This window comes from Phacochoerus africanus, chromosome 5 (assembly GCF_016906955.1).
Source record: "Phacochoerus africanus isolate WHEZ1 chromosome 5, ROS_Pafr_v1, whole genome shotgun sequence".
In the NCBI taxonomy this organism is placed as follows: domain Eukaryota; kingdom Metazoa; phylum Chordata; class Mammalia; order Artiodactyla; family Suidae; genus Phacochoerus; species Phacochoerus africanus.
Window position 1 is genome coordinate 72,069,733 of NC_062548.1, and position 144,179 is coordinate 72,213,911.

A 144,179-nucleotide genomic window follows, 5' to 3' on the forward strand; every position below is an offset into this window, starting at 1 on the left:
CATTAGTGGCTTATGAGGATTGTCTAGGAACAACATGTCCTTCTGGTTCTTTTCTGTTTCCAGGGTCCAGCTGAGTATCTATCAAGCTCTAAATAAAACAGGTGTTGAATTGAAGAAAGAAAACCCCATCTGAACAAGCAAGACCAAACCAAGATTATGCATCAGGGTTTAAACTCCCCACTTAGAAAAACGAAATTGATCAAATTCAACAAAGTCAGTTTTATTTCCTGTAGTTTAATACGGGCTCAAAGCAGGCGACAAACAGGACAGGAAGGAGAGGATGGAAGCTGGCAGCAGCTTGGAGGTCTGCTTTCAAATCTGGAGTCCTCCCAGCAGGGGGAAAGGGTAGAGTTCTGGGACAGGATGAGGACTGCCGATGAAGAATCTTATGGGGCGCTGGAGACTGCTCACGGGGGAGGGGGCGAGGGGGGCAGGAAGGAGTTCAGGAGCTTGAACTAACTTGATGCGGAGGGAGGCGCCCCAAGCCGCAGCCACTCAGGTTTCCTGTCTTTCCAGCGCCCACACGGGCGGCAGGCTTGGGGAAGGGGGCGGGGGGTAGGGAAGGCAGGTCCGAAGCAGAGTGGGTGGAGTGGAGGGGAAGACCGAAGGAAATGAGACAACCTTTTCCTCCCACTGACTCGTGCTCCTGCAGGGTTTGTGGGGTTCGCCACGGCCGCCCGTAAGTGCCGAGGCCGGGACCCCGAACCCCACGCCCGGCTCGGCGGGTTCTTCACTGGGATTTCTGTCCGAGGTGCAAGTACCGGGCCCACGCCCTGGCCACAGCTTTGTCGCGTCCTCCCTTTTGTGATCGGCTCCCGTCCCGGCCTCGGCCCCCAGCACCCCGAACGCAGACCCCGGAAGTGCACGTCGGCGGCTCTCGTTAAGGTAAGCGGCGCCGGTGAGCGCGCTCAGGGCGCATTGGCGCCTGGCATCCCCAGCGGGCCCTGGCCTGCACCCAGCACCCCCTCTTCGAAGCACCCGGAGTACTTCTGACCTGAAGCCACTGTTTTGTTCCTGATCTCTGCCCAAGGTATTGCAGGCTGGGTCCCCTAGGGAACTCTGCTTCCCAACGCTTGCGCGCTCTCGCTCTCTCTCGCTCGCGCGCTCTCTCTCACTTTTCTGTTGCTTCCCTCGCCCCCTGCTTCTTTTTCTGGAGCCAGCTCTCCGTTCTCTGCCTTCTTAGAGCGAGTCTTTTCCAAATCTCGGCGCTTCTCTGTTCCTCTGCCTCTGGAACAAGGGGCTGAGCTCGCGGGCCCTGGACAGTGACTGGCTTTGACTCTGGCCTGCCAGGTGCAGACCTGGCCGAAATTTTCATGGCTCACGTTGAACTCATTTACCTGACTCCTTTCGAGGCACTCAGCTGGTCTCCTGCTTTCTGGGACCCCCCCAGGACCCCGAAATCAAAGCGGATTGGGGAATGAAATGGCCGTTGGCACCCCCTAAAGCCTCAAGGGGACGCTCTGCTAGCAGAGAGGGGCGCAGTCTGCTCCTTGCAGTTCTGTCTGGGGCTCTCAAGGGTTGGGGTGTGGGGATGGGGAGGAGACTAGATATGGGACGCCCTCGGAGCGGGGAGGTAATGAGATTGGCTCAGGAGGAGAGGAGAGCCGACCCCTTCGCGCTAGCTTGCATTTTGCTGTTATTAAACTCAGTTATCACATGAAGTCTCTGAGTAGGGAGTCCTATCCCTATTATACAAACAGGACAAAATGAGTTGCGCAGAGTTTAAGTAATGCGACCAGGGCCACACAGCTGGCAAGGTGCCCAGCCAAGATTTTGAAATCAGCTGGTTTGTACCACACAAACCACATCCAGCCCTACAGAGTGTTCCTCTATCCAGTCTGAGCAGGATCCCAACACCTACCACCTACTGCTGGTTCATACCACGGAGGACCAGGCTTTTTCCATTTTGAGTGTGTGTGTGTGTACACACACATATACATAGGTTGGGGAAAACATACAACAACTGACGTGTGGAAGTCCCTGGGCTAGGGATGGAACTGGCGCCATAGCAGCAACCCACTGTAGTGACAATGCAGTGTCCTTAACCTGCTTGGTCACAAGAGAACTCCTTGAGCAAATACATCTTGATTCTGTTCAAATCCAAATGATTTATTTAGTACCTACTATTCTCACAGTTCAGTAGCAAGGACTGAAATTTCACCTTTGAACATCAGTCTTTTATTCTCTCCCCATCATTCAGTCTTTCTCCAAATATGTAATTCTTCCCTAGAAGGCCGGCTTGAGCCTCACTCCCCACCAAAGGCAGTTTAGCTTGATGGCTAAGATCCCAGGCCCTGGAGTGGGACCACTGGTGTTTGAAATCCTTGATGAGGCCTTTCTGTGGCTGCATTTCCTGCGAAGTAAGGATGAGAGGATTTAAAGCAGTGGCTCTCAGCTAGGCTTGTGATTTCACCTCCCAATGACATCTGGAAATATCTTGAAACATTTTTTTTAACACGTTAGTGGGGAAGGATGATGTTCATCTCATGGGCGGAGACCAGGAATGCTGCTAAATAAACATCCTGTGATGCACAGGACAGCCCCCCCAAATAAAGAATTATCCCACCTAAAATGTTAGCAATGCTTGCTGAGCTTGAGAAACCTTAGTATAATGTATCAGTTGATGAAGAAGAGTGTTATTCCCAACTCTCATCTTCTTACTTGCTTCAGTTTGGATGATTATACCAGCCTCTGTTCCTACATTGTCCCTCATTGCAGTACAAGAATTTTGTTAAAACCACTGCAGGCCACTAACCTGCCTTATACCCATGTTGGTAAACTGCCCCCCTCCCTTCTGCCTGGTACTAACAGAAGGGACAGGAATCTGCCCATGTTTTACAAGCACTGAAGGTAGATCCTGTGCATATTAAAGTTTGAGAATCACTGTCTTACAGAATAAAATCTAGCCTTGGACGTTGACATACATGCCTGTACATTGGCCTCAACTAACCTTCCCAGCCTCACCATTTGACACTTCCTGTAGGTACTTGCCATACCACCCAACTCACTATTCTCCTGGTATTCTAGGTCTTGGCTTTTTTTTTTTTTTTCTTTTTAGGGCCGCACCCATGGCATATGGAGGTTCCCAGGCTAGAGGTCCAATTGGAGCTACAGATGCCAGCTTATGCTACAGCCATAACAACACCAGATCCGAGCTGCGTCTGCAAACTACACCACAGCTCACGGCAATGCTGCATCCTTAACCCACTGAGCAAGGCCAGGGATAGAACCTACAACCTCACGGTTCTTAGTTGGATTCGTTTCCGCTGAGCCATGACAGGAACTCCACTTTTTTTTTTTTTTTTTTCAATCTTTTTAGGGCCATACCCACAGCATATGGAGTTTCCCAGGCTTGGGTCAAATCAGACCTGCACCTGCCAGCCTATGCCACAGCCGCAGCAACACCAACACCAGATTCCAGCCATGTCTGTGACCCACACCACAGCTCATGCACGGCAACACCAGATCCCCAACCCACTGAGGGAGGCCAGGGATTGAACCTGCATCCTCATGGATACTAGTCAGCTTCATTTCTCGCTAAGCCACGACGGGAACTCCTAGGTCTTGACTTTTTAGAATACATTTCTTCCTCCATGGCTGGCAAATTCTTCATCATTCTTTGAGACTAGAGCTCAAGTGCCCTGCTGGGTGACACATCCTTCAGTTCCCAAAGATGGGTGGGTTCTTCCTCCCCTTTTTTTCTTTCAGTGTATTTCTCTTGTAGTATTTCCTACTCTGTATAGTCATCTATTTTTCATCCCCTCCCTGGTTTCTGTATACCTGGAGCCTAACTCAGTGCTGTGCTCACAGTGGTGGTTATGCTTGCAGACTTTGGAATCAGGCTGCCTGTGTTCAAATCCCAGCTCTGCCACTTATTAACTCTGTGACCTTGAGCATGTTGACTCAGTCTCTCAAAGCTTTATTAATAAAATAGGAAGAAATAGTCTGCCCTCTCTTCAGACAAGTGTGACAAACCAATTATTCCTCTTAATACTGAATGCCTGCTCTGTGCCAGGACAAGGTTCAAGTTTAGCATTTTGTATTGTTACTCATTTAAACTTTATGAGGACTGTATTAGGTTAGTACTGACATTACCCTGTTTTCCAGGCAAAGAGATGGAGGCACAGAGAGGCTAAGCAGTTTTCTCAAAGTCACACAGCTAATGAGTGGTAAGCCAGGATTCACTTAGACATCTCGACTGGAAAACACATACTCTTCACACTATGTAAGCAAAGGGATTAAACCAATGTTCCATGTATATTAAGTGCTCTGTAAACATGAGCTGGGGTTTGTTGTGTACTTTTTTTTTTTTGTCTTTTTGCCTTTTCCAGGGCCACTCCTGCGGCATATGGACGTTCCCAGGCTAGGGGTCGAATCGGAGCTGTAGCCACAGCCAACTTGGGATCCGAGCCACATCTGCGACCTGCACCACAGCTCACGGCAACGCCGGATCCTTAACCCACTGAGCAAGGGCAGGGATTGAACCTGCAACCTCATGGTTCCTAGTCAGATTCGTTAACCGCTGCACCACAACGGGAACTCCCTGTTGTGTACGTTAATAAGAGTCAAAGTCCATTGGGTTTTTCAGCTGCACCACACTTGTGATCTAAGACTGTGCCATTGTTTTTTACAACTCCTGTTCCTTTCCTCTCCTCCTTGCCCCTAAACCAGTCTCAGAGGAATAGGACATTGGGGTCAGTCTTCTACCACACTTCAAGGTCAGCACCAATGAACTTGATGCTAAATGGAGCCTTAAGTGTGCCTGGTCAGGGTCAGAACAGTATTAATTTACTCTTTGGGGATGGACCCATGGAGCCAACATGCCAACCTGCAAGGCCTGGGTCAGGAGCTAGCTGACTGCAGCTTTGTCCTTTCTAAGCATGTGCTAAGTTTCTCTTGACTTGAAGAGAGAGGAGGGTGTGGGATGGGTGGAGAGAAACTCAATTGATCAGGTCTGTTTTACATAAAATCCAGCATGTGACCCAGCAGATCAGCTGTCAGGACTGATACGTTTCACATTCACAGCTGCAGTCCTTCTCTTTGATCCCAAAGCCTTTTGCTAAAGCTTATCACGGGTGATGGATACTTCTGCTTGTTGATTGGACAATTGTTATAGATGTGTCTATAGGTCATTCCTGGGAGTTCCCATCGTGGCTCAGTGGAAATGAATCTGACTAGTATCTGTGAGGATGCAGGTTTGATCCTGGGCCTCACTCATCGGGTTAAGGATCTGACATTGTCGTGAACTGTAGTGTAGGTAGGTCTAAGATGTGGCTCGGACCTGGCACTGCTGTGGCTGTGGCTGTGGCTAGCAGCTACAGCTCCAACATGACCCCTAGCTTGGGAACCTTCATATGCCACATGTGCAGCCCTAAAAAAATAAAAAATAAAAAAGACCGAAAAAATAAAGGTCATTCCTAGACTTCACTTTTTTTTTTTTTTAACCACTGATTTCCCTTAGCTTGTAGGAGACACTTACTGATACCTGAGTGAATGGATGCCCTGCCGTGAAAGTCGCAACCTGACCCTTCAGATGCTCACAGCCTGAATGGGGAGATAGACAAGAAAACCAGCACAGCACAGTGGAACACAGTGCAGTAGTTCTGCAATAGAGAAGATACAGGTGCAGGGGAAGATTCAATCCAGCCAGGGGTCAGGAAACAGAGGCAGTGAGAAGGGAGGTCTCTTGTGAGGAGCATCCTTCCTCCAGGAAAAGTGGTCCTGTGGATGGTGCCTAGTGGTCAGTTATAATGGGAACACCTGGGGTGGGTGTCGGAATTCGTGTTAAGGGCTTTATATGCCTTTATTGCATCGATCCTCACAGCTACTTTCCGAGGTTGGTATTACAGAAGGAATCAGAATCCCACCCACAGCCGAAAGGCAGATCTGGAATCAGATCCAGGCCACCAGACTCTGAACTCTTCACCATTGTTCCAGGCAGTGTTGAGATGGTCACAGAAAATCCAGTTTTCAGAAAGAAAAGTACGGGTGTGTGGGTTGCTGTGGTCCTGATGGAAATGGCCACTTCCTCCACGTTTTCCCCAATTCCTCTCTCCCCTGCCTGATGTCTGAGACCTTGCCCTGTTAGAACACAGAAACAGTTAGAAGCTCTCTGTTCTAGGGACTAGCACCCCACTCTTCCTCCCCTTGCCCTCTCCCTTGGTCACTCGCACTTTGTCTTCCAAGGTAAGAAGAGGCAGATTTGCCGCTGAGCAGAAAAATAACCATACATTTTTGAAGGAAAGAAGGCTTTTTCCAAAAACCCACTGTTATCTAAGCCTCTCCCCTTTGCTCTGTGCCCTCCTGCCTGTGTCACTCAGATGGTCAGTGGCAGGAGGGATCTGACTTCAGGGGATCTTGTTTCTTTATTATTTATTTATTTATTTTTTTGTCTTTTTGCCTTTTCTAGGGCCGCTCCTGCGGCATATGGAGGCTCCCAGGCTAGGGGTCTAATCAGAGCTCTAGCTGCTGGCCTATGCCAGAGCCATAGCAACGCGGGATCCGAGCCGCGTCTGTGACCTACACCACAGCTCACGCCGGATCCTTAACCCACTGAGCGAGGCCAGGGATCGAACCTGCAACCTCATGGTTCCTAGTTGGATTCCGTAACCACTGAGCCACGATGGGAACTCCCAGGGGATCTTGTTTCTGCACAGGGCCCCCTGATCAACAGGGCCACCTAAACCCGTTTTATCCTAGGGACCTACACACATACAGCTGACTTGTCCTTTTACTTGTGTGTCTTGACAAGACAGGCCACAGCAGCCCATGAGAAGGGGCTTTCGGAAAGGGCTTCTTCTTGGAAGACTCACGCATTACTTTCGTGACGCTCCTGTCCTGTGTTCCACTTGACTGAGCAGCCTCTGACATTAGTTTCCTTCCTTGCTGAAGTGCACTTTGAGGACCTCCTCAAATACACTTTTGAAAATACAAAAGGCAGTGACTTGGACATTCAGAGACTGGAAAAGACCCACATGAAAGTGAAGCGGGTTCCTGCAGATGGCCTTGTGTGCTCACAGAGATAGCTTGGTGGTCTTAGTTCGCGTGCCTGGCTCAAGATGTCAGCGTTTACCCCACCCTTGTGTGCCCGTCGGATTTCTAGGCCCTGGGGATGCAGAGATGAACAAGATACTCTTCCTGCCCAAGAACCTCAGGAACCCTGCACAGAGACAGGAGAATCAGAGGTAGTAATGTAGCATTCTGCTGTCCCTCCCTCCCATCAAAGTAAGTTCTCTGAAAGCAAGACATGTCTTCTTGATTCCTAAATCACTAGAGCCCTTGAACTCTGGCATGGTATAGGTGCTCAATCAATTAATGACTGTTGTGCCACTCTAAAATCCAGTGGTAGAGGCAATCACAGGGTGCTGGGTGTCCAGAGGAGGGACACCCAGCTTGGATAGCCCGTGAGTCTGGGAGCTTCTGAGAGGCTAAGATGGAGGCACCCAGGCCTACGAGAAGAGAGGGGCATCATAGGCAGAGGGACCAGAGAGAAGTAGAGCATGGCCAGGTGAGCAGGGAGGGTGTGCTCCAAGACAGGAAGAAATCAAGGTGTGGTTGGAGAAGAGGGAGGCAGATCCCTAAATGGGCAAAGTGGCACACCAGGAAAAGCCTGGCTGAAGAATCTGAATTTTATTCTGAAAGCCCTGGGGAGCTACTACGGATTTCACACAGAGGAGAGACTGGGTCATAGTTTCATTGCAAAAATAGACTCCTCTGGCACGAGAGTAGCTCTTGGAGAGGAATAAGGCAGGTGGCAGGAGACCAGCCAGGACACCGTTGCAGTTTGGAGAGCAGAAAAGTCGTGGGCTTTGGAGTCAGACGGACCTCAGGCTGCATTCCATCCCTACAAGGTCTTGGTATAACTTCGGCTGTTTATTAGGTGCCTCTGAGCTTCTTTCTCGTCTGAAAACAGGGATGGATGCTTCCCTCTCTTATGGATGGATGGCTGTCAAGATTATGGACAATCAAATATATAAAGTGTCTACTACAGGGATTGATCCATAATTCGTGTCTGATAATAGTGGTGAATATTATTTTTAATATTATTGTTACTCATCATCTAGGTGAAAAAAAAAAAAAACAAAAATGAGGCTCTGTCTAAGACACCGGTAATAGGGGTGGAGAATTGGGCACAGACTCAAGAAATATTTTGGCAATAAAGCTGACACAATTTGGTGATTGATTGTGTGGGAGAGTCATCTAGGATGACTCTGGGATTTTGGCCTGGGGAACCAAGAGTGAGAATAATGAGGCTACTCATTAGGTACGGTTATGAATGTGGAGAAGGAGGAGGAGAAGCATTTGCAGGAAAAGATGATGAGCTCAGTTTCAGACAAACTGAATTTGAAGCATCTTAGGGATGGCTAGGGAGACATGTCCAGTGGGAAAATGGAGAGAAGTCCTAAAGGGCAAACTTTTTTTTTTGCTTTTAGGGCCCCACCCATGGCATATGGAAGTTCCCAGGCTAGAGGATGAATCAGAGCCAGCTGCTGGCCTACACCACAGCCACAGTAATGAGGGATTCAAGTGAGCCACATCTGCGACCTCTACCACAGCTTACGGCAACACCAGATCCTTAACCCACTGAGCAAGGCCATGGATCAAACCTGCATCCTCATGGATCCTAGTTGGATTTATTTCCCCTGCACCACAATGGGAACTCCTTAAAGGGCAAACTTTCAATAAGAGGTAATGACGACATGGTGTTCAAGGCGAGTATAGAGCATGGGGAAGAGAAATTACAGTGGCTGATGCTTATCAAGTGTGTACGGTGAGTTCTAAATACTTTAAATGTGTTAATGCCCTGAATAACCATTGTCAGAAAGGACTATTATTATACCCATTTTATGGATGAATAAACTGAGGCACAAGGATGGTAAGTACCTTGTCCAAGGTCATGTATACATCAGCTATAAGTAATGGATCTAGGGTTTTAGCCAAGGCAGTCAGGATTCCGGGCTTGTGCTATTAATATCTTTGCCAGACTGCGCCTGAGAGTTGGGGGCCTAGGGTGCAACACCAGAAGGAAAGGCTCTAAGCAACAGGCACAGGGGCAGGCAGAAAAGTAGGAGGAAATGGGAGACTGGAATATAGGAGCGTTTTCAGGAGGGAGGAATTAATAGCATTAAATTATGTGAAAATCTACTAAGAAAAGAAATGAACTATCCATGGATTTGGGAATTAGGAAGCTACTGATGACTTGGTGAGGGGAGTTTGAAGGATGAGACAGGTGGAGAAACAAATGCAAAGTGGGGAGATAGAGATGCCAAGCATAGGCAGTTCTTTTTTTTTTTTTTTTTTTTTTCTGATGGCTGCACCTGTAGCATATGGAAGTTTCCGGGCCAGGGTCTGAATCTGAGCTGCAGCTGCAACCCAAGCCACAGCTGCAGCAATGCTGGATCCTTAACCCACTGCACCAGGCCAGGGATTGAACCCACACTTTTGTAGAGACCTGAGCCATTGCAGTAAAATTCTTAACCCACTGCACCACAATGGGAACTCTTTTTTTTTTTTTTTTTTTAAGGCATGGGAAATTCTTTCCTGAAGCTTGGCTTTAAAATAACAAGAGAGAGAAGATGGCAACTAGAGGTATTAGGTAGAGGGAATATTTTAGAAATGGAAAAGACCTGTCAATATATAGGGGGAGGGAAGGAGCCAGAGGAGGCCCCGTAGAGTGGCCACAAAGACACTGTGCACCCTAGGAAAAGTATCTCTATGTTCATTTTCTCTTTTACGTGGATTTTTATTTTTTCTTCCCATGTTCCAGACAGCTTTTGTGTTGATGATTAGAAGTCACTAAATAAGCCACTGAGATGTGTTTTAGATCTTCAGCTTTTTTTTTTCAATTAAAAAACGTTTAGAAGTTCCTTTGTGGCTCAGTGGTTAATGAACCTGACTAAGAACCATGAGGATGTGGGTTTGATCTCTGGCCTCACTCAGTGGGTTAAGGAGCTGGCGTTGCCATGAGCTGCGGTATAGGTCGCAAATGCGGTGGCTTGGATCCCATGTTTCTGTCGCTGTGGCATAGGCCGGCAGCTGTAGCTCTGATTCTGCACCTAGCCTGGGAACTTCCACATGCCTCCGGTTTGGCCCTAAAAAAAAAAAAAGTTGGGGGGGGGGTGGTTTGGCCACAGCTACAGGATGCAGAAGTTCCAGGGACAGGGATCAAACCTGTGCCACAGCAGAACTGTGCCCTATCAGCTTTTATTAGGTGGCCTAGGGAAAATTTCTTTCACAATGCCCGATGGTGAATCATCATCACATGTTGTTAAATCCAGACCTAGCAAATTGATGTACAGTGCATCATCTATTGGATTTATCTTTGGAATAGTCTCTGAGAGAGCACAATGTGCTTGGTCTCCCCATCATGAATGGGGAATTGGTATCTGCTCTGTAGACACCAGAGTCGTAAAAATGATGAGTAGTCCAAAGCCTTGAGAAGAAGGATGTGACTCAGAGCACAGTGGGTGAGAAGAAGGGAGGAGACACTTTTTTTTTTTTTTTTTTTGCTATGCCCACGGCATGTGAAAGTTCCCAGACCAGGGATTGAACCCATGCCATAGCTGTAACCAGAGCCACAGCAGTGACAACACCAGATTCTTTTTTTTTTTTTTTCTTTTTTGGCTGCACCAGCAACATATGGAAATTCCTGGGCCAGGGATCAAGTCTGACCCAGAGCTTTGACCTATACCACAGCAGCAGCAAAGCTGGGTCCTAACCCACTGCACGAGGCCTGGGATCAAACTGGCACCTCTACAGAGACAAAGTGGATCATTCACCCCTTACACCACAGTGGGAACTCTGACAACACCAGGGATCTCTGAGGGGACACTGATTTTTGAACTGGACATGAGATATGTGATCCTGTGAGCAGACAGAAAGATGTTTGGAGATTAAGATAAATCGACAGAGAGTTGCTTGGATTTTATAGGAAATGGAAAGCACGTTTTATAAGGAGTTTTGCTTGGGCGACAGTCCTGTGCTTCGAATGAATCTAGATGAGTTGGCTGCTGTCATATACGTTCTTAATAGTGCAAAAGACTGGCCTTTCCTTATGAATGATTTGTTACCAGTTTTAAAGGACCAGCAGACATGAGCAGATGTATTTATCTAGATCCAAAGACAATCTCTGTGTTCTAATACACAGGATTCTTTTTGTTCAGAGGCAGAGGTAGATGTCACAGGGGGTTAAAAGTTAGACTTAAATGAGAAATTCAGCTTTGCCTTGGTTCATGGCACTGATAGCCCTGAGACTCCAGGCTAGAACTGGGGTCTGGCTGCCAACTTAATACATTTGCCTTGGTTGAAATGGTGTCTTGGAAACATCTCAGTGAAATGCACACACACACCTCCACAGAAGGCCTTTGTAGATGGGGCTCTCTCCCAAATGACACTGTCCAGAACCAGAGAGTCCACATAAGAAATAGCCTTGGAATTTTTCTTTTCACATGAATCAGCCACTCAACTGAATTATTTTGCTTGATCTTGAGCTTCAGGTAGTAGGAAAATTGAACAGTACAACTTTTGGTTGTATTTTGACATATGTCATATTTTGAGCTTGAAGATTCCCTTGATACTGGAGTCAAAGAAGGATCATTTCAGCCTAACTGCCCCCTCAACCCTTCCCACCTAGGTCTCTTACCTGGATATGGGCATGGTATGGAGAGCCTTTAGCTGGGGATAGGTTTGCAGCACAGACAGGACATTCTCCTTAAGGGCAGAGGGAAGAAGTTGCAGTAGTCTTGTCTGCCTTTCCTTCCTAGACAAGGAGTAGAGGATGTCCTTCTCCAGGAGGGCATGGCTGAGATGCTGTATGGTTCAGAGAAAATCTGGACTCAATGAGAGACACCTGCATGTGGCCTTATTCCAGTGCCGGATCTGAATTTTCTCTCATGGGAAAGGGCTATGTAATCGTTCCACACAGATTCTAAGAACAAGTGAATAGGGCCATATGCAGGTTCCAAGTATCCACACCAAAGCTTTTAGTGGTGCTTATGCCTGTCCAACCTTCCGGACCATGGGAGTGCTGGAAGGGTCTGAGAGGCAGCATCTGGTGTGCTCAGAAACTAACAGCTTTGATTCCTTAGATGATTGCATTGGTGTTTGATTCATTAGAAATTTTTTTTTCACTTATCCAATCATTCATTCATTCAAAAAAATTGGCTGGTTCCAGGCTGTGTGATGGTAATGCCAACAATCTTTGTGCTTACCTTCTTGGAGCTCACTGTTTTTAGGAGACAGACATAGAAGAAATAAATACACAAAGAAATACATGATTAGAAATTATTGTAAGTGCTCTTCTGGAAAGAAACAGGGTGATCCAGGAGGAAAAGAGAAGACAGTTTAGCTTGGGGGTGTCAAATGAGAAAGATAAATATGAAGAAGACCTATATCTACTGAATACGGTGGGCCATGTATTGGTGAGATACTCTTTCCAAGAACTGAGGGGGCAGTTCTATGAAGAGATATTCAAGAGGAATCTAAAGACTAGGTAGAAGTTTTGTTTTGTTTTGTTTAATGGGGAAATAAAACAGAGTTCTCACAGTGTAAGAGAAACCGATGTGTTTGGAGGACCCTCATTCAGCAAAGAGTTTAGGCTGCAAGTAGGGGCATAGGGAGAGCTAGATGAGCCAGGAAAGATTAGTAAGAGACAACTAACCCAGCGTAGACTTTATCTTTGGAGGCAAGTCAGTGGAGGGAATGATGAGTTGCCAAGGGGAATGTTCTAGAATAAGTTACTAAGGGTGCAGCAAACTTTTTCTGTAAAGGACCAAATATTAAATATTTTAAGCTTTGTAGGCCATACAGTTTCTGTTGCAACTTCTTATCTCTGCCACTATGATGCCAAGCAACCATAGATGATGCATAAACAAATGAGCGTGTCTCTGTTCCAGTACAACTTTGTTGACACAAACAGGCAGTAGACTTGATGTACCTGTGAGCTGTCATTTACCAATCCCGGCTCTAGAATTGTAATTCTAGGAACTCTCTGGACGTTGAACTGGAGGATGAGAGAATGGAGGCAGAGAGGCCACTTGGGAGCCATTGCTTAATTTAGGGGACCTAAGGGGAGACCATGAGGAAAAATGGTTTGTGACATAATCCTAGGTCAAAATAACAGACTATATAACCAATTTGATGGGAACATGTCTAGTTGTTTCTTTAATGCTCAAGGGACTGATTCTTCTAGAGAAGAAAAACAAAAAGATGGATATTCTGTGTTTGTGACTCAGAACCTTGTTTATATCCTGGGATGTCACCTGCTAGTCACAAAACGCAGTGTTGGTTGCATTATATACATTACCCCATTATTAAGCATATTCTTTTTTTTTTCTTTTTTTTTGTCTTTTTGCTATTTCCTGGGCCGCTCCTGCGGCATATGGAGGTTCCCAGGCTAGGGGTCCAATCAGAGCTGTAGCCACCGGCCTACGCCAGAGGCACAGCAACGCAGGATCCGAGCCGTGTCTGCAACCTACACCACAGCTCGACACTGCCGGATCCTTAACCCACTGAGCAAGGGCAGGGACCGAACGCGCAACCTCATGGTTCCTAGTCGGATTCATTAACCACTGTGCCACGACGGGAACTCCTATTAAGCATATTCTTAAGAATTCTTAAGAGTATTAAATTATATTTACTATCTTGCAAAATGAAGTTTGGAAATGCTAAGTTGTTTGTCCAGTCATGTCACTGGTAGATGGTGGAGCAGAATTGAACTCGGATCTGTTTTATTTTTTTTTTTTTTAATTACTCAGATGAATTTATCATACCTCTAGTTGTAAAATGATCATAACAATCCAATTTTCAAAGCTTGTGCCATTCCTAATATGTCTTCTCCCTACCTAGAAGGGTATGGCATGAAGCCCCCTCCATATGCCTAAGCATTTCTCTCCTCTCTCTTCTCTCTGTCCCTGCTAAGACCCACTCAGCCCTTTAAGGTTCTCAATTAGCCTCTGGCATAGCAACGACTGGAGCTGTGCTTTAGCTGCAAAAACTGTTAGAGGTGAGATTATTTTTCCATGTTCGACAAAGGACATAACCGCAGAAGCCAGACCTCAACTTGTAGCTCTAACCTGATGATTTATGCATGTTACAGTTTGGAGACGACAGTGTGGTATTCGTTATGGATTAGGGAATTTGCCTTATTCACTGCCTAGTCACGCAAGAGATGTTGGCTGGATTTAAGTAATAATATCTGATAAGGGGAGACTCGTAGGTTCAAACCCTGGAGATCAAGATCAGCCTTTGGAAGGACAAGCTTGACAGTTATGGTCAAGAAAATTGATTCAGTTACCATTCTCCCTCAGGTTGTCTAGTAATCCCAGTGATCATTACTTTAGTGCCTTGTCCAGGTTCAGTAAGAAGCAGTGTCTGCATCAAATATTTTTTTCTTTTTCTTTTTTTTTTTTTTTTTTTGGCCATTTCTAGGGTTGCCCCCGTGGCATATGGAGGTTCCCAGGCTAGGGGTCTAGTCGGAGCTGTAGCTGCCGGCCTACGCCAGAGCCACAGCAACAGCGGGATCCAAGCCACGTCTTGGAGCTACACCACAGCTCACGGCAATGCCGGATCCCTAACCCACTGAGTAAGGCCAGAAATCGAACCCACAACCTCATGATTCCTAGTCGGATTCACTAAACACTGAGCCACAACGGGAACTCCTGCATCAAATATTTCTAACAGGACTTTAGAGACAGAGAAATATCTGAGAACAACTGATTTATATAATGGATATAGCAGTCCTTTTAGTGAGACCTATTGGAGAGAGTTGGGTCACCTGGTACATGGAATGACAAAGAGACCTGTGATTGAATTGAATCAATCATACAACCCACACCTTGGGCCAGGGAGGGTGGACACACAAACAAAAATGGGCACAGACTTCCCTTGTGGCCTACAGCAGAACTATGCTGCATTGTCACTGCTATGGCTCTGGTTCGATCCCTGGCTCTGGAATTTCCATGTGCCATGGGTGCAACCAAAAATGAAAACGAAAACAAAAGTGGGGCTCTTCCAGCAATGGGGAAGGAGGAGTGCCTGTTGGAGAGAAATGCCAATGTCTGCCACAGTTGTTGATCTGTTTTGACCACCCAGCCTGTATTAGTTTTATAGGGCTGCCAAAACAAACTGGATGGCCTATAACAACAGAAATTTATTGTCTTACAGTTGGGGAGGCCAGAAAAGGTATCGACAGGACCACGATCCCTCTGAAGACACCAGGGAAGCATCTGTCTAGGTTTCTCTCCTGGCTTCTGGGAGCCTTGGGCATTTCTGTCTACTCCCTGTGTCTCTTCACTTTGTCTTCCCTCTGTGCATCTCTGTGTCCAACTTTACCCTTTTTCAATATGACACTATTTTTTTTTTCTTTTTTTGTCTTTTAGGGCCGCACCCATAGCATATGGAGGTTCTCAGGCTAGGGGTCTAATCAGAGCTGCAGTTGCCGGCCTACACCACAGCCACAGCAACACCGGATCCGAGCCGCATCTGTGACCTACACCACAGCTCACGGCAATGCCGGAACCTTAACCCACTGAGCGAGGCCAGGGAGCGAACCCGCAACCTCATGGTTCCTAGTCGGATTCGTTTCCACTGCACCATGACGGGAACTCTGTCACCAGTCATACTGAAGGGCCCACCCTAATGACCTCATTTGAATTTGGTTAAATCAATAAAGACCCTATTTCCAAATAAGGTCACATTCTGAGATTTCACCAGGTCTTTTTTGAGGGACACAGTTCAACATGTGAATTGTGAATTCAACAGCCTTTTTTTAAGGAGCATTCAGGATGCCTTCCTCATACCAAGGGGATCGAGTTGGTCTACTCCGAGGTATCTCCATCTGTAGTCATTTTCCTGTTCATTTACTCTATGTGCTGCTTAGAACAGAGGCATTCTGTTTTGATTTACTTCTACTTTATTATATTTCACATGGTTTCTCAGCCTCTGCACTAGGCTGTACTCTTTGCATTTGTCCTTCCAGCTTCTCCTTGCCTTACTTTGAACGTTGCTCATGCAGTTAACAGTGAGTGTTCAGGTAACAGTACATGTTGTGTTCCTGCTGCATTCCAGGCACTGTGCAAAGAGGATGTAAGGATAAAAAAAGGTGAAAAAGACAATCTCCGGTCTCAGGGAGTTCTCAGGGGAGGCAAATATGTGAAACAACTGAAGAGTGTCTCTCTTCAGTTGTTTCACACTCTTTGCTGATAGGTGTGCAGATTCTAAATACTGTGCTATCTGCAGCATAGCATCCTTCTTGGCTCCCTTGTGCTGACAGGAGGGTCCACACTCCCTGGCGTAGCCCCCGGGCCACTTCAACAGCTTCATCTTTTGCCGCTCCTTTCCTTTCATTTTGTGCTTCACCCCTTTTGACCCACCTGCTTTCCCCCAACGTCATAGTTTTCCATCTCAAATCTTGTCTTTCTTCATGAAAGCTGTCTCTCTTGGAATGTGTTCTTCCTCCGCCATCCTTAGCTCTTATCCAGATGATTAATTCCTGTTTCTTCTTTGAAACTCATCTCTGGGGCTTCCTCTTCCAGGGAGCTGACTATGCCCCCCCCCCCCCCCCGCCCCTTCATTCCCTGTGCTTCCCTTTGGAAACAGACCTCCTTTCCCACCAAAGAGACACTGACCAAGGCTTAGTTGTCTCTGTAACTGCAGTACTAGTAATGTGCCTGTGTTAATAGGTGCTTTATCAATAAATGAGTGAATGAATGAATGATTCCTAGACGGTGCTTTGCGTCCGCTTTCCAGGCTGCACTTGTTCTGTGGCCTCTTTCCCTCAAAATCGTGTCTGGTCACTACTATTTTTCTACCACAAGACCAGAGACCTTCCTGCTCATGGCATTCTTTTCAGTATGCTGACACATCAGCTATGCTGACCCAGATGGTCAGTGGATACATTTGGCTGCCTATTGACGGCCATCTCTTTGATCTGCCTTGCTTTGCACAAAGAAAGTCCTCCTTACTTGCCTGCGGGAAGACGGTTCTTGTGGGAAAAGCAAAACTTCCCCAATGGGCTTCTCTGTATCTCCATTTCCAGAGTTTCCCCCTCTCCCAGTTCCAGAGCAAAGGACATACCATTTCTGCTATATAGATTATTATTAACAGGTTATTTTTTTTTTGAGCCCCAAGTTTATATCTGGGACTATGCTTGAATGCACATTAACTCTTATCTAGTTCCTGCCATTCTAATAAAAGACCTATTTCTTTAACCCTTCCTGTTGAATATATCAGGTTTCTCCTATGTATTGAATAACACGACTTTCAATTTTTTTTGAGCATTATTACTTTTCAAATGAAACCTTATGTGGAATACCAATGAATAAAAGAGAAGAAACTATAAACTTTTGTTTTATATATAATACACACACACACACACAAACATGTATATACACACACATATATACATATATACATATATGCACATATATAGTCTCTGATAATTCTAGTTTATAACATGTAGTTAATTAGTGAAAACAATGAGACTGTTAGGATGAATACGAAAATTTTAAGGGTTTGGGATGACAGTTGCAGGCTTATAGCCTCTTTGCTGTTGATGCGTCCCTGTATTTTGTATTTGTTGTACAGTTTTGAGAAAATTATGACAGCCAGACATCCAGGGTGCTCTGGCTCCTTGCCCCACTCCTCCCAGCTAGGATCAGCCCCACCTTGGTATGCCCACACCTAGGCAGTAAATACTTAAGAGGGTCCTTTGACCTCATAGATATGGGGGCGTCATTCCTGAAAGGACAGCCTAGGGGCAGATCATGAAAAGCTTTCTGTCCATCTTCAAACCATGTGCTCTTCTTCACAGGACCAGTTTTGTTTGTCTTCTTTTCAAATTCCTGTCCCCTTTCTTATGTTATCACTTACATAGGCCCTCCTGGAAGAGAAACCCCTGCTCCCAGGCTGGTGCCAAGGTCTTGATATCCATGGATAGAACCCAGAGGCTGAAAGCTAGTCTAAAGATAGCTTCCTGATTTTCTATCTGTTCCACCAGCAGAGGGGATTCTGGTTGCTGACCATTTTTTAAGACCCATAGGGTTGGATTAACTCTTCTGTCTGCACGGTCAAGTCCTCAGTACCTGTTTTATCCTTAGGGATGGGCCCTGGCTCTCTCCCCATTTTTTTTTTTTTGTTGTTGTTGTCTTTTTCTCCTTTTAGGGCCACACCTGACCTAAAGGAGGTTCTCAGGCTAGGGGTCTAATCAGAGCTGTAGCCGCCGGCCTACACCACAACCACAGCAACACCAGATCCAAGCCGCGTCTGCAACCTACACCACAGCTCACGGCAATGCCGGATCCTTAACCCACTGAGTGAGGCCAGGGAGTGAACCCACAACCTCCTGGTTCCTAGTCGGATTCGTTTCTGCTGCACCATGACAGGAACTCCATCTCCCTACTTCTTGACGCTACTTCCAAGTCCAGCACCAACCTTACCATTGACTCCCAGGAAATGTGAAGTGTCCAAGGTGCGCCCAGCACACCCTGCACCTTGCACCCATCTGGACTTTTTATGAAAGCGCCTTGCATCCTGCTTCCCAAATTTTGGACACTCTTTTAGATTCTCATGCCTCCCTCTCTTCTACCCTTGTTGTCCTCCCACTGTTGGACACTGGACTTTCATGCTGGTGCTCTTTCCTGTCTAGGTTGTTTTTGCTGTTGGTTGTTCCTAGGTTCTGACAGTGACAGCATCCATTTCCATGGGCTCGTCCTTTGTGTTTATGGTTTGGGGACTGCAGAAATAAACTGAAACTGGAGAGGGATCCGGGGGCAACCAGGCCCTTTGTGACTGATTTAGGCAAACATCTTCAGTCATTTTCTTCTCATTCTGAAGACGTCACATAATTAAAACCATTCCTGGCCAACACCAAGTAAATTTTGCACATGCTGCTTGAATTACTATGTAATTTTACCTCAATGTGGCTTTCTCAGAAATTAATATTTCACTGAAACAATTCCTCTGGGTAGGCTGAAGCTGGCAGCTGTGGAAATTCAACATTTGCTTTATACAATGAAACTTTAGGACAGGGCCTTTTTCACATTTCTCAGTTATGCAGCTCATTTGAAAAAATATAAGCGTTCTTGGCAGAATCCATGTAGCATGAGCCAAATATCCCAGCTTGTGTTTCTATAAACTCAGAGATAAAATGATGAGAAAATGCAGTTCTAAAAGCTCATTATGTAACAATGGTGCATAAAAATTAAGATTACCAGAGTTCCTGTTGTGGCTCAGCAGAAACGAATCTGACAGGAACCATGAGGTTGCAGGTTTGATCCCTGGCCTCGCACAGTGAGTTAGGGATCTGGCATTGCCGTGAGCTGGCGTAGATCGCAAACGTGGATAGGATCTGGTGTTGCTGTGGCTGTGGTGTAGGCCAGCAGCTGTAGCTCTGATTCGACCCCTAGCCTGGGGACCTCCATATGCCATGGGTGCAGCCCTAAGGAAAAAAAAAATTAGGATTACTATTTATGGAGTACCTACTATGTGCCAGGCATCTTAGTGAAACTGAGCAGGGACCTGTGGGGTTCCTGGGCACAAGCCTTTCTGTCTCCCTCATTTCTTGTTTTTAGGGAATAAGCTTCAGCCTCCACAACCTTCCCTGAGTTCCTAAGGGCAGATTCAAACAGTTGCTAATCAGGGAAGGGAGGGGATACAGAGGCAAGGGGAAAACAGTCAAGAAACAACAGTGCAGCCTTGGGGCAGGGTCCTGGTTTCTCTTCAAGGAATATGTATAAAAATAGCTTTGAGTTCTTCTGCAGGGATAAAACCCCCAACAAATGAAAACAAGATAGGAGGACCATCAGAACCAGTCTCGAGGCCACTGAATACCAACTTTGATAAAGGATGAAAGCTTTCATCTACCCTCATCCTTATCTGGGGCCCTATTTTCCCAAATGAGAAAAACACTTTCCAATCCCTGCCAAAGGAGAGCACAGTCTTTAGGGCATTAGCCTGCCATGGCCTCCTTTGCCTGGCAAAGCAATAAAGCCATTTTTTTTTTTTCTCTTTCACCCAAAACTCTGTTCCTGCATTTCTATTCAGCACCGCTGGACAGAGGCAGTGTTGGCCACATAACCATGCTCTAGATCCTCAAAAGCACCCTGTCGATATGCCAAACCTCAGCCTATTGGCTTTCTGATCCATGCTCTGCCCTGGATAGCGGGGGCTAACCTGGAGGCTGCCTTTCTCAGGCTCAAGCCCTGGCTTCCGGCTAGGTTTGGCCAATGGAGTCACCCGTGAAGGTAGAGGAAAGGAGGAGGCCAGAGTATTTTCTCCCTCTCTTTTCCTCAAGAATCTCTTCCAGTAGTGACTGCATCTCCAGGGTTCCAGCTTTCACTGTTTGAGTCCTCCATGGTTTCCAGATTCTTCCTGCCTCCTGGCTAACCCTGCCTCCTCCCTTTGTCCCTTCAACTGTCTGCTGCTTGTTGTTGCTAATCTCTGGATTTCCTTCTGGTTCCACCCCATACACTCTTACTCCAGCTAGTTTCCTCTTTTTATTTATTTTTTTGTCTTTTGTCTTTTCTATGACCGCACACGCGCCACATGGAGGTTCCCAGGCTACAGGTCTAATCAGAGCTACAGTTGCCGGCCTACACCACAGCCACAGCAATGCGGGATCCAAGCCACATCTGCAACCTATACCACAGCTCATGGCAACGCCGGATCCTTAACCCACTGAGCAAGGCCAGGGATCAAACCTGCAACCTCATGGTTCCTAGTCGGATTCTTTAACCACTAAGCCACGACAGGAACTCCGGATATGAACTTTAAAAAGAGGAAATTAGGAGTTGCTGTCGGGGTTCAGTGGTTTACAAATCCAACTAGGAACCATGAGGTTGCAGATTTGATCCCTGGCCTCGCTCAGTGGGTTAAGGATCCGGCGTTGCCATGAGCTGTGGTGTGGGTCGCAGAGGCAGCTCGGATACGGTGTTGCTGTGACTCTGATGTAGGCCGGCGGCTACAGCTCCAATTAGACCCCTACCCTGGGAACCTCCGTATGCCATGGGAGCAGCCCTAGAAAAGGCAAAAAGACAAAACATACAAATAAAGTTCATATCAATTTGAAAGATCTTTAAATTCTTTACTTTTGTCATCTGTCATAGCAGTCTTTAACTTACACTGCTTTTATGCTTCATCCTGTAGGCTTTGCAGGTAGCCAGGTTGCAGATCCCTCTAACTAACATTTGCTTGTTCATTTTTAGGTTCATTCAATCAAAGGAAACATTTACTATGAATCAAGCAGTGGATCACAGATCCCACCTCCATGACAGAATTTATGTGAAAGAATTTATGTGCCAGGCACTGGGCTGGGCAGTCTAAGTGGAGAAGGACAGAACATGAGTTCCCTAAGGATTGAATGGTGGAAAAGACGTGGCGAGAGGAAATATAAGTTTAGCAGAGAGGCTGAGCAAAGGGAAGGTCATTTAAAAGTGGGGGCAAGTAAACCAGTTTATTGTGGATAAGGAGTAGAAAAGACCAGGAAATTGAAAGAGAGATTTTGAGAGCGACTGGGGAAGAATGAGACAATGTTTGCGGGAGAAAGGTAGATATGTGTGTATACATACATCTATGTGCACTGAGATGTGTTTTGCATAAACACATCTTGGTGTGTGTATATATATACATATGTGACATATATGTATATATATATCACACACACGGAGAGGTTGGGGAGAAAGGAGAAAGGGAGAGACTGAAAATTTGAGAGAGAGGGAGAAAAAAAGAATGTATACATGTATGTGTAACTGTGTCACCATGCTGTACAGTAGAAAAAAAATTATATTGGGGAAATAACAATAGAGAAATATTTCAGCGAAAAAAAAAAAGCTAAAACTATAAAACTCTTAGAAGAAAACATAGAGGGATGCTTCATGACACTGTATTTGCAATGGTTTCTTCGATATGACACCTAAACCACAGACAGCTAAATTAAAAATACGTAAATGAAACTGCAAAAAAAAAATTTTGAGAGAGAGGATTATACACATATATAATCTTTCTCTCCTCTCTTTGTCACTCGAGTGTAATATCTATCTATCCATCTTTCTTTCTTTTTCTTTTCTTTTCTTTTTTTTTTTTTTGGTCTTTTTAGTGCTGCACCCACTGCATAGGGAGGTTCCTAGGCTAGGGGTTGAATCGGAGCTGTAGCTGCTGGCCTACACCACAGCCACAGCGATGCCAGATCTGAGCTGCCACAGCTCAGAGCAATGCTGGATCCTTAACCTGCTGAGCAGAACCAGGGATTGAACCCACGTCCTCAGGGATGCTGGTCGGATTCATTACCACTGAGCCACAACAGGAACTCCTAGGAGCTATTTTTCCATTCAAGCTTTTGTACCTCAGACTCTGTGATTACATTGGGGTCAGTCCCTCCATGGTTTTCTTTAGCGTGGCATAGAGAGTGAGTGAGTCTCAACGACCTACTTCCATGCTTTTGTTCATGAGTCTCTAAAGAACTACTGCTCCTATGCTTTCTTGCCCTTCCTTCCTTCCTTTCTTGCTCTTACCAGTAAAATGGAGATAGGAAGATGCCACAACTCCTTTTGAGGCAGAGGCAGCTGGTAAGTAAAGATGTAAAGAAACAAGCAGAAGCTGTCTGCAGCCGGAGTCGGCAGGAAGCAGTGATGACAGATGAATGAGTGTGTACACATGGAGCAAGGGGACTACTCAGGGTTCCAGGAGCTCTGTGACCGATTTCATTTTTTTCTACACAATTATAAATGAAGCTGGTAGCATAAAGGAGCTAGGTCTTGCGGAGACCCCCACTCACTTCTCTAGCTGGGTTGAACAGAAGTCTTGAGATTTTTTGAATGGGTAATACAGGCTGTGGGACTCCATATAGCAGCATATACAGGTTTTTCATGCCCGCAGAGATGCATGAGATTTCATTTCATGGCTTGTCTGGGCATTACTATCTGAAAACTGAATTTCCTCCCTTCTTATTCCAGAGAGCTGGGCCTGCAAACTTCATTGATGGGGAGCCACAGTGACACATCCCACTATAACTGTTTTGTGGCTTTTGGCTGATTAGAGGGAAGAGGAAGCGTGCATCTTTGATCTTTTACCCTTTGCTTCCCTTTCTGCTATGACCTGGGAAGATTGGCTTCTCTGGCTGTCTGGTTCAGATTCCAGATTAAACTCTGGCAGTGGGCTTTATTCCCTGAGGGAATGCTATTCCATATCTCCAAGGGTCTAGCCAAACACCACCAAGGTTTCTTTGCTTAGCAGTTCATACTAACACCAGGTCTAGGGCATGATGTGATCTCTCAGCCAGGGGGTTGCTTTCTGATACGTATACGGTGCCCTTTTTCTTTTTCTTTCAGAGCCTGAGAAGCTAACTGAGGCCAATCACATTTCAGAATCTCCACTGTCTGATACCAGCGGCGCCAAGGATGAACTGTTCTAACCAGATGCCCCTCTACTCTTGATGGTACACCTCTCCCCAGGTAGCTAAGGGGATAATAAGATTTTTTTAGATTCTGTGCACCTGTGTAATGAGGTAGTCATCCACATGGGGGCTTCCATATTAGGGAAACTCACTGCTGCTACTGAAATATGAGATGAAATGTACTATCACCAGGCGCGCTATATTTTCTACAGCCAGGGGTTATGCTCAGTATAAAACGGTAGACTCAAGGTTCCAGAGAATATGAATTTGTAGCACTGGAAACAAGGTTATCTCTAAAATGGAAACCAGTGAAAATGGCACACAATGCATGCAATTAGCCATCCGATTTAAGAGAGGATGCTCATAAGCCGGCTTGTCATCGTCATCAGGAGATCAGCATGTGTTGAGGAAGACAAAATTCTGAGAGGTAGGTGATGGAAAGAAGCTGTCTCTTCTGTGCCACAAGTTTTCAGTAATTAGGTGAAAGGGCTTTGGGTCATGGATGAAAGAAAGCTGTCCAAGAGTAAGAAATAGAAGAATTAGCAGGTGCTGTCCAAATGCTGTAGTGCTGGTTGACTGGCCCTAGCTTCTTTTTTAGACATGATTTCCCCCTAGAATTGTGTGGGGTTAATCCAGTGAGTTATCACAGGGAGAAAACTCTGGCTTTGAAAATATATGGCTGCTTAGGCATAATTCTGCCCAAGCCAAGATAATCCCTAGGGTCAACTTGTTCAGAAGAGAATCTGATCTAGATCTTATGCCAGGTGGCTCTCCAGTTATGAATTAATAAACTGGTGTTGGTTGATATTGTATTTTCTTTTTTTTTTTTCTTTTTATGACCGCACCTGTGGCACATGGAATTTCCCGGGCTAGGGGTTGAATCAGAGCTGCAGCTGCGGCCTCTGCCACAGCCACAACAACCCTGGATCCGAGTTGCATCTGCAACCTATGTTGCAGCTTGCAGCAACACTGGATCCTTAACCCACCAAGTGAGGCCAGGGATTGAGCCTGCATCCTCATGGAGACTATGTTGGGTTCTTAACCTGCTCAGCTACGTTGGTAACTCCTGCTGTTGTATTTTCTTGAGGGCTTTGTTAATGTGACTGCCCAGAGCCTATTCACTTCTGGTCACTGGTCATTGAATTGCTGGCTCAGGGCTTGGACCTGAGCCCCTCTCTCTGACAGCTTTCTCATGTATTGGTCATGTGCATGAGGTTCACAAGTACTGAGAGTGTCTTAGGCTGCTCATTGACGTAATGATGTTCATTCTAGAACAGGGTTTCTCAGCCTTGATGCATCAACATTTGGGAAAAGATAATTTTTTATCATAGGGGGGCTGTCCTGTGCATTGTAAGAGTTTAGCAGTATCCTTGCCTGCTCCTAGATGCCAATATCAACCCCCACTACAGTTGTGACCATCACATATCTCCTGGGGAGCATACTGCCCAAGGTTGAGATTCACTCACTATTCTAGGAGCTTGATAAGGTACTTCCTTGAGGAATAGGGCACAAAGTTTCACTGGTAGGTGAATGAGTGCTTCATTCCCACATTCGGGTAGGATACACACACACACACATTTCTTACCTAAATACATAACAGTAAATTTATTATGAAGAATTGTCTCACACAATCATATAGGCTGTGAAATTCTATGATCTGCCGTCTACAACCTAGAGACACGGGAAAGCCAGTACTGTAGCTCAGTCTAAGCCTGAGAACCAGGGGAGCCAGTGATGTAAATCCAAACTTAAGATCCAGAGAAGATGAGATGAGATAAGATGAGATGCTTCAGCTCAACAGTGAGGCAAGAAGAAAGAGGCAAGTTCCCCCTTCCTCTTCCTTTTGTTCTAACTGACTCTCAGTAGATTGAATAATGTCCACCCACATTCAGGAGGGCAGTTAACTTTAGTGAGTCCACCAATTCAAATGTGCTCTCATTTGGAAACACCTTCAGAGATACATCCAGAAATAATATTTAATCTGGACATCCCAAGTCAAGTTGACTTACAAAATTAGCCATCACAGTAGGAGATGCAGAAATGTTTTAATTACTATCACTGGTGGAAAGTGTCCAGAACTACCTAAAATTGTTCCATCACTATTAAGGGAGAGCTCAGAGAGAAAGTTTGGGAATAGAATTTGGCTCTGGGAGTCATCATTTACCTACTTCTGCAAACCCTGTCTTGTTGGCAGCTGCCCTGAACAGAATCTCCTGTGCTGGGTCCTGCCCTCTGTCTCAGAATCCTCACTAAAGTTCTCTGGAGAACTGACTGTGTTGCAGAGCTAGTCAGCTCAGATTTATAAAGGAGGCATTCAGTGAAGGTCCTAAGCCTCTGCCCTTAGAGTAGCTGGGTGCTCAGGATGAAGGGGCCACAGAGGTCAGGCAGAACATTTTGCAAACTCTTATTGGGCATTTTATAAGATGAGCGCTTGATTCTGAAGGTCTGCGTACCCAAGATTATGCAGATCTAACAAACTCCCAGGTGATGTTGGTTCTGCTGGTCCTTGTACCATATTTTGAGTAGTAAGAATCTAGGCCACAGGGCTACAAACTGTGTGGTCTGTAGGCCCAATTGGGTCTACCACCTCTTTCGACAAATTAAGTTTCACTGTAACTCATTCATTTATAGATTGTTTGCAGGGGCTTTGACACCACGAGGGCAAAGTTGGGTAGTTGAGACAGAGCATATATATCCCTCAAAGCCCTTTTATAGGAAAGGTGTACTGACCCCTGCTCTATGTTGCCTTATGCCGCGCAGACCACGGAGGGTCTTCCTGGTCACTCTTTAGTATGGAGCATCCAGCCGTTGTCTTTCCTTACCCTCGGCCTGCCTTCTTTCTTCCTCTTTCTCTTGCCTCTGGCTCCTGCAACCCTCTCCATTAGTGCCTGAGGCATGAAGAGACTTGCAGAAAGGCCTTCTGGGCCATGGTTAAGCTTCCATCCTGCATGTGGTCTTCCCATAGTCCTGAGGAGGTACCCTGCTTAGCACCCCACTTTGAGCCCGTCAGCCCTGGTATCCTTTTAGTCTTCAGAGTGGTTCACTCTAAGTGAACCCTCAGAAATACCCTGGAAACCTCAGAAATACCCTTGGAGACCTACTCATGCATACAAAGCTCAGGCCTAATTGCTCTTTTTTGTTTTTCAGCCAGCCAGAAATGACTGAGAACTGCCTTTCATCAGACACCATGATAGGTACCAGGGTAACAAGGACTTATTAGCTTGTTACCTTGGTTCGAGCATCTGCAGTCTAGGAGACAAACAAGTAAACCAAGAATTCCAATGACCACATCATAGGTGCAGTATAGAAGAATATTTGAATACTTTGATGGACAGGAAAATAATCTAGAGGGTTTGGAACTTGACTGCATTAGACCTTTTTTTTAATTATGAATTTTTATTAACTTTTACACAACCCCATTTTTTTCCCCCTTTTTAAGGGTGCACCTGCAGCATATGGAGGTTCCCAGGCGAGGGGTTGAATCGAAGCTGTAGCTTCTGGCCTATGCCACAGCCAGAGCAATGCAGGATCCGAGCCGCATCTGCTCACAGAAGCTCACGGCAAGGCCAGATCCTTAACCCACTGAGCAAGGCCAGGGATCGAACCTGCATCCTCATAGATGCTAGTCAGATTTGCTAACTGCTGAGCCATGAAGGGAACTCCCATAAACCCTCTTTTACATCCATTGACATGATGTGTTTTTCCTCTTAATCTATAAATGTGATTGATTACAATTATTTACATTCCATTTTTTAAAAAGTGAGATAATATCTTTTACTTAAAGTTAAGTGATATTCATAAGTGTGATACAAATTGGAATTTTATTAACTTCAATTTTGTTGTTGAAGTGTAGTTGATGTATAATATATAAATTACAGGTGTACAATATAGCAATTCACAGTGTTTAAAGGTTATATTCCTTTTTTTTTTTTTTTTTGGTCTTTTTAGGGCTGCACCCACAGCATATGGAGGTTCCCAGGCTAGGGGTCTAATCGAAGCTGTAGCCGCTGGTCTACACCACAGCTCATAGCAACACCGGATCCTTGACCTGCTGAGCGAGGCTAGGAATTGAACCCTCAACCTCATGGTTCCTAGTGGGATTCGTTTCCACTGTGCCACAATGAGAACTCATCCATTTTGAGTTATTGTAAAATATTGGCTATATTCCCTGTGTTATACTATATATCCTTGTAGCTTATTTTAGCTTTATTTTATATGTAACAATTTGTACTTCTGAATCTCTTACCCCTATATTACCCCTGCCACCTATCTGCTCCTTGCTGGTAACCACTAGTTTCTTCTCTATATCTGTGAGTCTGGTTTTTATTTATTTATTTTTTGTTATATTCATTAGTTTGTTGCATTTTTTAGATTCTACATATAAGTGATATCATACAGTATTTTGACTTCAATTTTAATATCACCATAATTCTGCTACCATTCCTGTTAGCTGAAAATCAATATTTAATTACAAGATTCTCTTAAAAAAAGTAACTTTTAAAATTCCTTGTTGTACCTCATCCACACCTTATATTTATTGTTGCCACTATTATTAATTTTTAAAATTGTGGTGAAATAACATATAACATAAAATGTCCCATTTGAACCAGCTCGGTGACATCAAGTACAATTTATTTTGTTGTACAACTATCACCACCATCCACATCCAGAACAACTTTCATCTTGTAAAACTGAAACTTTGTACTCTGTACACATTAAACAATAACATCCCAGGGTTCCTGTCATGGCTCAGTGGCTAACAAATCTGACTAGGAACCATGAGGTTGTGGGTTCGATCCCTGGCCTTGCTCAGTGGGTTAAGAATCTGGCATTGCTGTGAGCTGTGGTGTGGGTCACAGACGTGGCTCAGATCTGGCATTGCTATGGCTCTGGTGTAGGCTGGTGGCTACAGCTCCGATTAGACCCCTAGCCTGGGAACCTCCATATGTCACGGGAGCAGCCCTAGAAAAGGCAAAAAGATAAAAAAAATCCCCCAAACTTCCCATTCCTCTGTTCTCCCAACCCCTGACAACCATTCTGCTTTCTTTCTGTATGAATTTGACTGCTCTAGGTAATTCATATAAGTGGAAACAGATTTATTGTTTGGTGACTGGCTTATTTCACGTAGCATAATGCCCTTAAGTTTCATCCATATTTTAGCATATGTCATAACTTTACTCCTTAAGACTGTGAGTTATATTCCATGGTGTGCATATACCACATTTTGTTTATCCATTCACCTGTAAATGGACAGACACTTTGATTCTATCTTTAGGCCACTGTGAATAATGCTTCATCATAGTTGATGTTTGAATGTCTGTTCAACTCCTTGCTTTTAATTCTTTGGGGTATAGACCCAGAGGTGGAATTAATAGTAATTCTATTTTTAATTCTTTGGGACACTGACATACTGTTTCCTATAGTGCTTCTACAATTTTACCTTCCCACCAGCAGTATAAGAGCTTCTCTCCACAACCTCTCCATCACTTGTTATTTTCTGTTTGTTTGTTTATTTTTATAGTAGCCATCGTAATGGATGTGGGATGGTGTCTCCTTTTGTTTTTGATTTGCATTTCCTGATGATTAGTGATGTTTAGCATCTTTCCATGTGCTTGTTGTTGGCCAGTCATAAATCTTCTTTGGGGAAATATCAAGTCCTTTGCCAGTTTTTTAATCAGGTTGTTTTTTGTTGTAGCTGAGTCGTAGGGGTTTTTAAAAAATGTAATCCAGATATTAACTCCTCATCAGATATATGATTTGCAAATATTTTCTCCCATTTCATGGGCTGTCTTTTCATTTGGCTGATTGTATCCTTTGATGCCAGAAGTTTAAGTTTTGATGTAGTCCAAATTATCTATGTTGCCTGTGCTTTTGGTATCATATCCATGAAATCATTGCCAAATCTAGAATCATGAAACTTTTCCCTTATGTTTTCTTCAACAGTTTTAGAGTTTTAGCTCTTCCATTTAGGTCTTTTACCCATTTTTAGTTAATTTTTTAATATGGTATAAGGGTTCAACTTCGTTCTTTTGCATGTGGATATCCAGTTTTCTCAATACGACTGTTCTTTCCATTGAATGGCCTTGGCTTCCTTGTTAAAAATAATTTAACCATATATTTAAGGTTTTATTTCTGGGCTCTCTATTTTATTCCATCTTCCACATGCCTGTCTACACTGTTTTGTTTTTTTGTTTGTTTTGTTTTTGTTTTTTGGCTGCACTTGTTGCATATGGAAGTTCCTGGGCCAGGGATCAAATCCAAGCCACAACTGTGACCTATGCCATAACTATGGCAATGCTGTATCCTCAGCCCACCATGCCACAGTGGGAACTCCTTGTCTATACTGTTTTGATTATTGTAGCTTTGTAATAAGTTTTTGAATTCAAGAAGTGTGAGATTTCTAACTTTGTTATTTGTTAAGATTGTTTTAGCCATTTGGATTTCTTGATATTCTATACGAATTTTAGTATGAGTTTTTCTATTTCTATTATTTTAGACTAAAGTAGAACTTTTGCATTCTCTCTTAAACATTAGCCAGATAGGATAAGAAGGGGGAGGACATTTAGGAAAAAGGAAGAGGATTTCCAGATTTCTTTAGTTTCCCAAAATACACTAAGCTGGTATTATTGGAGCATTAGGCATCCTGTATCTCTGTGTATATGTGTAAGAATGTAGACTTGGGTAGGAGATAAATTAGGAGCTAAAATAGAGGTCAGATATTGTTAAGTGCATGTGTGTTGTATCAAGAAGTTTAATGGAGATTAGTTGAAGGGTAGAACTATGGAGTGAGGTGATCAGATTTATACTATATAAAGATAACCCTGTTGGTGAGAGTGGGTACTAGATTGGATAGGGAAGAGGTATTGGAAGAAGCATCATGTAGGAGACTGTTGGAAAACCCCCCAGAAATGAATTGATGAGACTTGCACTATGGTAGAATTAATGGAGATAAACAGGAGGAAATGGGCCTGAAACAGCTTTGTCGCACTATATACTCAGAAATATTCCAGTGACTTCACTCTCTTGCTAGTCCTAAAGTCCTCAGAACAGTCTCTGAATTCAGAGTGGTAGTTCCAACTCTTCGCCTGTGTCATCTAGTTGTCACTTTTTAAGAACTTGAATGACTGTTGAGGGAATCTCTGTCTTCTGGCTTAGAAGGATAGGGGGCCCTCCACAGAGGCTAGCTCCTTCTCAGAGCCCCCAAGCTCCTGGCTCCTCATCCTGCCACTCTCTGGGCCTCTGGCTGCTCCAAGGACCTTGTGTTTATTTCTGTCCTACCCATGGGTTGGTCTGTCTTGCCTTGCCATGGTCTTCCCTAAGCCCATTGGAATCCACTAAAGTAAGAGTTGTCTTATCTGTTGTGACCCATGCCATCCACCTATGAAACTGCAGCTCTCTCTCTAAATGTGATCCATGTTACCCATCTCTGTGACCCACCTGAGAACCTGTTTCTTCTGCAAGGACTGGAGCCTTCTACTTCTCTAGCTTTCCCTAACCTGACATCCCTCCTTACCCTGTGACTGACTGTGCATATGTGTTTCACTGGCCTATCACAGTCGCAGGTGGATTCGTGAAGCCTGGGGCAGGGGTGGGCTCAAGCTCCCAAGTTCTCAGAGCTATTTTCAAACTGGAACCACTTTGGAAGTTCTGGAATAGTCTGCTCTGACCCATTGCCAAGAATGCACACTCAGTGATAAGTGGGATGAGGCAAACTGATCAAAGTACACAAGTGCCATCAGTACAGGGGAGAGCAGAGCCAGGTGAAGAGCAGGCTGTGGCTTGGGGTTAAAATGCAGTGATTAGAGGGATGATGGACTATGCCACAGAGGCAAACCAGGGAGAATGCAATGAAAAGTATCAAGGAAAGGTGAAGGAGAAGTGTTAAAAAGGGAATTTTGGAGAAGATGGGGAAGAAAAAGGAGAGAGGCTAGGGAAAAACAGATTTAAGGGGTCGCTGTTTCCTTGAAAGCCAAGAAGCTTGTAGAGCAAAGAGGACAAGATCCCAGATCTTTGCAGCCACCTGGCTGAGAAGGTTGGCTGGCATTTAGGGGACTAGCTTTTGATCTTGAGCCCAGGCTACCCGGAACATGGCCTCAGGAAATCACAATGTGTTCTCATCACTTACTTTGTGTTCCCAAACAGAAGAGAAGAGAGGGAGGGTGGCCAACTTGATCCAGCTGAAGCATCTCCAGGAGGCCTCCTCTGGATGTCCCATCGAGGCTGCCCTTCTGCTACAACGAGGAATTGGTGATCCCCGAGCACGTGGACATGGCTTTGCTCAGCAATATCCTAGCAGCCTATTCCTTTGTCTCAGGTAGTTGTCCAATCTTGGCTGAGCCAGGGCTGAGGTGTGGGGCTGGGCTGAGCTGTCTCCTGGGTGGGGTTTCTGGCCTTACACTCAGGAGAGAGATGCTCTGCCGTCATGACAGAGGGGCTCTGCAGGACTCAGTTTTGAGATGAAATGTCTTCTGGTTTGAGAGTTAAGCTTGACATCCTCTAATCTGGCAAATGGGGGTTCTAAGAGCTTCATCTTGCTGAAAATATTTGGTTTCCTTTTGCGCTTAAGTGAGTGAATGAAGTAGCCTGGGGCTTCTGTCATTAAGCATTTGACTATGATGTGAAAGGTTAGAATAGAGTGCTCTCAGCCTAATTATTTCTAGGTAGTGGTTCTCAACCCCACTCAGGGCCTGTGTGTGTGTGTGTGTGTGTGTGTATTCTGTGTTTGAGGGGCTGTTTGAGGTGTTTGATAACCTTCTGGGAGACATTGAGACAGAAAGTGCTTGAATCTGGGAGAGTCTGATATTTGTCTCTTCCTTGGTCCAAAGTTGTTTTCTTTTAGGAAGATGACTGATTTTTTTCCTCAAGATCATTTCCTTTTTTTTTTTTTTTTCCTATTTTCTTTTTAGGGCCGCACTTGCAGCATATGGAGGTTCCCAGGCTAGCGACTGAACTGGAGCTGGAGCTGCCAGTCAAAGCACAGCCACAGTAACTCGGGATCTGAGCTGCGTCTGTTACTTACACCACAGCTCACAGCAACACCAGATCCTTAACCCACTAAGCAAGCCCAGGGACCAAACCTGCATTCTCATGAATACTATTTGGGTTTGTTACTTTTGAGCCACAACGGGAACTCCTCTTCAAGATCATTTCTTGAGAACAGGAGCTATTCATATAAAAGGAGTCATTTAAAAATACATGAAAATGTACCTTAATAAGGTGAAATTTTTAAACATACATGAAAATGCTCTACAATTTGATGACCAAACTGATTTTCTATTGCTTGAGTGAGGTTTTTTTTTTTTTTTTGGTCTTTTCTAGGGCCACACCCATGGCATATGGAGGTTCCTAGGCTAGGGGTCAAATCAGGGCTGTAGCCACTGGCCTACACCACAGCTCACCACAACACCAGATCCTTAACCCAGTGAGCAAGGCCGGGGATCGAACCTGCAACCTCATGATTCCTAGTTGCATTCGTTAACCACTGAGCCACGATGGAAACTCCCTTGAGTGAGTTTTTAAGTTTCGGGTAGCTTGCTTTTGCTTTATTTTATTTTGTTCCACATCTCTGGTTGCTGTAAAAAAAAGAAAGGGCTGAGGCTCTGATTAAATTTCTCCTGGGGGAAATGGTTTAATTTTCTAGCTCTCTAGTCAGTGTTGATATGTGGTTACCTCAGAGTTCAGATGCAAACCTGAATTTCTATTTACAATGGCAAATCTGAGCCAAGTCTGAGGGTAAAGGAAGTTCATGGCTTCTCTTTGAGAGAGCATTTTGCACGATGTGCAACCTGAGTTTAGAAAGGAGAACTTCTCAGGAACCTGGCCACTCTTGGTGGTAGGCAAGATGAAGCAGGTCGTTTTCACCTGCCTCAAGTCCAAGGTTTTCCCTTCTCAGACAGCAAAGGCTCAGGTCATCAGTCAGCTCCTTACCTCCCTAAGGAAGTTCAGTTCCTGGGGCCTCCTCACCTGGGTACCCACACATCAGAGGAGTCTCAGTTCTGCTCTTTCTTCTAGGCTACTCTGGGGAGAAAGAATATTGGAGCTAGAAAAGAGATGTTTGAAACCAGGTATGATGTTTTCACAAGCCATTGAATGATGATCCCCTCAACTCTATAGTGGAGACACCCCAAAATCAAGTGGGGGGAGTGACAGGGAGAGCCTGGAGTTTCCAAGTCCTCAGATGACATTTGCAAATAAGCTGTTATAAGAAAATACCTCGGGTGAGGGCAAACAGGCTACTCAGCTTTGGAGCTCTACTCAGCACAGGAAGTACCTGGCAGCTTTCCAGTTCGTTCAGCACGACCCTGAGTCGTGATCCTTGAGTGTGGTAACTCACTGAACGGCCGGGTGTTTACAGGTGTCTTATGATCTTGTTAAGGTGAAAGGGCACATGGTCCTGTTTTTCTCCCCATTTCAACCTTTTCTTTTCCCATTCCATATTCTGGAATTAAATATTGCTTAGGACGTAGGAAGAAAATGTTTCTTTTAAGTAAATAAGGGCTGAGATAAAAGAGAATGTAAGGAAATGGAAAATAGTATGGCCAAATACAATGCATTAGATCCAGTAAATAGACTTGGTGGTTAAAAATTCATTCTGAGTATGATGGGGGTACACTGCCTGACTATAAAGGAAATTAATTTAAAAATTTTTAATCTGGAGTTCCTGTTGTGGCGCAGTGGTTAAGGAATCCGACTAGGAACCATGAGGTTGCGGGTTCGTGTCCCTGCCCTTGCTCAGTGGGTTAACGATCCGGCGTTGCCGTGAGCTGTGGTGTAGGTTGCAGACGCGGCTCGGATCCTGCGTTGCTGTGGCTCTGTCGTAGGCTGGTGGCTACAGCTCCGATTGGACCCCTAGCCTGGGAACCTCCATATGCCACGGCAGTGGCCCAAGAAATGGCAAAAAAAAAAAAGACAAAAAAAATTTTTAATCATAAAAGTGAATATAACAGAATAATCATTCTTTTAAAAGGAGAAAATAGAGTAAATGGATGAGAAACAATAATGAAAAGTATGCTAGAAGAAAATCATAGATAATTTCCTAATTTTGTAGCTCTCTCATATTCTCATTTAGTTGTGTCATCTTAAACTGCATAGGGGCCCCTGATCTTGCCTATTTTCTCCCAGCTTATCAGTTGCCCTCTTATCTTGTCCATGTGGTCCATCATTTCAGCAACATACTTGCTAATACACATAACTCCTTTATTCCTTTGTCTAGTTTCTGGTTAAACTACCAGGCAATATCCCAACTCTAAATGAACCCTACTTTCTCCCCTTTCTCCCTCTGTACACAAGTAACTAAATGCTGTTACAACTTTGCAGATGAAAACTGTTAGAAATTCATGGTCTCCAGCCTCAGCTGAGTCTTTGTAATATTGCCTGTTCCCTCTATTTGCTTTTGGATACATCTTGTTCCCATTCTTCACAAAAGCCATTTCAAACTTTGACCATTCCAATAATTTAAAACATTTGCTTCTCAAAATGTACCCTTAGTTGGCAAATGCAAACAAAGTAAAAAGGTAGCGTTAATAAAGAAGGGTTAAAGTTTATGTATAAAGAACTCTTACAAATCGATAAAAGATAAACATCCCAAAAGAAAAGTGGACAAAGGACAAGAATCAGCAGTTTTCCAAAGAAAAACTAAAATTGATGATAAAACAAGCAGTTCAAATTCTACCAATTAAACAAATGCAAAATGAAAACATCATTAAGGTTAACATTTTTTATTTTATATAATTCTCAAATATTTGAGTGATCATGTTTATAATTTATGTTTTGGAGGAAGTGAGGGGAGGTGAGTACTTGCATGTATGCTGATGAGGTTATAAATCGTTACAGTCTTTTTAGAAAATGATTTAGGAACAACTGTCAAATGCCTTAAAAGCACATATACCGGGAGTTCCCGCTGTGGCACAGTGGGTCAAGAGTCTGGTGTTGTCTCTGCGGCAGCACAGGTTCTATCCCCAAGATTTGATTCCTGGCCCGGGAACTTCCATATACCATTTAGCCAGCCATTCCATATCTAGGAATTTATTCTAATGAAGTAATTAGGGATATAGGTTGGAATTTTACTGTGAAGTAATTTATCTCAGAACTGTTTATAATAGTAAAAGGATCATAAAAATAGAGGAACATTATGCAAAACAGAAAGATGTTTATTTTATGATGTGCTATTGAGTAAACAAAGCTTGTCACCACACAGCATATGCAGTATAATCCCATTTATGTGTGTGTTTATCATATGTATATACAACCACATTTTACTACAAATTATATCTGGATGCTGGGCCACAGCAATACCAGATCCGAGACGCCTCTGTGACCTACACCACAGCTCACGGCAGTGCCGGATCCTTAACCCACTGAGCAAGGCCAGAGATTGAACCCGCAACCTCATGGTTCTTAGTTGGATTCATTTCCACTGCACCACTACAGAAACTCCATGTCTGTGTATTTTTAAATCTCTTTTGATTAGCTGTATTTTAAAATATTGATAATGCTTTTTAATAAGTAATGTTATTTTATTAAAATTAAGATTTTTGAAATATATATTCATACAAAATTACCACTGCCTTACTCTTTTCTGACGTCCCTGGCCTGATTATCTAAATGCTCTGAACATTACCCCTCATAGGTGCCATAAGCATTTAAATTCAGTCTGGCCTGGAATGGAATAATATCCTTCTCTTTAAATATGCTCCTTTTTAAAAACTGAAGTATAGTTAATTTACAATGTTGTGTTAGTTTAACCATAACTTTGTTTTTCTCTGTCCATGAGTCTATTTCTGTTTTTTAAATAAGTTCTTTTGTGTATACTTTTTTTAGATTCTACATAGGAATAATATCATATGATGTTTGTCTTTGTCTGAATTACTTCACTTAAATATGATAGCCTCTAGGTCCATCCATGTTGCATTGTTTCATTCTTTTTTTTTCCTTTTTTGCTTTTTAGGGCTGCAGGTATGGCACATGGAAGTTCCTAGGCTAGGGGTTGAATTAGAGCTACAGCTGCTGGCCAACACCATAACCACAGAAACACTGGATCTGAGCCACATCTGCACCCTACACAGCTCACAGCAATGCTGGATCCTTAACCCACTGAGCAGGGCCAGGGATGTTAGTTGGGTTTGTTTCTGCTGAGCCACAATGGAAACTCCCATTGTTTTTTTCTTTTTATGGCTGAATAATATTCCTTTATTCCTGTGTGTGTGTGTGTGTGTGTGTGTGTGTGTGTGTGTGTGTATGTGTGTGTAAAGCTGAATATATTCATCTTTATCCATTATCCATTCATCTGTTGATGGACATTCAGATTGCTTCTATGGTTTGGCTGTTGTAAATAGTGCTGCTCTGAACATTGAGGTGCATTATCTTTTCAAATTAGAGTTTTCTCTGGATATGTGCCCAGGAGTAGGATCATATGGTAACTCTAAAAAACTTAGTTTTTTAGGGAACCTCCATACTGTTTTCCATAATGGCTACACCAGTTTACATTCCTGTCAAAGGTATAGGAGGGTTTCTTTCTCCCAGTACCCACTCCAGCATGTATTATTTGTAGACTTTTTGATGATAGCCATTCCGACTGATATCAGATGATACCTCATTGTAGTTTTGATTTGCTTTTCTCTAATAATTAGCTATATTGAACATCTTTTCATGAACCTGTTGGCATGAAGGATCTGTCTGTCTTTGGAGAAGTGTCAGGTTAGATCTTCTGTCCATTTTTTTATTGGGTTATTTTTTTATATTAAGCTATATATGCTGTTTGTATATTTTGGAAATTAGTCCCTTGTCTATAGCACTGTTTGCAAATTATATATATGTTCCTTCTTTTGTGTACTGTCTAGGGCGGTACACCTTACACTAGAAATGTGGTTTTTAGCCTCTGAGGCATCTTCTTTACTGTCCATCTCCCTCCCCATTTTCCCAGGATACCCTCCATGATCCACAGGTAGGTCTGACCCAGATTCTTATGGAGTCTCTGCTTTGCCCTGGGACCTGGTGCACATGAAAGGCTGTGTGCCCTTCAAGAGATGAGTTTCTGTTTTCCCCAGTCCTGTGAACTCCTGCGTATAAGCCCTGCTGGCCTTTATTGTCAAATGATCTGGGGGCTTTTCCTCCCAATGCCAGACCCCAGGCATGGTAACCTGATGTGGGAATCAGAACTCTCACTTCTGTGGGTGAGTCTCTGTGACATAGTTATTTTCCAGCCCATAGATTGCCTACCTGGAGGGCATGGGATTGCTTATATATTGTGTAAGCACTTCTCCTACTGTCTTGATGTGGCTTCTTCTTTGTCTTTTGCTGTAGGATATTTAGGTTGTTTTTTGTTTGTTTGTTTGTTTTTCTTTTCTTTTCTTTCTTTTTTTTTTTTTTTTCTTCTTAGGGCTGCACTTGCAACATATGGAGGTTCTCAGGCTAGGGGTCGAATTGGAGCTACAGCTGCCAGCCTACACCACAGCCACAGACATGTGGGATCTGAGCCGCGTCTGTGACCTACACCACACCTCACGGCAACACCAGACCATAACTCACAGAGCGAGGCTAGGGATCGAACCAGCAGTCTTATGGTTCCTAGTCAGATTTATTTCTGCTGCACCACGACAGGAACTCCAGGATATCTGTTTTGGTAGTGCCCGGTCTATTTTGTTGATGGTTGTTCAGCAGTTGGTTGTAATTTTTTGTTTTCATGAGAGAAGGTGAGCTCCAGTCGTATGCAGTCAGATTCTTAACCCACTGTGCCACAGCAGGACCTCACACTCCTGCCTTTTGATTGAAGATTACAGGAAAGAGGTTGTAGCAGATCTCCCCTCTTGTTTCACTGGCTAGAACTGTGTTACATGGTCATTTATAGCTGTAAGAGAGGTTGTAAAAGTTAAGAGTTCTAGCTTTTTCAACCTCTAGACTAGTGGTTCATAACCGGGTTGATTTTTGCCCTATAAGGGGATTTTGGACAATGTCTGGAGACGTTTTTGATTGTAACAACAGTGGAAGAGGGCTGCTACTGGCCTCCGGGGGTGGAGAAACATACTACAATGCATAGGAAAACCCCCATGACAAAGGATTAACCTGTCCAAGCTGTCAATAGTGCCAGGCTTTAGAAAACATGCTCTAGGACAAGCAAGGGAGAAGGGACTTAGGAATGGTTTGAGGTACTCCAATCTGTGTTTTTTTTTTAATGTTGCTTACCAGGGCTTTTAGTGTCTGACCTTGACTTCTCAATGTGCTGTCTCTTTTTTTTTAATTTTATTGAAGTATAGTTGACTTACAATGTTGTGTTAATTTTAAGTGTATAGACAGCAATGTGAATCATTATACATATATCCATATACCCATATATCCATTCCTCTTCACATTCTTTTCCCTTATAGGTTATTGCAGAGTATTGAATACAGTCCCCTGTTCTATACAGTAGGTCCTTGTTACTTAATCTATTTTATATAAAATAGTGTGCATATGTTAATCCTAACTTCCTAGTTTACCCCCCCCTCAATGTTTTCCCTTGGAGAACCATAAGTTTGGTTTCAAAATCTTTGAATGTGTTTCTGTTTTGTGAATGAATCCATTTGTATCATTTTAAAAATTAGATTCCACATGTAAGTGATATCATAGGATGTTTGTCATTCTCTGTCAGTCTTACTTCACTTAGTTTGATAATTTCTGGGTCCATCCATGTTGCTTCAAATGGCATGATTTCATCCTTTTTTGTGGCTGAGTAATATTCCAATGTACATATGTATCACATCTTCTTTATCCATGCCTTTGTTGATGGACATTTAGGTCTTGGCAGTTGTAAATAGTGCTGCTATGAACATTGGGGTGCATATATCTTTTCAAATTATGGTTTTCTCCAGATAGATGCTCAGGAGAAGGATTGTTGGATTTTTAGTTTTTTGAGAAACCTCCATACTGTTTTCCATAGTAGTTGAGCCAATTTACATTCCTACTAACAGTGTAGGAAGGTCCCCTTTTCTCTACAGCTTCTCTAGCATTTATTGTTTTTAAACTTTTTGATGATGCCTTTCTGACTGGTTTGAGGTGATACTTCATTGTACTTTTAATTTGCATTTCTTTAATAATTAGCGGCATTGAGAATCTTTTAATGTGCTTTTTTTACCGCCTGTCTTCTTTGGAGAAATGTCTATTTAGATTTTCTGCCCATTTTTAAATTGGGTTTTTTGCTTTTTCTGATGACTTCTCCGTGCTTGTCTTTAGTTATAGTCCTCTTTGACCAAGACCTCACTTCAGTTACTCTAAACCACCTGCTGGGCCTTTTCTCATCTCTTTGCTTTTGCGTAGTTATTTCCTTTTCCAAGAATTCTTCCCTTCAGTCTTGGACTGGCCTTCCTAGTCTTCAGAACTCTCTCATTCTTCTTCACGCCTCACTGCCCACCCTGGCTTAGGTATCCATCCACCTAAGAATCATTCATGTCTTCTTCCCACACATATTTTGCTTCCTCTATCTCAGCACGTTGATTGGAGGAGTTAAAGGAGTTAACACTCCCTTTTTTTTTAATTTTTATTTTTAGGGTTGCACCCGTGGCATGTGGAGGTTCCCAGGCTAGGGGTCTAATCTGAGCTACATCTGTTGGCCCATGCCACAGCCACAGCAACACAGAATCTGAGCTGCATCTGCAACCTACAGCACAGCTCACGACAACGCCGGATCTTTAACCCACTGAATAAGGCCAGGGACTGAACCCACAACCTCATGGTTCCTAGTTGGATTCCTTTCAGCTGCTCCATGACAGGAACTCTAGGAGTTAACACTTCTTGTTTTAACTACTTGAAAGCAACCCTTTGGGATCATAATATAATAATTTAAAATGAGGATAGTAATTTCATTAATAATAAAAACCCCATTAATAACTTCTAAGAAGATTGTTAGGAAGATCAAATGGAATGATTGTTATTTTTAATTTTTTTTTTGTCTTTTTGGGGCTGTACTCACGGCATATGGAGATTCCCGGGCTAGGCCTCGAGTGGGAGCTGCGGCTGCCGGCCTACACCACAGCCACAGCAACTCAGGATCTGCAACCTACATCACAGCTCACAACAACGCCAGATCCTTAACCCACTGAGAAAGGCCAGGGATAGAACCAGCATCCTCATGGATACGAGTTCTTTAACTGTTGAGCCACGACAGGAATATACTCTTTTGACATGAAGATTTCTAGGCTGAGTATCCATTATAAAAGCAGTAAGTGAAACAAAAAAGCAGAAGAAGTAGTGTTAAGTACAAAAAATGTTCCTTCCATCATTTTTAGTAAAAAAAATTTTTTTTGCAACAACCTAAGTTTTGAAAAGTAAGAAACTGTAAATGTGATCTATGGTGCATTCACTGGGTGGAATACTATGTAGCCACTGTTAGGCACAATTGACTGGAAGACTATGGAGCAATACAGAAAGACATTTACACTGTATGAAATGCATGTCTCTGGGACGAGGGATGGAGCACAGAGGAATATTTTAGAGCAGTGATGATACTCTGTCTGATGGATACATGTCATTATACATTTTTTGAAACCCATAGAAGATAAACCAAGAGTTAAGCCTAGGATAAACTATGGACTTTGAGTGATTATGTGTCTATGATGGCTTGTGTAACAAATGTAATAACTGTACCAAAATAAAAAATGTACCACTCTGGTGGAGATGTTGATAATGGAGAAAATTATTGGATGTATAGAGGTGGGAGGTATATGGGAAATCTGTTATCTTCTTCTTCTTGATTTTGCTGTGGGCCTAAAACTGCTCTAAAAAATTGTCTCAAAAACAAACAAAAAAAGTATATCCAGGGAAAAATATATAAGTTGTGTATATAACTTGACTATAACCACATGTTTATTTATATAAATACAAATATAATATTTATACAAATATATAAATATAAAAAGTAAATCCAGAGAAAAAAATATAAGTTGTATATTACTACGAGCACATGCTTATTTATATATAGCACTCAGATAAATATAATAAATATGTACAGGCTTATATAAGAGAAAGAAAGAACAGAAAAAATCAGAAAAAATTCACTTCCCTATACTTTATAGTGTGCAGTGAATATAGTTATATTCAGGTTGTGAGATTTGCTTTGAGATGGTGATTTGATAGATTTTTTTCTATCCCATACTCTTTTAATATTGTACTATCATATATAAATAATTTGTCTCTCTTTGTGTATATATATATATATATCCGCATATAATAACTGAACTTTTATAAATTATATATTCATGGTTTAATTCAATAAATACTTGAGAGATAATTCCTTCCTCAAATTTCTCACAGTTGTGTGAAGATAATGGTTATATAACTAATTATAATACAGCAACATAAAGCACTGCCTAGATTGGAGGAGCTAATTACACTCGTCCTCTGTTTCAGATTCAGGGAACCAGAAAAGCATCAGAAAACAGTTTCATTGTCAGCAGTAATTAAGCCAGATCAGACAACATGTCAGGGTCTTCTGCTTAGCTGCCCTTGAGTCCTAGGCTATAGAACTGCAGATCTTTCCAGCTGCAGGTGAAGAAAAATGAGTAAGATGGATTAGGATGAGGTGGAATAATGAAAGGCCTCTTCTGGGGTCCTTATTGTCTGGGGGCAGGGGAGGAGGAACAGGGGAAGAGAGGGAAAGCTGAGAGAGGTGAGAGCACAGGAGTATGTATATACTAGAGCCAGCTTAGTAGGCACAGTGACTCTCCAATACTCCTTCCTTGGGAAGAAAAAGTCAGAATCCCATTAAGAGACATCCTTGTAATATCTTAAAAGTTCAGAGAAGCGATTGTGCTAAATACTCCCTGCTTCTACACAAGCCCCCTACTTCTTTTTAAAGCCTAGTTAATTTTTTTTTTCTCTTTTTACTCAAGGGATTGTAAGCTTTAGGGTCAAGAAGAAAGTCCAGGCAGGGAAAAGATTAATGGACACCAGCTGATCTGGCCTGATGTTACTGTTCTTTTCTATAGAGTCTGTTGGGCATGATCTGACCTCCAAGGGTGCAAATGAAATTAGTCCCAGGATCTCCCCTGGCCTCTTCCTGCCCGTGAACAATGACCCTGCAGGAAGCAAGATAGAGCAATACATCTATTTTTATTTATTAAGGGAAAACAACTAAAAATAGCCCTCCCTGCTCTGCTTCTTGGTCAATTAACTGCTATCTGGGTCTCCTCAAGACAAGGGTGAATCATTGGCTAAGTGGAAGTAACCTGGAGCAGAGAGAGAAAAAGTAACCACAATAGAGCTACACTTTTGTTTTTTGTAGAAGGATGAAGAGAAGCAACATAAATTACATCAGCTGTGAAAATTAGTCCTGAGTCACCTGCTTAGGATCCAGTGAGGGTCACCAAATTCCCTTGCCCTCTCTGGTTGCTTTTACTGGGCTTCTCTGGGAATCCACTCTGAGACTACTGTAGGCCAAAAAAAAAAAAAGGATGTTTTCTGATCTGAGTAGTAAGATAGGACTAGTTATGCTGGAAGGAGAATAGTGGCTTCTGAGATTCAGTTCAGTAACCATCTTCAAAGTTAACCTGTGTAATAGGCGGGGTGAGGGCAAGGACATAGACTCACAGGGAAAGGAGGGTGGGATGAGAAAAGGAAGGAAAGAAGGGAGAGAGGGGAAGAGGGAGGAAAACAGGTTCCATGGATGATGGATGGAGGAATGAGGGAGTGGAGGGAGGAAGAGAAAGAGAAATGAGAGAAGCAAGGAGAGAAGGGAGGAAGGAGGAAAGAGGGAAAAAGAGGAAGAAAATAGAGGGAGAGTGAGCTATCATTTATTGAATGTGTCTCTTTGCCAGGATCTAGGATAGTCCCGTTATGCTTGTTGTCTGTAATACCTTTACCATGATTCAACAGAGTAAGTAGTGTTGCTTTCTTTAAAAGATAAGTCTGAGATGAGGCTTCAAATACAGGTCTGCTTGAGGGTTTTCCACCCTGGTAAAATCATGGATTCATGCATCTTTTCTAGAAAGCCTTTTCAAATTCCCATGTCTGAACTTCAGGTTTTCCATCCACCTTTGTATTTCCAGAGATCCCTTTTCATGCTTCTAGAGTTGCTTTCTCTTTGATTCTGCCAATGATACAGCCCTACTTGGCTCCTTCCTCAAGGCAAGAGCGCCCTCAATCCTCTCAGTGTTTGCTGATTATCTGGAATAACTGTACAGAGTTCAGTTTGAGGGCTTTCCCTCCCTCTCTCCCTCTCTCCCTCCTCCGGGCTCCCCTTCCTTCCTCCTGATGTAATTGCCATAGAATGTTGTATATATTTAGGGTGACAATGTATTGAATTGATGCCTCTCATATTGCAGTATGATCACCGTCATAACATCAGCTAACACCTCTTTCATGTCACGTAATTATTATCCCTTTTCTATGGTGAACAATTAAGATCTAGTCTCTTAGCAACTTTGAAGTCTATAATAAAATATTGTTGTCTGTAATGACTATGCTGTGCATCACGTCTCCAGGACTTATTTATCTACTAGTTGCCAACCTGTGCCTTTAAATGACATTATCCCCAGTTCCCTCCCTTCCAGCCTCTGGTAACCAGCATTCTCCCTAATGAGTTCAACTTTTTAAGATTCCGCATGTTACTGATATCATACATTATTTGTCTTTCTCTGACTCATTTTATTTAGCATAAAGCCCTTGAGGTCCACCCATGTTGTAAATGGCAGGATCTCCTTCTTTATTTTATGGCTGAATAATGTCTTGTAATATATATCATATTTTGTTATCCATTTATTTGTTGGTAGACACTTAGAGATTGTTTTCATATCTTGGTTATTGTGAGTCATGCTGTCATGAACGTGGGAAGGCAGATATTTCTTTAAGGTAGTGATTTCATCTCCTTCTGTTCCCTTGATCATCTCAGTAGATGCAGAAAAAGCATTTGGCAACATATAACTTTCTTTAATGATAAATTCTCAACAAATTGGGTAAGGAACATACCTCAGTATAATAAAGGCAATATATGACAAGGCCCAGCTAACATCGTCCTAATAGGTAAAAAAAAGTGAAAGTTTTTGATCATATACAAAGTCTCCACTCTTTTACTCCCCACGTTAGGTTTTTTTTTTTGTCTTTTTAGGGCCACACCCGTAGTATACGGTGGTTCCCAGGCTAGGTGTCTAATTGGAGCTACAGCTGCTGGCCTATGCCACAGCCACAGCCATAGCAACACCAGATCCGAGCCATGCCTGTGACCTACACCACAGCTCACCACAGCAATGCCGGATCCTTAACCCACTGAGTGAGGCCAGGGATTGAACCCGCAATCTCATGGTTCCTAGTTGGATTCGTTTCCCCTGCGCTATGACAGGAACTCCGATGATCTTTGTCTTTTATTCAAGCAGGATGCTGCTTTTATCTCGAAGTTATCTGTCCACAGGGAACTGATTGCAGTTGCTTAGCCTGGAACCCATCTATCTCCTGCTTTGTATTCTTTAACAGTTTATAGTAGTCATAGTTATTTTTTAATGCTCTTTTTCTTTAACCTTTATATTGCAGTTAAGTGGTTAACACATCATCCTTTACAGAATTACATTTCTAAATCTGATAATATCCTTCTTTCTTAACCAGGTCCTTAACTTCCAAGCCACCAGGGAACTCCTCAGCTGGTGTTTCTTTCAACACACTTTCTGTACCTCTCTTCTCCTTCTGGAACCTCAATTATGCTACTATTTGTATGTTTGATTGAATCCTATAGATTACATAGGCTTTCTTCACTCTTTCATTCTCTTCTCTGTTTACCTCTGATTGGGTTATTTCAAAATTCCTATCTTCCTGGTTGCTGTTCTGTCTTCCATTTGCTGTTCTGCCCTGCTGCAGATTCTCTCAGTTGCATTTTTCATTTCAAATCATTTGTCGGCTTAAAAAAATGCACAACCTGAAAATTGAAAATTAAGTTTTATTTGGGGCAAAATCAGAACTTAAGCCTGGGAGACAGCATCTCAGGTAGCCCTGAGAAACCACTCCGAGGAGGAGTAAGGGGGGAGCTAGGATATGTAGGTGTTTTTGCAACAAAGGGCAGGTAGCAGGAACAGAAGTCTGGAATCACTGAATCATTCCTTAGATATGCATCTCAGCTATTGGGGCCAATATCCTGAGTTTTCACAGCCCTTGGAGGTGGCCTCATTCACAGATGACAGTGAAATGCCACTCCAAAGGGGCAGGGGAAAATAATATCAGTGTATGTGATAAAGGTGAGGGGGAGGTGCATGCAGCTGGGCATACATTTTGCAAGATTGTTGCTGGTCTTATGAAGGTTACTACTGATACAGGAAAGATGTTACCGGAATCTGGGTTCTTGTTCGTGGAGCCGAAGAATGACCTTCTCGAACTCACAGGTGGCAAGTATGTAAAAGTCTTTATTACAGGAAAGCAAATAGCTCCCAGCACAGACACTAGGAGGGGAAGGAAGAGTCCACCTTCCCTAATTTTCTAGGGAGGTTTTTCTCTCTTAAAGATAGGAGTACCAAAGTGGGGTCCTGCTACCAGTCCTTCTCCCTATCGGCCTTGCCCAGCCCCTACATTGGGCCTCATCCCGTAGGGACTTTCGAGTTAAGGGGATGAGCTATAGGTTTTATGATCCTTTTGCTCTTCGTTCCCCTAGACTTAGAGTCGCCACTCTTTACATTCTTTTGCTAACAGTCAAATGTATAGGTCAGGGGTTAATGCCCACCTTGACGTAAAACAAATGTACTCTCAATAGTTAATCTTCCAACAAGTAAGGCCTGTTTGTCTGGATTTGTTTTTACAAATCTTAAACCATGGACATTAATCAGGGACTATATCGAAGCCCATGTTCCTACACTGACTACCTGAATTAGTATTCCGCCTCCCTACCAGTCACAAGGAGCAGACATCACCATGAAGGATTTTAGTGTTTGTCTCGATATGAGGAGATGCAAGAATTGGGCACATAAAATCTTCTCCTTAAACATAATCTAACTCTCTGAAGACCTGTTCTTCCAGTTTTCCCAGAGCCCAGAGTGCCTCACTCCTGATTTCCATCCTGAGCTCTGCTGGGGAGGTGCTGTGGTTTGGCAGCTGAGTGGCTCGTGATTTAATCCATGTAGAAGGTGATGACAAATGCCAGTCTTCAGTTCACACGTTGAATTCTTTGGCTCCAGAATTTCTGTTTATTTGTTTCTTTTTTTTTTTTTTTAATGGCGTCTAACTTTTTGCTAAATTTCTAATTTTGTACATACATATTCCCCCTGATTTCATTGAATTGTCTCCTGTGTTTCTTGTAGCTCTGTAGATTCTGCTTTGTAGATGCTTGTAGAATCTGTAGATTCTGTTTTGAATCCTCAAAACAGCTATTTTGAAATCTTTATCAGCCAGATTATAAAATTTTATGCTTTTAAGCACAGTTATTGAAGGATTATTATATTTTGGTGGTGACGTGTTTTTTTTTGACTCTTACTCTTGTGTTTCAGGTACCTCCTCAAATCTTTTCTGGCTGCCTCAGATAGGGTGTACTGTTTGTTGATCCTATTCTGTCTGGGATTCTCTTTGACTGTATATTTACGTCCTTGCTCTGAACTGTTGCGCCCTCTTGTGGCAGAGTTCTTAAACTTTTATGTCTTATCTGGTTCTTAAAACTCACCTGGCTGGCTGCTGGAAACCACTTGGTAGCACTCGCTGAGGTTTGTGTTTTCTCTCTTGCCCACAGATTCTGGTCTGTTTTTCTGATAGCACTCTATTTACCCTACTCACACATGCTGCCAACTTCTGAGTGCATGCAATAAACCACTGCAAATGAGGGGAGGTGTGAGTTTAGCACTTGGGGCATTGGGAGTGCCTACCAGCTGATGGAGAGATCCTCGCCCAAGGTTCTCCCAGAAGCTCTTGAGTGGGCTTCCTGCCAAAGCCTTGAGCACAGAAAGGAGGAACCTTGTCACTATAATGCCTTTTGATGTTCTCTTAAAAAAATTATTGATTTTTTTTTTATGGCTGCATATGCAGCATATGGAAGTCCCCAGGCTAGGAGTTGAATTGGAGCTGCAGCTGCTGGCCTATGCCACAGCCACAGCAACGGGGGATCCAAGCCATGCCTGTGACCTACACCACAGCTCACAGCAACACCGGATCCTTAACGCACTTATTGAGCCAGGGATTCAACCCCCAGCCTCATGGATACTAGGTCGGGTTCGTTACCGCTGAGCCACAATAGGAACTGCCTTTCGATATTCATATCAGCCTTTCCTAATCTCCTGGTTCCCAATCATGGAAGTCCTGCTTCTAGTACGCTGAATGTTGCTGGAGAAAAATAGTTTTCTCTTGCAGCACCCAGCCCAGTTGGAGTAGCTAGGCATTCACATACACCCCTCCTTTTGGCCAGAGGAGAGGTCACTATGGGATAGTTCAGTCCCTTATTGTGTCAACTTGTGGGGAGCGGCAGAGCAGAAGAAGTTCCTCTTTCCTTCTTCTCTACATCCTAACTCATGTGTGTGTGTGTTTGTGTGTGTGTTTGTGTGTGTGTGTTTCCCCTTCTGTGGTGTGTTCTAATCACCTCCAGGGGGCTGGACTTTTACAAATTCTCTCTCCTCTGTGAGTATTTGCCCAAGTCAGCCTGTCCAGGTTTTCCCACTCCTGGCTGGGAGGTGCTGGGCAGGTTTGCTGGCTTTGCTGATTCTGCAGCCTAAAGCAAGGTCTATTACCAAATGAACAGGTGGGTGAGCCTCCCCACCCCATGCAAAAGTAATAGCCCTTTATTTTTTTATTTTTACTTTAAAAATTTTTTAAATTGTAGTTGAGTTACAATGTTCTGTCAATTTTTGCTGTGCAGCAAAGTGACCCAGTCATACATACATATATCTATATCTACACATTCTTTTAATCACATTATCCTCCATTGTCCTTCCATGACAAGTGATTATAGTTCCCTGTGGTATAGAGCAGGCCCTCCAAATGCAAGTTTGCCATCTACTAACCCCAAACTCCCCATCCATACCACTTCCTCCCCCCTCCCTACTGAAGTAATATCAATGAAGTATAGAATACTTAAAAATACATGGAGTTCCCGTCGTGGCGCAGTGGTTATCGAATCCGACTAGGAACCATGAGGTTGCGGGTTCGGTCCCTGCCCTTGCTCAGTGAGTTAAGGATCCGGCGTTGCCGTGAGCTGTGGTGTAGGTTGCAGACGAGGCTCGGATCCCGCGTTGCTGTGGCTCTGGCGTAGGCCGGTGGCGCCAACAGCTCCGATTCAACCCCTAGCCTGGGAATCTCCATATGCCGCGGGAGCGGCCCAAGAAATAGCAACAACAACAACAACAACAGACAAAAGACAAAAAAAAAAAAAAATAGAATACTTAAAAATACAAATAAACAAAAGAAAATTTAAAATATGGAAAATATTCATACACTTTAAACTTCTAAGCTCACTTACATGGCTCTCGGTACAACCCAGTTCTTTGAAGGCTGTTAACCAGAGGACGCTTTTAGTTCCTTGCCATGCGGCTTCTCTGTAGTATGGCTCACAGCACAGGAACTGATCGTATCAGAGCAAGCAAGTGAGAAAAGAGAGAGCCACACCTCCATATGCTGTGGGTGTGGCCCTAAGGGGAAAAAAAAAAGGTAATTCAAGGGGTTACAGGAAAAAATTCAGAAGCAAAGAATTTTCTGGTAGAAGCAAACAGCATCTACTAGCAGATCCTAAATAATATATTTTTTCTTTTTCTTTTTAGGGCTGCACCTCTGGTATATGGAAGTTTCCAAGCTGGGGGTGGAATCAGAGCGGCAGCTACCAGCCTGTCACAGCCACAGCTGTGCCAGATCCAAGGTACCACTGCAACCTACGCTGCAGCTTGCAGCAACTCCGGATCCTTAAGCCACTGAGGGTGGCCAGGGATCAAACCTACATCCTCATGGTAATGAGCTGTGTTCTTAACCTGCTGAACCACAATGGGAACACCATAATATTTTTTCTTTTTTTTTTTTTTTAACTTTTCATTTTGAAGTCATTTAAAAGTTACAAGTTCTAAGAATAGAAAAAGAATTCCATACACTACCCATATTCACCACCTCTTGGAAACTATTTTGAATACATTCTGCGATTTGTCCCATGGGAAGGCAATATTTGTAAACCATCAGGGCTTTGGGGTCTGGTGAGAGGTGTGCTTCTGTATTGGAGTCACATTTGCTCTCTGCATATATGGTTGTCACCTTTCAAAGGTTCTCTTCCTCCTCCTCCTCCTCCAGAAAATCCCGAGCGAGCAGCTTTGTACTTTGTCTCTGGCGTGTGCATCGGGCTGGTCCTCACCCTGGCTGCCTTGGTGATGAGGATCTCTTGCCACACAGACTGCCGGCAGCCTCCCCAGAAGAAGTTCCTGCAGGACCGAGAGAGCAGCAGCAACAGCAGCGACAGTGAGGATGGCAGCTCGGACGCCGCCTCCGACATCTCGATCCGGAGACATCGCCGCTTCGAGAGGACTTTGAACAAGAACGTCTTCACCTCAGCGGAAGAGCTGGAGCGCGCCCAGAGGCTAGAGGAGCGGGAACGCATCATCAGGGAAATTTGGATGAATGGCCAGCCGGAAGTTCCCGGCACCAGAAGCCTGAACCGTTACTACTAGGGGCTGGGTCAGGACCCCCGCACCGCTGTTAGCCTCCTGGGAGACAAAGGGTCCCCAGGGAGGGTGGCCACAAAAAGCCCAACGCGGTTCTGCTATTGTTAGGGCCGCAGAGAGGAGCGGGACACCCCCATTTTCTAGCCAGAAGGATTGATTTCACCCTTTTAGACTCAATTTATGGAGACGTAGAAAAACCAAGTTGGTTCATCAACCTTTCCAGGTGCTGAAAACCCGCTCCGCTCCAACACTGTGGATGGAGATGAGAGAAATGGAATTGTGGTTTCTCTTGATTTCTGAGGCTCTCGGGCGTTTTTTCAGACTTCATTGCGATGTGTTATTTCTTTGCAAAAGGAAACATTATTATAGCCTGAGGGCTAGGAAGAGCAGGGTTAACCTAACACAGTAAATGCAATGTTCTAGATGACTCCATGCTATGGAGGTGATTTTTGATCCAGATAGCATGATCCGTACTTATTATTTAAGGCTGATTTTTAAAAATCTTGTGTTGCAGTGGCAACCTCGTCCATTTTAACTGGCACCTCAGGGATTCAAATCCTATTTTTTATTACAGTTCCCACTTCACTCATGAAAATGAACACTGTATTATAGGAGATGTGTCAGTGAACTCGGAAAATGGCAATAACCTCAAGGATGAAGAGTTTTATTTTAAATATAAAGAACATGTTAACATGCACATTCAAAAATGCTGCACAAGAATAAAAGCTGTGTTCCCCCCCCCCTTGTTATGACTAGATAATCATGATTTTAAACATTTTGTTAAAAAAATGAATTTGGATTTCTAAGAAAAAAATGAGAATGGGAGGTGAGCAATAAAGCCCAAATTTTAGATTGGGATAAAAAATAAATGTTACCTAAGATCTCTTTTGTTTCATGTCCATCTCTGTGATTATACTGACCTAACACAGCAGCCTTTTTATATAGGTGAGTATGGTCTTTTGTCAGGCCTTTCAAATAACTGGAGAGTTGTTGGAAATAGAGAATGGAGAGATGGCCCCTAGGGGCTTTTCATTTCCTGTATGTTTATGTTATGGTTACAGTATAGCTTAGTGTTTGTTAAGCAGATGGAGGAATAGAAGACTTACTTGAGGCTAGAAATAATACAGTGGCCTCCTATGGAGAGAGGAAGATGGTATGGAAGGAAGAGAGGCAAGGCTGAGCCACATTTAGTATGCAGAGGAGGAAGCAGCCCCCTCCAGCCTCCTAGACAGGAAAAATGAGTTGTCTGTCTGTAAGATCTCTTCTCTTGCCATGCAGTGGGTACCTTAGGCAGCCTGTCTGGATGCTCCAGGGCCTCCCTACTGGATTGCCCCCAATCCTTGGCTTTGTCGTCATGCTTCAGAGGATGGTTGGCAGACTTCCTCTGCTGGAGCCTCTATTACTTTGGCAACCTACTTTCTGTGATTAGGGCCTTGTAGGGCTGTCTCGAGAACTGAATAATCACATATAGCTGGTTCCCGAGGCGGCAATTGTTTGCTTGAAACTCTCAATGGCTGGCTTGATTATACCTTTTTGAGGGACCTCATTGGCCAGTAACAAACTGCCCCAAATCTTGATAAATTAACATCTCTGAGCCTGGGTTCCTACCCTTGTGATTTTTGTCCCTTGGCGACAAGTACAGGAACTATCTCATTCCCCTGGGCTTTAGTTTAACATCATCTATCTTGGTCCCTGCCTCTTTTTTTTTTTTTTTTTTTAATTGAAGTATATTTGATTTAGATTATTATATTATTTTCAGGTCTACAGCATCAGTATTTTTACTGATTATACTCCATTAAACGTTATTACAAGGTAATGGCTACAATTGCCTGTGCCACTGAGCTAGGTCAGGGATAGAACCCCCATCCTCATGGATAGTAGTTGGGTTCCTTAACCACTGAGCCACAACGGGAACTCCTCTAGTTCCTATTAAACTAATCTGCATTACCGTTCATAGACACTCTTAATTCCTTTAGTATTTTCACCATCTCCTTTTTGAAGTCAGTTTCTGTTAGACTGCAGAGGTCTGTTTCATTGTTTGCTCCTACAAGGGAATTCTCTTGGTCTTTTAACTGGAAATGGTTCCTGAGCTGCTTCATTTTGCTTATATTTTTCTTATTCTGTGAGTTTAGGGAAAACAATTACTGCAGTCTTGGAGGGGTATTTGTACGTTAGAGAGCCTCTGGGTAGTTTGTGAGGGCTTACTATATTTTGTTGTTGTGCAGTTCTGCTTTGGTTTGGATGCTTGCTCTCTCTTTCCTCAGTGTGTGAAGGCTGTTATCCCCCTGATAAGGGGGTGCTGGTGTAAGGCCTGTGCTTGCTTCCAGGAAGATGGAGGCAATGGGCTGGGCAGTGGGCAGTGGCAAGTATCGGCAGGGAGGTGGTTTAGGCTGCTCCTGGTTGCGAGGCTGTGGGAAGTGGCAGTGACCCTCAGGGAGGTGTAGGTGGCACCCAGGGACTCTGGCAATGGCAACTGCAGAGCGTGTGTGTTCCCTGGGGGAATCAGAGCAATGGGTGCTGCTTGGTTCCAGTGCTCTCCTCCACAGTGACCCCAGAGGTAGCTGCGGCTAGAGGTGGTACCTGTTCATAGACCCCTAGTAATGGGGGGCCATGCCCACCTCAGAAGTCCAAGATGTCTGCAGCATTTTGCCCCCTTTCTCATAGCCCACACAAGAGGCACCCCACCACCTGAGAGCCTTTGAGTGCAAAGAGAAAGACATTCCTATGGAGGTCCAGCCCCTCCTTCTCCTGCCCTTCCCAACAATGGTGCCTTGCTTCTCCTGAGGGCCCAAGCCTCCTCCCGCTCTCCCTCATCTGTGGCACTCTGCTTCCAAGCCCATGGCCCACTGCTTCCTAGCCCCTCAGGCTGTCTCCACACAGCCAACCCTAGTCCTCTCCCAGGAACTGACCTCTGAAGCTTGTCTCAGTGCCCAGCTCCCACCTGAGCATCTCAGTCTGTGGTATCTGGGGATGGTGGTACCAATTGTCTGTGCATCTCTCTTTCTCCTTTGCCCTCTTCCTCTTTTCTCTGAGGCTTTGAGGTTCCCCTGCATCCTGGCTGATGGTTAGATGGCTTCCCAGGGTGCAGGTTCCTTTCCTCTTTCACAGCTTCCTCTCAGATGGCTGGAGCAGTCCTGATTCCTTTTTTTTTCCCCTGTTCCCTCTCTTTTTTCCTTTTGTTCTACCCAGTTATGTGGAGGGTTTCTTGACCTTTTTGGAGGCTTAAAGTCTTCTGCCAGCATTCAGTAGATGTCCTGTGCCAATCATTCTACATATAGATTTTTTTTTTTGCTCTTTTGTTTTGTCTTTTGTCTTTTTAGGGCTGCACCCACAGCATATGGAGGTTCCCAGGCTAGGGGTCTAATCAGAGCTGTTGCCACTGGCCTACTCTACAGCCATAGCAACGCCAGATCCAAGCTGTATCTGTGAACTATACCACAGCTCACGGCAACACCAGATCCTTAACCCCCTGAACGAGGCCAGGGATCAAACCCGAAACCTTATGGTTCCTAGTTGGATTTCTTTCCACTGCACCACAACAGGAACTCCAACTTTTTCTTTTTTCTTTTGATTTTCTGTGCTTTTGGGAGAAGGTGAGCACCTTGTCTTCCTTCTCTGCCATCTTGCTCCACCTCCTTTTTTTTTTTTTCCTTTTAATAAAAGTTGCAATGTTTATTTCAGGTTCTCTCTTTTTTTGTTTTTTTTCTTTTTTGCCACACCTGTAACATATGGAATTTTCCGGACCAGGGATGGAACCTGTACCACAGCAGCAATCTGAGCCACAGCAGTGAAAATGCAGAAGCCTTAGTCCACTAGGCCATCAGAGAATTCCCTGTTTTCATATATTATACATTCTTTGGAACTTAAGGCATGCGGGTAGGCAGCATCAAAATATTGTTTTAATAGGGTGTTCTCTACCCCCTACAGTTTCCCTGTCTCATTCTTCCTTCAGTCCTTCATGTGATTCTTGGAAAGTCCATGCATTGGAAATAAGGCTCTAGCTAGCTACTATCTGAGCATCTGAGGACCAAATGCGGCATGGTGGAGACTCAGCCTAAACTAGGCAGGACAAACCCAAGTTCCAGAGGCATTGGGGGGTATGTTGGTCACGTATCCTTCCCACTCTTCAAATACCTCTAATGCCTGTAATGCAAGCCCTTCCTGTCTTGCCTCTCAATCTTACATATTCCTTGCTTTCTGTTCCCTCTTACGTCCAATCTTTTTTAGTATGCCTTATGGAAGCCTCATTATAAGGTAAAAAAAAAAAAAAAACAACCAATTATCTTCTATTATCCAACTATTTCCTGAGAATTTTATCCACTTTTGTTGAAAGAAAAACTTGACTTCTCCCTAGGGTGTCACGTATTCCAGCAACCCTCTGAGCTGGATGCTGCCTATTCCCCAAAGTTGCATAAAGCATAGAACCTAGCAAGGTCTGCATTCTCCAAGCCCTTCACTGCTTCTTTAAAACTACTCTTGTGTAAAAGCCCCACTTTCTTTGAGGTATATGCACGCCATCTCATTGTGTACTGGTTTATCTTTTTGTTCCAACATATAGGCCGCTGATTAAAAAAAAAAAATCACCCAAGTGTGCAGACTGGTACTTCAACAAACCCTTCTCTTGCCCTCCAGTGCTGCCCCACAATATTTTTAGCTGGTACTAGTTAGGGCTTCTCTCTCTCGCTCTCTGACTCTCAGCCCTCCAATCTCATTAATTCAAATGTTTATCAGATCAGTCGACCTGCCTTCCTTCACTTTCCTCATGCTCTACTACAAGGTAGAGCCTGGAGTCTAGCAAAAGCCAATAGAGAGATCAAACGGAGGAGCTGCATGGGTCTCTAACTTCTTGGCTGTGTAGCTCTGGGCATTTTTTCTCTTCAGCTTCCTTCGATAAAAATAAAGGTCATAACATTTTTTTTTAAAGACTATTATGAAGGTCAAATGCATTAATGCAGAGGCAAGTAAGAAGAGAGTCTGGAATATGACATAAACTTAAAAACTATCACTTGTCATTTTCTTCAGTGTTTCCAGGGCTCCTTCTCTCATCGGTGTGTGGGCTTTCAGACATAGAAAGTGAAGTTGGAGGACAGAGAATACTAGAAAGTTATATTCACAGAATACTTGAAAGTATTATCTAGCCTTATACTTATGAACAGACCTTGTGATATCTAAGTTCAGGTCAAAGAAAATTCATACAACAGTTTGAAAAGAAATAACCTCCTTCCCCATTGCATAATTGCTTCCAGTTTTACCCTTTCACATGACTCTCACAACTCATATTCTTTAATAATCGGAAAGGGCATTTTTAGGAAAAACAAGAAGGGTGTCTACAAATGCAATCTTTGCTGATTCAGAATTGTTCAGACGTATGGGTGTAATTTTGGCATTTTGTGGCATACAGAATCTGCTCATGAGCCCCGGGAAAGTCACCGGTGGACTCAAGAGATTCTAATATCTCTGTACCAAGGAGATTCCTTTTGCAATGCCCAGGAAATACAAATATTAAGTAGTGTATCCAGGCCACAGTCATGTGCCACAGCAAATAAACCTGCGCAAAGGCTCTACTCTAAAGGATGGATCTCCTAGGCATGTGTGAACTATAAACTGTAGGAGCATTACCTCTAGATTTATGTATGTAGTCTTTCACCTTCACCTGGACCAGGTGCACGTGCACTTTCTATAAACTTGCCTTATGTGGCTATACTTTGTTATCACATCAAAGTTTTCGTGTTGCACGTTAGAGTGCAATGAATTCCAAGCAATCGAACTTGACTCTAAGGAAGACCAAAGTGATCCACATTTAGACATTTTTGGAGTGCAGATGTGGACAGTACTGGCTCCAACATAAACACAAACTGGTGTTCCCAGTGGCTGTCTCATACAGAACATATGAGGACAGACACCTGAATGAAACTCTCCAAGTGGAGGAACACCATGGGGGCCCAATGGACCCCATCTACAAAGAAAGCCTCTAATCTCATAATAAAAAATTAATAAGAAAAAATAGGAATAAGGAGAATGTGTTATTTAAAAAATCCTGGAGTTCCTGTTGTGGCTCAGCTGGTTAAGGACCTCACTCAATGGGTTAAGGATCTAGCATTGCCATAAGCTGTGGTGTAGGTTGCAGGCTTGGATCTGGTGGATCTGGTGGTGCAGGCTTGGATCTAGCTATGGCGTAGGCCTGCAGTTGCAGCTCCAATTTGACCCCTGGCCACAGGTGTGGCTGTAAAAAAAAAAAAAAGGAAAGAAAAAATCCTTTCCTTCCACATTACATGCAATCTCAAATATTTTGCCATTGTTCTCTCTCTTGTCAGTGTAGGTTCACTTCCTTTTGTTCTGATTCCTTAGGCCAGGTCTACCGCATCTGCTTTTTTTTTTTTTTTTTTTTTGTCTTTTTAGGGCTGCACCCATGGCATATGGAGGTTCCCAGGCCAGGGGTCCAATCAGAGCTGTAGCCGCTGGCCTATGCCAGAGCCACAGTTACGCAGGATCCGAGCCGCAGGGTTACTGTGACCTATACCACAGCTCATGGCAACGCTGAATCCTTTACCCACTAAGCGAGGCCAGGGATCAAACCCACAACCTCATGGTTCCTAGTCGTTTCCACTGCACCATAATGGGAACTCCTACTGAATCTTCTAATTCCTTGTTCACAGTTATGCTTTGCATTGAAAATTTCCAGGTTCTTATCTGCATCCCTTGGAGTTCTGAAACTCATTGGTGAGAAATATTGGATAAGGTGGGAAAGATAATGAGAACCTTTAGACAGTGATCTAAAAAGGAATCTCAACTTTACCAAGGGTGACTAAGGTTGGCCCAGGACTATTTTAGTTTTAGTGCTGAAATCCCTCAGTCTCAGGCATACCAGGATAGTTACCCTATACTTGGGGAAAAAAAAAATCTATGATCCCTCTCTAGAATAATATTTTAATTGAGCTGGGGTGAGGGCTGAGTATCCGTGTTGTTATTTACAAGTCTCTCCCACCCTGGGTGGTTCTGATGCTCAGTGAAGGCTGAAGACCAGCCTTAAGACTTAATCAGCTCGCTTGAATCAGGCCCTGGAAAAAGAAGAATTCTCTTAGGACATGTGTCCTCTAATAACCCATTAGAAATCTCATTTAACAAAAGCCCTTTTTGCTCATATTACACAATCAATATATCTTTGGGCTCTTATTCCTAATTCTAATACTATCTACTTTGGTACTATTTTCACCTGATCTTTTAGGAGACCTCAGCAATTATACTCCACCTAATGCTCAACACTGCACTTCACAACAAGCCAGAATGGTATTCCCTATTCACCTACACAATCCTAAAACCTACCACTGACAAATTACATGGTATATTAATGCTAATCTTAATTCTAATTCTGATAATTGTCCCAATACATCACCAAATATTCTAGCCCCTAGAGTAATAATCCCTATTTTGATTGCTAGTAACTTAAATGGTAGACATTAAATGAGACACATTATTGATCCTATATACCCCATTAAGTCAAATCATTTGAGTCAGCATGCTTATCACAACCAGTGACCAGCTACTTAATCACCAAGCCTTGAGAAACCAGCAACCTACCCACAAACATGTGCCTCTTCTGATCCAGGTCAATAACACATGGAGGTTTATAGAAATAAAGAATATCTGGCATTTGGTTCTTACTTCAGAATCATCTTACCTTATATTGCCCACTCTTTCCTCTTAAATAAGATGTCAGGAGGGAGTAATGAATTATCAGCCCATCATTGCTGGCCAGGACCAAAACCACCCCACAAGGATGATTGGCACGGCCATGCATTCGGAGTGCTTTATGATATGCAATGAATGCAAGCTTACAGATTGAATTGATGGCCTGGTTGAGATGTGTTCCCTGCCCCACAGACTTCTTCCTCAGACGATGCTTGAACCAGTGGCATTTATTCAGAATTAAGCCTCTCTTTGAGATTCAGGCAGAACACATCAATTTCTCAAGGTTTCTGGCTTGTGTTTTCCATATGAAACTGATCCCTTCAGAACGTAAGAACCGTAAAGTGATGCTGTCATTTAATACAAATTTGTCGATTGTGCTGCCGCTGATTTCTGATGTGGATGGAATTGCATCTCAATCAGAAGCAATTGTCCCCACAAGCTCCAATTGAAATCCCACCTGTGCGCTTTTTATGGATGTGTCCCGAGGATGACAGACTTCAAAGCTTGTGGGCAAGAGAACTGTGGTGGGCTCAATGCCAGTAGGCTTGGAGGCATTCACTACCATGAACCTAAAGCAGTTCTACATATGAAAGGAAGGTGCTGCTTACAAAACCTCTCCTTGCTGAGATTCAGAGCACCATGAATAGCCAAGTGATTGCATTCTCATGGAGGGTGTAGAAAGCAAAGTGGAGTCAGAGAGTCAGATGGGGAGGGTAAAAACTGAAAAGGAAGAAAAGTTCGTTCAGTTCAATGGACTACACTAATGCAGAACTTGTCTGTGATGATTGAGAAGCACCTCAGGCCCTCTACATCTAATGACTAGAGATGAAGTGACTTTGACCTGGTCAAGGTCATGGTCAATGAGATTGGACCCTGAATCTCTTGGGATCTTCCCCCACAGATTTCTTTGGGCTGAAAGCACAAAAGTTTGATTTTATTGCCCAAGCTGTGGTACTTGGAGCAATATTGAGATATATGAGACCCAAGCGGCTCAGTAGTAAGAAAGGATTGATTGGTCCATCGTTCTTAGACCTGGGTGCATGTGAGGATAAGTTAGAGAGCATGTAACAAAGACACTTTTCCACCCCACTCTGGAACTTCTGAGTCTAAATTGTTTAAGCTAGGGAGATGGGGCCTGAAAATCTGAATTTTAAATATAAATGTAATATTCCGTTGTATATAATACACTCCTTTTTAATTTTTATTTTTTTTAATTTTATTTTTATTAGAGTATCGTTGATACAGTGTTGTCTCAATTTCTGCTGTACAGTGTAATGACCCACTCATTCCTATATGTACATATATTATATATATATACACACACAGAGGTTGGATATATTTCCTGTGTTGTAGAGTATGACCTCATTGCTTATCCATTTTTGTTTGTTTGTTTCTTTGTTTTTTGTTTTTTTGCCTTTTCTAGGGCCGCTCTCATGGCACATGGAAGTTCCCAGGCTAGGGGTCTAATCGGAGCCATAGCCACCAGCCTACGCCAGAGCCACAGCAATGCCAGAACCAAGCCAAGTCTGCAACCTATACCACAGCTCATGGCAATGCTGGATCCTCTACCCACTGAGCAAGGCCAGGGATCAAACCTGAAACCTCATGGTTCCTAGTCAGATTTGTTAACCACTGCGCCACAACGGGAACTCCTGCTTATCTATTCTAAATGTAATAGTTTGCATCTACCAACCCCAAACTCCCCATCCATCCCACTTCCTCCCCTCTCTCCCTTGGCAACCACAAGTCTGTTCTCTATGCCAATGAGTCTGTTCCTGTTTTGTAGATAGGTTCATTTGTGCCATGTTTTAGATTCCACATATAAGTAACATCATATAATATTTGTCATTCTTTTTCTGACTTCACTTAATTTGAGAATATCTAGTTGTATCCATGTTGCTGCAAATGGCATTATTTTGGTCAAGACATGGAAAAATCTAAATGTCCATCAGCAGATGAATAGATTACCACATCTTCTTTATCCATTCGTCTGTCAAAGGACATGTAGGTTGCTTCTATGTTTTGGCTATTGTAAATAGTGCTGCAATGAACATTAGGGTGCATGTATCTTTTTGAATTATGGTTTTCTCCAGATATATGCCCAGGAGTGGCATTGCAGGATCCTACAGTAGTTCAATTTTTTTGTTTTTTATTTAAGGAATCTCTATACTGTTGTCTACCAACAGGGTATTTATTATACAATAAATACAATCTCTCCATTATTTATTATTTGTAGATTTTTTTTTATGATGGCCTTTCTGACTGCCGTGAGATGATACCTCATTGTAGTTTTTATTTTCATTTCTCTAATAATTAGAAAAGTTAAGCATCCTCTTATGTGCTTTTTGGTCATCTATGTATCTTCTTGGGGAGATGTCTATTTAGATCTTCTGACCATCTTTGTGCTGCTTGTTGTTGTTTTTTTTATATTGAGCTGTATGAGCTATTTGGATATTTTGGAGATTAATCCCTTGTTTGCCATTTCATTTGCAAATATTTTCTCTTATTCTGTGGGTTGTCTTTTTGTTTTGCTTATGGTTTCCTCTGCTGTGCAAAAGCTTTTAAGTTCAATTAGGTCTCATTTGTTTATTCTTATTTTTGTTTCCAGTACTTTAAGGGATGGATCCAAAAAGATACTACTGTAATTTACGTCAAAGAGCATTATGCCTATTTTTCCACTAAGAGTTTTTTAGTATCCAATCTTACATTTAGGTCTTTAATCCATTTTGAGTTTATTTTTGTGTATGGTTTTATAGAATGTTCTGATTTCATTCTTTTACATGTAGCTGTCTAGTTTTCCAAGCACCACTAATTGAAGAGATTGTCTTTTTTTCCATCGTATATTCTTGGCTCCTTTGTAATAGATTAACTGGGTATAGATGTGTGGGTATATTTCTGGGCTTTCTATCCTGTTTCATTATCTCTATTTCTGTAATCAAAACCATACTATTTTGGTGACTATAGCTTTGCAGTATAGGCTGAAGTCAGGAACCCTGATTTCTCTAGCTCTATTTTTCTTTCACAAGATTTGCTTTGGATAGTCTAGGTTTTTGTGTTTGCAAACACATTTTTTTTTTGTTCTTGTTCTGCAAAGAAAAAAAGCTATTGTTAATCTGATAGAGATTGCATTGAATCTGTAGATTACCTTTAGTGGTATAGCCATTTTGACAATACTGATTCTTCCAATTCAATGACCCAGTATATCTTTCCATCTGTATGTATCATCTTTTATTTCTTTCATCAGCATCTTACAGTTTTCAGAGTACAGGTCTTTTGCCTCTTTAGGTAGATTTACTCCTAGATTTTTTTTTTCTTTTTGATGCAATAGTAATTGTGATTGTTTCTTTAATTTCTCTTACTATACAGAAATGCAGGAGTTCCCGTTGTGGCGCAGTGGTTAATGAATCCGACTAGGAACCATGAGGTTGCGGGTTCGATCCCTGCCCTTGCTCAGTGGGTTGATGATCCAGCGTTGCTGTGAGCTGTGGTGTAGGTTGCAGACGCGGCTCGGATCCCGTGTTGCTGTGGCTCTGGTATAGGCCGGCGGCTGCAGCTCCGATTGGACCCCTAGCCTGGGAATCTCCATATGCCATAGGAGCGGCCCAAGAAATAGCAAAAAGACCAAAAAAAAAAAAAAAGAAATGCAACAGATTTCTATGTATTAATTTTTTAAACTGAAATTTTGCCAAGTTCATTGGTGAGTTCTAATAGCTTTCTGGTAGCATCTTTAGAATTTTTAGGTATAGTATCATGTCATTTGCAAACAATGATAGTTTTACTTCTTTTTCAATTTGGATTCTTTTAATTTCTTTTTCATTTCCGATTGCTGTAGCTAGGACTTCCAGAACTATGTTGAATAAAAGTGGCAAGAGTGGACATCCTTATCTTTTTCCTGATCTTAGAGGAAATGCTTTCAGCTTTTGACCATTGAGTTTGATGTGAGCTGTTGGTCCGTCATATATGGCATCTATTATGTTAAGATAAGTTCCCTTTATATCTGCTTCTGGAGAGGTTTCTTTTTTAATAATAATAATTGGATGTTGAATTTTATCAAAATATTTTTTCCATATCTTGAAATGATCATATGGAATATTACTCTGCCATAAAAAGAATGAAATAGTGCCATTTGCAGCAACATGGATGCACCTAGAAGTTATTTTAAAAAATTATTATTATTATTTTATGGCCATACCCAATGCTGTTGGAAATTCCCAGTCTAGGAATTGAATCTGAGCTGCAGCTTCAACTTATGCTGCAGTTGCAGCAATGCTGGATCCATTTATTTATTTATTTATTTTTAGGGCCACACCTGTGTCAAATGGAGGTTCCCAGGCTAGGGGTCTAATCGAAGCTATAGCTGCCAGCCTATACCACAGCCACAGCAACACCAGATCTGAGCCGCGTCTGCAACCTACGCCACAGCTCATTGCAATACTGGATCCTTAACCTGATGAGTGAGGCCGGGGATCGAACCTGCAACCTCATGGTTCCTAGTCAGATTCCTTTCCACTGAGCCATATAGGAACTCCAATGCTGGATCATTTAACCCACTTCCCGAGGCTGAAGATCAAACCTGTGCTTCTGTGGAGACCCAAGTTGATGCAGTTGGATTCTTAACTTACAGCACCACAGTGGGAATGCCTAGAGATTATTATATTAAGTAAAGTAAGACAGATAGAGAAAAATATCGTATAATATCAGATATGTGGAAATCTTAAAAAAAAAAGAGAGAGGAGTTCCCTTTGTGGTGCAGTGGAAATGAATTTGACTAGTATCCATGAGGATGCAGATTCGATCCCTGGCCTCGCTCATTGGGTTAAGTATCTGGCCTTGCCATGAGCTGTGGTGTAGTTCACAGATGAGGCTTGGATCTGGCATTGCTGTGACTGTGGTTTAGGCTGGCAGCTATAGCTCCGATTCGACCCCTAGCCTGGGAACTTTCACATGCTGCAGGTGCAGCCGTAGAAAGAAAAAAAAAAGATACATAATGAACTTACAAACGAAAAGGGAATAGACCCATAGACATAGGGAAAAAAAACCAAAACAAAACATGGCTACCAAAGTGGAAAATGGGGGGGAGGGAGAAATTAAGAGTTTGGGATTAACATATACACAGTACTATATACATAAAAACAAAACCAACAAAGACCAATTGCATAGCACAGGGAACTATATGTAATATTTTGTAATAACCTCTAAAGGAAAAGAATCTTGAAAAAAATATACACATGTATATGTATGTATAAATGAATCACTTTGCTACACACCTGAAAGTTACACAACATTGTAAATCAACTATACTTTAATTAAAAAATAAAAGAAAAAAAATTAAAAATTAACCCCCCAAATTTATATTTTATAAATATCTAGAAAATGTAAATGTAATGCTGAGGATAATATGAGTAGTCAATGAATTACTGCAATCATGGTCCAAAGTGTTCATATTCATTAACTCACTTAATATTCATGAAGGTCCTGTGAGTAGAATGCTTTATTCTCAGATGAGGAAACAGAAAGTAAGTAACTGGTTTAAGGTCATATAGCTAGTGAATGATGTATGTGGGCAACGCTGGGACTAAGGTGAGGCCCCAGAGCACAATATTTTGGGAAGGACTCACTCTCAGGAATAAGGGCCTCCTTAAACTTTGTGCCCTAGGGGCTTGGCTTGTCATGCTTGAGTCCTAGCCTTGGAGTTGGGATTTGAAACCAAGGAGTCTCTCTTCAGAGCACAGAATCCTACCTGTAATACATACAAATGCCACAGAAAAGGATCTAACATAATGGAGACATTTCCCTGTGACCTCCATATGACACCTCAGAATTTCCCTTCAGGAGAACATGCTGCAAAAAGTAGTTTGCGGACAGCTTCCAAAACTGAATTTCAGAATCTTGGCGTTACTTTTATGCCAAAGTTATGTTCAGCTAAGATGGGGGGATAATTTTTTGTTGGACCATTCTTGCCCAACACAGGACTGCTCCAAAATCCAAGTTTTGTCTGGCATCCCTATAAACCTAGGCAAGACTACCTGTACTCTGAAAATCTGAAGCTCTCTCTGTCCAGTCTGACTTCCTGCCCTCTCTCTTTTTTGGGTGTCAGATTACAGTCAGAACTCTGCCTTTGCTCCCTCCTTCTTGCACCTTGATATTGTTTTTACCAATAAATATCCTGTAATCTTGGTGTCTACTTCTTGGAGAGTCTGGACTCAACATACTGCATCTCTTTCTCCTACATTTGCGGCTTTGAAACATTAAGGAAAAAAAGATTTATCTTGTTGTGTGTGTGTGTGTGTGTGTGTGTGTGTGTGTGTATTCAAAAATAATACCTACCTTTCATGTATGCAATGCATAATTCTGTTCTATCTCACTTTTAAAAGAATGATTAACAACCTAAATGTCCATCAACAGAGGAATGGATAAAGAAGATGTGGTACATATATACATTGGAATACTACTCAGCCATTAAAAAGAATGAAATTATGCCATTTGCAGCAACATGGATGGACCTAGAAAATATCATACTAAGTGTAGTAAGACAGTGAAATGCAAATATCATATGATACCACTTATATGTGGAATCTAGAAAAAAGATATAAATTAACATATTTGCAGAACAGAAACAGACTCACAGACTTTGACAAACTTATGGTTACCAAAAGGGACAGGTCGGGGGGGGATGAGCTGGGGGTTTGGTATTGGCATATGCGCACTGAGATACATGGAATGATTGGCCAACCAATGATTGGTAGCACAGAGAACACTACCCAATATTCTGTGATAATTTATGTAGGATAAGAATCTGAAAGAGAATAGATATGTGTATATATGTGTATATGTATGGTTAGGTCATTTTGTTGTACAGCAGAAATTATCACAACCTTGTAAATCAATTTATACATCAGTAAAACTTAAAAAGTCAAAAGAGTTAGTAAACAGGAAAAAAATAAAAGAATGATTCTTGTTATAATCTAAAAACTGCATTCAAGACCAAACACGCACCAGAAATGCCACTTTTTTTTTTTTTTTGTCTTTTTAGGGCTGCATCCGCCGCATATGGAAGTTCCCAGGCTATGGGTCGAATTGGAGCTACAGCTGCCAGCCTATGCTGCAGCCGCAGCAACACCAGATCCTTAACCCACTGAGCAAGGCCTGGGATCAAACCTATGTCCTCATGGATACTAGTCAGATTCGTTTCCACTGAGCCACTACAGGAACTCTGAATTCTAGTTTCTTAATTAATTTGATACTATGATTGATTATTAGCAAATAGAGGCAGATTCCTAAGGATAATAAATATTATTGGGTACAAAAATTGAAACTCAGAAAAGTTATCCATTTAATTTTTGATTGGCTAACGGTTGGTTTAAAGAAATTTGCTCAAAGATTGTCATTTTTCTTCAAGTATGCTTTGGGAGGAAAGCATGCTTTGAGTGACTTATATCCTGGACACCGTGTTCCTAACCTGTGTGGTCCCCCTGCAGGTTTTGCTTATTCATTTTAAAGACACTTAGTACCTGCTTGGTTTATTAATCCTATTTTGAGCTGTCTGCCCTAGAGAAATTATTAGAGTTATAGAAAATGGTTTATGCACAAGGCTGATCATCATGGCATTGCTTATAACAGCATAAAATTGGAACAATCTTAATTCCCACTGGAGATGGTTCAATAAAGCATGTTAGATTCCTAAGAATATGTGATAGGGAAATACTAGCATGCATTTATTTTGCTGACACTCAGCTCTGAGTAATCTGTATGAAGATTAGATTTCAGAGCATGAAATCTTCAATTTGCCACTTTCCCTTACTAATACTCAGATGGCTCCACTTATCTACTTTCCCTTGGCTGACATGCTACAGACCAAATTCCTTTGCATGATATTGTATTACTAACTAGTTAGAGAATTTCTCTCCCTTATAGTATAGACAACTGAGATTAGCATGAGACAGATCTTTCCTTAAATTTCCTACTTGAAAAAGGAGAGCACACTATCAGAAGCCCACAAATTTGGAAAGATTAGTATTGTGGAATACATGGGGAGTTCTTGGCTATGAGTCCTTTTAGCATCATAGAGCAAAAATCCTGGGAAGAAAATATAATGGGAAATATAAAGAAAAGCATGAGCATGGCAAGTAGAAAGGTGGCCAGAATTCCCTAGTGGCCTAGCAGTTAAGGATTCAGTCTTTTCACTGCTGCGGCTCAGGTTTGATCCCTGGCCCTGGGACTTCCACATAGTGTGAGCACCCCCAACCCCCACCCCATCCCCCCCAAAAAGAAAAAAAAATGGCCAATGGTGGGGCTTCCCAGAGACACAGCCTCTTTGTGTCTCTGTGCTTACTAAGTTTTAGTATTTAGCATCCATGCATTTGTAGGTAAAATATAACCTTAACTTTAAAAAAAGAACTGGAAAAAAAAAAAGACCTGGGACTGCAACCATCCTGTTTCAGTTGTACCTATAGTACTGGCGGGCTGAATAGAAAATCTTCAGTGACTATGAACAACTACATGCCAACAAATTTGACAATCTGAAAGAAATGGACAATTTTCTAGAATCTTACAGGCTGCCAAAACTGAATCAAGAAGAAACAGACCAACTGAACAGACAGATCACTAGAAATGAAATTGAAGAAGTCATAAAATCACTCCCTACAAATAAAAGTCCAGGACCAGATGGCTTCACAGGTGAATTCTACCTGTGAAACGTATAAAGAGGAACTGGTGCCTATCCTCCTTAAACTCTTTCAAAAGGTTGAAGAAGAAGGAATACCCCAAAGACATTCTATGATGCCACCATCACCCTAATTCCAAAATCAGACAAAGATACCACCAAAAAAGAAAACTATCGGCCAATATCTTTGATGAATATAGATGCAAAAATTCTCAACAAAAATCTTAGCCAACCGAATCCAACAACATACCAAAAAAATTATGCACCATGACCAGGTTGGGTTCATCCCAGGTTCACAAGGATGGTTCAACATACACAAATCAATCAGCATCATACACCACATTAACAAAAGAAAAGTCAAAAATCATATGATCATCTCAATAGATGCAGAAAAAGTATTTGACAAAGTCCAACATCCATTCATGATTAAGACCCTCGCCAAAGTGGTTATAGAGGGAACATTCCTGAACATAATTAAAGCCATTTATTATAAACCCACAGCAAATATAATACTCAATGGGGAAAAACTGAAAGACTTCTCACTCAAATCTGGAACAAGACAGGGATGCCCACTCTCACCACTGCTCTTCAACATAGTTTTGGAAGTCCTAGCCACAGCAATTAGACAAACACAAGAAATAAAAGGCATCCATATAGGAAGAGAAGAAAGAAAACTGTCGCTGTATGCAGATGACATGATACTATACATAGAAAACCCTAAGGACTCAACCCAAAAACTGCTTGAACTGATTCATAAATTCAGCAAAGTAGCAGGATATAAGATGAACATTCAGAAGTCAGTTGCATTTCTGTATACCAGCAATGAAATATTAGAAAAGGAATACAAAAATATAATACCTTTTAAAATTGCACCTCACAAAATCAAATACCTCGGAATACACCTGACCAGGGAGGTAAAGGACCTATATGCCAAGAACTATAAAACTTTAATCAAAGAAATCAAAGAAGATGTAAAGAAACGGAAAGATATTCCATGTTCCTGGATTGGGAAAATCAATATTGTAAAAATGGCCATACTACCCAAAGCAATCTATAGATTCAATGCAATCCCTATCAAATGACCCATGACATTTTTCACAGAACTAGAACAAACAATCCAAACATTTATATGGAAACATAAAAGACCCAGAATCGCCAAAGCAATCCTGAGAAACAAAAACCAAGCAGGAGGCATAACTCTCCCAGACTTCAAGAAATACTACAAAGCCACAGTCATCAAAACAGCTTGGTACTGGTATCAAAACAGACAGACAGACCAAGGGAACAGAATAGAGAACCCGGAAATAAACCCTGACACCTATGGTCAATTAATCTTTGACAAGGGAGGCAAGAACATACAATGGGAAAAAGAAAGTCTATTCAGCAAGCATTGCTGGGAAACCTGGACAGCTGCATGCCAAGCAATGAAACTAGAACACACCCTCACACCATGCACCAAAATAAACTCCAAATGGCTGAAAGACTTAAATATACGACAGGACACCATCAAACTCCTAGAAGAGAACATAGGCAAAACACTCTCTGATATCAACATCATGAATATTTTCTCAGGTCAGTCTCCCAAAGCAATAGAAATAAGAGCAAAAATAAACCAGTGGGACAGAATCAAACTGACAAGCTTTTGCACAGCAAAGGAAACCCAAAAGAAAACAAAAAGACAATTTATAGAATGGGAGAAAACAGTTTCAAATGATGCAACCAACAAGGGCTTAATCTCTAGAATATATAAGTAACTTATACAACTCAACAGCAAAAAAGCCAATCAACCAATGGAAAAATGGGCAAAAGACCTGAATAGACTGTTCTCCAGGGAAAATATACAGATGGCCAGCAAACACATGAAAAAATGCTCAACATCACTGATTATAAGAGAAATGTAAATCAAAACAACCATGAGATACCACCTCACACCAGTCAGAATGGCCATCATTAAAGTCCACAAATAACAAGTGTTGGAGGGGGTGTGGAGAAAAGGGAACCCTCCTGCACTGTTGGTGGGAATGTAAACTGGTACAGCCACTATGGAGAACAGTTTGGAGATACCTTAGAAATCTATACATAGAACTTCCATATGACCCCGCAATCCCACTCTTGGGCATCTATCCGGACAAAACTCTACTTAAAAGAGACACATGCACCCGCATGTTCATTGCAGCACTATTCACAATAGCCAGGACATGGAAACAACCCAAATGTCCATCGAGAGGATTGGATTAGGAAGATGTGGTGTATATACACAGTGGAATACTACTCAGCCATAAAAAGAATGATATAATGCCATTTTCAGCAACATGGATGGAACTAGAGAATCTCATACTGAGTGAAATGAATCAGAAAGACAAAGACAAATACCATATGATATCACTTATAACTGGAATCTAATATCCAGCACAAATGAACATCTCCTTAGAAAAGAAAATCATGGACTTGGAAAATAGACTTGTGGCTGCCTGATGGGAGAGGGAGGGAGTGGGAGGGATCGGGAGCTTGGGCTTATCAGACACAACTTAGAATAGATTTACAAGGAGATCCTGCTGAGTAGCATTGAGAACTATGTCTAGATACTCATACTGCAACAGAACAAAGGGTGGGGGAAAAATGTATACATGTAGGGATAACTTGATCCCCTTGTTGTACAGTGGGAAAAAAATAAATTAAAAAAAAGAAAAAAAAAAGAAAATCTGCAGTGGAACAGACAGATGGCTTCACCTGTAAGCACTCATATCTACATTGACTCAAGAACTATGAGGAGCACATGCTTCCACCTGCTTGCATGAATGGGCTGTTCCTGAGCTGGTGGGCACCATTTGATCATTGTCTTGACTGGGTTCACTGCCAAGTTGGCTGAGCTGCTTTTTTCCCAAGGTAAAGATCACCACCAGCATACCTTTAATATTACTCAGTACCCCTAAAACAATTGGCCAGGGTCTCTAGATATGATGGAAACCACACATTCCAAGGGAGGACACAAAAAAATTCTTATGCATGCATTTTCAATTTCATATTTGGAGCTTTCCATTCAAGGTTTCCATTCACTTTACTCTAGACAGCTTCCTGCTTGCACAGGCACAAGTACTGTCTTAATCTCTCTGTCCACCTTTCCCCACAGTTCCTCTTCATATATCCCTATGTATTATCATAGCACAACAAAGCTTTCTTTCTTTGTAAGCTTCAGTTCTTCCAAGTCACTTCTACTTGTAGTGCTGCATGATGAGGCAAGGAGGTTTTAGAATCCTGGCATTCTGATGTCATTGCTCCTTTTCTCATTTTGCATAATAGGAGAAACCCCTTGTAAACAGCTCCAATTGGAGAGAATTTTAAGTTCTTTGTGCTATTAATTCATCTAGCATGTCTTCATGGGAGCATAGTACAGTCTTCATCCTGTTTTGTGTTTCAGTAGCCTTTCAGTTGTCTTGTATGTACCTGTATTTCATGATTCATTCACCATAATTAACCCTGGTCATACATTTAGCCCTGCTCCTTTCAGGGAATTATGGACTCTAAGTGGAAAGATACTCTTTAAGGATAGGTATAGTTGCAGGGGTGGAAGGGAACACAATGCGACTCAAAAATCCCCAGCAGCTTGGATTTTTTATTTTTTATTTTTTGATACTTACATGGACCACTCCAATCAAGGTACAATGGGATAGACAGGTCACATCTTCTGCCCTCCATGCCCCATCTTTTTTATGTTGCCAGCAGGCTTGCTCTACTTCTGGTAACAAACCTTTCATGGGATGCCCCATCAGATTCCACTCCTCTAAGATCTTTGTGATAGATTGATTTTCAGTCCTAGTCGATAAAATTTTGTTTTTCTCCCTGTGTCCTCATGGATTTTAAGTGCTACGTTGAAACAGGCCTGCTAGCCATGTGCTTTGCTAAACTGAGATTTTAGATGCAACTTTCAAAAATCTGTTTTATTTTCTTTGACTTTCCCCTCAATGTTTATCTATCTAAACAAGTCCATTTTATGAATTTTAGAACAGAGCTAAATGGAAGTGGTAATTATGGATAATGAGGAGCTTTATTTAGTACTTTTTTTTTTTAGAAAAAATACTGATTTGGATGGAAAGCTCAGAAACTTTTAGCTTTTACATTAATATACTTCCTAGTGTTTTGGTCTTGATTTTTCTTTCCTTCAGATAAGATAGGTAATCTGTATTTGATTGTGCATTTACAATGCAGAGCCTGATGTCTCTTTAACAAACAAAACAACAAATTACATCATGTCATCTAATGACATATTCTTTCCCATAGCTGTAGTTCTTCTTGAATACTGTAAAATTATTTTGAAATTGAAGAGTTTTATTTTGAAATGTAGCTGTTAAACTATTTCTCTATTTCTTTTTTGTCTTAATATTTGAAAGAAAAATCTGTATTTGTTCCCACATTCCTTCACTCACTGGATTTGGGGCTACCATCACTCTATGGTAGCTCATCTCAAAAGTCACCATTGAATTTCTTAGTGGCTAAATTCAAATGTTTCAGCCCCTTACTTGATCTCTGCTACATTTTATTTCACATTATAAATCACAGGGAAAATACAGTGAACAAGTTGAACTTCTGAATTTACTATTCTGAAACCACCCATTCTTAATTTCTTCTTAGGGTGTCAGCTCTTCTTTTCTTCACAGTTCCTTTCTTGATACTATTCCCTTCCATTTTATCTAGAATCTACCATACTTCTTCAACAGTTCCCTTCTCTTTTGCATAACATTTGTCTATCCTTCTAAACAACCTACAACTCTATCCAACTGAAAGATGGGATGCTGCATGTAAATCAATGAAACTAGCACACACCCTAACAACTTGCACAAAAATAAACTCAAAATAGCTTAAAGACTTAAACATAAGACAATGAACCATAAAACTCCTAGAAGAGAACATAGGCAAAACATTCTCTGGCATCAACCATACAAATGTTTTCTTAGGTCAGTCTCCCAAAGCAATAAAAATAAAAACAAAAATAAACAAATGGGACCTAATCAAACTTACTACAAGCTTTTGCACAACAAAGGAAAACATAAAATAAATGAAAATAAAACCTACAAAATGGGAAAAAATAGTTTCAAACAATGCAACTGACAAGGGCTTTGTCTCCAAAATATGCAAATAAATAACTCATACAACTCAACACCAAAAAAAAGAAAAAAAATTGAAAAATGGGCAGAATAGATATTTCTCCAAAGAAGACATATGGATGGCCAATAGGCACATGAAAAAATGCTCAACATCACTTATTATTAGAGAAATGCAAATCAACTACAATGAGGTAGCACTTCACATTGGTCAAAATGCCGTTATTAGTAACTTGACAAATAACAAATGCTGGTGAGGGCGTAGAGAAAAGGGAACCCTCCTACACTGTTGGTGGGAATGTAAGTTGGTGCAGCCACTATGGAAAACAGTATTGGAGGTACCTTAGAAAAATATACATACAACTACCATATCACCCAGCAATCCAATTCTTGGACATATATCCAGACAAAACTTTCATTTAAAGAAATATGTGCTGGAGTTCCCCTCATGGCTCAGTGGTTAGCAAATCCAACTAGGAACCATGAGGTTGCAGGTTCGATCCCTGGCCTTGCTCAGTGGGTTAAGGATCCAGTGTTGCTGTGAGCTGTGGTGTGGGTTGCAGACTTGGCTTGGATCCCACGTTTCTGTGGCTCTGGCATAGGCTGGCAGCTACAGCTCTGGTTCGACCCCTAGCCTGGGAACCTCCATATGCCACAGGAGTGGCCCAAGAAATGGCAAAAAGACAAATAAATAAATAAATAAATAAATGAACCACTTTGTTCATTTCAGGACTATTCACATTAGCCAAGACATGGAAACAACCTAAATGTCCATCAACAGATGATTAGATTAGGAAGATGTGGTGTATATATACACAGTGGAATACTACTCAGCCATAAAAAAGAATAAAATAATTGCTACTTGCAGCATCATAGATGGAACTAGAGACTCTCATACTGAGTGAAGAAAGTCAGAAAGGGAAAGACAAATACCATATGATATCACTTATATCTAGAATATAATACATGGCATAAATGAAACTTTCCGCAGAAAAGAAAATCATGGACTTGGAGAACAGACTCATGGTTGCCAATGGGGAGGGGGAGGGAGTGGGTTGATTGGGAACTTTGGGTTAATAGATGCATGCTATTGCCTTTGGAATGGATAGGCAATGAGATCCTGCTGTATAGCACTGGGAACTATGTCTAGTCACTTATGATGGAGCATGATAATGTGAGAAAAGATTATATACTTGTATGTGTAACCAGGTCACCATGCTGTACAGTAGAAAATTGACAGAACACTGTAAACCAGCTATAATGAAAAAAAGGTCAAAATTAAAAAAAAAAACTAAAAAGAGAGTTACCATATGATCTAGTGCTGAGCATATCTCTGGAAAAAATGAAATCTCTAATTAAAAAATGAAATCTCTAATTAAATCTCTAATTAAAAAAGAATCATGTGCTCCAGTGTTCATACCAGTACTATTTATAGTAATCAAGACATGGAAGCAACCTAAGTGTCTGCCAACATATGAATGGGTAAAGATGTGGTATATGTATACAATGGAATTTTATTCAGCATAAAAAAGAATAAAATAATGCCATTTGCATCAATATGGATGGACTTACATTATCATACTAAGTGAAGTAACTCAGACAAATAAAGACAAATGTCAAATGGTATCACTTATTTGAGTAATCTTAGAAAAGGATACAACTGCAATTACAAAAAAGAAATAGACTTACAGGTATAGAAACAATGTTATGTTTATCAAAGGAAAGGGGAAAGATAAACACATATTCACTCCTATATACAAAATAGTTAAACAATAAGGAGTTGCTATTTAGCATAGAGAAGTATATTCAACACCTTGTTATAACCTATAATGGAAAAGAATCTGTAAAAAACTATGTGTGCACGTGTTTGTTTAAAATTGTATATGTATATAAAAACTATATATGCATATAAAATATATATATGTATATAAAAACTATGTATATATTAAAAATTGAAATATTATGTTGTAAATGAGTATACTTCAGTCTTTACAAAGTAAATAGACTAATCCTCCAATTTTAGTTTTAAACACACACATAAGATGGCAGATTGAAAATTTTAAAAGACCCATCTATATGCTACCTACAAGAGACTCACTTATGAGCTATAGACACAGACTGAATGTGAATGGATGGAAAAAAGATATTTCATGTAAAGAGAAATAAAAGAAAGCTGGCGTAGCATATTCATGTCACACAAAATATATAATAAAAGACAATGAAAGGCTTTTATATAATGATAAAGGAGTCAATTCAAGAAGATGATATAACATTAAAAAATATGTATGTACCTAATTTAAAAGCACCTAAATATATAAAGCAAATATTAATAAACAAAAATGGAGAAACTGTCAGGAGTACAATAATGGTAGGGAACTTTATGACCATATTTACATCAATGGACAGATCATTTGGACAGAAAATCAATAAGAAAACTGTGGCCTTAAATGACATGGTAGACCAGATGGCTTTAATAGACAGCACCAGAATATACCATCCAAAAACAATAGAATACACTTTTTTTAAATGAACTTGGAAATTTCTCCAGGTTAGATCACATGTTGGTCCACCAAAAAAAAAAATCTCAATTGATTTAAGAATATAGAAATCATATCAAGCATCTTTTCTGACCACAATGGTATAAAATAGGAATCAATTATGGAAAGAAAAATATAAAAAAAACACAAACACATGGACACTAAACAGCATGCTACTGGAGTTCTGTTGTGACTCAGTGGTTAACAAATCCGCCTAGGAACCATGAGGTTGTGGGTTTGATCCATGGCCTTCATCAGTGGGTTAAGGATCCAGCATCACCATGAACTGTGGTGTAGGTTGCAGACATGGCTCAGATCCCGTGTTGCTCTGGCTCTGGTGTAGGCTGGTGGCTACAACTCTGATTCGACTCCTAACCTGGGAACCTCCATATGCCTGCAGAAGCGGCCCTAGGAATGGCAAAAAGACAAAAACAAACAAAAAAAACAAAACAAAACAAAAAACAGCATGCTACTAAAAACTCCAGTGAATCAACAAAAACGAAGAAGTAAAATTTTTAAACCTTGAGATGAATAAAAATAGAAAAGCAACTTTCCAAAATCTATGTGATGCAGAAAAAACTGTCCTAAGAGAGAAGTTTATAGTTATACAGGGCCACTTCAACGGAAAACAAAAAACAAAAAACAAAAAACAAAAAAGCCTCAAATATACTTTCAATGGAAAGTTGGGTTGTATATTTGGAAAAGTAGGAAAAGTAAAACAACCAGATCCCAGAGTCAACAGAAAGAATAAAATAATAAAGATCAGAATGAAAATAGAAGAGACCAAAGGAAAAAAAATGAAGCAAAGAGCTGGTTTTATAAAAAGATAAACAAAATTCATAAACCTTAAGGGGAACTCACTAGGTCAAAAAGAGAGAGAGCTCAAACAAAACCACAAAGGAAAGAGAAGGCTACAACAAATATCCCAGAAATACAAATGATCATAAGAAAATACCACAAAGAGTTACACAGCAACAAACTGGACAGACTAGATCAAATACATGAATTCCTAGAAATATACACTATTCCAAATCCAAATCAGGAAAAAATAGAGTATCTGAACAGACAAATTTCTAGTATTGAAATTGAGTCAGTAATTCAAAATCTCTCATGAAACGAAAGTCTCTGACCTAATTACTTCACACAGGAAATTTATTAAACATTGAATGGGCGTTAACATCTATTGTTCTCCACTATTCCAAAAATTGAAGATAAAGGATCACTTTGAAACTTATTCCATAGGGCCAACATTACCCTGCTACTAAAACCAGAAAAAGACACAACAAAAAAGAAAACTATAGACCAGAATCTATGGTAAAGATAGATGCAAAACCCCTCAACAATATGTCATCAAATTTCAACAATACATCAAAAGGATCATACATCATGATCAAGAGTGATTTTTTCCAGGGATGCAAGAATGGTTCAGTTTCCATAAATCAATTTAATGCAATACCCACATTAACAAAATGCAGGATTAAAAAAAAATGCCATCTGTAGGAAAAGCATTTGACAAATTTACAAAATTCAACATCCATTCATGATAAAAACTTGCAACAAATTTGGCATTGGGGGAACATACCTCAACATTATAAGGCCTTTCTGACAAGCCCATAGTGAACATCATACTCAGTGGTGAAAAGCTAAAAGCTTTTCCTCTAAGATCAGGTCTTAGATAAAATTAGATAAAATATTACAAATTAGATAAAATTTAAATAAAATTGCCCACTGTCACCACTTCTATTTAACATAGTATTGGGATTCATAGTTACAGCAATCAGACAAGAATAAGAAATAAAATACATCCAAACTGGAAGAGAAGTAAAATTGTCACTGTTTTCAGATGACATGATATTGTAATATAGAAAATCCCAATGATCAACCAAAATACTATTGAAACTAATAAATGTATTCAGTAAAGTTGTACGATATAAGATTAACATACAGAAATCTGTTGCATTTCTATACACTAAGAGCAAAATACCAGAAAGAGAAATAAGATATCCCATTTACAAGTGAATAAAAAAATAATAAAATACCTAGGAATTAATTTAAGCAAATAGATGAAATACCTGTACTGCGAAAATTATAAGACATTGATGAAGGAAATTGAAATAATCCATAATGATGGATTGGAAAATTAATATTGTTTATTTTTATTTTACTTTATTTTTTTGCTTTTTAGGGCCACACCTGCAGCATACAGAGGTTCCCAAGCTAGGAGTCTAATGGGAGTTACAGCTGCTGGCCTGCACCATAGCCATAGCAATGCAGGATCTGAGCCACATCTGTGACCTACACCATGGCTCACAACAACACCAGATCCTCAACCCAATGAGCAAAGCCAGGGATTGAACCTGTAACCTCATAGTTCCTAGTTGGATTCATTTCCACTGCACCACAACAGGAACTCCAATATTGTTTAAATAGCCATACTACCCAAAGCATTCTACAGATTCAGTGAAATCTCTATTAAAATACCCATAAATTTTTTTTCACAGAACTAGAAGTAATCTTAAAAATTGTATGAAACCAAAATAGACATTGAATAGCCATGTACTCTTTAGAAAAGAAAACTAAACTGGAGATACCACACTACCTGATTTCAAACTATACTATGAAGCTACAGTAATAAAAACAATATGGTACTGCCACAAAGACAGACACATAGATCAATGGAACATAATAGAGACACCATAAATAAATACATGCACACATGGTCTATTAACCTATGATAAAAGGAGGCCAGAATACACAATGGGGAAAATAGAGTCTCTTCAGTAAATAGTGTTGGGAAAACTGGACAACTACATATAAAAGAATAAAACTGAAACATTTTCCCACATTGCATACAAAAATAAACACAAAATGGACTAAAAATCTAAATTCAAGAACTGAAACTATAAAAATCCTAGAAGCATTTGCATATGCTCTTTGACATTGGTCTAAGTGATATTATTTTGTATTTGTCTCCTCAGGTAAGGGAAGCAAATGCAAAAATAAACAAATGGGACCTAATCAAACCTAAAAGCTTTTGCACAAAGTAGGAAACCATCAACAAGCAACCTACTGAATATTTGAAGAAATGTGTGAACAATATGCTCAATCAGAGGTTAAGATCCAAAATATATAAAGAATGCATACAATTCAATATCAAAAGAAAAAAGTTAAGTAAAAATGGGCAGAGGACCTCAATAGGCATTTTTACAAAGAAGACATGTAAATGACCAACAGATAGACAAAAAAGATGCTCAAGATCACAAATCATCAGGGAAATGAAAACCAGAACCACAGGAGCTATTGCCTCACACCTGTTAGAATGATTATTATCAAAAAAGCAAGAAATAGTTCCCGTCTTGGTGCAGTGGGAACGAATCTGACTAGGAACCATGAGGATCCCTGGCCTCGCTCAGTGGGTTAAAGATCTGGCATTGGTGTGGGCTGTGGTGTAGGTAGCAGATGCGGCTTGGATCTGGCGTTGCTGTGGCTGTGGCGTAGGCCGGCAGTAAGAGCTCTGATTGGACCCCTGGCCTGGGAACCTCCATTTGCCGCGGGTGCGGCCCTAAAAAAAAAAGACAAAAAAATAAAAAACAAAAAAACAAAAAAGGCAAGAAATAATGAGTGTTGGTAAGGCTGTGGAGAAAAGGAAAGAAAACACTCCTATCCTGTTGGATGGGTTTTAAATTGGTACAGCCAACAGGTAAAATACTATGGATTTTTCTCAAAAAATTAGCCATGACAGGAACTCCAGTCCTGAGTATCCATCTGAAAAAAACAAAAACACTAATTCAAAAAAAAAAAAAATACATGCACTCTAATGTTTATAGCAGCATTTTTTATAATAAGCAAGATATGAAAACAATCTAAGTGGCCAGCAACAGAGGAATGGATGAAGGTGATGTGGGGATATATATGTATATATATGTGTGTGTGTGTGTGTGTGTGTGTGTGTGTGTGTATATATCTCCATATAAGTGTACATACATACACTTATATATACTGTATTATACACAAACACACACTATTATTTGGCCATAAAAAAGGAATAAAATTTTGCTATTTGTGACAGCCTGAATGGTCTAAAGATTATTATACTTAGTGAAATAAGCCAATCAGAGAAAAATAAATACTGTATATTTTCATTTACATCTGGAATCTAAAAATAAAATAAAACTACACACATATAACAAAACAGAAACATATGGTCACAGAAAACAAAGTAATGGTTATCACAGGTGTGTGAATTGTATTTATAAAAATATTGGTTCACTACGTTGTACACCTAAAACCTATGTAATAGTGTAAGTTAACTACACTTAAAAAAAAAAAAAAAAGGAGGGGAGTTCCTGTTGTGACACAGTGGAAATGACTCCAACTAGCAACCACTCGAGATTGCAGGTTCAATCTCTGGCCTTGCTCAGTGGGTTAAGGATCTGGCGTTGCCGTGAGCTGTGGTGTAGGTTGCAGATGCGGCTCAGATCTGGCGTTGCAGTGACTATGGTGCAAGCCGACAGCTATAGCTCTGATTAGACCCCTAGCCTGGGATCCTCTGTATGCCATGAGTGGGGCTCTGAAAAGAGAAAAAGCCAAAAAAAAAAAAAAAAAGGAAAGAAAGCAAGAGCAGGGAATAAAACCTAAATCTTATGGTTCTTCTTTAAACAGGAGAATTTTCTGAGATTCAATGGCAGTATTAATCCAAGTTTACCAGAAAGCTTTAAGAGGCCTAAGTTATCAAATCATACCCAAGTTGCCTTTTTAAATTCTAAGAAAGAAAACAAAATTACGGCCAATTAAGTATTTCAAGTTTTTCCAACTCATACATTAACTTTAGCTTAAATACATCCCAAGTATAATTTTACTTTCTGATGCAGTCTGTGTACATACTTTGTAGCACACTGGGAATCTTTTTATAGTCTGCATGCATGAGCACTTGAATGGTTATGGAACCATTTGTGATGATTACAGAGGGGTTTGGTCATTCTCTTTTTGTTGTTATTTTGCTATTTGTCATATTTGCAGTTTCATTTGATTTTTGGTTTTGAACTTCCCAATTATGCTATAACAAAAAAGTATAATTTATAGCCTTGCCTAAGATCTTGATTTTGTTTTGTTTAAGTAAATATTTTCAGAATCCATGCATTAGAAAATGTTTCTGTTCCCCAGACTGATGGGGAGAGAAACAGAAACAGCAGGAAGTTGGCTAAATTGTTAGAAAGGTGATTAATTTTATGTAAATGTAAGTAATTAATCAGCAGTCTCCTCAAAAATAAATACCTGATGTGAAGAGTCTTACTCTGAGAGGGGAAAATTGGCTCCTCTGATTGAAAATGAGCTATCAGACAGCATTTCAGATCTCTCTTTTGCTTCTATCTTTCTCCAAGCTGTCTGGAATGGAATGTAATCCCCCCACATATACCTTGTTCTGACACAAAGAGAAGCTTCAGAGAGTTCCTTGGTGGCTCAGTGAGTTAAGGATTCAGTGCTGTCAGTGCTGTGGCTCTGGTTACTGTTGAGACCTGGGTTCCATCATCTCTGGTCCAGGAACTTCTGCATGTCACAGTGTGATGGGGGGAAAGAGAGAGAGAGAGAAGCTGCAGGACTTGAGCTGAAGTTTGGCTAAAGCCAAGGCTAAAGAAAGACTAAGGAGCTGTCCAGGGAGCTCAGAGCCTGCAGACTAACATCAGGCAACCATGTCACAACAAATTATAGAATATTCAAAACTATAAAGGTTTAGCAAATTGGTCTTACTTTTTCCCTAACTCAGCATTCATTCCTGTTTCTTCTGAGATGGACTCTACAACCTGCTCAGCATGAACTCTGGTGATGGTGGAGGGCAGCTGCACCATATTAACCTTGCTTGTGAACACGCCCTGGGACTGGAATTTCAGAACATGTCATCTTCCCATTCTCAGGAACTGAGTCACAAATGGGTTGGTTTAAACACTTCTGGTGACTTGACTTGTAGAGATAAGCGTCTATGTCCTGGGATTGCTGCCTGGTAGGGTGCCTAATCTTACAGCTGCCATTGGCATATTTCCCAGCATGAGGCGATTCATAAGAAAAAAACCAATGCACAAGAAAGCAGATTTAAAAGATGGAGTTTCCATCGTGTCTCAGCAGTTCCCAAACCCATTCATGAGGATGCAGATTCGATTCCTGACCTCGCTCAGTGCTTTAAGGATCTGGCCTTGCCAAGAACTGTGGTGTAGTTTGCAGACGCGGCTCGGGTCCCATATTGCTGTGGCTCTGGTGTAGGCCAGCGGCTACAACTCCAATTGGACCCCTAGCCTGGGAACCTCCATATGCCATAGGTGCGGCTCTAAAAGCCAAAAAGCCAAAAAAAAAAAAAAAAGGAATGAAAGTAACAGGATTCTGATAATTTTATTTTTGTGATCTTGGCATGTTTGTGTATGACCAGTTCAACCCACAGACCAACCCCTAACTTCCCTCTATTTTCTCAAACCGATTTGAGTTTCTATTACTTATAACAGCAACTATTCTAACGTAACACAGACTTTTCCAACGTTTTCCTGAGTTTCTGAAGTTGACTTGTCTATTGGTTGCTCTTTTAGATTTAATTAAAAATTTCCTACAATATTCAATTCTTGAAGAATAAAAAAGATAAATAAAACTTTTGTTTGTTTGTTTTTGTAGTATGGGGAAAGAAAACATTTTTCTCAGCCTTCGTAGTGTTCCTGGCTGGGTCTAAAAATTAAATTTTCAGAGACAGATTAACAGAAAAAAGAAACAATGCTAATTGATTTAATGTAGGAGCCTTCATAAGGAAATTAAAACCTGAAGAAACATTAAAAAAAAAAAATCAATGGGTCAACAAGGAAATCAAAAAGGAGATTTAAATACCTTGAGACAAATGACAATGGAAACACAACCGTACAGATTCTATGGGATGCCACAAAAGCAGTTCTTGGAAGTTCATAGCAACAAGGCCTTCCTCAAAAAAGAATAAAAATCTCAGATCAACAACCTAACCTACCATCTAAAAGAATTAGAAAAAGAACAGACAAAACCTGAAGTCAGCAGAAGGAAGGAAATTATAATGATCAGGGAATAAACCAATAAAATAGAGATAAAAATTAGAAAATATTCAGTAAAGCCAAGAGCTGCTTCTTTGAAAGGGTAAATAAAAATTGACAAACTTCTGGCAACACTCACCAAGAAAAAGAGAAAAAAGCCAAATAAACAAAAAAAGAAATAAAAAAGGAGAAATCTCAATGGATACCACAGAAATACAAAAAACTATAAGAGAATACTATGAACAATTACATCCCAACAAATTTGACAACCTAGAAGAAAGAGACAACTTTCTAAAAATATACAGCCCACCAAAACTGAAGCAAGAAGATTATTTGAACACACTGAGCAATAGAAGTGAAATTGAATATGTAATAAAAACACTCCCTACAAACAAAAGTCCAGAACCAGATGAATTTACAGGTGAATACTAAAAAAAATACAAAGAAGAGCTTACACTTCTTAAACTTTTCCTAATAATTGAAGTAGAAGGAACACTCCCAAAGATATTCTACGAAGCTACCATCAATCTAACACCAAAACTAGACAAGGAAGCTACCAAAAAAGAAAATTGTATGTCAACATATTTGATGAAGATAGATGCAAAAATTCTCAGCAAAATTTAAGCCAACCAAATCTAACCACACATAAAAAAGATCATACACCATGACCAAGGGGGATGCATCCCAAGTTCACAGGAATGGTTCAACACACGCAAATCAATCATTGTAATACACCATATTATCAAAAGAAAAAGTCAAAATCCACATGATTATCTCAAGAGATGTGGAAGAAAAATTTGACAAAATCCAATATCCATTCATGATAAAAAAATCCTCTTACCAAAGTGGGTATAAAGGAAATATACCTCAGCATAATAAAAGCCATTACGGCAAATATAATACTTAAAGGAGAAAAGCTGAAAACCTTCCTAATAAAACCTGGAACAAGACAAGAATGCCCACTCTTACCACTCTTATTCAACATAGTATTGGAAGTCCTAGCCACAGCAATCAGACAAAAAAAAAAAAAAAAGAAATAAAAGGCATCCAAATTGTAAGAAAAGAGATAAAATTGTCACTGTATGCAGATGACCTGATACTATATATAGAAAACCCTAAGTACTCCACATAAAACTACTTGAACTGATAAATGAATTGAGCAAAGTAGCAGTATACAAAATTAACATTCAGAAATGAGTTGCATTTCTGTATACTAACACTGAAATATCAGAAAAGAAATATAAAAAAATACCTCTTAAAATCACACAGAAAATATAAATGCCTCAATAAACCTGACCACGGAGGTAAAAGATTTATAAGCTGAGAACTATAAAACATGAATCAAGGAAATTAAAGAGGATTTGAAGAAACGGAAAGATATTCCATGTTCCTGGATTGGAAGAATTAATATTGTTAAAATGACCTGAAGAAATCCACAGATTTAATGGGATCCTTATCAAATTACCTATGACATTTTTCACAGAACTAGAACAAATAATCCAAAAATTTATATGGAATGATATAAAACCCAGAATTGCCCAACAATCTTGAGGAAAAAAAAAAAAAAAACAAAGCCAAAGGCATAATTATCCCAGACTTCAAACAATATCACAAAGCTACAGTAATCAAGACAATATCGTACTAGTGCCAAAACAGACATATGGGTAAATGGAACAGAATAGAGGGCCCAGAAATAAACCTAGCCAGTCTGCAAACTACACCACAGCTCATGGCAACACCACATCCCTAACCCGCTGAATGAGGCCAGGGATCAAACCAGCATCCTCATGGAAACTAGTCAGATTCATTTCCACTGCACCACAATGGGAACTCCCTGGGTTGTCTGATTTTAAGAGGTTGCAGACCATAAACATTTGTTTAGGTGTCCCAAGAAGCTTGTCAAAGAGATGGGCACTATTTTTATATATGTCAAATTGGAGGTATAGGTGACACATATGACTGTTAAGATAGAGAAAAATACCATTAATAGTTTAGAGTAGAGAAGAAAATACTCCCTCTCAATACACATAGAAAAGCAATTAATTGTGGTTTTAAGTAAGTGTTCCAAGCCAGACACTCTCCAAACTTCAGAGCCCACTACTTGGTCAAACTGCTTCTTATGTGGCTGTCTATGGAGTGTTCCCAAGTGAAGATTGACAATAAACCATAATTAATGTTTCTCTAAGCAATGCAGGCAGTATAACTAGTAGACTGATCAGGTTAAAAATAATTCAGTATGTAAAATCATAGCAGTTAGAAATAAACATAGAACTTGTATGAATAAAGCACAAAAATATTTGGAATTAGAGGGGAAGTAGAATTAAAAATATATATGATTATATATTTATATATTGTATTTATGTATTGTATTATATTTATAAATATATAATATATTTATTACATATTAAATATAAAATATATTTACTTATAAATATATAAAATAAATATATATAAATAAAAATAGATATAAATACATATAAATAAATATATTATATATTTATTAGACACATGTTAATATATAATATATCTTATAATTTTATAGTATATATTTTATTATAACATATTATAATAAAATATATAATATTTAGAAATAAACATAGAAACTGTATGAATAAAGCACAAAAATATTTGGAATTAGAGGGGAAGTGCCAGAGGATCTCCCCAAGAAGTGAGTGATCTAAGTCCCCCACCAGGCTCCCCAGCCTATGAGCCTTGCACGAAGAGGTCAAAGCCCCAGAATGTGTGTCTCTGAAGACCAGTGTAGTTTATAAAACAAAAGAGCTGGAGGGCTGTAGAAAATAGACTGTTCTTAAAGGGTATGCACAAAATCTTACACTCTCCGGGTTCCAGCACAAAGGCAGTAATTTGAAAGAAGCCTGGGCCAGACCCACTTGCTGATTTTAGAGAGACTCCCAGGGAGTAAGGAGGCAACTGACACTCCCCTTGAGGACATAGATGTTGGCAGCAGTCATTTTAGGGCCTTGCTCTTTGACAAGCACACCAGTGATGCCAAGCACCATTTTGGAGTTCTCCTTCTAATCTATTAGTGCCAGGGATCATCTGCTCCCCTGCAGGGCAGCATCAGCCCTGGAACCCAAAAGGCCAAGTAGCCATGCCAGGACTCAGCCCCATTATCAGCAGGCCAGAACCAGCCCCAGGGCCTCTACAGCACAAAAGCCAACCATTCCAGAACCCATTTCTGTTCACCAGTAGGTCAGTACCAGCCATGGGCCCCTCAGACTATACAGCCAGATCTCCTGGGACCCAGTCCCATCAAACAGCAGGCTGAGAGTCACCATATGAAGCAAGGTCTAGAAGCCAACCAGGCTAGGAACTACCCAGGCCTAGCAGTGTATACAGTGTAAGTAAGCCATCCACGTCAGAAAGGCCCATGAGCCCCACATAGGAGACACTCCTAAAGCCTGTAACCCTAGTGACCAGAGTAGAGTGTAATGCTGTGTACATAGGACCTACCTCTCCTACATGAGGCCCCTTCTCCAAGATCAAGAATCATACCTGACCTATAGTTTATGTAGGTCAAAAATATATGAGTACAGAATTTGGCAAAATGAGGAAACATAATAACATACTCCAAAAGAAGGTACGAACTTTCAGTTGCAAAATAAATGAGTCATGGAGACGAAATGCACAGCATTGGGAATACAGTCAATAATACAATATCTTTGTATAGTGACATTGTTTTAATTAGACTTAATGTATAGGAATATTGAATCACCAGGAACTAACATAAAGTTGTAGGTCAATTATCCCTCAACAAATAAACAGACTCATAGAAACAGAGGTCAGAATTGTAGTTACCAGAAAAGGGGTGTGAGGGGAGGGGAACTGGATGAAGGTGGTCAAAACTTCAAACTTCTAGTTATAAGGTAAGTGAGCACTAGGACTATAATATACAATATGGGTAATATAATTAACACAGCTGTAGGTTATAAATTAGAGTTGTTAAGAGAGTAAATTACCACAAGGAAAAATATATTTTTATTTTGTGTCTATATAGATGATAGTTCAATAAATTTATTGTAGTGATCATTTCATGATGTATGTAAGTCAAATCATTATGCCATACGTCTTATGCTTCATGTCATGTGCATCTCAATAAAACTAGAGGAACATAAATAAAATAAAAACAGAAAAAAGACAAGGAATTAAATATACGGCATGGAGTTCTCATTGTGGCTCAGCAGTAATAAACCCGACTAGTATCCAAGAGGACATGGGTTTGATCCCTGCCCTCACTCAGTGGGTTAAGGATCCTGAGTTGCCATGAGCTGTGGTACAGTTCACAGACGTGACTCAGATCTGGCATTGCTGTGGCTGTGGTGCAGGCCAGCTTCAATTCAATCCCTAGCCTGGGAACTTCATATGCTAAACATAAATAAATAAATAAATAAATAAATAAATAAATAAATAAATAAATAAAAATACAGCAAAAATATTTAATTTCCTAGAGTTGACATTTCCCCCCAAATTTATATATTCCCATATTTTTCAGTTGAAATTCTAAAGGGATATTTTAGAAATTTGATATACACACAGTTTTCTGAAGGAATAAAAGATCAAGAATATCTAATAATAGTTTGAAAAGGAAATTAATAATTAAAATGCTATTGAAAATAATTATTTTTATGTATTGAAACTATTTTTAGGGAGTTCCCATTGGGGCACAGCAGAAATGAATCTGACTAGTATCCATAAGGATGTGGGTTTGATCCCTGGCCTCGCTCAGTGGATTGGGGATTGGGTATTGCCATGAACTCTGGTGTAGGTAGCAGACCAGGCTTGGATCCTGTGTTACTAAGGCTGTGGTGTAGGCTGGTAGCTCTAGCTCCGATTTGACCCCTAGCCTGGGAACTTCCATATGTGGCGGGTGTGGTTCTAAAAAAAAAAAAAAATTAAATTACCATAACCTAGATACACTAGCGGAAATTTTACATTTTTATTTTTATTTTATTTTATTTTTTTGCTTTTTAGGGCTGCACCTGCGGCACATGGAGCTTCCCAGGCCAGGGGTTGAATTGGAGCTACAACTGCAGGTTTATGTCACAGCCACAGCAACGCCAGATCTGAGCCACGTCTGTGACCTACAGCACATCTCATGGCAATGCCGGCTCCTTAACCCACTGAGCGAGACCAGGGATCAAACCTGCAACCTCATGGTTCCTAGTCAGATTCGTTACTGCTGCACCACAATGGGAACTCCAAACTTTACATTTTTATATCAGTAGGATTGCTTTAAATGATGTTAAGGTTTTACTTTTTTTTAAAAAGAAAAAAAAGGCCCTTAGATTTTTCATGTTATATTTGATAATAGCATAATAGGAATTGTTATAAGCTTTTAAAATTCTGAAGCACTTTGATAAGGCTTAGAATAAAACATATATATGTGCACATACATGTATACATTTTTTTTTCAAGAATCAAAGTACAAATAGAAACAACCACCATTATTTATTCATTTTTTTCTTCTGACCAAATGATTCCGTTTCCTCCAACAATATAAAGAAATATTGCCAACTCTCTCCGGCCTGTGAGAATTTGAATAGGGGAATAGCTTTATGAGATAAATGTAAGTTGTTACTCCAGATGTCCTTAAGTTTGATTTTGCTTGTTGATAAAGTTTGCACTTCCCATTCACCTGTATTAATGAGTCTGCTTAGAAAACTTTAAAAACTGTTTCTGCCTAAGGGTGCTATCCTACCGCCTGTCTCTTTGAAGACAATGCAACAAATCACTTCTTTTTATGGGGGATGATTTTACCAAAGCAAGGCAATGAAGCATGTTCAGAAGTAACTAAACTCAGCATGCCCAGTTATCACTGCTTGGCTCTGTAATTTCAAATCTATAATTAGATATGTTGTCAGGTTTTTCCAGACTTTAATGACTTCCATTCTGTTTATGACAAATGCTGGAGAGCCACCTCCTGGGGAAATTGCAGTGGGGAAAGATGAGCTGATGAGAACTTGTTTTATTTGAGAGGCAATTTCCTCATTTTCAGGTTGTCCAATATTCCAGCATGTCAGAAGAATGTAGGTGCGTTGTCTGTGGTTGTGCATGGTGGGTAGTAGTGGGTAGGGTATGTGGGACAGCATAGGAAGTTGTCAAACTGAAGCACTAAACAAGCAAAGGATGGGTTGGAAGTCACAACTCGACTCTGCCCCTTAGGCTATACACGCCATTGGTGCACTTTGATTCTCATGAGGTGGTTAATGAACAGCTACACAAAGATATGTTTTGTTATGGTTATTCAGCAAGTTGACAAACATTTACTGAGTGGCTAGTGCGTGTGAAGTGTTGTGCTAAGAACCATGAGTGAAAAAACCACTCTTTTCCCCAGTTTCTACTTGGAAAGAAACACTGTCAACAAAATCCGTAATGGTGAAGCAGGCAATGAAAGCTCCTCAGGGAAGAATTTCCTGACCTCTCTAAATGCAATCAAATCTTGGTCCAAGCCCAGAGTAGCCACTGTGGCTCAGCAGGTTAAGAACCTGACTAGTATCCATGAGGTTGCAGGTTTGATCCCAGGCCTCCCTCAGTGGGTTAAGGATCTGGCATTGCCCATGAGCTGTAGCGTAGATCACAGACATGGCTTGTTTGACAGACAAGAACTACCTTGTCTTGATCATTGGGGGGGCTTCCTGCTAACCGGGAGGTATAACAGTGATTTGGAATATCCCATGTGGGACACTTTGAGCTGGGAGATACTGGTTTTCAGTGACTGAGGGAACTTCCACAAGGTAAATTTATTTTTATCTCAGAATTGAGTGTGATTGGTTGCTACCAAGCACATGTGTGCACACACATATACACACACACACACAGACACACACAAATCCTATAGGTGATCAGATCTATTTATTTTTCACTTTTTATTCTCTAGTTTCATGACTGATTACGAGCGTAAGGGGGATGACAGAGTTGTTGTTGATGAGAAGGCACATTTGGATGGGTTATGATTACCATTCACCCTTCACCAGATGGTTTCATCCTGTTGCCAGGCATTTGATGAGCTATTTCGTGAACACTGTTGCTGGGGTGTGTTAACGCCTGAGAGCTTGCTCGTTTGAATGGACAAATGTGAAGGTACTTAACAAATCTTTGGATGTTTGGCTCATTTTTGCTTGGAGGATAAATGAGCTGGTGCATAATTAAATCTAAGAAAAGCTATTCCAGAAGAAAAACTACCTCATACCAAAGGATTAGTGGGTTTCAAGCAAGCATAGATGACAACAGAATTGAGCAACTGGCGATAATAGGCTTGGAAAAATTTTATCCATATACAAGTTTTTAAAAACCATCTATACAAAGTGCAGCATAACGGATCAATCATAAAGTTCTCATAGCTGAAAAACACTCCAATCTACCTGTGCTCTGCAATTATTCAGAGCAAAACATCCTCTGTATAATGAATGTCTGTTGTTTTCAATCATGTCTCAGTGTATAGACAGAGATAGCTCTATGAAATATTCAGATATCTGAAAACTAGGCCACATTAGAGTTGAAAAGAGTGAACAAAAGGCTATTTGTAATTACTGTGATTTAGTGCCTAATTCTCAGGCAGAATTTGGGAAGTTAACAGAGAGAGGGCAGCTTAATGCCCAGGTGGGAAAAAAAAAAAAACTTATCATCCACAAACCAGGACGTGTCTGCTTTCAAAGGTTAAAGTTAGTTCTCAAATATTGATATCAAGATATCCAGTGCTGGGCCTCGTGTATATATATAGTACCATTATTTTGACAATATATATTATCTTAACAATATACCCTTGTATATATGCTATACCATGTACTCTTATTTTAACAACAAATTTGATGTGATTTTAAAGCTTTATGAACAGAGAGTTCTAAAAGATAAAATGGATAACAGATTGGCTGCATTTTGTATCAATGTTTAGAAGATTGTAGTATAGAGGCTCCAAACCAAAACAAGGAAACAAATTTTGAATTAAAGTTTTGCATTATAAAGTGGTAGTGGACTAATACTTTTTTTTAAACCATTCGCAGCATATGGAGATTCTCAGGCTAGGTGTCCAATTGTTGTGGTGGCTGCCAGCAGCCCAAGGCCGGAGTGTACCAGCTCCAGCGGCTCTTTCACCCAGCGAGAAACCAAGCGAGCACTCGGAGAGTTGGAGAACTCAGGTTTATTACCCCGGCGGGCTCAGAGGAGATCTCTCTCCAAAGTCTGAGCCCCGAAGAGGGGTTTCGCAAGGCTTTTATGGGCTAATTCTTCCGGGTCCGTGCTTGGCGGACTGGAGTGAGAACTGGCAAAGTAATAGACGTGGGAGTGAGTTTTACAGAAGCAGATGTGTGGGGGAGGGGTGGTTAGAGGTAGTTGACTGGGTTAGGGGCAGTTTGGCCGGATTTTGCTTAGTCTTCATGGCTGGGGTGTCTCCTTTCGACATTTTTGTCGGGACATTTTCCCCTACACAATCAGACCTTCAGCCACTATCCTATACCACAGCCACAGCAATGCAGGATCCAAGCCACATCTGCTATCTACCCCACAGCTCATGGCAACACCATATCCTTAACCCACTGAGCGAGGCTAGGGATCGAACCTGCATCCTCATGGATACTAGTCGGGTTTGTTAACCACTGAGCCTATTTTATTCTTTTTAATGGCTAATATTCCATTGTATATGTGTGTGTGTGTGTGTATCTTTTTTTTTTTTTTTCCAGCACCCATGACATGTGGAAATTCCTGGACCAGGGATCAAACCTATGCCACAACAGCAATCTGGGCTGCTGCAATGTCAATGCCAGATACTTAACCTACTGCACCACAATCAGACAATTCTCTGATTGATGGTGAGGTACTCCTACATTACATCTTCATTATCCATTCATCCATTGATGGACATTTACATTGCTTCCGTGTCTTGGCTGTTGTAAAGAGTGCTGCAGTGAACATTGGGGTGCATGAATCTTTCTGAACTATAGTTTTCTCCAGATATATGTCTGAATCTCTGAAGCATATGGTAACTATCTTTTGAAGGCAGGATGATGGAGGGTGGTCCCCAAGTGTGTGATTAGCTCCAGGACAATTCTCTGATTGATGGTGAGGTAATAGGGTAGTGTCACAGGGGTTAACATTATCAATCCTTAAACTGCAATAGGCCTGGGGGCTCTGTGCTCAGGGTCATTAAGTAGTTAACAGTTTTCCAGTTGGTTGGTGGAGGTTTTAGCATCTGTGAAACATCTCAGGAAATGAGCATTGAATACTCTTATCTAGATACTTCAGAGAGGAGCTATTGCAGAGGATTTGGCCTGCTCTAGGAAGGCCCCAAAGGGTCCTGCTCAGTTACAACTTGAGGGGAGAAGGCCCAAATCAGTCCCATAGAACTCCTTAGGCACATTTTTGGTCAAGCCCAAGGATTTTGGCCAGGAGCTGTTTGTCGCAAAATTGCCCCTAAGTTCATGTTGGAATAGGGGAGTTACCAGTGGCTAACACAAGAGGCTAAGCACTTCCTAAACCATTATCTTCTAAAATTCCTTGGGTAGCTACTCCTTAAAGCATTAGTTAACCAAAGTATAAGGGTACTATGATAAAATTCACAAGTGAAGATCCTAAGGAAAAAAATCAGGTAAAGAAGACTATTTGAAGCTGTAGAATGAGTAAATATTTACAAATTTGTTGCTATAGGACATAGAATTAAAAATTAAAAGGCATCTGTGTGGGTGTTCATTGACAAAGCAGAAGCTTCCAGGGGTCAAAGACTGAACACTATGCTCAGTCTCTTAATACCTGTGATTTAACACTCTGTGGGAACCCAGAGGCCCCTGCTGAGTGCCTGTGAGTCAGCCAGTCTACCCTCGTGGCTGGCGGAGAGAAGGCAGCAGCCATCAGGGAAATCAGATGCGGCTGTAGGAAACCAGTGAGGGACAAAGCAGAGGAAAAGAGGCGGAAGTGTTTATCCAGGAAGTAATTTCTTTTCTTATTTCCTCATACTTGTCATACTTTTGACACATTTTTATTAATTGTAGACTGCTTAGAATATTAAACTTTCTGAATCTATTTTTGCATGGTTTTCTGTCTGGGGATTCTTTATGCTACTACTTTGAAATGTAGAGGAGCTGTCCATCAATCCTTTTGCTCAAGCATAGATTTAACAGTAAATTAATGAGGACACAATCCTTTTTTTTTCTTCTCTCATTTTTGGCCGCCCCATGACATATGGAGCTCCCAAGACAGGGATCACATCCGAGCTGCAGTCATGACCTAAGCCACAACTGTGGCAATGCAGGGTACTTAACCCACTGCACTGGGCTGGGGATTGAAGCCACATCCCAGCACTCCCAAGACACCGCTGATCCTGTTGCACCACAGCAGGAGTTCTGAGGGCAGAGTCCTTAGGCCATTAGCCTGCTGTGGTCTCCTTTGCCTGGCAAAGCAATAAAGCTATTTTTTTTCTCCTTCACCCCGAATTCTGTCTCCATGTTTCTATTCAGCGCTGGTGAACAGAAGCTGTTTCAGCAGGAAATTTTGGGGGCTTGTGCCGGATTGACTCTGGGGCTGCCAGCCCTGTGGGGCTCTTTGGCTTGATGGTCACTTTGGAGTTTCTCTCCATATCAGCCTCCTTCAGGAGAGCAGAGGGTTGGAGGATGCGTCCACATGCCAGATCACCAGTGATGCCACGTAGGGCCACGCAGTTGGAACTACTGTCTCAGCAGTTGGAACTCCAAGGCTGGAGTGAAAGAGAGAGACCACCTTAGCAGCTGCCAAGGCCGTCTTTGTCTTGAGGACCTCTCTGTCTTTCTGCCCCCACCAACTAGAATCACCTTCTCTGAGAAATCATTTTGGGAAAGGAGAAGAGTAGCATATGAGACTTTGCAACACCTCTGCCAGCATCTGGGTGAGTCCCAGGCATGCACTCCAAGGCCCCCTTGAACTTGTCCATTTAGTGAACATTTGGTTTCCATTTGGGGATTTTCCTTTTGGGAGAACTCATTTATAAGGTGTTGCTTGGACCAAGGCCATGGGCTTAGAGGGACTTAGAAGCAAATTTGAGCCTTTGGTTATCTGTTTTTCTGGTTTATGTGTTCCATTTGTCTGGTGAAGATTCTGGTTTTGAATTCAGTTTTTATGCAGGAGTGTTTAATTCGACTCAATATGGAAAGTGCTTTTCCAGTCCCATCTAATAGTCACCTAGGAAAGATTCACAAACTGGATGACCTACAGTTACAAGCCTGTGACTAAAAATAAAACCAAACAAAACCAAACAAAAACCTTATTCCAACAGTTATTTATAAACTAGTGAGTTTGAAATTTTGTTATCTGATTCATAAATAAGCTTAGAAACTGAAGCTCTGTGACCGCGGGTTGTATCTGCATATTTATGTGTGAATTCTCTTTCTCTCTACCTTTGCATAGTATCATTGTTCCTGAAGGGAAGGCTCTTGTCTCATCACAGAAGGAATTCAGAAACATGACAGAAACTGAGAAAGAAAAGTGAGGATTTATTTAAATGAGGAGTACACCCCTTAAAGAGAAGAGGACAGAGCGGTAAGGAGCTGCCCTGCTTTTTTCTGGCACCCCAGTTTTAAGGGAAACCTAATCGCATGGACAAAACCTTCACTGGGAAGGAGGGGTTTGGGGGTCCTATTCCTTAATTTTCATTCTACCCACCTTCCTGAAGGGAGGAGGGATTTTTGTCCTTATTTAGCTTTGATCAAAAGTGTCATGGCATCAGTGCGTGTTGGGTGATTCTTATCTGCATGGCCAGTTTTGTTTTTTTTTTTCATGATTTTATTGTAGCAAGGACATAATGAGCCAGAGTTTACATTCCAATGCTGGAGATCCTCGCCCTTTTCCATTTTTGCCTCCAGAGCACTTATTGCCCCAAAATGTGTGGTCTCCTGTCAGTCTGGAATGTGTGGTCTCCTGTCAGTTCTTTGCTTATGGACCCAGCTCTTCACACGATGCTTGGTTTCCTTCCATCTGCCCCCATGCCCCCCTTTCTCTGCTCATACCCAGCTACATACATGCTGTAGCTATCAAACATTATCAAATGTTGGAGTTCCTGTTGTGGCGCAGCGGAAACGAATCGGACTAGGAACCATGAGGTTGCAGGTTCGCTCCCTGGCCTTGCTCATTGGGTTAAGGATCTGGCGTTGCCGCAAGCTGTGTGGGGTTGCAGACGTGGCTTGCATCCTGCGTTGCTGTGGCTGTGGTGTAGGCCGACAGCAACAGCTCTGATTGGACCTCTAGCCTGGGAACTTCCATAAGCCAGGGGTGGGGCCCTAAACAAAAAAAAAAGACAAAAGACAAAAAAAAATTATCAAACATTAGCATTAACATTATCAAAATTAAATTGCGAGCTCTAAATAATTGGCTTAAAAATTTGAGCACTAATATAAATTCTCAAAAATACAGAAGGTAACTGGCCAGGATCAATTTTAGTTCACTATGATCCAGGAATTAATGTCTGATATTGAAGATGGCTTAAGCTAGATGGTTTGATTAATTAACATAGGCTTTGAATCATCAATGTTAAATATAAAATTTCCACTTTGCCTAGGTTATTAGAGATCAAATAAGATGTTATTCTTGTTGCAAAATAGCAAGGAAAATAACTGGATTTGATGAAATTTAAGTAATAGCTTTTAGGTAAACTCTAGGAATAATTGTTTTAAGAATGTCTACTTAAGAATCATCTCTCAGATATTGGCAACATAAATTTTAGAATTGTCACTAAATTAAGCTTGTTGAACAGCAGCAAAGTCATTCCCAAATAAAATAAGATACTGAGACATCAATTAATAAACAGAAACTAAAGGTATTGAGGACTATTAATAAATATGTTTGGTGCCACCCTGAGATGTTCTCTACAAGAAAACATGTTTTTAAAAGTTATTGGTATTTATGTATACCATTCTACAGTGTGCTGGTGTAGAAGGCAGTCCATGATTACTTAAGGAAAGTAGGATGTGTATTTTACACAGAAGGTATGAGGAATGGCATTTTATTTTCTTAAGGGAAAAAAGTGATTTTGTTTTATAGGTGGCTGCTTCTAAATGGAAAAGGAAGTTAAGGGATAATAATAATAAGTGAAATAATATGGATATAGAAAGTCGTGGAAGGTTTGTGGAAAAGGAAATTTAGCTGGGGAATGAATTTTGCTGGGAATGGGCTGAGACAAGACTGGATTTGGTTTCTCCCTCCTAAATGTCCTTTTTTTTTTTTTGCTATTTCTTGGTCTTGGGCCGCTCCTGCGGCGTATGGAGATTCCCAGGCTAGGGGTCCAATGGGAGCTGTAGCCACCGGCCTACACCAGAGCCACAGCAACGTGGGATCCGAGCCGCGTCTGCAACCTACACCACAGGTCAGGGCAACGCTGGATCGTTAATCCACTGAGCAAGGGCAGGGACCGAACCCGCAACCTCATGGTTCCCAGTCGGATTCGTTAACCATTGAGCCACGACGGGAACTCCTAAATGTCCTTTTTTTTTTTTTTTTTTTTGTCTTTTTAGGGCTGAACCCACGGCATATGGAGATTCCCAGGCTAGGGGTCGCATCTGAGCTGTAGCTGCTCGCCTACGCTACAGCCACAGCAACAACCAGATCTGAGCCGCATCTTCATCCTACACCACAGCTCACAGCAACATATCTTTAACCCACTGAGCAAGCCCAGGGATCAAACCTGCATCCTCATGAATGCTAGTCAAATTCCTTGACACTGAGCCACAACGGGAACTCCCCAAATTTTCTTTGAAATGCTTCTTTTGATAACAAATTGTGTGAAGTTCTTTGCCTTGAAGTAACCTGTGTTTGCTTTGAAATATTTTTGTCATCTTGGTTAAGTAAACGAGAATTGAGTGGCAGATTCTGAAAGTTCTTTTGATTTACAGAGAATTTGGGGATGCTCCAGGGGAAACCTGAGGCATCTCAGAGAAATACTAAATTAATCAGGATTATTTGGTATGTTGAAATACATGGAGAACATTATCACATGAGCAATAAACCTACTGAGATTATGCTGTGGGTAAAAGTTGTTGATATAAACATTCCAAAATTATACAAAATTTCTAAAATTTGGATATGTCCTGGTATATAAGATTATCAGTCATAATTCTGGTTAATGAAACCAAGTTTCTTTACTGGTTACATTTTAATCAGATGTTTAACCATGCCTCTTAAGTCTTCTCATTCAGAGACAGTTATTCTTTTTTTTTTTTTTTGTCTTTTTGCCATTTTTTGGGCTGCTCCTGCGGCATATGGAGGTTCCCAGGCTAGGGGTTGAATCGGAGCCATAGCCACCGGCCTACGCCAGAGCCACAGCAACACAGGATCCGAGCCGCGTCTGTGACCTACACCACAGCTCACGGCAACGCCGGAACCTTCACCAGGGATCGAACCCGCAACCTCATGGTTCCTAGTCGGATTCGTTAACCACTGCGCCACGACGGGAACTCCCAGAGACAGTTATTCTTGTACTCTGCTGCTTTCGCAAAAGTGCTTCCTCTTTGAGAAGGCTCACAAGTACAGGTCTCTGAGAAATTTCAGATAATACCTCTGAACTGAGTAAAAAATAATAAGATCCTAATGGAAAACCTGATGGCTACATAAAGCAGAAACAAAAAGGATTAGTTTCACTAATTCGCTGAGTGAACGAGTGAAAGTGACTATAAGGTTTATTTTGTATGGAGTATTACTGATTTTGATCAGTGTTCTCCTGACATAAGGAAGCCTTATACCTCAAGCTACTCATGACTTAGAGCAATTGGGCAAATTATACCTCTGTGTGTAAAATTGAGTTTTTTTCTCTTTGTCTAGTCTCTCCAGAAATTAGAGACTTTTGTGTTCTGAGCAGCCTTATTAGGTGAATGGGGAAAACTGTCTCCTGGCATGTGCAGGGATTTTGATATTTTGGGGACTTCTAGAAAAGAGAACTCCACCAAGACAGAATCCTATGGCAGGCCCTTGGCATGGCGTTCCTGGCCTTCATAGGCCTTTCAGAAATTTAGTCTGAGTCTCTTGAGGAATTGGACCAGAGTCAATGTGGAGGAGCCTAGGAAAAAAATTAGCATTGTTTTGGCTGTGTTCAATGGAGATGAGGGTAATTTTAGAGAGAAAGATTATGTTTCACTAGATAGGAAATTCTCGTTCTGTTCCTTGAAGTCTGTATTTATAAAAGTTATTGTGTCAGCCACGCTTTTGCCATGATTTTCACATGGAAAATAAAATTATCTAGTGGCGTTAGTACAGCATAAGTACTCATGCACACATCGCTGCTTGCTTTAGGTTTCCTGCTAAAAGCACATGCCCAATGCTTTTGTGACAATTGGGTATAGATGATAAAATATATGGCCTATAAAGTGTTTCCTCCTTAACATGCCTCTGAGCTTGTTCACAATACCTGATCAGTTTTCCTCCAACGTGGATTAACTAGGCAAATATAAAGGAGCCTTAGCACATAGGAATATGATCTGCTTTTGGGGGAAACAGCTGAATCATCTTGGCATCATGAGACAGATGTTTTAATCATCAACTCTTTCTATTGAAGGACTCACAATTTTAAGGGGAAATGATGGAAAATCCCCCCATGTATTGAGAACTAACCCTCCTTCAAAATGTACACCAGAGAGAAGGACCCTCAGAACCAGTCCTGGGGCTACTAAATAACACCTTTGAAGAATACAAGCTTACATCTACCCTAATCCTTGTCTGTAGCCCCATTTTCCACTCCCAAAACTATAAAACCACCTCCTAATCTCTCCCAAGAGAAGGCAGAATCTTTAGAGCATTAGCTGTGGCCTCCTTTACCTGGCAAAGCAATAAAGCTATTCCCTGCCCCAGCCCCGAAAAAGAGAAAATTAACACACACTTTTCTGGTATTGAGAGTAAGACAACAGTATTACTATTTCTTTCTTATGTATTAAGCATTGCACCAGGCTTTTTTTTTTTAATGATTTTTATTTTTTCCATTATAGCTTATTTACAGTGTTCTGTAAACTTCTGCTGTACAGCAAAGTGACCCAGTCACACCCCCGCCCCCGCCACACTCAAGTATTTCTTTTTCTCACATTATCTTTCATCATGTTCCATCACAAGTGACTGCATATAGTTCCCTGTGCTAGTCAGCAGGATATCATTGCTTAACCACTCCAAATGCAATAGTTTGCATCCACTGCTATGCCTATTTGAGCCTCTACTGAAGTTTGTTTTTGTCTTGGCACACATTCTCTCTTCTGAGCCAGTCAAAATTGGCTGGTGAGTGTCAGCCGATTAGGAACCAATTATCATCACTGTCAACTTAAAAAAATGCACATGAGAGTTGTGAGTTAAGTTTTATTTGTGGCAAAATTAGTATTTATTTAAGCCCAGGATGCAGCATTTCAGATAGCTCTGAGAAACCACTCCAAAGAGGTGAAGGGAAGCTAGGATATATAGGAATTTTGCAACAAAGGGCAGGTAGTCAGAACAAAAGATTACTGTTTTTTTTTTATTATTTTTTTATTTTTTATTTTCCCACTGTACAGCAAGGGGGTCAGGTTATCCTTACATGTATACATTACAATTACATTTTTCCCCCAAAGATTACTGTTAATGACAGAAAACTAAATATCTCAGGTTAAGGAATTAGTACTTTTCTCTATATAGAAATATGCAAAGGTCTGAGCTCCCCGAAATCATTCCTTTGGTATGCACCTCATCTATCTGGAGCCAGTAGTCTGTGTTTTCACATCTGGAGTTCCTCAGGGTTCACCTTCAGGAGTGGAAGTGCACTATTGACTCTTGCGAATAGTGTGGCAATGAACATAGGGGTGATTGTTTTTTTTTCTTTTCTTTTCTTCTTTTTTTTTTTTTTTGGTCTTTTGTCTTTTTAGGGCCACACCCACAGCATATGGAGATTCCCAGGCTAGGGGTCTAATTGGAGCTACAACTGCCAGCATACACCATAACCACAGCAACTCAGAATCCGAGCCATATCTGTGACCTACATCAAGGCTCACGTCAATGTCAGCTCCTTAACCCACTCAGCAAGGCCAGGGATTGAACCTGCATTCTAGTAGGTGCTAGTTAGATTTGTTTCCACTGAGCCATAATGGGAACTCCGTATGTATCTTTTTAAATGAAAGTTTTGTCTAGATATATGCCCAGGAGTGGGATTGCAGGGTCATATGGTAGTTCTGTATGTAGTTTTCTGAGGAACCTGCATACAGTTTTCCATAGTGCTTGTACCAATTTACATTCCTACCAACAAGGTAGAAGGGTTCCCTTTTCTCTACACCCTCTCCAGCATTTGTTATTTGTAGACTTATTAACAATGGACATTCTGACCAGTGTGGGGTGGTATCTCATTGTAGTTTAGATTTGTATTTCTCTAATAATTAATGATGGTGAACAGTTTTTTTTTTCATGTGCCCATTGGCCATCTATATGTCGTCTTTGGAGAAATGTCTATTTAGGTCTTAACCATTTTTGGATTCAGTCGTTTGGTTTTTTTGTTGTTTAATTGTATGAGTTATTTGTATATTTTGGAGATTAAGCCCTTTGGTTGTGTTATCTGAAACTATTTTCTCTCATTCCATAGGTTGTCTTTTCATTTTTTTTAATGGTCTCCTTTGCTGTGCAAAAGCTTATAAGTTTGATTAGATCCCATTTGTTTAATTATCTGTCATTAGTGCATTTATATGAATATATAAAATACATATATATTCTTTATAGAATTCTATATGTAATGTAATATGGCAGTTTAGTTTCCTTCACTTGGAACAAAAAAAATTGCAATTCTATTACTAGAAATAGAATGATCAAAATAATCTTCCAAAACATGCATCCCTTCTTATAATATCTATTATATAAATAATTCTGCCATTATTTTTAAGAGGTTACACACAGAATGCCATGAGTGACTAAAAGCTACTAGAATGTGTGTGACACTACTATGTGTAAAAATTAGGAAACTATTTCAGAATTTACTTAGCAAATTTATTCAAAACACTTCACATTTCAGTTTTCACTAAAAAGGAACATAATACAAATCAACTAGTGATAATAGAAATCACTTATGTAGCCCCTACTAAGTACCTTGTATTAGTAGACATTTTACATGGATTACCTCTAATCTAATGACTTTGCTTTGTAAGGATTTGCGTCCCAATTCACACTAGGAGACATGAGATTCACAGAGGTTCAACAAACATTACCAAGTTCTCAGTCAGTGAATGGCAGGGTCAGGTCTGAAAACCAAGTTTGATGCTTCCAAAATTTGTGTGCTTTACTCCATAATACAACACATTTTTTTCTCTACTTATTGGGATCCCATCTTTCAAATAAGAAGCAAGAGTCATTAGCTCAACTATTGGAAAGAGAGAGGTCAGGTCGGAAAAGGAGGCTGAGATGGGTCAACCTAAAAAATATGCACAACTTAAAAGGTGAGAGTTAAATTTATTTGGGGGCAATGTGAGGACTATAGCCCCGGAGGCAGCATTTCGGATAGCTCTGAAATAATGTTCAAAAGAGACAGAGGGAAATGTCATTCTATATGCGATTTTGGTGAAGGGGGGAGGAACATGCGACCAAGAACACATTTCTACAGAAGCCTGCTGCTGGTCAGGAGGAACAGACATCACCATGAAGGATTTTACTGCTTTTCTACATAAGAGGAGCTGCAAGAATTGGGCTCATAAAATCTGAAAATATCTAACTCTCTGAAGACCTGTTCTGCCAGTTTTCCCAGAGCACAGAGTGCCTCACTCCTGGTCTCCACCCTAAGCTCCTTTGGGGGCGGCTTGGGGGGAGGGGTTTGAGGGTCAGCTGCTGCAGCGGCTTTTGATTCAATCCATGTAAAGGCAGATGGCAAAGGCCAGTCTACAGTTCACAAATGGAACATAAGACGGTAGAAAGGATGGCATGTTGTTAGGGATAACATTGATCCCTACAGTGGTGCAGCTTTTTAGTTTGCAAAGCCCTTCTGTGTTGCCTCATTACAAAAGTACCTGACTACAGATTGCAAACAGCCAAAAGTGTTTTTTCTAAACATCAAGAAAAGTAAAGCTAAAGGATGTTAGGGGCCAGGGAGAGGGAAGTACACAAACAGGAGCAAGGTGCTGTCTATGAGCAGCAGCTTTCTGGAGCACAAGTGGCAGGAGCAGAAGGCACAGCCAGTCTCGACTGGGGCAATCAAGGGCAGATGCCTCTCCTCATAAACTAGAGTGCTGCATTGATTAATGCTGCCAAATGCTCACAGAGCCTGGAGGACCACCCAAGTGGCCACAGGCTGCTGTGATTATATGCTGAGTGGTCTTCCACCTGCAGAGTAGAGGAAGGCTGCAGGGAGGCTGAGGGAGAAAGACAGCTTTCCCCTTCTTTTAATGGCAGACACAGCAACCCCTGGGAGCCAGAAATGCAAATACCTTAGCCTTAAGTGGGTTGCAAGTTCTTCTTTGCAGGTTTCTTCACTCACACTGCTCTCTGCTTTGTGTTCCTGCTCAAAACTAATCCAAGAAGTATCAAATTTGTGTATTTACCAGTGTGATCATAACTCAAATGCCAGGGAAACCACGGTGCCCAAGACAAAGAGGACTCCCCCTTTTTTTCTGGATTATATCTAGAGTGTTATCAAAAGGCTTGGCATTTCCGCCAAATCTTGTTTGTGGACACAAAATACACTTTGGTTAATTATGCTTTCTTAAAGAAAAATGTCTGCTCCAACCTGCCTCATTTTCCCCAGGAGTTCTGGTCTTTCTAGAAAATAAAAGAAGATCTTGACGCTTCTCTCTTTTTACAGAAAGGAGACATTTATTTTACAGTTGACACAAGAGCTCTTTTGTTATATTCTTGTTTGAGGACACATTTCCAGCTCTGTATTATTAGCCATATCCTTTGGAGAACTGTTAACACATAACCACGAAGGGAGTGAAAACACTGATTCAATAAGTGGAACTCAGAAAATGTGATGAAGTCAGAAGGAATGTGAAGCATTAGGCACCCTACAAGATTAGGGAGAAAGATTGGTTAACCAGGGGTAAGTCAAACTTGGACCTGACCAACTACCTTCTCTCCCCTTTGCAGCTTCTACTGTCATGGCTGAGCCCCAAGAAATAAGGGGCGTTGACGGGTACTGGTGAATTAGTTTGTTAAGGCAGCTGCCCAGCAGCCCCGTGGCCGCAATGTATCAGCTCTAGCGACAGCCCTGTGGCTGTAGTGTACCAGCTTCAGCAGCTCTGTGGCTGCAGTGTACTAGCTCTTTCACCCAGCAAGAAACAAAGCGAGCACTAGGAGAGTTGAAAAACTCAGGTTTATTACACTGGCAGGCTCAGAGGAGATCTCTCTCTGGAGTCTGAGCCCCGAAGAAGGGTTTCACAAGGCTTTTATGGGCTACCTCTTCGAGGTCCATGCTTGGTTGGTCGGATTGGAGTGAAGTTAGGCAAAGGAGTAGATGCAAGTTTGCAGAAGCAGATGCACAGGGGAGGGGTGGTTAGGGGCAGTTGGCTGGACTTTGCTTAGTCATCATGGCCAGGGTCTCTCTTTTCTACCTTTTTATAGGGACATCTTCTCCTATGAGTTCAGTTAAGTAATCCAGTGTCCTCACCTGCCACTTCAAAATGGCAGTGAGTAGCATTTCCTCTTGCCAACTAAAAACTGGCACTTGCCATTGAGAAATAAAATATTGCCTAGCATATAAGTAAACAAAGGATCTCACAGTCATTAGTGATTGCACCTCCAAAGGTGAATGGATGAGCCTTGAGGGAACTCAGGAAGGAAAGAAAGAATACCTGCTATCTAGCAGACATCAGACTGCAGCCATTCCCACTCCTGAAGTTGAGCCCAGAGGAAACTGGATGTGAAAACACAGGATGCTAAGGACATATGCACCCACATGTTCATTGTAGCTCTGTTCACAATGGCCGAGACATGGAAACAACCCAAATGTCCATCAACAGATGACAGATGATTGGATTAGGAAGATGTGGTATATATACACAGTGGAATACTACTTAGCCATAAAAAGACCAAAATCATGCCATTTGCAGCAACATGGATGGAACTAGAGACTCTCATACTGAATGAAGTAAGTCAGAAAGAGAAAGACAAAGACCATATGTTATCACTTATATCTGAAATCTAATATAAGGCACAAATAAACCTTTCCACAGAAATGAAAATCATGGACTTGCAGAATAGACTTGTGGTTACCAAGGGGGAGGGGGAGGGAGTGGGGTGGTTGGGGAGCTTGGAGTTAATAGATATAAACTATTGCCTTTGGAATGCATTAGCAATGAGATCCTGCTGTGTAGCACTGGGAACTATGTCTAGAACTTATGATGGAGCATGATAATGTGCAAAAATAGAATGTGTACATGTATGTGTAACTGGGTCACCATGCTGTACGGTAGGAAAAAAAATTGTATTGGGGAAATAACTATTAAAAAAAAAAACAAAACAGAGGATACTGGCCCCAGGTAGCTGAGCTGATATCAGAGGAATGGCTTCAGTGAGCCCAGCCCTTTGACTCTTCCCAAAAGTAGAAAAGTGCTAAATTCATTAACTTGAGATATCTGGTTTCCTTTATTAACAGTAATCTTTTGTTCTGACTACCTGCCCTTTGTTGCAAAACTCCCATATATCCTAGACCCCCCTCAGGTCCTCAGAGCAGTTTTTTCAGGGTTACTTGAAATGCTGCCTCCCAGACTTAAATCCTCAGTTTTGTCCATTGAATAGAACATAACTCTCTACTTTTAGGTTATGCTTTTTTTTTTTTAATTCAACATTATCTACCTCCCCAAGGATTAAATCATGATCCACTGCAACTGCTGACCTTCAACACCCCCTGAAAGGAGTTCAGAGTGGAGATCAGGAATAGTGCACTGTGTCCTCTGGGAAAGACTGGCAGAACATGTCTTCAGATAGTTAGATATCTTTGAGAGAAGATTTTATGAGCCAATTCCTGTATCTTCTGTATCTAGAAAAGCACTAAAATTATTCATGGTGATACCTACTCTTCGTGACTTGCCTCTGCCAAAATTTGTGCTTGACTGCATATATCCCTTCACTAAAATTATACATAATGCTGACCTTTCCTACTACCTCTTTGGAGCAGTTTCTCAGAGCTATCTGAAATTCTGTCTCTCTGGCTATGGTCCTGATTTTGCTCCAAATAAAACTTAACACACAACTTGGCATTCCCATTGGGACTCGGCCGGATAAGAACTTGATTAGTATCCATGAGGATGCAGGTTCAATCCCTGACATCGCTCAGTTGGTTAAGCATCCAGTATTGCCACAAGCTACGGTGTAGGTTGCAGATGTGGCTCGGATCTGGTGTTGCTGTGGCTGTGGCTGTGGCTGGCAGCTGCAGCTCTGATTCGAACTAGCCTGGGAACTTCCATTTGCTGCAGGTGTGGCTCTAAAAAGAAAAACAAAATCAACAAAAACTCTCTTGTTGTGCATTTTTTTTCCAGGTTCCCCGGTCTCAGAACCAGTCTGTGAGCCAGGTGTGGATATTGAGCATGCTTGTCCTTCCTACCCTTTGCTCTTCCATCATCATGCTAAATTTTCTATTGGCAGCAACTACAATCACCCTTCTTTATCTACTACAGGGGATTGAAAAAATAGAAATCCTGCATCTGGGGATTCAACAAATAGAAAATACTTGGGAAAAATTCCAGAAATTTCCAAAAAGGAAAACTTGAATATGCTGTGCACCAGCAACTATTTTCATAGCATTCACATTATATTTACAAGTAGTTACATAGTGTTTAAATTGTTTTAGGTATTTGTTTGTTTGTATGTTTTTGGCAGCATCCATGGCATGTGGAAGTTCCTGGCCAGGGATCAAATCTGAGCCAGAGCCACAACCTACGCCACAGCTGCACCAAGACCAAATCCTTAACCCACTGCACTGGGCTGGGGATTGAACCCATGCTGTTAAATACTATTCCATTTTCCCCAGGGGACTTGAGCATCCATGGGTTTTGATGTCCGCAGGGCATCCTGGACCCAATCCTCTACAGCTATTGAGGGATAACTGTACCAGAAAATAATTAAACCTAAATGGTAGTGGGACCAGGTGAGAATTCTGGGAGGCATAGCCTCAACTGTAAGTAGCCTTAGAACAGTTGGGTTCATCTGTGTTCTTAATGTAGCCCATGGGTCTAGGGTTCTAGGGACCTAGGGAGTAATTGGAGAGATAACTTTGGTTCAGCAGAACCTGCTTCAGTGATACTGGTTTGCTCTATTATTGATATTTCAAATGTATTAACATAAAGGATGTGGCCTATGTGTTTTGTGTTTATGAGTTATATTTCTCAAATGTTACAAATAGAAGTTATCATAACTTATTATAATGAATTAAGTAGGTTTCATCTTAGTATATGATCCAGGGTGTTCTATAAAAAACATGGGAATTGCCCTTAAAGAGTTGACAGGATAAAAGAAAAAATGATTATCTGGGCTCAGAGCATTTTTTGGATATGATTGTCAAACTTTAAACATGTTTTCTATCATCATCGCTCATGTAATTCAAATTTCTATTACTTAGCTAATTATTGTAATTTATACTTTAAATATTATAGTTCATCAATATGTTACAAGTTTATTAGTGTAGAGTTAGTATGTAATGTGTCCTGCCTCACTGAATTGTTTGGGACTGGTCTTTTGATTATTGGTCTTTTGTTCTCAGCTCTGGACACTCATATCCAATAAATATCCATTTGGTCCAACATGGCTGTGGAATCCTTTGAATCAAGATCTTATTTTCAAAGGTATCTGCTGTCTTGAAATATACTTGGTATAAATCTGGAGGAAGGTTACTATTGGTTATAGTTTAATAGGCAGCAAGAAGATACCTTGCTTTTACTGAAAGTTAATTCTCTGCAGTTTCCCGTTTTCTCATTTCTTCTGGTATTAGTTTTTCTGAGACTGCTTAACTTGGACATTCATATATGAAGTGGCCTCCCCTAGACAGGGTGTAAGTTCCCAGAACCAGCGGGGAGGCTGGGCCCATGATGCAAATTCTTACCTACTTGCCTCTATTTGTCCCCTCTTTCTGCTCTATAACCACGTCCTCTCCCTTGTGGAAGATGAGAACTGCCAACGAAAAATTGGCACTTGCCAGCTTCCTCTAAAAAGGATTAAGTCACTGCAGTTCCTGACCTTCCACACCCCCTGAAAGGAGGTTAGTGTGGCCATCAGAAATGAGGTACTCTGCACTCTGGGAAAAACTGGCAGAACGGGCTTTCAGATAGATATTTGGGGGAGGTTTTCTGAGCCCAAATTCTTGTATCTTCTGATATCTATAAAAGCACAAAATTATTCAAATTGAGAAATCTTCCCCCCTTGAGTAGCAGTAACCTTCATTGGACAAGCAGCAACCTTCTGCAAAAGTGTATTTGATTGCACGCAACGCATTGCCCTTCACTAAAAGCATATATAATATTGAACCCCCACACCACAGCTCTTTGGAACCGTTCCTCAAAGCTGTACGAAACACTGTCTCCCAGGCTCTAGTCCTCATTTTGTCCCAAATAAAACTTAACTCACAACTCTCACATTGTGCATGTGTTTTTAGTCAATAGAACTCAGTGAGACATTATTAGCCATTGATAGTAGGAAAACAGAAGCTGAGTCTCTTGGGGGAGAAGTTAGAAACAATTTAGGAAGGCCAAAGCAAGGGCCTCCATAAGGGCTACACATGGAGACAGCCAAGTTAGGTTTTCAACATATACAGGAATGAAAAATGAGCAAGTTGGGCAAAGCAGGAATTGTCTCTGGGGCGGGTACTCTGGACAACATTGCAGCCTCCATGGCAGGTGCATTCTTTGAGCATACGTCAGGCTGGAGTCTTGATGGAAGTCATTCAACACAACAGCTCATGATCAGCACTTTGAGGAATGTCAAATCTCCCGGAAAACTGATAGGAATTTCTCCAGTCTAAAGAATTTTAAAAGCCTTCTCTAGCCTCCAGTTCTTGATGGGACGATCAACAGAGGAACTTTCTCATTATCCACCTCTTAACTTCCTTGTCAGCTCTTTGTCATCTCCTCGATCTCTAAATATCCAAGTATCCTAGGCCTGAGTCTCTCTCTCTCTCTCTGTGTTTATATATAAATGTCCTCACTTCCTAGATGATCTTATCCAGACCCAAGGTTTAAATGCCATTTACCAAATTTTTAACTCTCTCTGAACTCAGAATTTTCATACTCAACCACTTACTTGACATCTTCACTTTGAATTTAATGGGTATATCAAAGTAAACACATCCACAATTGAACTCAATTTCCTTGCCCCAAACCTGCTCCTCCTTGAGTCCTCTCTATCTCAGTAAACAGTAACTCAATTTTAAGAACTGTTCGGGATAAAAAACTCGGAGCAATCATTAACTCTACACTTTCTCCCACTCATATATCCAAGCTATTGGTAAATCCAGTTGATGCTTTCTACAAAATATAACCAGAATAAGACTACTTCTCACTACCTCTGTGGTGGTGGCAAGACACTGTTATTTTTTAGATTGTGCAGGCATCTCCTGACTGGTCTCCCTGCTTTCACCCTTGCCTTCTTCCCAATTTTCTACATAAGATCCGGAGGGATTAATCTAAAAATGAAGTCTAAGTCACTCCTCTGCTATAAACCTTCCAATGGCTTCTCATCTCACAGAGTAAAAGCCAAAGTCCTTGCCAAGCCCTGAAAGCCAGCTTCTGGTCATGTCTATCATGTCTATGAATTCCTTCCCATTCCTCAAACATCCGACCAGGCCCCCATCTTGGGCTTTTGCACTTGCTTTTCCACCTGCTTGGGAAGTTCCTCCACCAGGTCTCACATGGCTAACTTTTTCATTCCTTTAAATAACGTCACATTTTTCACCTTCTGAGGAAGAATTTTCTAACCCCCCTATATGAAATAACATTCTCTTCCTGTCTTCTCACTGTCTTTTCTAGCTCTGACTTATTTTTCTGCATAGCATGTATCATTATTGAATATGCAAGGCTGTAATTTACTTGGATATTGTCTCTCTTTCCCATCCTAGAGTGGAGGAAACTTCACAGAAGCGCTTTGTGGTGCCACTGCTATAATTTCAACACCTGGTTCATAAGAGGCTCCCAGTAACTGTTTGTTGAATGAACAAATGGAGATCTACAACGAATTCTGTGCTCTGGCTCTTGTCCTACAATAAAGAAGACAACCTCCTTGGCCTATTTGGAATATCTGGGGCAGTTGGCCCCCTATCTTGCCCTCTCCAACTCCCTTCCTTTATATGGAGCATCTTAACCATTCAGTTTTCAGTGACAGCTCACTGAAAGGATCCATACTCTGCAATCTCTATCCCTGCAGCTTGCCTTGATGGTGGTGGAGGGTAACAAAAGTATTTGCAGAGTCCAATGAATTTTTCATCATTGACTCCAGAATTCAAATGCATATTTTGTTTTCCTATAACTGAACTGGATTTAGTTGTCAAGACTGTATTTCCACCAATAGTTGAAAACTTAATCTTACCAATTCAAGGAAACTCAGATGGTCTAGTTTTGTGGAAATTCGAGATTTTATACCCCTTTTATTTTGACCTTCTCTTTGGGATAAGGCTGGGATAGGGGAGGCTGAGCTTTCTTTCTGGCTTCTGCTCTATGAGCTATCTTTTCTCCTTGTTGGCTCTGGTAAGCTTCTCTTATCAGGATCTATACCCCTGCTTTGACCTCAGACCAAAACCACCGCACCTGTTTCACCTTCCTTATCCTGACCACAGACTCCTTTGAGACATTTCCTCTTGGAACTTCTTGCAGCCACTTTGAGTGGCTCAGGAAGTCTAGATTGGAAGTTATGGATGTATCCTAGTATTAAGGGATCTGTTCTGTATATAATTTGGAGATGGGGGAATTTTTTAAGAGAAAATACAAAGTTAGGAAAAATAAATTTTTACTTAGAATGAGGAAAGAAACTACAACAAATTTCACATTTAAAAACTACACAGTTCCCGTTTTGGCTCAGTGGTTAAGGAAGCCGACTAGGAACCATGAGGTTGTGGGTTTGATCCCTGGCCTTGCTCAGTGGATTAAGGATCTGGCATTTCCATGGGCTGTGGTGTAGGTCACAGATTCAGCTCAGATCCCGTGTTGCTATGGCTGTGGCATAGGCTGGCAGCTACAGATCCGATTCAACCCCTAGCCTGGGAACTTCCATATGCCGCAGGAGCGGCCCAAGAAATGACAAAAAGACGAAAGACAAAACAAAACAAAACAAAAACAAAAAAAACTACAAACATTACAAAATCTAGAAAAATATTTTACTTCATTTACTGCCTCAGTTCAGCAGTATTTTTGTCCCATTTTTTTTTAGAATATTAAAAAAAAGTAGAATAGAAAGATAATTCAAGGTTCCTTTCAGGATGATTGATAAAACAAGTAGCTTCACCGGCAGACACACACCCTCTTGAAAGCATTAACACAAGCTGTGTCTTACTAACAAAGAAATTCTGATGAATTTTATTTCATATGATTCTCATTTTTTAATAAAAGGAAGTTGAGTATGTTTTCAAGAGGAGGGAATGTCTATGTTGGCAAATGGTAATGAGAACCAAATTCCCAGTTTACAAGTTTACATATTGTTGTTTAAAAGAATTTCCCATCGATTAGCCATACATTTCAGATACAGTTTCTTCTCCCCTACCCACATTTTTCCAGTAGTTCTGGGCACTACAGAGTATATTTATATTACAATATGTTCTTTGACTTTGCACCTTTTTTTTTTGTCTTTTTGCCTTTTCTAGGGCCGCATCTGCAGCATATGGAGGTTCCCAGGCCAGGGGTCTAATCAGAGCTGTAGCCACTGGCTTACGCCACAGCCACAGCAACGCGGGACCTGAGCCTCTGCGACCTACACCACAGCTCTCAGCAACGCTGGATCCCTAACCCACTGAGCAAGGTGAGGGATCATACCCACAACCTCGTGGTTTCTAGTCGGATTCCTTAACCACTGTGCCACGACAGGAACTCCTGACTTTGAATCTTTCCATCATGAAGGCAGAAAGAATGTCACAGTGTAAGGTAATAAGAGTATTCCTGGACGTTATTCCTATACTAGGATGACTTTGTAAAGAAGCGCTTGCAAAAAAAAAAAAAAAAAAAGCCACCTAAATATATTCAATGCATGAAATTGGAGTGTATCCTCAACTCACCTTTCTTTTACACAGATCCCAAACATTCCACTCCAAACAAGGCAATTGTGACAGAGGGGTAGATGGACCAGAAAACAAAAAAGCGGTGGTCTTCAGTGACAGCAGCTAAGATATCTTGTGAACACATTGTTGGGCTCTCCCAGGCTTTGTAAGAGGGAGGTCTGGAACCATGTCTCCTTAACTTCATGGTAGTTTACTCTTCCCTCTTATAGCAAGTGATGATTGTGTGCGGTTGCCCTCAGGCTCATATACCCAAACCCTTTCCTGAGACATTGCCACGCCAGCATTCAAGAGCAATGTTGGATGAGACTTGACTCCCAGGCTATGCTCTGACAAATGAACCCCAAGGACACATCCTCTGCTGTCATATTGGCCCTAGAAATATGTCTTAAGTTCCCATCACACATGCAGCACCTGAAACATAAGGGCCTCAGTCTATTCTTTTTTTTTTTTTGTCTTTTTGCTATTTCTTGGGCCGCTCCTGCGGCATATGGAGGTTCCCAGGCTGGGGGTCCAATCGGAGCTGTAGCCACCGGCCTACACCAGAGCCACAGCAATGCGGGATCCGAGCCGCGTCTGCAACCTACACCACAGCTCACGGCAACGCCGGGTCCTTAACCCACTGAGCAAGGGCAGGGACCGAACCCGCAACCTCATGGTTCCTAGTCGGATTCGTTAACCACTGCGCCACGACGGGAACTCCTCCTCAGTCTATTCTTGAATCCCAGCAGCATCTAAGTTCTCCTGAACTCGCCTCTAGTTTTCCCATCTTGCTGACTAGAACTCTTAACCTCATGTAAAGAAGAAAAACTGTGACATTACCTCTTTTCTTTCTTTCTTTTTCTTTCTTTTTTTTTTTTTTTTTTGCTATTTCTTGGGCCGCTCCCATGGCATATGGAGGTTCCCAGGCTAGGGGTCGAATTGGAGCTGTAGCCACTGGCCTACGCCAGAGCCACAGCAACGCGGGATCCGAGCCGCGTCTGCAACCTACACCACAGCTCACGGCAACACCAGATCGTTAACCCACTGAGCAAGGGCAGGGACCGAACCCGCAACCTCATGATTCCTAGTTGGATTCGTTAACCACTGAGCTACGACGGGAACTCCTACCTCTTTTCTTTTTATAACTCTGCTTGTTATGAAGTAAACTCCACACATTTGATTCTCCATGCTTGGTCCTTGTTCCTTTTAAACCAGATCATTTTTTTTTAAGAATTTGAAACAAAAATTATTTCCTTCTCAAAAACCTAGTTCTTAGAAATAAGTAGTGCATTGACTTTCAAGTCTATTCTCTTAACCAAAGATTTCAAAGTCTGTTTGAGAACCCAAAAGTCAAGAAAATGATTCTTCATCATCCATTCATTTGCTTCCTCTAAGTGCTCTTGGTGGGTGGGGGGCAGAGGGGGGGGGGCGGGGTAGGAGGGGTAGGGGTGGGAGTGTGTGTGTGTGTTGGGGGGAAGCTCCTCTGAAGCCTGAAGCAGGGAGGGTAGACAGGGACAGGGAAAAGGAACCCATTAGTGTCTCAACATATGTTTCTGCTCTAGAAAGTACTGATTTGGGCTTCTAGGTCCCAGAAAGACTAACTAGAATAATTATGATTGATTATTATCAATGGGGGAGCTGTGATATAGGAACTTGTTTCCAGATTTTTGGAAAGGTTTAATAAAGCTGGTTCTAGGCTGAGTCTCTAGAAGTGACTTTTGTAACACAACTAACCAAAAGATCTGTATTTGTGCCATAGATAGGAATTTGGTGACTCAGGAAGTCATTGTACTCCACGCTGGCCTCAGGATTGAAACAGCCGCCACCAGAGGAGTTGGCTTTTGGGCATTTACATGCGAGTTAGACTCATATTAGCTACATGAATGCTTTGCATGCTGTCACCTCCCTCCTTCAGAACTCCGTTCTAAATTCAGGTCTCACATGAATGCATCTGTTCACTTTAGTGCAGAGAAGTCTGGAAAACATGGTTTTCAGCTTCCCAGCCTTGGTAGTAGAAAAAACAAAGGCATACTAAGAGGGGGTTGGAGGAGGTATTAGTGTCCCAGTTTGCCATCTATCTTCCAGAGCTGTGTACATTCCCACCTCTGGGAACCAATGGCCAGATCTCTGGATCAGCTCCTGTTCCAGCAAGATGTCTGAGCCACACACAAAAGTAATATCACATCTTTGCCTTATCCCTTCTGATTGGCATTGAATCCATTCTACCTTCTTGACCCTTCACTCGGGTAAGCCCATGTCTTTTTTCACCTGATGGAATTTCTAAAGATGGCCCTAGGACTGTCCATCCCCATAACTTAGCCTCGAGTCTAAATGTATCCTCACACTTCCATCCGGTTTGTCTTATCTTCTGGGGTGTGACTTGTTTACAACCAACTCTTGAAGCTGGAGACAATCTAGTTTTACTTTCTAAACACTAAGCTTTAAAAATAAAGTCTCATTTTGGTATAAACAATGCTTTCATAGAAGGGTCCTAGCATCAATGACTTAAATTCTGATTTCTTGAGGACAAAACAGGAAGGATTCAGTCCTATTGGTGGTTTACACTGTGAGAATCTTACGTTTCTCAACAAACATCCATCTTGGCTACAATATATTGGGTGGGGTCATGATCCCATTAAATTCTGTAAATTAAATTTCAATTGTTGATTATATTATAGTAAATGATGTCAGAATTAAATGAGCTTGTGGAAACAATCATCATTCAATCATGGAGAGACTGAAGGAATTTTATTCATGACTGAGCATAAATAACAGGTTCAGACTTCATTATCTAATAAAAATTGGTATAAATGAGCTTTTGTCCTAATTGAAGTTTCATTCAGGCATGCCTTTTAATTCCTCTTCAATAACTCCTTCATAGACTCAATACAGAAAGGCAGGAAAGACATTAATCTTAATCTCTTAATTTTAGCAAAGGTCCCCTTTTCCATGTCTAGGAGGTATTTTACTTCCTTCCATTGTGACACTATATTCAACTCAGTATGTTGGTAGCATGTGTGGTGGGAGAAATGGACACAGTGAAACTAATGCATGTGGTTAGCTGGAATCTTCCAGCAGTGTCATTCTGTGTTCTCTGGGACATGATCTTATGTCCACCACCCTCCACCAGCTGGTCCCCACACTCAATGAGAGGGCCATACTCATATGAACACATTTCACATCCTTTGACATTGGCCACACAGGGCACCCTTGTGGCTGTGCCTAGATACTGCATACTGCTGTCTTGTGCCTCTCTATTGCCCAGATCAACCTAACTCTCTGCCCTGGGCCCTCTGATCCTTGAGAGTGTCCTTGGGTGGGGTGCTCCTCAGAAACTGTAATAATGTCTCTTGGAAGGAGGGCACCACACCTCAGTGTGGATGAGGATTGTTGCCCACTTTTATCCCCTCTGCCCGGAGCATGGCAGAGTGCCCAGTTCCCTACTGTGTTTCTCTTCCTTGTCTGTGAACAAGACATGGAGCTAAGGTGTTATCAAGTAAGGAAATGCTGAAAAGTTCTCTCTCCATGCCAGGAATAAAAGGTGGCAGTCAAATATTCATCCGTTATTGACTTTGAAGCCTCTGTACTCCTCTGACTCTAGCTACCTCCCAACACACACACACACACACACACACACACACACACACACACACACGTATGAACACACACACACCTATGAAGTGTGAGAAGGGAAAATTTCGAAATCTCATATACCGCCAACACTGGAGCCGAGTTCTTGGGAGACCGTAGGAGCTGCTGCCTCTGCAGCTAGTGCACAGATAACTTCAAACCTGCTATTTTTTAAAAGATTGAACTATAGTCGATGTGTAATATTATATGTTTCAAGTGTACAATATAGAGATTCACGATTTTTAAAGATTATGCTCCATTATAGTTATTTTAAAACATTGGCTCTATCCTCTGTTATAAATATAAGGATATATTTATCCCTATAGCTTGTTTTATTCATAACAGCTTTTACTTCTTAATTCCCTACTCCTGTATTGCCTCTCCCTCTTTCCCTCTCCCTGCAGTAAACACTAGTTTGTTCTTTACATATGTGAGTCTGTTTCTTTTTTGCTATATTCACTAGTTTGTTGTATTTTTTTAGATTCCATATATAAGAGATATTATACAATATTTGAAATCTGCTTTTTTTTTTTAAAGTCCTTTTACTACTTCCAGTCAACCCATGGTGGTGTTTATGAATGACATGGCTGTTACTCTCTTGCTTGCTACTTCACTTTTATTTGGTTTTTGATTTAAAGCTCTGTTTTCATTTTACATAAAAAATAAAAGAGAAAGCTACAAAAAAGAAATCTCTCTACACTCTGACATCTATCTCTTGTGCCCAAGATGTCACAGTCCTTTCGCATCTTATTGCTTCAGCCCAGCAGAGTAATACATGTCTTTCTAAAAATTATGGAATATTCCAGACACACAAAAAAGTATAAAGAATGACATAACAAATGGCCAGTACCTACAATCTATCTGACTTCAGCAGTAAAATATTGTTAAAGCATTTGAAGACTCCTGATGAAATTTTATTCTCCCCCACAAGTATTCTGATTTTAGTAACAAATATTTTTCTTTCCTTTTCTTTTCTTTTTTTTTAGGACCACACCTGCAGCCTATGGAAGTTCCCAGGCTAGGGGTCAAATCAGAGCTACAGTTGGTAGCCTACACCACAGCCACAGCAATGCAGGATCCAAGCCACATCTGTGACATACACCACAGCTCACGACAATGCCAGATCCTTAACCCACTGAGTGAGGCCAGGGATTGAACACGCAACCCCATGGATACTATTCGGATTCATTTCCGTTGCACCATAGTGGGAACTTCCGTGACACACATTTCTTAACTTTTCCTATATTCCTGAGCTATTTAATTTTACATAATTCAGTTAAACTTAGGAGTATTACCTGGCTCTCCTTTGCCCCAGAAGTATCTGGTTTCAGCATGGACCCATATAATGTCAGGAAATAGTGAAGGTGTGGTTTGGACTCACAACTGAAAATCTGGCTTCTAAGCTATCTCACCTGATGCTCACATCTGACCACTTTACAAGAGGTGGACGTTGAGATGCTCATATCCACAGCCAGCCTGACAGTTTCTGGTGTGCCCTCTGCTGGCCATGAGCCTATGCAGGACTCAGGGTGCCCTTCTGAACCTCATTGAAAATGAATATGAGGATGCTCGAGGCTCTAGGAGGCCTCCTCTCTAATTCAACCAGAGTTTCACAAATTATGCTTTACATTTTCATCTGGAGAAATATTTGTTTTGATAAAAATATACCAAAGAAACAGAATTATTTAACTAGCTCCGACTCTTGCACATGTATATGCTTCAGTCACCATCTTTGTACATACAGATTGGTCCATAGTATAAATTCCTTGATATACTATTTCAGGATTAAAGAAGATACACATTTCAAAGATTTTTGTACATATTACCAAATTGCCCTCTGGAAAAACTGGCTATGCACACAATCCAGAGTAGCCTTGGCTTGATTATCGGTTTTGGGTTATGCAATTTGCTACATATCTATTAACGTCAACTTATCGGTCACATTATTAAAATTCTCTCATGTTAACTTTTGTCTGGGAGTTCCCACCGTGGCTCAGTGATAACAAACCTGATTGGGATCCATAAGGATATGTGTTTGTTCGATCCCTGGCCTTGCTCATTGGGTTAAGGATCTGGCATTGCTTTGAGCTCTGATGTAGTTTGCAGATGCACTTGGATCTTGCATTGCTGTGGCTGTGGCTGTGTCCAGCAGCTGTAGCTCCGATTCAACCCCTAGCCAGGGAAATTCCATATGCTTCAGGTGAGGGCCTAAGAAGCAAAAAAAAAAGAGGAGGTTTTGTCTACTTAGTTTGCCAGATTGGTTGATAGTATGTCAAAATATCTTGCTATTGTCTTTCAACTTTTTGTTTATCTTACTAACAGTGTATGCTATGTTATTTACACAGAATGATTGTTATATGTTTATGTGGCCAATACATGTCATCAATTATTAAATGAGCCTATATAGTTCATCTAATGTCTTTGTCTTACATTCTTTGTGTGTGTGTGTGTGTGTGTGTGTGTGTATGTGTGTGTGTGTTTTGTAAATATTGTTGAAGAAATGAATGACAGTGCCTCTCCAAGTACTTGGTATGAGGTACATTCAAAATAAATCCTCCCTACTTTCAGGAGCCCTTTCTGTTATGAGAGCGGGCTATCTCCTTTAATAATAGACTCTGAAAATCTCCCTAATTCAAATGTTATTTCCTAATCTTCATATGAGTGGTTCTTCTTCCCTCGTATTCTTTCCAATTCATTAGGTGCTTTTATCTAATCAAGGGGCGAGACAAGGCTAACCTTCTCCCAGCTTTTCCAGCCTGCACTCTGAGATTTTGGTGGCTGCTTAGAAAGCAGGAATAAAGACTCTGTTGCTGTGGGTCTTATAACTTACTGTGTGCAAGAGTCGCTTGCTAATGTTCAGTGTCGTGGGCCTCCCCACTCTAGAAGCAGATTTGATAGGTTGAGTTGGGCCCTAGAATCTGTGCTTTTAAGCACAGGTAGGTGTTTTTGATGCAAATGGTCTTCAGATGACGCTTTGAGGGACACTCTCCATAGGGGATTTCAGGGCTGCCAGTATTTGGGGATTTCAGGGCTGCCAGAGCTTGGAAGTTCAGTGTAGGTTGACGTTTCCCCTTCACTGGTCTCTCAGACAGCTTGTAGTTATGAACTTACTCTGCAAAAAGAAAATTAATCTCTGAAAGTTACTTAAGGGTCCTATCATAAACCCCCTTCAGGAGTTCCTGCTGTTGGTACAGGGGATTCAGCAGTTTTTCTACAGAGGCAGGGACGTGGGTTCAGAGTTGGGCATTGCTGCAGCTGTGGTGGAGGTTGCAGCTCTGGCTCAGATTCCATCCCTGGCCCAGGAAGTCCATATGCTGTGGGGCAGCAAATAAATAAATTAATTAATTAATAAAAATAAACAAACCCTCCTTCAGACACTGGTCTCTATAAGGGCTTGATCTTCCCTTTTAGTGAGCTCAGGAGGTTTCCCTTCCAGTGTGTGGGATATTGGTTTTAAAGGCCGAAGCAGAAAACTAGGGAATTTGACTCCACAGTAGGAATTTCTAAAATACAAGATACTGATAACTAACTCAGAAGTCTGGGCATTTCAAGTTGCTCTAAAACTATGTGCCACCTTACAAAGGAAAGGCCAATTCAACATTCAACATTCAAAGCTGGTTGGGGGAGTGGGGAGATGAGGGAGGGACAAAGAAACCAATCAGAGAGGACTCCCTCACTGCCTGTGTCTGGCACCTGGGCAGAGGGTGGGGTCAGCTGCCCATCTGAAGAAGGAAAAAGTGGGAGCCATCCAGAATCACAAAGCAGTGGAGGCCAAATCGTGAATCCTGGAGATGTCCTTTGATGCCTCCCAAACATCTCTTGTGCCACATGGTGAGTGCTTAATTAGAGTCTTGGAGACATATATCTTAGTTTTGCCAAGAACATGCATCATACCTACTCTCAGACATGATCATGTTTTGAAAGACGACAGTGTTTACCTGTTTCTGGAATTAATTGATCGCATTGAAACATTGAGATTTCAAGTCAATATCCAGGTTTCTGGCTTTTTCCTGGAAAATGGGAAAAGGGATCTGACCACATCGGACCCTAGCTCTGTCTGCTAACCTCAGTTGGAGCAAGGAACCAGCTGTCTCTGAGAGAGGTTTCTCAGTTAGCTACAGTCCCCACCACTCCATCTGCAGTCTCTAACTACTGCTTTACCCACCAGTTCACCAGGACTTCTGGCCTTAACACATTATATTTAAGAATTGTCTTTCCCATATCCTGAATCCTTCACAGCTCATCTGAGGAGATAGGATTTCACACTCTCTTACGCTGAGCTTCCTGTCTCCCAGCCACCGTCCCTATGGGAAAGGTCAATAGGACCAAAGATATTCCCAAACTGACTCTTGCCGGCCTAGCAGAGATGCCTATCAATCACCTCCTCTGCTGCTCCAATAATAACCTTCAGCACTATGAGGGTGACCTCCTGTGAAAATGATCAAATAATCCTGGTTTGTTGGAGACATTCTCCATTTTTTTTTTTCTTTTTAGGGTCGCATCTGCTGCATATGGAGGTTCCCAGGCCAGGGGTCAAATAGGAGCTGTAGCCACAGGCCTCCCCCACAGCTCATGGCAATGCTGGCTCCTTAACCCACTGAGCAAGGCCAGGGATCGAACCTGTGTCCTCATGGATGCTAGTCAGATTCATTTCCACTGAGCCATGATGGAAACTCCCAACATTGTTCATTTTAACACTGAAAGTCCCACTTCCAGGAAAACTCCTCAGTCCCAGGCAACATGGGACAGTTGCTTAACCTAGTCCAGTAGGTTGAAAGGGACTTTGGAATTTGGGGCTGTGGGTGTCACTCTCTGAAGCACACTCTTGAGCTCCATCTTCCCTAGCTTTGGAAAGCTCAAAGCATTATGGGGAGAAGTTCTAGGCAGTCTATCATAGGAACACTTGCATGCTGGCAGGGGAGGAGCCATGAGGAATGTGCTGTGTCTTTCTGCAAAAGTGGCACTATTAGACTTCTTCTCACCCCTTCTTTGTATATTTAATGCAACTAAATATACAAAGTTTAAGGATGGCCAACCATCTTACCTGGCCTGGGATTGTCTGTATCTTCCTCCTGCTCAGTTGGACAAACACTGTACCTGGATTCCTGGACTCAAGGGAGAGGGCTTTTCCTGTAGTTATAAGCATGGTAAAGAGAGATTTTAAAAAAGACTGCCTGGAGTTCCCATCATGGCACAGTGGAAATGAATCCGACTAAGAACCATGAGGTTGCAAGTTCGATCCCTGGCCTCGCTCAGTGGGTTAAGGATCTGGCGTTGCCATGAGCTGTGGTGTAGGTCGCAGATACAGCTCGGATGCTGCATTGCTGTGGCTCCAGCGTAGGCTGGCGGCTACAGCTCTGATTGGACCCCTAGCCTGGGAACCTCCATATGCTGCAGAAGCAGCCGTAAAAAGACAACCCCCCCCCCAAAAAAAAAGACCGCATTTTCACAACTAAGTTTTGACTCTTAGGCATTTGACTTTAATGTTTGTGGGGGCCATTATTTATGAAAGTGAAAGCTACCTGTATCAGCTTATATGATCCAGATACATGGATAGGTGTGGTTTAAGCCCATGATTGTATCCACCTATGAGTTTTATTTTTTTCATGTTCTTACATTTTTTGACAGTCTTAAAATTAATACGTGCTTTTAATGGAAAACTCCACAAAAATTCAGGCCAAGGTAAAAACAATCCATTATTCCCTACATAAATTCACTTTTTTCAACTTTATAATTTCCTTTAAAAAATTTTAATCCAAGTATAGTTGTTTTATAATGTTGTGTTTGTTTCTGAAGTATCACAAAATGATTCAGTTGCACACACACGCTCACTTTTTTCTTTTTCAGATTATTTTCCATGATAGTTTTTACAAGATATTGAGTACAGTTCCCTAAGATATGTAATAACTCCTTGTTTAGTTCATGTATTGTAATGTGTGTCTGTGAATCCCAATCTCCTAAATGATTCCTCCCTCCCTTTCTGCTTTGGTAACCACAGGTTTGTTTTCATGGCTATGAGTCTGTTTCAGTTTTGCAAATAAGTTCATTTGTATCTTTTTTTTTTTTTTTAGAGTCTACATATAAGTGGTAAACTTCTCTCTCTGATTTAGTATGACTTCACTTAGTATGATAATCTCTAGGGCCACCCATGTTGCTGCAAAGTGCATTATTTCATTCTTTTTTGTGGCTGAGTCATTTTCATTGTTTATTTCTACTCCATTTTCTTTATCCATGCACCTGTCAGTGGACACCTAGGTTGCTTCCTTGTCTTGTCTATCATACATAGTGCTGCTATGAACATTAGGGTGCAAGTGCCATTTCAAATTAGAGGTTTTTCCCAGATATACACCCAAGAGGGGGATTGCTGGATCATACTGTAGTTCTATTTTTAGTTTCTTAAGGAACCCCCATACTGTTCTTCATAGTGGCTGCACCAATTTACAGTCCCACCAACAGTATATGTTTGTGGTTTATCTGTACCCTCTCTAGCATTTATTATTTGTAGATTTTTTGATGATGCCCATTCTGACTAGTTTGAGGTGATGCCTCATTATAGTTTTGATCTGCATGTCTCTAATAATAAGCAATTCACCTTTAAAATTTGAATCGTAATTTGCATCCTATAACTTGTATCTCTCTTCTCTCACTTAACGTTACTTCATAAGCAAGAATGCCATTCAAAAATATTTCACAACCGAGAGAACATAGGTACAGAACCAATGGGGATGATGCTGATGTTTGGCTAGCTGTGGGGTGGGAGCAGGGTCCTGGAACCACCTGCTCTGCTAGACTTTCACCCTCTAGTTGCTGTGTTGTCAGGAGTTTGGGGAGGGGTCTGGGGAGGTCCTGGAGTAGCCAGGAGAACAGAAGTGCCCTTGGGCTCTGGAGAGCAACTATTAACACATATTAAATATTGCTGGTGCACACAGGCTATTGACGGTGGCTAGTACCTTCAAAAATCTTTGTCCTCATCAAATATACATAGATATATATTATAGACATAGGTATGCATGTAATACATGCACATGGTTTTAAATTCAAGATCGAATGCTACTCAATGGCTATTAGAAGCTACTATTCTTTACTTTTTTTCCTTCTGGCATTTATATTTCAAATACACACACATAACATGACCTGCGATAAAATCAATGAACATCTAAACATACAAACACACAGACACATATAGAAATATATACATGTGTGTTTGAATATTATCCATTGACTTCCTCTTATTTCAGGTGAAATTTTATTTTGTTTTGTTTTGTTTTAATGGCTGCACCTGTGGCATATGGACATTCCCGGGTTAGGGGTCAAAATGGAGATGCAGCTATTGGCCACAGCCACAGCCACAGCCACAGCAATATCAGATATGAGCTGCATCTTTGACTTACACCTCAGCTTGTAGCAACACCGGATCCTTATCCCACTGAACCAACCCAGGGATCCAACCACCATCCTGAGAGAGAAAAATGTTGTGTCCTTAACCTGCTGAGCCACAATAGGAGCCCAGCAGGTGAAGTTTTTTGGTGCCGTTTGTTTATTTGTTACTATGTTATTTTTTTATTCCTACTCTTCCATCCCCTCAATATGGCTATATGACAATTTGGGGGTCTATATGTATTCAGCAGTTTTATCATTTTGAGTACACCAATATTGTTCACTGCTGAGCCAAACTAAGTGCTGTGATTATATCTTCCTTCTTGGAGAAGTGGTTTAGAACCAGACAATCTGAGTTAGAATTCCTCTCTGGCACATTAGACAAATCATTGCTCTGTTTTTTTCCTCACTGTGTAATAGAGATATCAAGACTATCAGAGTTCCTGTCATGGCTCAGGGGAAATGAATCTGACTAGCATCCATGAAGATGCAGTTTCGATCCCTGGCCTTGATCAGTGGGTTAAGGATTCAGGTTGCAGAGAGCTATCGTGTAGGTGACAGACACGGCTCAGATCCTACATTGCTGGGGCTGTGGCACAGGGCAGCGGCAACAGCTCCAATTCAGCCCCTAGCCTGGGAACCTCCTTGTGTCACAGGTGCGGTCCTAAAAAGACAGAAAAAAAAAAGAATATCAACTTGTTAGGGTGATTTTTAAAGATTGAGTTAATATGTGTAAAAGTGTAAAAGGGCTTAGAATGTCAAGTGACATATCAGCAGTAGTCAATAAAATTTAGGTAGAATTATTGCTCAATCTTTTTCTTACTTTGGTGTTAATATTGCCTCCATTAAAAATTTGGCTTAATTTGCTTTTTTTTTTCTGTCTTTTTGCCTTTTCTTGAGCTGCCCGTGGCATATGGAGGTTCCCAGGCTAGGGGTCCAATCGGAGCTGTAGACCACCGGCCTACACCAGAGCCACAGCAACACAGGATCTGAGCTGTGTCTGCGACCCACACTACAGCTGACGGCAACGCTGGATCCTTAACCTACTGAGCCAGGGCAGGGATCGAACCTGCAACCTCATGGTTCCTAGCCAGATTCGTTAATCACTGTGCCACGATGGGAACTCCTGGCTTAATTTGCTTTTAATCTCTTAGTCTTTTTGCGCCACTCAATAGTTCTATAAAACATCTCAATAAAATCTCCCACACATTCAAATATATCAGGTATAGCCTTTCTGAGTTGGGGGATTTATAAAAGTGTTAAGGATTAGGGTAAACTGGAGAAAATATTTATTCAGAGGTTCTATGTCTGCCTGGTTTTGTTAAGGCAGGCTTCCCTTTCAATCTGCCACACAACTGTCCCCAGAGGTTCCTTTGCCATCATGCTTGGATTTTCTTGGTCTCCCTTCTATCTGAGATCCTAGCCTACTGAGCCCTATGCTCATCTCCATTGTGCTATAACTCCTTCCTTTGCAGAACTCACCCTTGTGTAGTTCCTTCAGAGTATCTGAGCAAGGATAAATGCAGGCATACTTCTTGAGATTTTGCTTGCCAAAACATGCCTGTATTCTATATTTCTACTTATTGATGGTTCAGCTAAACATAGACCTCTAGGTCAAAATTCAGATTTTTAGACATTGTCTTCTCTCTTCTAATGATCCTGTTGAGAAAGTCCACTTCCACTCTTGTTCTATTCTTGTCTGAGGCCTGATTTCCTTCTCCAAGGATTTAGAATCTTCTGTTTATCTCTGCAGAGTTTTCTGTGATTTCATAATCATGTTTTTGTGCTGTGTTTTTTTTTTCTTCCCCTGTTCATTGTGCGGGGCACTCACTGATAAACCTGGAAACCAATATTTTTAGTTCTGAAAAATGTCCTTGCATTTCTTTTCTTTGCTCACTCTCTTTCCTACTAATGTAATTATTTTCCCCTTTGGAAACTCCCATTAATAGGATGTTGGCTCTCCCAATGGAGTCCCTGATTCCCTTATCTTTCTCATCTTTGTCTTTTCTTCTGCTTTCCAGGAAATAGACCCAATTTTGTCTTCGAACCTTTTACTGGATGTTTTCTTAGTTTTTTTTTTTTTTAATTTCCAAGATGATAGCACAACTCATTAGCAGCATATTTAACTTTATGAATAGACATAATTTACTTATATCTTCTAATATTTCACACTTTTTTGATTACAAATTTTTATAGAAAATGGAGTAATACATGTATGTGTACATATATCTGTAACCACAGCTCCAGTGAATTGAATGCAATTTTCAAAAGTAAAACAAATAATATGAATATTTTAGTTCTTTTCATTAATTTTTTTACTTTATTTTAAAAATATAGTTGGTAAACAATATTATTGGTTTCAGATGTATTACATAGTGATTTGATATTTTCATACATTATAAAACGGTCATGGTAGATGTAGTAACCATCTGTCTCCATGCAGAGCTATTACAATACTACTGACCATATCCCTTATATATCACATCCCTGGGGCTTATTTTTATAACTGGAGGTTTGTAATTCTTGTACAATTCACCTGTTTCACCCCCTTTAGTTACCCTACCCTTAGGCAACCACTAATTTCTTCTCTGTATCTGTGAGTTTGTCTTTGTTTTATTTTGTTTATGTTTTGTTTTTTGTATTCCACATATAAATGAGTTCATATATATTTGTATTCTCTATTTGACTATTTTACTTAGTATAATACCCTTTAGATCTATCCATATTGTCTCAAATGGCAGCATTTCACTTTTCGGTAACTAATATTCCATTGTATATACACCACATCTGCTTTATCTATTCCTCTATCAATGGGCACTTGGGTCGCTTCCATATCTTAGCTATTATAAATAATGCTGCAATGAACATAGGGGTGAATATATACTTTTGAGTTAGTGTTTTTGGATAAATATCCGGAAGTGATATTGCTGGATCATGTAGCAGGGATTTAGGGGGGGGTTTGTTTTGTTTTGTTTTGTTTTGCCTTGTTTTGCTGTTGAGTTGTATGCTTTTTTGGTATAGTTTGGATATTAACCATTTACTGTACATATTATTTGTTAATATCTTCTCCATGTGAAATAGGCTGACTCTTCATTTTGTTGATAGTCTCCTTCACTGCACAAAGCTTTTTTAGCTTGGTGTGCTCCTATTTCCTCATTTTTGCCTTTGTTTTCCTTGCCTGAGAAGACATACCCAAAAATTATTGCTGAGAATGATGACAAAGAGTGGATGGCCTATACATCCTTCTTGGAGTTTTATGGTTTCAGATCTTTGAGTTTATTTTTGCACATGGTATGAGAAAGTAGTCCAATTTGATTACTTTGCATGTAGCTGTCCAGTTTTCTAAATATTATTTGAGTAATTTTTCCCTGTTGTAGATTAATTAACCATATGTGGGTGGATTTATTTCTTGCCTCTCTATTCTATTCCATTGATCTATATGTCTGTTTTTTGTGCCAGCACCATACTTTTGTGATTAGCATAGCTTTGCAGTAGTTTGAAATGAGGGAGCATGATACATCCAGTTTTGTTCTTCCTTCTCAAGACTGCTTTGACTATTTGGGGACTTTGTGTTTCTACACAAATTTTAAAATTATTTGTGTTTTTTTTCCTTTTTTTCTTTTTAGGACTGGACCCATGGCATATGGAGGTTCCCAGGCTAGGGGTCAAATTGGAGCTACAGCTGCCGGCCTATACCACAGCCACAGCAACTCAGGATATGAGGCACATCTATGGCCTACACCACAGCTCATGCAACACTGGATCCTTAACCCACTGAGTGAGACCAGGGATCAAACCCACAACCTCATGGTTCCTAGTTGGATTCCTTTCTGCTGAGCCAGGATGGGAACTCCTAAAATTATTTGTTCTTATTCTGTAAAAAAAAAAAAAAAAAAAAAAAAAAAGCCTTCGTGTTTTGATATGTGCAGTGTGGTTGTTTTAACAATATTATTTCTTTCCATCCATGAGCATGGTATATCTTTCCATTTGTCTATGTCTTCTTCATTTCTTTCATCAATGTCTTATAGTTTGGGGGGTGCAAGAGACACTGCTACCCCTGTGAGCTAAAAAAGCAATCCTGTGAATGGTGAATCACTGCCACCTGCCTCAAAGACAGATAATAGCAGCTCTTGGAGATGAGATAATGAATAAATATCAATAATTCAGTGTGGGCAAGAATTCAGAACAACAGTGCCCATGAGATAATAAACAACCTTAGAAATGTGGCAGGGGCTTCATCCATTATACTTGAAAATTAAAGGAAAGATGACTTCAGAAGGCTAGATGACCTGAGGGCATCTGGGTTGTATATTGTCACTGTCTCATTTTTCTTCTATCCCTGCATTCCATTTCTAACTTATTCCTTTATTGGTTGTCTAAATTGCATCCCTCTTTAGACTTACCTACCTGGAAACTGACTGTAATTATTATACCCATTTTCAAGCCTAATATTTTATCATCTACCCTTGCTTATTTAACCCCAAATTTCCATAATGAGTAGGAAATATAGTCCTGTTCTTCATAACTGTAGTTTGTGAGGATGATTAAAATAGATTTATATCTACTAGCCATAGCTTATTATATGACTGAGTCAGGAGCCATAGACTCAGCCATGAAGTAAACTACTGTCTCCTATCCAGCATTGTTTCTGCTAAGAAGCTTACCATAATTTTCACCATTGTTCCAGTGTATGTAATACATCATTTTCTCTGCCTACATTACAATTTTTCTTTACTTTTAGATTTTACCAATTTGTCTATGATGTGTCTTGATGTAATTTTCTGCTCAATGTTTGTGGGGCATTTTGAACCTTCAATGTGAAGACTTTCATAAATTGTCTTCATTTATTCTTTAAGTGTTTTTTTTCTCCATTCTATTTTCTCCTTTCAGTATTCCAACTGTATATATATATTAAGCTGCTAAATAAATGGCTTCACAGGTCTCTGAGGGCCTCTAATGATTTTAAGTCAATCTTTTTCTCTATGTTCTTCAGCTTAGATAATTTCTATTGATTTATTTTCAAATTAACTGACTTCTGCTATTTCCAATCTATAGTTAAGTCAATCCAGTAAATTCTCATTTCAATAATTTTATTTTTCAGCTCTAGCTTTAATGTAGCATGTATTTCTCCTGAGATTTCCCACTTGATTATGTATTGTTCATATGTTTTCTTTTAAATCCTTAAAATACTTATAAAAGCTGCTTTACAATTCTTTTCTGCTGATTGCAGCACCTAGGTAATCTTGGGATTGGTTTTTATTTTCACTCACTCCTTCTTCTTTTCCTTCTCCATCTTCTCCATGATTTTCATGTTTCTTCACATGCCTCTTGACTTTTACTGAAAACTGGAGATTATGAGTTACATATTGTAAATGCTGAGATCTGGCAAGTGTCAATGTTGTTAATTAGAACCATAGCCAAACTAAAATCTTTAGTTCACTTTTTGTGATCATCGGTGTAAGCCAGAGGTCAAAAGAGGAGAGTATTGTCGGCTCTCCCAGTGTTCCCAATGACAAGGGTCAGGTGGATCACTGAAGTTGGGGAACAAAAAGTACCTGCTATTTTCTGGACCCAGGTGCCAGGGTAAGAGAGAGGTGGAAGAACTAGGAGTGAAAAAGACTGAGTCAGAGTTGGGAAAAGTATCCTCTTGGAACTTTGAAAAGGAAATCTTGGCAGAGGAGTCTAAATGGTGCCTTAGTTGAACACATTTCTCACCCTCTTCCTTCCCCACATGAGGAGGTTTCTGAATGGAAGGACCTGGGCTAGAAGTGCAGATGGGCATCAGGACATGGTCAGCACATTATTATAACTCCCTTCAGAGTCCACAGCGCACGAGCAGTACACCATGAGGCCTGCCAGAAAAACTTTGAAACTGTGAGGCCTGAAAGAGCACATGTAGGATTCTTACCCACAGCTAACTCCTCAGTAGAGACTTTAGATTCTGTTATGCTGCTCTGAAGAGTGATTATTTTTCCTAGCAAGAGTTAACTTGGCTAGACTCAAACTCCAAAATGTCTTTCCTTCAGTTGGCAGCAGCTAAAATCTTCTTTTAGTTCTTTCAGCCTCTGCCTGCTGCTTTGTGACCTGGCTCCCTTGGGTCTTTCCCTTATATGTGTAGTTTGACAGCTAGCCAAAGCTTTAGGCATATCCTAAAGGAATATTTTGAGGTTCAGTTCCTCAGAAGCATCCTTCCTTCAAGAATTTCTCCTATGTAATGGGTTGAATGGTGGATATTATCTGCATTGTAACCTAGGAAACTGTGAACTTTACCTTATGTGGAAAAACATGTGATTAAGTTAAGGATCTTGAGAGGAAGAATTTATCTTTGATCATTCGAGTGGTCCCTAAGGGCAATCACATGTATCATTGTAAGAAAGAAGAAGAGCAAGTTTTGGGACAGAGCCACAGAGGAGAAGATGGGAAGAAGAGGGGGAGACAGAAATCTGAGGGATGTGCCCACAAACCAAGGAACGCCCAGAGCTATCAGAAGCTAGAAAAGGCAAGGAATTGAGTTTCTCTAGAACTTCCAGTGGAACATGGCCCTGTAGACACCTTGGTTTCAGACTATTGATTTTCAGTACTGTAGAGAATAACTTTCTGTTGCTTCAAACCACCTAATTTATGGTAATTTTTTACCACAGCCAAAGGAAACAACTACACCTCCTAATTTTCTGGTTGCTCTTCCACTCTGACCTTTGTCTGCTGACACTTCAAATAGTAAATCTATGAAATTCTTTGCTAAGAGTAATGAATGCGAGAAAGCAATTGACAAAACCCCTCAAACTAAAGTATCTCTGAGTCTTTTGGAACTATACCTTTTTACTAAGTTTGTTTGTTTGTTTGTTTGTTTGAAAACACAGCTGCTGCATGAAGAGCCAGGATTGCCCAGGCGTTTCTTTGTCTGAACACCTACATTTGTTTTTCTTTCCAAGACCAATATACCTAGATAGTTGAGAATTTTAGGTCAATTTGAGTGTTCCAAAAGAAAGTTAAAAATAACCACTGCTGTTTTTCTAGTTCTTCTTGAGTGACAAAACAATCTGTCACAGAACAGAGTGAAGCAACAGCCTCTATGGCAATTTATCCTCATTCTATAGAAAAACAAAGTTTTACAAAAAGAGCTGTTTGAAGTCTTGTTCTGAACCAAAAAACTAGTTTAGTTCTTTTCTATTACAATAAAATGTTGCTTGAATGTCTTTTCAAACATGTTATAAGAGATGTCATCACATCAGTAAAGAACAGCAACCTTAGAATGAAGAAAAGTTTGCTTATTATAATCATATGAGACCCATTCAACACCCAGAAGGGCTCTGTTTCAGTTATTCAGAGTTACCATGTGTGCAACTTCTAGAAAAAGGGTTCTTATTTGACCTACCATATTTGGCTCCCCTCTATAAGAGATTTAATTCCTTAACATGTTGAAATATGTCCTCTAATCACTATGGATTGGTAAATGGAAAAAAGTACCATTAAGGAGGGAGAAATAAAGGTACCAAAGGAGAGAGTTTCATGGTTAAGCTCTCACAGTTAATAGCCAAGCAATGCCATCATTATTTACTTGTAGATATGGTATAATTTTTAGGGGATTCAGAGGCTTTCCCTGTCTATGTTGCCTTTCTGATGTTTAAAAACCTACCATTAACAAGCAATGTTCTCGGGATTGTAAAGACTTTCTTATTTTTAGAGTCCTCAATTATCATGAAACTAATCTGGGAGGAGCTAACAACTTCTTCCACAAACTAACAGGGTGATATTGAAAATGAACTGAAATCAAGGCTCTATGAAAAAAGGACAATGTCAGCCATCTGTTGGGAGGTTAAATACATGACCCATGTCCACTTATTTCTACTTCAATACTTAGATTCCAGAATATTTAAGTTCAATATTTTGTGCTCGGGGGGTTCCTGTCCTGGCTCAGTGGAAACAAATCTGACTAGTATCCATGAGGATGCAGGTTCAATCACTGGCCTCGCTCAGTGGGTTAAGGATCTGATGTTGCCGTGAGCTGTGGCGTAGGTCACAGATGCGGCTTGGATCCTGTGTTGCTGTGGCTGTGGCATAGGCCCGCCTGGGATTTGACCCCTAGCCTGGGAACTTCTATATGCCTCAGGTGTGGCCCTAAAAAAAAAAAAATTAGTACTCAGAACTAGGATCAAAATGTGCTGCTGAGCCAGGCAGGTTGAGGGGAAAAGATACCTTAAGAATAGAAGAAATGGCAACCTTAGAATTATATATATATATATATAATTATATAATAGCTGAACTGAGATATATATATATATATATATATATATATATATACATATATATGTAAAATAGATGAACTGAGATTATTCACTAATTCAGTTTAAGGTGGATTAATTTTTCTAGAGGATGGCAGGATGCTTTACCTAGATGGAGTGGGCTAAAGTGAAGTTATTCTGTAATTCATCACTGAAGTCATGGCTTACCACTTTCATTTCTCATGGAGACCTTACCATAAGTAAACAGAGTATGCTACTTGATACCTGGAGGGTTGGAATGTTCTTGTTTTATTTCTATTTAAGTGCAGAGCTGAATCTAAGTCTTGTGGTGATATGATTACCAGTGTCCTCCGTGGGAGATTTAATTCCTCAATACATTGGAATATGTCCAAGTTGTCCAGGGAGTGCTGAGCATAGATGGATGTTAATGGCATGATCAATTAAGGAAGTCATCAATCCATTAATTAATCAGCACTAATTGAATAACTGTAGAACACTGGGTTAAACATTATAGGGGATATAAATAGATATAAGAACTGGTCCCTGTCCTTGAATTATGTAAGAAATACTGAAAGGTCATTTTCAGTCCTATTGACTCCATCTCACTGTACCAACATTAACCACAACCTAAAAGCTTCGTTCCAACGTCATTATAGGCATATGAGGTGGTCCTTCTTCTGGGAGAACTTTAGGAATAATTCACCATGACCAGACTGCCCTGAGTGACACTTGCATGAGACTACATTAGCATTGAGATAAAAATTCCTCTTCTACCACAGCTTATGGACTCTATTAAATTGTCTCCTACCTTAGATCCTAAGTTTTTGTTGCATTTTTTTTGTTCCTATTCTTAGTATTAATGCATCCCAGCTCTGAACCCCAGCTCAGTCACCCAAACGCTTGATAACCCTCAGTCTCTTTCCCCTAGAATAAAGCATGGTTTCTCCACCTAGGCATTACTGACATAAAAGGCAGTATGATTCTTTGTCATAGGTGACTGTTCTGTACATTCCAAGATGCTTTAGCAGAATCCTGGCCTGTAATCATAGATGCCATTAGGACCCAGCTCTTCACTTCTCAGTTAGGGCAATCAAAATGTTTCCTCTGGGAATTCCCATCATGGCACAGTGGAAACAAATCGACTAGGAAACATGAGGTTTCGGGTTTAATCCCTGGCCTTGCTCAGTGGGTTAAGGATCCAGCGTTGCCATGAGCTGTGGTATAGGTCGAAGACGCGGCTTGGATCCTGCGTTGCTGTGGCTGTGGCGTAGGCCAGCAGCTGTAGCTGATTGGACCCCGAGCCTGGGAACCTCCATATGCCGTGGGTGCGGCCCTGAAAACAAAACAAAACAAAACAATTATTTCCTCCAGATATTGCCAAATGTCCTTTGGTGGGGCAAAATCATCCTGAGTTCAGAATCCTTGCTCTAACACTCCCCTGCCATATCTCTCCACTGATTCAGAAAGACTTCTTTGAGCCATGAGTCCCAACTATAATCTTGAACTTCTCACCTTTACTTTTTTCTCTTTCAAGTATACCAGGCATATATTTATTTTCTGATATTTCTTTTCTTTTCTTTTTCTTTTTTTTCTTTTTAGGACCACACTCACAGTGTAGGGAGGTTACCAGACTAGGGGTCTAATCAGACCTACAGCTGCAGGCCTACACCACAGTCATAGCAATGCAGGATTCAAGCCACATCTGCAACCTACACCTCAGCTCATGGCAATGCTGGATCCTTAACTCACTGAGTGAGGCCAGGGATAGAACCCACAACCTCATGGTTCCTAGTCATATTCATTTCTGCTGTGCCAAGATGGGAACTCCTGATATTTATTTTCTGATGCCTGAGAGCCTAAGTCCCTTCATCCTTGAGCCAAGGACCCCTGGAAATAGATGCTGGCTGGAATTGGACTCAGGTTGGCACTATTCTTTTGAGTTGATAATCTGGAGATCTAGTTAGCAATTATGCCTATTACACAAATTTCCTTGTCCATCCCACTTTTTCCACCCCACCTCATAGGATGAGCTTGCACTCACTTACCAGTGAGAATACTCTGTATGCCATAAAACCACAGGAAATTTCTTAAAACCATAGAGAAAACTGTCAGATGGCTGCCATTAACTGGGATAATTGTGGAATATTTGAAACTTGAATTGGGCTTTAAAGAAAAGGATGATTTGAAGGAGTAGAAGTGGGAGAGTAAGGACATTAGTAATTCCAAATGTTTCATGCATGAAAATAATGTAAGCAGTGCAGAAAGTTGGAAAACATGGTCTGTTTTGGAGGGCCAATGTTATGAAGAAATGGCCCAGGTAAGAACTAATGAACAGGTTTAGATGTGAAAATAGAATGGTTTTCAACAAGATTTTGAAGGTCTGTCTGCCTGGAGTGATTATTATGTAAAAAATTAAGTATCCCTTAGAAGAAACCTCTCTTCTCAGAGAGAGAGAGAGACTTGGAAACAGTGTACTTGATCAAATACACTACATGCCAGCAAAAATAAATTGGAAAAATTATCCTAATTTCACAAAAAGAAGTGAACAGGCAAGAGACATATGCGGTTTTGACAAAAAGATGAGCATAGGGGCTTATCTCCAATGACAAGAATGGAGGTTTGGGAAGGAGGAGCTCAAGATGGCAGAGTAGAAGGACATAGAGCTCACCTCCTCCCACAAATACATAAAAAATATATCTACTTGCAGAATAATTCTCACAAAATACCTATTGAAATCTTGCAGAAGATCTCATCCAACCAAAAGTGCAGGAAAGATCCCCATGTACCTGGGTAAAATGAAGGGAAAAGGGAGAAGAGAACTCATAATGGGATCTGTTCTTCTGGGAGAGAACTATGAAAGAGGAAATGTTCTTTCAGTCTAGGAACTTTCTTCACTGGCTGGGAGGTCTTCTAGGACAGATGGGAAGCTTCAGGGTCTTGAGAGGAGAATATAGTAGCTGTCCTGAGGTGTCACAGGGTAGATAGAGGTCATCACAGATGGTCCTTGCCTCATCACTGTACTTATCAGCTTGAGACATGTACCTAGTGGTGTTCACAGTGACTGGGAGCTGAAATTTGGGCTTCAGCTGACAGACCTTGAGAGAGAACTTGGTTTGGCTGCATAGAGACAGTCTAAAGGGGCTGGAGTGTGGCCTGGGGCACAACTGGGGGTGTAGGCAAGATGGAGCATTGGTCTGCTATTGTAAACACAAGAAGGGAGGGCTATGGGATGTCATAATAGCCTCATAATCAGCATACTCACAGTGGGGCAGTGCTCCAGCCAATGTAGGTTTTGCATACTTTATGGATAGACACATGCAGAGTTAGGGCTGAACTCTGAGCCAATTACCAGTACTCCCACTGTGAGCCTGGGGGCAAAGCTTTAGGAAATTTTTATGCTGGTGAATTTGTGAGCCCACATGCACACCTGAGGGGTGTCCAAGCCAATTACTGGCACTCCTGCAGTGGAGGTGGCTCCTGAGGGCAATGCCAACAACTGCTTTTTTTTTTCTGGGGGTAGGGGCTGCACACTCCAGGTCACAGGCAGCATCATAGAGTTGCATATCCCATCAAGAGCTCCCAGGAAACAACATACAATGGCTCCTTTCCCAGAGGGATCACCAAAGCCCCACCTACCTTATACCGCAACTTAGAACTGAATCTAGGGGCTTCAATGACTGGGAGCAGATTCTGCCTCTGATAGGGCTGTGACAGCCACAGAGCAGAGGGTGTCCTGCTCAACATTCAGTGCAGGCTTTTGTCATCATAATACCAAACACACCCCCTATCAAAGGAATAAGAGCCAGCAAAATCTGAGAAACAATGTGGAAAATATCAATACCAAAACAACCCTCACACTAAAAATATTGAACTCACAATAGTCTACATAGGGTCAATCCCAAATAAAAACAACCACTTAGCACCACAGTAGAAAAATATTTCTTCCAAATTCATACAGTCAGAGAAATATAAGTAAATTGAAAAAGCAGAGGTTCTACCGACAATTCAAAGAACAGTAGAAATACCCTCAGATAATAAACAAAAAAACCCCAAACTTCTGATAGACCAGTATACCAGAACCAGAATTCAAAAAAGATAAAAAAAATGCTGAAGTGATCAAGAAAGACTATGGATAGAGATGTAGATCACTGTAACAAGGAACTAGAAATTATAAAGAAGAACCAATCAAAATTAGACAACACAATTGATGATATAAAACCAATCTAGAAGCAGTGAATAGCAGACTAAATGAAACAGAAGAACAAATAAGATATCTGGAAGATAGAATAATGAAAATCACTCAATCAGGGCAGTGGACAGAAAGACAAATTAAAAAAAAAAAAAGAAAGCAACATATAAGATCTATGGTGGGACAATATAAAGTATTACAACATGTTCCTCACAGGGTTCCAGGAGGACAAGAGAAAAGGAGATCAAAAATGTATTTTAGAATTCCTACTGTGGCTCAGTGGGTTAAAAACCCAACTAATATCCATGAGGATGCAGGTTTAATCACTAGCCTTGCTCGGTGGGTTAAAGATCCAGCATTACCCAAGTTTCAGCATAGGTCAAAGATGCAGCACAGATCCAATATTGCTGTGGCTGTGATGTAAGCTGGTACCTGCATCTCCAATTCAACACCTAGCCAGGGAACTTCCATATGCTAAAGGTGCAGCCCAAAAAAGAAAAAAAATAGAAAAAAGTACTTGAAGGAGTTACTGCTGTGCAGCTCAGGTTAATGGTCCAGCATCATCTCTAGAGTGGCTCAGTTTGCTGTTGAGTTGCAGGTTTGATCTATGGCCTGGTGCAAAAGGTTAATGATCCAGCACTGCCATTAGTATAGGCTGCAGCTGCAGCTTGGATTTTATCCCTGGCCCAGGAACTTCCATATGCCACAAGTGCAGGGAAAAAAAAAAAAGTATTTGAAGAAATTATGACTGAAAACTTCCTCAACCTAAAATAAGAAAACATATCCAGGTATAGGAGGCACAGAGGGTCCCCCAAAAGGTGAACTCAAACAGACCCACATCAGGACATATCATAATTAAAGCTGCAAAAGTTAAAGATGAAGAGGGTATTCTAAAAGCAGTAAAAGATAAAAGAAGAGTCAGTTAAAAGAGAACATCCATAAACCTATCAGTTGATTTCTCTGCACAAACTTTGTAGGTCAGAAGGGAGGCACATTATATGCTCAGAGTCCTGAAAGGGAAAAACCTGAAATCTAGGATACTCTACTCAGGAAGATTATTATTTAGAATAGAAGGAGAAATAAAGAATTTTGCAGACAAGCAAAAACTAAAAGAATACAGCAACATAAAACCTATCCTAAAAGAAATATTAAATGATCCTCTCTAAATAGAAAAGAAACAAAAATCTACAAAGAAGTGAAAAATCACAATAGGAAAGGCAAATATAAAAAATGATTGAAAATCACGTAAATAATCCAGTACATAGATTACAAAATTAATTTAAAAATCTGTGAAAATGATTATAACCAAAATTAACATAAACTACAGCAAAAAAATAAACATGAAGATGTAAAATAGGACATCAAAATCACAAAATGTGGGAGGGGGGGTAAGAAAAATGTAGATCCTTAGAATGTGCTTGAGTTTTTATGACAACCAATCTAAAGCAAGTACACATAGTTATATACCATATATCCATATGTAACAACATAATTGAAAACCAGGGTAACCACAAGCCGAAAATATATAATAAATTTATAAAAAAACAAAGAGAAAGGAACTCAAGCAAAATACAAAAGAATAACATCAAACCACAAAAAGAAGGAAAAAAGAAGAAATACAAAATCAACTAGAAAACAAGGTTTAAATGGCAATAAATGTATATATTTAATAATATTTTAAATTTGATGGACTAAATGCTTTGACCAAAAGACCTGGAGTGGCAGGCTGGATAATAAAACAGGAATCTACAATATCTTGCATACAGGAGATGCATATTAGGGCAAGAGATATATAGAATGAAATTGAGGGGATGGAAAAAGATATGTAATGCAAAAACAAGTGACAAGAAACTATAACTCATAAGAGGCAAAATAGACTCTAAAACACATCCACAAAAAGACAAAAAGGACAGTATATAATGATAAAAGACTCAGTAGAAAAAGGAAATATGGGAGTTCCCATAGTCGTGCAGCAGAAATGAATCCGACTAGGAACCATGAGGTTGAGGGTTCGACCCCTGGCCTCACTCAGTGGGTTAAAGATCTGGCATTGCTGTGAGCTGTGATACAGGTTGCAGACATGGCTCAGATCTGGCATTGCTGCAGCTGTGGTGTAGGCTGGCGGCAATAGCTCTGATTAGACCCCTAGCCTGGGAACCTCCATATGCTGTGGGGTGTGGCCCTAAAAAGACAAAAAAGACAAAAAAAAGGAAAGAAAAAGGAAATATGACATTCATTAATATCTATGCACCCAACACAGGAGCAACTAAATATATAAAACAAAAACTAATGGACATAAAGAGAGAAATTGACAGGAACACAATAATTGTAGGAGATTTTAACACCCCCACTGACATCAATGTACAGATCTTCCAGACAGAAAATCAATAAGATAAAATATCCTAAATGACATAATAGAATAGTTAGATTTAATCATATCTACAAGATACCACATCCAAAAAAAAACCCAGAATACATATTCTTTTCAAGGACATATGGAACATTGTCTACAGTAGACCACATAACAGGACATAAAGCAAGCTTCAATAAATTTAAGAAGATATAAATTATTTCAAGCACCTTTTCTGACCACAATGGCATGAAACTAGAAATTAAACACAAAGGGATAAAAGAGGGAAAAAATAACACAGAGACTAAACAGAATGCTACTTTAAAAATGAATGGATTAATGATGAAATCAAAGAAGACATTTTAAAATACCTCAAGACAAATGACAATGAAAATATATGGGATGTAGCAAATGCAGCCCTAAGGGGGAAGTTCATAGCAATATGGGCCTTCCTCAAAAAACAAGAAAAATCCCAAATAAACAACCTAACTTACCACCTAAAATAATAAGAAAAATAAGAACAAAACAAAACCTAAAGTCTGCAGAGGGAAGGAAATAATAAAGATCATAGAGAAAATAGAGGTAAAAAAATAGGGAAGGAGTTCCCATCGTGGCTCAGTGGTTAACGAATCTAACTAGGAACCATGAAGTTGGGGGTTCGATCCCTGGCCTTGCTCAGTGGGTTAAGGATCCCGTGTTGCCGTGAGCTGTGGTGTAGGTTGCAAACGCGGCTCAGATCCCACGTTGCTGTGGCTCTAGTGTAGGCCGGTGGCTACAGCTTCAATTGGACCCCTAGCCTGGGAACCTCCATATGCTGCCGGAGCAGCCCAAGAAATGGCAAAAACACACATACACAAAAAAATAAATAGGGAAAAAACCCGCTAGAACCAAGAGCTGTTTTTTGGAGAGGACAAATCTCTGTCTAGACTTACCAAGACTAAAGGAGAGAGGACATAAAATAAACAATAGAAGAAATGAAAATGGAGAAATAACAACTAATGCTACAGAAATACAAAAAGTCATAAGAGAATACTATGAAAAATTATATGCAAACGAATTGGACAACCTATAAGAAATGCAAATATTTCTAGAAGCATACAGTCTACCAAAACTGAATCAAGAAGAAATAGATAATTTGAACAGATTAATCATTAGAAGTGAACTAGAATGTGTAGTTTACAAACTCCCTGCAAATAAGAGTCCAGGACTGAATGACTTCCCTGAGGAATTCTCCCAAACATACAAAGAAGAACTTATCCTGATCTTTCTCAGACTATTTCAAAAGATTGAAGAGAGGGAACACTTCCAAGTTATTCTTTTAAACCGCTATCACTCTCATACCAAAAGCAAAGACACTACCAAAACAGAAAATTACAGGTCAATATCCTTAAGGAATATTGATGCAAAAATCCTCAACAAAATATTAGCAAACTGAATACAACAACACACAAAAAGGATCATATAACATGGCCAAATTGGATTCATGCCAAGGTCACAAAGATGTTCAACATACACACATCAGTCAATGTGATATACCACATCAACAAATGACAACACAAAACCACATGATTCTCTCAATAGACACAGAAAAATCATTTGATAAGATTCAACATCGATTCATGATTTAAAAAACTCACACCAAAGTGAGTATAGAGGGACTGTATCTCAACATAATAAAAGCCAAACACTGGGCCAACATAATACTCAATGGTGAAAAGCTAAAAACCTTCCTGCTTCCAACTAAATTCTGGAACAAGGAAAGAATGTTCTAGAGCACTCCAAGGCAACACTCTCATCACTTCTATTCAACATAGTATTGGAACAAACTAGCCATAGCAATCCGAATAGAAAAAGAAAGAAGGGATATCCAAATCAGAATGGAAGAGGTCAAATTGTCATTATAGGCAGACAACATGACACTCCACATAGAAGAATCTAAAGATTCCACATAAAACTATTTAAAATGATAAATGAATTCGGCAAAGTAGCAGGTTACAAGGTTAATGTACATAAACTCTGTTGCATTTCTTTGTGCTAACAATGAAATATCAGAAATAGAAAGTAAAAATGCAAATTTAAAATCACATCAAAAAATACCTAAGAATAAACCTAATCAAGGAGGAGAAAGATTTATTTCTTTCTCCTCCTTGAAGATAAAGGAGAACAAAGATGAAAACACACTTCATACTCTTGGATTGGAAGAATTAATATTGCTTAAATGGCCATACAACCCAAACAAATCTACAGATTTAATGTGATCCCTTTTAAATACCCATGACATTTTTCACTGAAATATTACAAATAATCCTAAAATTTATATGAAATCATAAAAGATCCAGAAGTGCCAAAGTGATCCTGAGGAAAAAGAACAAAGGTAGTTCTCTTGTGGCTTGGAGGGTTAAGGATCCAATGTTGTCACTGCAGTGGCCCAGGTCCCTGGCCTGGGAAATTCTGCAATCTATGGGCACGCCAAACAAACAAACACAAAAAAACAAAACTAGAGGCATAACCCTTACAGTCTTAAGACAATTTTACATGGAGTTCTCACTGTGATGCAGTGGGCTAATGATCTGGCTTGTTTCTGTGGAGGCATTTGTTTGATCCCAGGCCAGCACGGTGGGTTAAAGGATCCAGCATTGCCTACCTGTGGCATAGGTACAGATGTGGCTCAGAATTGATCTCTGGTCCAGGTACTCCCATATGCCATTGGTGTACCAAAAAATAAAAAGACTATACTACAAAGTTACAGTAGTCAAAACAGCATGATATTCACACAAAAACAGACATATGGATCAATGGAAGAGAGTACAGGGCTCAGAAACAAACACATTTATAGTCATTAATCTTTAGCAAATGAGGCAAGAATACACAATGGGAAAAGACAATTTTTCAGTAAGTGGTGTTGAGAAAGCTGGACAGCCATATTTATATCAGTGAATTTAGAACATTCTTACATCATACCAAAAAATAGACTCAAAATGGCTTAAAGATTTAAGCATAAGAGATGACATCGAAAATCTCCTAGAAGAGAACATAGGCAAAACATTCTCTGACATAAATCATACCAATATTTTCTTAGATCAGTCTCCCAAGGCAAAAGAAAAGTAAAAATAAACAAATGGGACTTAATCAAACTTAAGCTTTTGCACAATGAAGGAAACCAACAAAATGAAAAGAAAACCTACAGAGTGGGAGAAAAATATTTTCAATCAATGCAACTGACAAGAGCTTAATTTCCAAAATAAGCAAATAGCTCATATAAATAAATATTAGAAAAATCAAACAACCTAATAAAAAAGGGGCAGAAGACCTAAATAGTCATTTCTCCTAAATAAACATACTGATGGCCAAAAGGCACATGAAAAATGTTCCACATCACTAATTAGAGAAGTGTGAATCAAAACTACAATGAGCTATCACTTCGTACCAATCAGAATGGCAATTCACAAAAAGTTTACAAGTAATGACTGCAGGAGAGAGTGTGAAGAAAAGAGAACCCTCCTACACATTGGTGGGAATGTAAATTGGTGCAGCCACTATGGAAAACAATTCAAAATTCCTTAAGAAACTAAAAATAGAGTAACCATAGATCCAGCAGTCCCACTTCAGCGCTATTTACAATAGCCATAACATGGAAGCAATTTAAATGTTCATCAACAGATGAATGGATAAATAAGATGTGGTACATATATTCAAAGGAATATTACTCATCCATAAAAGAGAATGAAATAATGTCATTTACAGCATCATAGATGGACTTGGGATTATTATACTAAATGAAGTAAGTTAAAGACAAATATCATATGATAGCTTTATCACTTAACATAAATAAGGACATTTATGACAAACCTGCAGCTAACATGATACTCAATGGTGAAAAGCCTTTCTAAATTTGAGAACAAGATGAGGATGGGTGCTCTTACCACTTCTGTTTAACTGAGCCCTGGAAGTCGTAGCTACAGCAACCAGACAAGAAATAAATGGCATCCAAATTGGAAGGCATCCAAATTGTAAAACTGACAATTTGCAGATGACATGATTCTACATATAGAAAACCTTAAAGTCTCCACCCAAAAACTTTTAGGACAATTTCACAAGGTTGCTGAATATAAGATATAATATACAGAAATTGGAGTTCCCGTTATGGCACAGTGGAAACAAATCTGACTAGGAACCATGAGGTTTCAGGTTCGATCCCTGGCCTTGCTCAGTGGGTTAAGGATCCAGCATTGCCGTGAGCTGTGGTGTAGGTTGAGGACTCAGCTCGGATTTGGTGTTGCTGTGGCTCTGGCGTAGGCTGGCAGCTGTAGCTCCGATTAGACCCCTAGCCTGGGAACCTCCATATACTGGAGGTATGGCCCTAAAAGGACAAAAGACAAAAGACAAAAAAAAAAAAAGAGAGAGAGAGAGATAATATACAGAAATCTATTGAGTTTCTATACATTAATAATGAAATAGCAGAAAGAGAAAAATTTTTTAAAATCTCAATTAAAACCACATCCAAAAGAATAGAAGACCTGGAGATTAACTTAACCAGGGTCATGAAAGATCTATACTCTGAAAACTATGAAACATTGATGAACGAAATTGAAACTGATACAAAGAAATGGAAGGATATCCCATGCTCTTAGAGTGGAAGAATTAATATTTTTAAAATGGACATACTACTTAAAGAAATCTACAAATTTAATGCAATCTATAAAAATATTCATGACATCTTTTACAAAACTAGAACAAATAGTCCTAAAATTCCTATGGAATCTACACTGACACATAGTCACCACCCAAAGTCCATAGATTACTGGTAGTAACTCTTGATGCTTACATTAGTTGGGACAAAAGTATAATGCCATGTATCCATCATTATAATATCATAGAAAGTATTTTCACTGCCCTAAGAACTCTCTTTGTGCTATTTATCTTCTCCCCTCCCCCTCCACCCCCACATATTACTGGTAACCACTGATCTTTTTTGTTGTTTTACCTTTCAGAATGTCATATAGTTGGAATCAAACAGTATGCAGCCATTTCATATTGGATTCTTTCACTTAGCATTATGTATTTAAATTTCCTCCATGTCTTTTCATGGCTTGATAACAAATTTCTCTTTAGTGCTGAATAATATTCCATTTCCTGGATGTCTCACAGTTTATTTATTCATTTACCTAAATGACATCTTGGTTGCTTCCACGTTTTGGCAATTATGAATAAAGACGCTATCACTATTCATTCGCAGGTTTCTATGTGGATGTAAGTTTTCATCTCCATTGGGTTAAACACTAAGAAGTGTGACTATGGTAAGACTATGATTAGTTTTATAAGAAACTGGCAGACTATCTTCCAAAGTGCCTGTATCCTGTTGCAGTCCCACCAGCATTAGGCTCCCTGTTGTTCCACATCCTCACCAGTATTTGATCTTGTCAGTGTTTCAGATTTGGGCCATTCTGAGAGGTATGTTGTAGTATCCCATTGTTGTTTTAATTTAATAAACATTTTACTTTGGAATAGTTTTACATTTATAGAAACGTTTCAATATAGTACAGAGAGTTCCTATGTACCTTTCATCTGTCTTCCTTCTTGTTAACACTTTATAGAATCATGGTACCTTGTCAGATATCATTTGACATTTACGAGTTTTTCCATTATGTGCTTTTTTCTGTTCCGGGAGCCAATATAGGATTCCACATTGCATTTAGAAATGCTTGCTTCTGATTTAACCAAAAATTGTACTTTAATCACATTAAGGGGACTGAGAGAAAAGAAATGAGGGATTTACATATAAAGGAGAGTGAACTCCTTTTCTTTCATACCACAGCAGATCCCATCTAAAACTCAAAAGTCAAAAAAAATTTACTGAGGTAGGAATAATGTTTTTAAAAATGGAAGTAATTGTAGAATAGACGACTGAAAAAATGGAAAGTGGTTGCCTCTGTCTCTTGAGACAGAGCCAATGTGGGCTTTGGAAAGAGAATGCTAGTTTTTTGTTGTGATGACTTTATTACCCTGATGTTTTTAATTATATGCTGGTGCTATTTTATGAAAATAAAAATAAATGTAAATACATAATAAACAGAAAATCTAGTATTTTAAAAATCAGCTAACTAGAAAACTTTCAATAGGTTAAAGGATATTAACAAACCATTTTCAGAAGCAAATAAAAATACCTAATAAATGTCAAAAAGCAAACAGTCTCTCTAAGAATCCAGTAAAGGCAAATTTTAAAAATAGCAGGTTAGGAGTTCCCATCATGGCTCAGTGGTTAATGAATCCGACTAGGAACCATGAGGTTGTGGGTTCAATGCCTGCCTTGCTCAGTGGGTTAAGGATCTGGCATTGCTGTGAGCTGTGGTGTGGGTTGCAGACGCAGCTCGGATCCCACGTTGCTGTGTCTCTGGTGTAGGCCAGCAGCTACAGCTCTGAATAGACCCCTAGCCTAGGAACCTCCATATGCCGCAGAAGCAGCTCAAGAAAAGGCAAAAAAAAAGACAAAAAAAAATAGCAGGTTAAAATTTTTTCAACCGACTTATAAAAGAATGGTAAAAGCAATAATATTAAACATTGATTTTTATGTAGTGAGGCAGGCATTCAAACATTGTTATTGAAATGGGATAAATACTACTTTTTTGTAAAGTACTGTATAAATGTGTATTGAGAACCAGAAAAATGTTCATGATCTTTGACTCAGTAAAAATCACCTTGGAGGTATTACCTTCGGAAATACATCTTAAGGAATCCAAAATATAGAGCAATCTTTACATGTAAAAAAAAAAAACCCTTATGATTTCAAACAAAAAGTGGTATTTAGGAAGCACCCCTACCAATTCTAATGCTAATGTAATAATAAGATTTAGAAAAAGAGGGGAGTTCCCGTCGTGGCGCAGTGGTTAACGAATCCGACTAGGAACCATGAGGTTGCAGGTTCGATCCCTGCCCTTGCTCAGTGGGTTAACGATCCCGCGTTGCCGTGAGCTGTGGCGTAAGTCGCAGACGCAGCTCGGATCCCGCGTTGCTGTGGCTCTGGCGTAGGCTGGCGGCTACAGCTCCGATTACACCCCTAGCCTGGGAACCTCCCATATGCCACAGGAGCAGCCCAAGAAATGGCAAAAAGACAAAAAAAAAAAGAGTAAAAGATTGTGTATATAGCATGATTTCAACTGTGTGTAAGAAGTACTGTAGGTGAAACTTTAAAGGAAATTCATCAATATATTTATTTATTTTTAATGGCTGCCCCAACCCGGCATATGGAGTTCCTAGGCCAAGGATTGAATCTGAGTCACAGCTGCAGTCTAAGCCGCAGCTGTGACAATGCTGGATCCTTAACCCACTGGGGCTGGGTCAGGGCTGGTCGGTGGACCTGAGCCACTGCAGTCAGATTCTTTTTTTTTTCTCGTTTTTTCTTCCACCTTGTCACACCACCGATTGAGGGAAAACAACACAACATTCTGCTGCTTCACCCAAAAGGGTGTTTTCACTCTGCCCTTCCTTGATGGCTCAGTGGGTCATTATCAAAGGGCCCTCAGAGTGCTTTTAGAAAGGGGAGAGATTCACCAATACTGGAGTTAATGGCTATTATTAAAAAGTGGTGAGATTGTGGGTGATATCGATTGATTTGGATTTTCTTTCTTTTTTTTTTTTTTTGGTCTCTTTTGTCTTTTCAGGGCCACACTTGCGGCATATGGAGGTTCCCAGGCTAGGGGTCTAATCAGAGCTATTGCCACCAGCCTACACCACAGCCACAGCAATGCCAGATCTGAGCCACGTCTGCGACCTACACCACAGCTCGTGGCAATGCCAGATCCTTAACCCACTGTGCGAGGTGGGGATTGAACCCGCAACCTTATGGCTCCTAGTTGGAATCGTTTCCGTTGCTCCACGATGGGAACTCCTACATTATTTTCTAATGAGAATACATTGCATTTACCACTTTGAAGAACTTTTAAGTGTTAATTAAAGAATGTGGGTTGCTTGCACAGACACAAGGCAGGAATTTTCAAGTTAAGGACATTGATTTTGATTCCACTTTTGTTCTGGTGCCCATATGCCTTCCTGTCTCCTTCCTAGCACTCTGTCTCCTACCTCCAGGGCTTTGGTTTCAAATAGTTTATTATTTTTTTTTCATTTGCCAAACAGATATTGAATACCTAATTGGTCCAATGCATATGCAGGATCCTATAGGACGCAAATTGATATAAAGCAGAAGAAAGTATGATCTCCTGAATCACAGTTTTAAGCCTCAAGAGGAAACACAAGTATATAAATAATTACAGCACAAGGTAACAAATACTATTTAGTAGAACCCTATGAAATTACATCTTTTGTAGGAAAAAGTCAACTAGTGACAATTTCATGTAATTATAGATGCTACGCAAAGAAGAGTCTTCAGATATAATATACTTTCCAGTGGTATTATTTTTCTAATAGGAAGTTTCTTATAATGGAATTTCAAGCACTGGAATAGTTGCTAGGTGACATGAAATGATAAGATGCTAGTGAAAAGAGCCTCTTATTCTCCTGGGCTCTTAGCAGATTCTCCACTGAGTAAGATTTCTGGAAATCATAGTCAGCTTTCTTAGAGCTAGAGATGTGAGTTGAATAAGAGTCATCTGCAGAGAAGTGGTAATGAAAACTATGAGAGTGGGTGTGCTTGGAAAGGGAGATGCCAAGGAAAAGAAGTGAGTATAATGTGTAGTGAGTGGAGAGAGCTGAGCAGAGGAAGGGCAGAAGGGAAACAGAACAGCACAGGCCTTGCAGAATCAAAGGAAGAAAGAGCTTCAAGGATGCTTCCTGCAACAGCGTTACAGGATGGATAGAGAGGCTGACAGTTAATGAGGGCTATTGGATCTGCCTATAGAGAACATTAATTAACCAGAGAAGAACATGTTTTCTAGCTTGATCAGAGAAGAATCCAGACTGCAAAGTGTTGGAGTAAGAGTAGAGCAGGATGCACAGTGATTAACAGCCATGGGTCCTGGAGTCACGTAGCTAATTTATTTCTTTGTTCTACTGCTAAATGGATAGGTGACATTAGACATTGTTACTTACCATCTCTGTGTTTCCATATCCTCAATTACAAAATGAATAAAATGACAATAGTCCCTCTGCTGTGATATATTGCTTTGATGGGCTCAATTCTTTACCCCTCTTATAATCACACCCTTCTCCATGTAACCCACTCTGATTCTGGGCTCAGCCTTTTGACTTTCTTTGACTAATATAATGGAAGTGACCACGAGCCACTTCTAACCTCAAGAGGCCTGTGTGTTTCTTTCTGCCCCTCTGCCATCACTTGGCAAATATACCAGTCTGCTGGA

General features: G+C 40.8%; 1 protein-coding gene and 1 non-coding gene across 3 annotated transcripts; one reads left to right on the forward strand and one right to left on the reverse strand.

Moving 5' to 3' along the window:
- The first annotated feature begins 753 nt into the window (after positions 1–753).
- EVA1A (eva-1 homolog A, regulator of programmed cell death) lies at positions 754–50,829 on the forward strand. Of its 2 annotated transcripts, XM_047781668.1 has the most exons (6): positions 824–885; positions 15,163–15,180; positions 23,322–23,444; positions 31,529–31,700; positions 33,398–33,450; positions 49,577–50,829. In XM_047781668.1, the coding sequence occupies exons 3-6, from the start codon at positions 23,426–23,428 to the stop codon at positions 49,948–49,950; spliced, it is 618 nt and encodes a 205-aa protein (XP_047637624.1). In that variant the 5' UTR covers positions 824–885; positions 15,163–15,180; positions 23,322–23,425; the 3' UTR covers positions 49,951–50,829. The 2 variants fall into 2 exon arrangements, with proteins under 2 accessions (XP_047637623.1, XP_047637624.1); XM_047781667.1 differs by lacking the exon at positions 15,163–15,180 and having other exon boundaries at positions 754–885.
- A 91,441-nt stretch (positions 50,830–142,270) lies between these two features.
- LOC125128550 (small nucleolar RNA SNORA21) lies at positions 142,271–142,405 on the reverse strand. The gene has a single exon (XR_007135257.1). It is a non-coding gene; the product is annotated as a small nucleolar RNA SNORA21 (small nucleolar RNA).
- Positions 142,406–144,179: the final 1,774 nt, after the last annotated feature.

Excerpts from the sequence above, each read along its gene's own strand:
- EVA1A (XM_047781667.1), top strand. Across the intron at positions 31,701-33,397 it reads AGCCTATTCCTTTGTCTCAG|GCTACTCTGGGGAGAAAGAA; the intron begins GTAGTTGTCCAA and ends TCTTTCTTCTAG. Across the intron at positions 33,451-49,576 it reads AAAGAGATGTTTGAAACCAG|AAAATCCCGAGCGAGCAGCT; the intron begins GTATGATGTTTT and ends CTCCTCCTCCAG.